The sequence below is a fragment of the Thunnus albacares genome, chromosome 14 (assembly GCF_914725855.1).
Source record: "Thunnus albacares chromosome 14, fThuAlb1.1, whole genome shotgun sequence".
Classification (NCBI taxonomy): domain Eukaryota; kingdom Metazoa; phylum Chordata; class Actinopteri; order Scombriformes; family Scombridae; genus Thunnus; species Thunnus albacares.
The window spans coordinates 13757461-13873959 of NC_058119.1; the positions used below are offsets into that span (position 1 = coordinate 13757461).

A 116499-nucleotide genomic window follows, 5' to 3' on the forward strand; every position below is an offset into this window, starting at 1 on the left:
AACGGGCACACAATGGCCGCCTTCTCCGGACACAGAGAAGATGGAGATGAGCTATTGGGGTGCTGCTTTAGTGTTGCTTATAGCCATGTCGAGGAGAGGTGATGAGAGAAGAGCGGAGAGGATGAGTTCCCCCTGTTAAGTTTTTGAAGGCGTGGTCAGCTTTTTTTTTTTTTTTGCCTTCCGTTGCCGTTCAGGGATGTCCAGTCATCCTGCGTCTCCGATGTAATTGCTGTGTCTTTGAAACCCGACGAAACAAAATGCCGTCCTGGGGTGATGGGGGTGACACTCATCTCTTATCCACACCTCCCCTCTCTTCACCCGCCATTCCTCCACTCCTGTCCCAGACCACTGGGACTCCCTTTCGCCCCGAAGCCAAACTCTTCCCATGCAGGGAGGAAAGAATGCACCTCCCTCGGCTCCCTCTCACCTCCTTTTCACAGTTTGCTTTTTAACTTTTATTAGCAACAGCTTTCACTGACATGAAGAGTTGGCAACAGAGAGATAGGGCAAGGGAGGGGATGAGAGATGGTTAGAGAGTTTAAAAGTGTGGGGATAGAGAGGAGCGATGAAGGAAACAGAGTGAGGGGTTATCCTCTCTCTTTGTTGGTAACTGCAGCACGTCCACATCCTGCCAGTGTAGAACAAAAAAAAACAGCACATAGTGAATCATTTTACCATTTACCAAATCTGTAAGGCGGAAGAAATATAATTTGACAACCTGGATCTCTAAATTTCTGATTCCAAATTAGGACAAGGCAATAATTCAGGATTATTATTTGTTGTCTCTGTAATCTGAGTACATTCTCAAATCAAGATGTCCCGTTTTCTTATGGTTCTTATATATAAATGAAGTAAAGTTTTACTAAAATTTCTCTCAACATGAGATCTTTAATATTTGATGATTTATTTATTTTGATAGGATTTTGTTCTTGTAAACATAAATCCCCCTTTAATTCATTGGAATGACCGTGAGGTTAACATTTTATTAGCCATGTTAGCAGCATGGCTCTAGGGATGGCACAGTCAGCCAATCGATCTGCCACTTTCATCCATGCTGAATATCCCAACATCTACGCAACGGATTGCCATAAAATTTTGTACAGACATTCATGGTCCCCACTGGATGAATCCTACTGACTTAGCTGATTTCTTGAGTCTTTCTCTAGTGCCACCATGAGGTTGACATTTGTGTTTTTTGTGAAATGAAAAGTATTTAGCTCTGTGCCGAAGAACAGTCTCACACAACCAATAGCATGGTGGTAGTCTTGCTAACATGATTAACACTTAGAGCTGCAACAATTAGTAGATTAGTCAATTGACAGAAAACTTAATTGCCAACTATTTTTATAATTGATTAATGGTTTTGAGTCATTTTTTAAGAAAAAATGTCCAAATTCTTGGATTCCAGCTTCTTATTTTTTTTTATTTAGTCTTCTGTGATAGTGAACTGAATATCTTCAGGTTGTGGACTGTTGGTTGAGACCTTGGGCTTTGGGAAACAGTGATCAACATTTTTTGACATTTTATTGATGATTAACTGAGAAAGTAGTCGACAGATTAATCGATAATGAAAATAATTATTATTACTACTACTACTAAAAAATCATATCAGTATTCATGATAGTTATTTTATTTTGCCCATATCACCCTCCCCTACTCCAAACAGCAGAAATATTTCTACAGCATATTCTTTTGTTATTGTTTACATTTCACATAAGGCTTTAAACATGCAGCGGTCTGAGATATTATGGAGCCTTTAGCTGTCTAATATAATTAAGTTGGGTAAGGAGATGCTATCAGTCCCTATCTCATTTTTCCTCTCTTTTCTTTCTCTCACTCTCCCTCCCTTCCCTCTCCTCCTCTAATCAGTTCCACTCTGTTATTGCTGGCCCCGGGCTGTTTGCCTCTTTGCTAAACTGCTTTCACAAGCATGAGACCAAAGCCTGCTCAAATGTCTATTAGACCCTTTAAATACCCTCTCAGACCCACAGTCAGTGTGTGGCTGACCTTACGGCGGTTGTTGCCATCATTATGGCATCAATGCGAGCTGATCTGGCGTCCCTCACACCTTCTTAAGCCAGGAATCATTTTTCCTTCTGAAGTTAGTTGACCACTTTTGAAAGGTTAAGTGGTGAATAGGGGCTCTAATGGCAACACAGAGGGTTGAGCAGACTGACAGAGACAGGCCGTGACCACAACCCTGGAGGACATTAAACGCTATGAAATCCAGGACAGACAGTTCAACATAAGTTCTGAGGACAGACATGCTCGTGAATGCACGACGCTTCATGTACTATTTGCTCTGAGGTTTTGAGAAGAAAGAAGCATTTCCTGCAGTCAGGCCAGCTGGGAGTGATTTAGTGACATTAGTAAAATCCCATTCTGGCAAGCGTCTTTCCTCAGGGATAAGCTCATAAGGCTATGTAAACCAATAATGTAATAGTTACCCTCTTTAGTGAGATTCATCTTGTGTTGGCTTATTTGAAGAGGACACAGAAGGTATCATTAATTACTGTGTTAGTTTAATTTGCAAAGAACACTGTGACTTTTGAGTTCAACCTCTCCTAATACAACATTTAACTCTGTTTGTTGACATGTGTGAATAGAAATATGTACAGTACGTACTTTCAGCCTTCCACAGCCAAAATGCTTTTACTCTGAGGGGAATTTATCTCCCATCAAGTTAAAATACTGTGAGCACAGGCTTGTTCTGTGTATGATTGAGTAGAATTTACAGTTTTATTATTATTATTATAATGTTTATAAAAAGTTTAGGCTACCAGTACTGTAGTCTGGTACAGACAGTATGTCTGTAACAATTAACGCTCCTCTGTGGTCCTTTTAACACCTTGTTCAAGTGATTGATCTGTGACTTTCTCCACATGATCACAAGAGAGAAGAAATTAAATACTGCGACCTAATGTCTTAGACAAAGCACTGACACTCAGATTTAACTCAAAGCTTAACAAACAAAACAAAATTATCTTCTTCCAAACCTGCTGTGGAATATATTTTAATAAAAAAACACCCGGGACATTCTGGTAGATTATTTACTTTTCCATGTTATGCTTTGTTGTTACAATGCACAAGGGCTAAAATGCTTAGTGGATTAGTCGATCAATAGAAAAGTAATCCACATTTTTTATAAGCCATTTTTATAAGCAATTAATTGTCTGAGTGATTTTTCAAACAAACATTTGCTGGTTCCAGCTTCCTAGTTTGAGGATTTGCTGTTCAGGGTTTTGGACTATTGGATGGACAAAGAAAGATGTCAAAGATGTCACTTGGGTTCTGGGAAACTTTAGGGCGTTTTTCGCTATTGTCTGTCATTTTACACACTTAAACCATAAATTAAACAATTAACTAAGAAAATAAAAATAATCATCGGTTACAGCCCACATTGCCCTATATTGCATAAACATCTAATTAAAAAGTGATTAGAACATGAAGTCATTGTTTGTGTCACCACAAAGCAAATTGAGCTCAGTGATAAATTTCAAACCACAGCATGACGTGCAGCAGTTACAGAAATCATTTTCAACAAATGTGTGACTTTTATTTAGCTGTGCCTGAATAATATAAAGAACTAAAACTTAATATGAAAACATCACAGCTCAGTTTGACTTCCAGAGTCTTAAAGTCTCATATTCAGAAACATCTAAATCACAAGGAAAAACCATGCAAACATCACTGCACTGTGTCTCCTTATCTGCTTTTCCTATTTCTTCCACTCCATTTCTATTTCTGTCCTGACTTGCACACTATCTTTAGCTGTTTTTATCCACACTATGTAAACATGTCCAGCAGCAATAATCTTATCACTGAACAAATATGTTACAGTGTGGCATTGGTGCTTGCTTTCTCTGTTGAGTCGGGGGAACTTTGTGGCACTGAGGAACGAATCAGCATGACTGTTAGTTTAGTTTGATTTGGCAAAACAGCGACAAGCAACGCATCCAGAAGTTTTTTCAAGGATGACACAGAAACAAACTTAAACGCCGCAGCAAGTTACCACTGATGTTGACCCCGTTTCATGCTGTGTCTGTCTTTACTCAGTCTGCGCTCTGCAGGTATGTAATTATGGTTTGAAAAGGTTGGAGCCAGACTTTCCACAGGGCACAGCGTGGGAACAAAGCAGGGTCTGGGAGACGAGGTCAGGGAGCACAGTGGCTGCACGGCGGCTACAAAACTACAGAGATACACATCTAACAGTCATCATCGTCAAATGAAAGTCTGTTAGAGGAGTCAGAGGCCTGACTCACATCCTCTGACTGTGCTGAGGATAGTTTACGTGGCATTGAATGATGTGTAATGAGTAATTTGGCATGAATGAAGGTTCTTATATTAGCTGCAGTTGATGAACGATGTATTACATGTAACAGGATTCCTCAAATCCGATTACAATTTGTTACTGTGACGCACTGCAGTTACTGAACATAAGAACATAATAAAAATGACACTGAACAATAGAAAAGATTTCTGAAAAAAAACAAAAAAAACTGAGAGATGATAAACATATATTGTATTTTTAATATTTGAATTTAATAACAATTTAACAACGGAAATCTGTTCATATTTCTAGATTTTTGGAAGAAAAGTTATCCACAAAAACATGCTTTGATCACACATTAGATATTTTTAAATCCAATAATTAACTGCAATAAATACAAGTTTCAGATTGTATTATTTATCACTGTATACACATTTACCATTAATTCAGCATGACACAGTTTTCTTGAATTTAAAATAACTTTTCTTCTAATGATCTCTAAGGATTGATACACACATGAAGGGTTAAACATTCAAAATGTTAGAAATCTCCCACAGACTCCACTTCCTGTCCTCATCCTGACATCAGGACAGCCTTAATAATCTGTTTTATGTCTGAGACTCAAAACAGATGATTGGTTTTTTATCATAGTTACATTATGTGCAGTGCTACTTTGTTAGGAAAATCATTGTTAGGAAAACTTTTGGACAGTGTGTTGATGTTGGGAAGTTTCTTCCTACGGTGACAGCCCAGATTTTTAATTGAAAGATGCAACAAAACCTAAATTACATTCTCAGATTCTTTTGGAAGATTAAGATTTTAGGACAAATTGGTCCCTCCATAGTGGGAATGGCATAGCTGCGATGTCAAGCCCGCACATGAGAACAGCTGTAGGAATAGTGCTCAAATTAGTTGTGGATAAATGATGAAGAACAAAGATTAAGTAATCATTTTAACTGAATCATCTGGGTTCTACATTCTTTGTCTCCAGGGAGTCTGTAATTATCCTCTTAACTGCGTAACAAAGAAACCATTGGTATTTGAGATATGAAGCTGCGCAAAACAGAGGCATAAATTAATTTGGATACAAATAACTGTCTTTTATTAATCTTCACATATTCCAAAAGGCCGAGCTGGTTATTTCTTATCATAAAAGTATCTATAATCTTGAGAAAAATGTGAGAGCCAAAAACTTATTTTGTCAACTGATCTTATATGTGGAATAAACTTATCTGTATTGAGGAAAAAACAAAAGCAGAGAGCACAAAAAGTTTCATCCGCCGACATAACTGCACAGAGCGGGCACATGTTTCTTTAATAAGGATGAAAGCGCGGCGCTCTTGTAACCGGATCTCTCTGTAGCAAGCAGCTTTCCATCAAGGAACAGCAGGATCCTCTCTTTAACCCAGGAGCATCAGGACAGATGGGACCATGACACGCGAAGCCAAACACGCACAGACCTTAATTCAGAGCGTGACAGACATTGAGAGGATTTCTGTGATCTCACGGATGCATTGGGTTATGAATTTCAAGGGAAGGAGCAGCAAATAAGGTGGCATAAAGAACATCTGTAACACCTGTACTCATTGCTCACACCTGCGCTCCTCTCTGTCGTCATGACACTGTTTCACAGGATGCGCTCCCCTGCCGAGTGCATTGAGCTGACAGCTCTGTGATGAATTCTGTGATGCTGGGGGTCAGAGGTTAAAGGTTAGGGGTACTCCAGCTGGCAGCCAGGGCTGCAGTGGACTCCAGTGAGGAAGCATTCAGTGGCTGGAGCAGGAGGGGAGGAGGCTGAATGTGTTTCTCTCTCTGTTTTGTTTGATGTACTCCACCCTCAAGGCTTTCTTTTCCTTTTAGTGATGGCATGAACCATAGATATGCTGAAATATTAAATAAAGCTGAAAAAACATAGCATTTTATAGGCCTTTATCTCTAAAAGTTCGAGAAGCTATAATAAGTATTTTTATGTTAACAATGGATCACACTTGTATGTGAAAAGGCTCACTCGAAGTGATGAACCCACAGATAATTATCACCCGACTCTGCAGCCCCCCTCACCATTGCGTTCCTTTTGGCAATTTTCGGCTCATCGTTTTGGTTTTCCGACTGTTTTGTTTCACTCTGTCCGCTCTCATACCGTACACTTCTTGCCCAGTACTAAACGTCAGACAATCAAAGGTAGTGAGTAGCTGGAAAACATAGTTTAGCAGCTAACGAACGAGATATTTCCCTCAGGAATTACAGAGACCAAGAAGGAGAGGGAATATTGGACTTACATTCATCAGATGCAGAAACATGACTCTAATGAACACTAATGCTGCTCCATATGTGCTCGATTGGTAAATACGCAACTGTTTGCTAACAAGTTCGTATTCTAACTGGCCCCAAGTAGCCAAAAAATCTGATATTGCAGGTTAAAAATTCAGGAAAGAAAAAAATATTATGAAGCCAAAGCTGTGAAGTGCTGTGAGTCACGTTTCTGTAGTTCCCTAGTTTATCCTGTAGAGGGCGCATCTCTTAATTATAACACCACATGTGGCAAGTGTTGGCATGATGTGTGATTCATTTAACAGAGTTTTCCAAAACATTAGTTCTCCTAGAGTGGAAAATGTGTTTAATGAGAAGCATACAAAACACAGTAAATAGCCATTAAACTTACTTTAACAGCTCCCACATGTTTACTGAGTTTATGAGGGGTGTGATTGAGGGAGGATAAGGGTGTACGGTATGTGTGTGTGAGAGAGAGAGAGAGAGAGGGAGGAGGACCACCTGAGCTTTCCCTCTCATTATTGTGTCTCTAATAAAATATTTCCATGGTCGATACACACTGACAAGGCAGAGTAATGGCTCTGTGGCTTCAAGCAGCTAGCATTGCTAATGGCCATCTTTCACACATATACTCAGAATAGCTGCCCTGGATAAAAAGGTCAACCATATTCCCCTGCGTTCCCCTCTCAGACAGACAAAGAGCATCCCAGTCTTCTGTCATCTGTTACATAACAGAAAGAGGAGAAAGTTCCTATTTCTGTTTGTCTCCTGCAGCTCCTGGTTCATCTCCCCTCGTCTCCTTCAGCTGTCATCAGCGCTATTGTAGCTGGGAAAGGCATTACCTGTGGAGCCGGTTAGTCAGGTGGCTCCGGGGCCCCAGACTGACTGGCTCATCACTCCCCTCATTTTAACCCCTCTAAAATCCCACCTCTTCATTGAGGAGACATTTTATTTATACTACACTTTTCTCAAGACCAGAACATTAAAACATGTTAAAGTCAGTGTCAAAGCTAAAACGCCTGCATGCAACTGTTGAGCAGATGGCTCACTAATTCTTTTGTGTGTCAGCTTCGCAAGTCTGACAGCTCAAATCGTCGTCACAACATCTCATGTTTGCCTCCGCTCTTCCATGGAGGTCCTCCCCCAAGCCCTGTAATTCGTGCGGTTAAACTCCACCGTGAGCTGTCTAATGTGTGTTTAATGGGTGTTGGTGGAGCATCAATTAAGTTAATTGTAGATCATTGAGTTAATTTTAGTTATTTAGAAAACCCCAGCTTTCCTAAACGTTGTGAGTGTGGGGGGATATGACGGAAGACTGTGAGTAAAAACAGAGGAGGTGGTTAGCCTCAAATACAGCCCTGAGCCTAGAGACGACCTTTACAGGATTTACTGATAGTAATGACGGTGGTGATGAGGATTTGGTGCTGATGATTGTGTTAGTGTGGAGGAGGGACTTCTCTGTTTTCATCCGAGGCATACAACATGTCAATTATTACATTTCAAATACAGTATGTGTTGAGGTTTAGTGTGGAGTCTGATGTCTCCGGCTGATCGCCGCCTGTTGAATATTCTGTTTTCTATTTGTTTCTCTACCAGTGGAGAAGGCTTGATAAAGATGCCACTTAAAGTCAAGTAGAAACACGATGACTGCATTCCTCTCAGTCTTAGCAGTAATAAGCTGTTTGTGGTTTTGGGGCAGAGCCAGGACATCGGATTCTGCACTTAAAGTTACAATTTGAAGAAAGTGCTGTCATCAGTGGCAATGACATATTAATCTACTGTATCTGACTGCACATTGTGCACGCGTGTATGCTGCACATGGCACACTCTTACACCTAACGCAACAAAACAGAGACATTATGCAAAATAAAGCCAGGTTCATTTTAAATGGGAATTCAGTCAAATATTCATTTTGGTGGTTTCCCCCATAAATTGCTGCAAGCTGCAACATTTGGAGCATGTTCACCATCCCAGAATTACGGGCGTAAATCATGACTTACTGCTGCATTTAAATAGTTACAGACAGGCAATTTATTCTTGGCTCCTTCTTCGCATTTTGTGCAATAACTCTGTATGTGTGTGTGTGTGAGCGCATATGTGTGTGTTTCACAGTTTATTGGCAGGCAATCATTACTTGCTGACAACTCCCATTCGTTCTGCTCTTTACTGTTGCCCTTACATTTTCTAAAAGGCTTGTCATTCACATGATACATGCACATTCATACATCGTACCACCACAAACACACACACACACACACCTCACCAAGCGCAAGTATGCAGTGTGAAAGGCAGGAAAACATATTTTCTCATGCACTTGGCAGATCAAATAGAGCCTCTGATGGCTTCTAGAGGTGTCAGGGCACAATCTGTACACACCACATATAAAGATTCAATTATCCTCATATCACCTGCAGCCAGTATGAAAGGGGCGAAGCGGGGGGGAGGGGGGGGGGGGGCTCATTAAGAAATATTCCACCATCTCTTTTACTTGTTTTGCTCCCAGGCTCGATAATTACACTACATAAACTTCTTCACCACCAAAGATAGGTGCTGTGGATACAAATTCCTAGTGACACATGGGCCATACATCATCCCTGTCAGATACAATAACATGTAAATATGTGTTTGGTTTTTAATCTATGAACCCATCAAAGCGGTAAAAGTGCATGTTGATATTAAAACATTTTTTATAGATTGTGTTTTTATTGAAGGTATATTTTTTATGATTATAGAGACACATTTAAGTGACTACAAAATGCAAACTTCAAAAGATTAAATAGTTCCACAGATTACACACACATACCTCGTCTGCATCACACAGACAAACTACCTTTGCAGACTTTTCTTTTTTTTCTGACACTTCATCATCTTGCTCCTACATCTGATCCATCTTTCACTGTAGTGACTGACGCACCTTTCTTTCCAATGGAGAAAGCTGGACTCATTTTTCTGAGCCGCAGCACTCTGCCAACCAGAGGCTGGTTAGACCTCAGAGGAGCTTGTTTTTCATGTAATTCTGCAGGACCATTGGCAGTTCAGGGGAGCACAGTCCTGTGGTAAATCTGTGATGGTAGCTGTTGGGCCTCCAGGCTTCACATGAAAGCTGTTCCACTGATGTGTGCAGGACACAGGGGGTGGATTGGTGGAAGCTTCAGCACACTTTATCCATCAAACCTCACTTTCAAGGCTTGAGGCTGTGGGATGTCTGCTCACAGGGTTGTGGTTTCTGGGAGACCGACAGAGCATTTCCATAATGGCCTCAATGTCAGTTTAACAGCCAGTTTGTCCCCTGTATAACTGTAACATTGTTTTTATTATTGTCTTCAAGAAGTCTCATTTAAAGGAATAGTTTGACATTTTTTGAAAAATAATTATTAGCTTTCTTGCTGCGAGTTAGACAAGAAGATTGATACCGCTTTCAAACCAGTATGGTAGCCAGTTAGCTTAGCTTAGCACAAATACTGGAAACAAGGGGATACAGCTAGCCTGGCGCCGTCCACAAGTGACAAAATCTGTCTTCCAGCACCTCTAAAGCTCACTAATTAACATGTTATATCTCGTTAGTTTAATCTATAAAAATATATTGCACAGTCAAGAAATAGTCCAACACATAACACCCCCATAAAACCGCAACTTGCCATTTTTTGACTTTGGTTTTTATATGGGAACAAATGAGATATTTAGCGTTAATTAGTAAGTTAGCGGGCAGATTTTTATCTGCCTTTGGACAGAACTACACTAGCTGTTTCCCCCTGCTTCCAGTCTACTAAGCTAAGCTAACCAGCTGTTGGCTGTAGCTTCATATTTAGCGTACACTTTGTACACTCTCTCGGCAAGAAAAGCGTACTTCCCAAAATGTTGAAACATCCCTTTCAATGTGGAGTCCGAATACAGTAATAAAAGTAGAAACGGTAGCCATTTCCTTACTAGTATACCACAGACGATCTTATATAGATGATGGGTGTTTGCACGAGGAGCCTTTTTGGGTGGAAGACAGTAGACCACTCAGTGACCTGGGGGTTGGGCTAGTCGAGGGGTAACATTGGACTCGTACAGACACATATGGATCTGATAGTGAAGGTAGATAACCAGCAGACGCGGTGGAGCCATCCCTTGAACAGGCAGGAAGTGTGTGGCGTGTCTGTCTGCTCCTGTTGTACTTACATTGTGTGTGTGTGTGTGTGTGTTGTGTGTTGTGTGTGCTCAGTCCTGTTGTCATGAGACATTATTAACCCATATGTTAACTTAATGACTCCTACTGTTGTATGAAGAGTGAAAGAGGTGAAGTGAAGTGTTCTCATGACTTAAAGGGAGAAAACTCTGCAAACTCTCACACAGCTTGATGGAAGGATCTCTTGACACTGAAACATTGAGCTGAAATTAAATTACGTCCCTGTGTGGTGTATATGTTATGTTAGATTAGTTTAAATTACTTTATGGCTGTGTATTTTAACTTAGATATGTTTAACATAGTCTTAGTTAAAAGTTTTCTGTCTTGGCCGCATATCAGAAAAATGTACTCAATAAACTCAGTTATAATTCAAACAACTTCTGTACATCAAACATGAATCTGTTTTAGTCGAAACTGTGGGTTTTACAGTGTGATAGGATCTTGGCACAGACATAGATCAGAGCTGACATACTCAACAGTTACTTTAATGAGCGTTGAGCCTGGCACTAAGATCACAGACCGATCATCTGCCTCCAATCTGTCCTCCTGCAGTGGATGTGTGTGTGGACGGTAATTAGTTGTTTTAATTGATTGAAGCTGTACAGTAGGAGGGAGTCTGTCTGCGTCTGAGAAGGTTCCTGTGAACGTAAGCCAAGCACGAGGGTTTGTGCCATTATCATGGCAAAAAAGAACAATAATACACGTTAGAATATAAAAAACATGATACAAAGCAGGAAAGAAATCACTGATAAATTATAAGTTAAGTTAAATTATAACTTAAATTTTGTAAAAATACAAGTCACTCAGTTAAAAGAAGGACACTTAAAAACACAGAGATTTAAAAACATGTTCCTAAAATGCCCCAAGCGAAACTAAACTTTTCATAGCTCAGGATCGAGCTCGGGGAACAGGCAGCGGGATGCGGATGTGGGACAGGAAGTCTTAGGAGCAGGTTTGGTAGGTTTTTGTATTCCAACCTAACAGAGATTAAATGTTTGCTTGTAGTTTATTGAAGTGTTTTGTAGATAAATTTGTGTCAGTGTTTTCTTGTGTATGGGGCGCACAGGCACGAATAGCAAACTTATCAACAGTGATAAAACTGAGTGTTGAATAGTAACTTCTTATTTTATTATTTGATGATAAAGTGCTGATAAGAAGTCAGAAAGACATTCTCATTTATTATATTGTAATACATAATAATAAACTATTTATATTGCACTGTAGTGACATAAAGCCCAAGCAGTTGAAGAAAAGATTACACCATGATAAAGATATGTTGGCCTCAGCTTTAAGGCCATACGGCATTATTACTTTGTTGTCACTGACTGCTGATAAGGAAGATTAATCACATAATATGTAGTTATAATACTGATAACTGTATTAGTTCGGTATAGAATACAGTATTTTTGATCTATTGACTGTCTCTGCATGTCAAAATCATCGGACAAGAATCACGGCATAGTAAAATAATAAAAAAGGCCCTTATCTTATTCTGACCAGATCACTCTTATTAGACTTGATGACAGAATTTGAATTTGCAATAAATGTTGGCACAGAGATAGTTATTTTGACAAAATGTTGCTAAAGGCACTTTTTTAAAGAAACAATGAGCCACTTTGTTATGTGCAACACAGACTAGATTCCTTATCTAGTGATATAACAACTGAGCACTGATGTTCCTACATTCGGAAGATACAAAGGTCAAGAAAACATAACCGGTTTATTGGTGGAACTTTGGTCCCTCGTTTCCACGGGAGGTGAACTGGGGGGAACATTTCTTTTGTAGATCCAAAACGCTGAGCTGAAACAGAGACAACATGTCCAGGTAAGCAGCTGCCTGTCTTTTCCTATAATGTCTATTAACCTGGTTTTAATGCTTCAATATGTATAGATTGCTTTTTTCAACCTGAGACTAAAGACTGTGTGTCATCTTTTGAATCTGAACATTAACCCTGAGTCTCTTTCTTTGTAGGATTTCTCTAATCGTGTGTATCTTTCTGATATGTGGCGTCACAGCAAAACCGTATAAACCCTGGGTATGTATATATTCCTCTCAGCTTTCTAGAATATTACACTGTATAGACTCAACAGCTTCAAATCACATGATACATTATTCCTGATGAATGTAAATTGAAAGTTCTGTGTGTATGGTCAATAACTTGTATTGGGGCAGCAGTTATGTAATATCTGTGGCTTTTTTTTCTCAGAATCAACTCACACATGAAGCATTCCTGGATACGGTTATGTAAGTTGTAATTTCCTTAAACTATGAATGTGAATAATCTTCTCTTGGACCGAGGAAACGCAGATTGAGATTGCGTAATATTTATTTCAGGTCAGTAGACGCCACAGGGAAGATGTCCTGGAGAGTGGAAGTGGAGCCTCCGGAGGACATGGATGAGACTCAGCATGACATTGACCCCAGCATGATGATCTGGAAGAAGATGACAGGCACTGGCCAGGAAAAACAGCCCCTGAAGCCAGAAGAAGACCTGGATGAGCTGTACCATCCGTCTGTGGCTGATCTGCTCAAAGTTCAAACACACAACCTTGACGCCCTCCCTGCTGCCGACATCCAGTCAGAGCCCTCACAGAAAAATGCCAACTCAGAGTACAATCTCGTGCCAGAGGAAGATAGAGATGACATTGATCACCCTGTTTTCAGTAACGTGGCCTTCGAAGAACCTGAGCAGGACTGGGATGAAATCTACCGCAAAGCGAACAAGGAGCTGGATGCATATCTGGCCCCACTAGTCGCTGAACACAAATCCGGCGCCGAGTTCCGAGCTCCGGACCTTGCACAGTATCATCACTATGAGCTGCTGAGACGTGAGGTCAGAGTTCACCTTCAGCCAGAGGAGGACATGGACGACTTGTACCATCTAGACTTCCAACAACCCATCCCTCGCCACGATGATGCCAAAGCTGCCGCTCCTGTTGATCAGCCGTCTCAGAGGAAGTACAGCGAGCCAGAGGAAGATCTGGATGATCTGCACCACCTCTGATCGCTCAGCAACAACTCAACATGTGTAGACTCTTATCATTTATAATCAGCTGATATAATGTGGCTGCAGCAGGAGTTTCATTTGACTCTATTAAACCACAACAAGAATAAATACATATAAATCCTAATATCACTTGTATGTATCCTGTTAATAAAGATACTTTAACACACTCAACAAAGACTTTGTGTGTTTTATTTATTGAAGGGGGTACAAAATCATTTCCACCTCACGCATACTCAAGACAATATTTACAGTATTAATCACAAATTAACAGGAATAAATCATGTTTTTATGTATTCACAGCTTTTAGTGGAGAGGCCCGACTGAACAAGATTGAAAATAATTATGCAAAAATGAGCAGTTTCTCTTGATTTAATTGGAATGACATTTGCAACTGGAATCACAGAAAAAAAACAACAACTCATAAACGAAAAGAAAAAAATGAGCCAATACTCACATATCTTAGATTATCATTACGTTAAATGTGTGTGTGTGTGTGTGTGTGTGTGTGTGTGTGTGTGTGTGTATCACTGTAGCAGCTCGGCAGGAATGACCCCCTTCTTCAGTATCAGGTTACCATATAGAGCAGTTTCCCTGTGTAGACAGAGCACAGGAAACTATTTTTACTTATCAGCTGCATTTTTAGAAAATGTGTCAAATATTGGTGGAGATTTTATAGTCTTCTGATGTACAAATGTTAATCTCCAGTAATTAAAATCCCACAGACCATGAACACATTTCAAGTAAAGAAAGTTTGAGACTCCACTGCTAAAGGCTCTACTAGTGATGAATGTCTGCCTTTTTCTTTAACAAAGCGAGTGTATTTATTGTGCTGAAGCAAAAATGCAGCTACAAAAACGAAGACAGAGAAAATAACACACCCTGTTGCCACAACAGCGTAGGCTTTCTTGGCTCGTTCATAGAAAGCAAACCTTTCCACCTTCTCAAGAGGAGTCTGTATGCAAACAGAAATCAACACAGAAATAGTCCAACATTAAAAGTGTTTAAAGTGTGTTCTTGAACTCATTTTTTTTTTTTAAACCTTTAGAGTGAAAAGTTGTTAACCTGAGGCCCAGCCTGTCCCAGGAGGTGTGTGTAGGTGTCCCACACAGGTACAGCTAAACATCTCTGTTTGTCACTGTCCACCAGATCCATGACTGCGGCCTGTGGAGACACATCAGCATAGATGTAACAAAGGAAATTTTAAAAAAAAGTGATAACAAAAGTAGCAGCAGATTTATGAGTGTTGTACCGGAGAGGGGACATAGGTATCCAGGGGCAACAGCTTCAAAATGGCCTCCAGAAGCTGTGGGATTCCCAAGCCTGGAAAGGTAAAGATCACACTCAGACAGCTGGAAAAAATCTGTTCCAGTACATACACTTGCCCAACATTTACAGACAGATCATCAACATACCGTCAGCTCTTATCTCTTTTGGGCCACAAGCACAAATGGAAGAAGCTGGAAAATTTGCATCAGCAAGAACTGAAAAAGAGAAAAACAGAGAGTCAGTGCATTATTGAAGGGACTGATCTAACAGGATCAAGTCTGCCTTAAAACAACATTCAGGTGTCCATATGAACACTGAGAGAGGTTTTCCTCTTTTCCACTGTAACGTTGAAAGATATCTACTTGATTTGACTAATTTGGACAGATGAAGCTTCATATTAGCTTCAGATAAACTTTTAAATAAATGTTTGCACAGAAGGAGGCTTGTGGATTTTGACCTCCTGTATGAAGGGATCTTCTAATGGCCAGTATGAACAGGAGGAATGATTATAGCAAGAAAACCCTCTGTCAGTGGGCACCTGGCTGTTGTTTTAAGACAGACATGAACAATTTTTAACCTGTGCTTTAATGATCTTGTGAGATCAGTCCAGCTCTGTCACCCTTTGTAGTGACTTGAATTTGGATCCGCCTATTGCCAAGCAGTATCTGAGCAAACATTATAAGCTATCACCGCTAGCGCTGCTGACAAGAAAGACAACCTATAGTTGAATATCATACCAAGCTCGTCCCCGTGGCCCATTTTTGCAAGAGCATACAGCAGTTCTGGGGATAAAACAGAGGGGATTCCTTTAAGTACGACCATAGTAGCAGTTACACAGAGAAGAGAACCAGAGAATAGAGAAGCGAAGCGAGAGGAATCACTCCAGACTACTTCCGTTTTCGTTTAAGCCGCCTGACATGCTAGCCCCTAAAATAGCATGTAAACAAAAAAGATAAAAGCTGTTTACACTGGAGTCTCACACGTGTACAGTTATATCTCCGGTTGGTCGTCAGGCCAAATGTCAAACTGTTTTATATGTTTGGTCTGCCAAACAGAGGTTATCGTAGGCCGAGGTTAGCTATCTTGATATTTAACGTCTTTGTTGGCAACCAGGCAACAAGGAACAGCGTCATGTGATCACGGAGTGTAATCTGATTGGTTAATTGCAGCAGAGGGACTGCCACATCAGAGTTTCTGCAACAAACTTACAATTTAAATATTGCAGCTTCAAAAACATTTAATTGTCTGCCAGTAAGTCCTGTTTCTAATATAAATAAATCAAATGATTATTATGTATTTCAATTTTGTATATAACGTGAAGATAGCGTTGTGGGGTTGAACAACAGTGAAAAAACAATATATGTGAAAAAGCACCACAAAAATGTCATGCGTTAAATAATGTAAAATATTCATGTTACGTGTTAAATAAATTATTTTCAAACATGTATAGTCACTTTTGTTAATCCACTAAGTAAAAGTTATTTTATGACATGCAGGGGGTCTGTCTTTTTAAAATAGGTTAGTGTCATTAATCCAATAGACTGCAGTCAGTTAATCTTAGGTCTATGTTGTTCCTGACACCCTTGGGTGGGCATAATTCAGAGCAGAGACCGGTGAATGTGGTGTTACGACACAGTCTCATGGTGCCAAGAATGTGAGATAATGAAAATATTTGTCAGAGAAAAAATACTCCACCCGGCTGGTTTCATCTGAGTCAAAGAAACTCTCAGCTGGATGGCAAAAATGCTGAGGAATCCTTTTTCATGACCACAGATCCTGGTTCTGTAATACAAAAAAAGTAGTGAGCTCTACATAAAAAGGCTTTTTATAAATGTCAAGTCACAAATGAGCTTTGGCTTGTGGACCCATGTACTGAATGTACTGTCAGGCAGCTGCTATTAATAATGAGCATTAAGAAAAATGACTGAAATATTCCAGGAGAATAATATGTTGGTACTTTATAGCATATTTTTATTTCTGAATATTACAAACATTAACAATCTTTTTGCCTTCAGACATTCAATATATTTTTCTTTATCCTTGCATTATTTACCTGTATTAGATATAATGTGATATGAAGACTATTTGAGGTTTGCTGCACATCAAATTACAATACCTATAGTTGGAAAACTGAGTCCATCTCGGTGTGTGGACATAAAACTATAGAGAAAGTTCCTGACATGAGTGAGAGGCAGTAAAGTTGAGGACTATAAGAGAGAGTTTTGGTGAAGGCTGGAGGCTGCTGTGCAGGAGAAAAGGCCTCGCAGGAGCCAGGCCTGTCTGCCGCACTGAAAGCCCCTTTCTCCCTCTCTGGACCCATGCTGCTCTCTCTTTATTCCGGCTTCTTTAAATGAGTTTATCACGCTATGAGGGTCTGCGCTGCCAAAATGTAACGTTTTGCCCCTTTTGTCTGTGTGGAGAGCCTCAATTGAGTCTACATTTATTATTTTGACCTTTCGGTAGCCTCAAAGAGGAGCTTCTTTTCGAGCTCTCTCTGCAGACTTTTGTGCTTCCCCTGGAGTGAGGAGACCAGTTTTTTTCTCTCTCTCCTCCTTTTTAAAAGTTTTGTTCCAGGGGGGCTGACAAGAAAGCAAGCTCCGGGGGAATATTGAATGAAAATAAAAATCAATTAGGCCATGGCCTTGTGAAGATATGGGCCGCCGCCGTGTGAAGATCACAGAGAAAAAAAGGTGCCTTGCGATGATTGGAGGCAAAAGAAAAGCAGTCTAAGCAAATTTGTTCTGGTGTTGTCTTTGAAGTCAAAATTATGGTTTTATGTGCTCCTGAATATTTTTAGCAAATATATGATGCGCATGCCTTAACATAAGACCAATGTGGAAGGCTACACTTTTCCGCCAATCTAGCCTACGTTAACTTTAGTGGACTTAAACTGGCGTACAACATTGCTGAAATTACTACAAATTATATTATCCCGGAGATACGATCTCTCTGGGATAGTATCATTTAGGCCTATATTAACATCATCATCAAAATCTCACATACGGATTATCATCAGGTTCACTGGCATTTTGTCAAAAGGCAGCTGTTATACCTTAAAATTGAGCTTTTAGACTATTACTGCCTGTGTGTAAAACAATCGTTTTGTGAAAATATATGAGACACTTACTGCAAGTATCCTAAATGTTTTCCATCTGTTGGCTGAAAAAAGATCACTATTACCAAACTCGATGCTGACAAGAAGAAGCATTAATAATCGGCTCTGTACCTCCAGTGAATGATGGATTTTCCACAGTATTTTCATTACTTAGCCTAACAAGTGGCAGTTTCACTCAGTTGCAGCAAATAGGCGCTCATCTGTAGGCTACTGTAGGCTATATATAACCCGGTGCGTGTGCAGCAGGCCCATTGAATTTATTGTTAAAGTCCAGTTTCTGTACCTGTATGTAACAGCATTATAGTACCATCTAGCGGTGTAAAGTACACATTGGTTGAATGCAAGAAGGGGGTCGAGTGTACTGTTACTTGATTTGAGTTACGATAACATTTTACAGGCTCAAAATCTCATCAAATAAACCAATTTACAGATTTATTTTGGATTATAAAGCACCAGTTAAAAAGTTAGAAATCACAATTTGAAACTAGGATATTTAAACAGTTACAAATAGCAATAAAACACCATTTATATTAAATCATTGTGTATCACATAAAGTTCCCATCCACTGAAAATAGTGTTTTTCTTCTTGTTCCTTCAGTTGGATGTTTGAGCTTCACTGTTGAGCTTGACTGTTCTGTTGTTGCAGAATGATGTATGTGCAGAGTTTGACACTAGAATGCTGTCATAAAAATCATATGTTGGATGTGGAAAGTTTCTCTGTACACACTGTCTAAGGCCTGTACCTGCAAGCACGATTTGTGACATCACAACTGGTTTGGAGCCAATCATGGTCCAGTATTCAATTTACAATTATGCATAACATCACTGATGTGGAAACTTGAAGCCTCCAGTGCACAAACACTGAGAACAGACTTTACAGTGAAGTAGGAGACATCTTGTGTCCAAAAATGAAACTTCTGAAACTGAAAAATATTTACATATTCACAGATTCTGGATTTTTAATGAGGGAGAAGGAGGAGATGTCATTTTAATAATTACTATAAAAACTATATAAACATTTATGTGAAAAACCATATTGGACACAAATTATTCTGTGCATATATAAAATTTATATATACATACATATATATATATATATATATATATATATATATATATATATATATATATATATATATACACATATATATATATATATATAAATTTTATTCTGATTTATAATTCAAGCTTAAAGAAACACAAACATTATACAGAACATAATACATAGTACATACATAATTGTGCAGTGCCGGTGGGTGGGTGGGTTGGACTGCACAACCACAACAATTGATAATAATAACAAAAACACACACAAAATAAAAATTAGAGGGTTCAGTTCAGAGTGTTTGCAAAAATATGCGTAATGATTCCCACATCCTCCGGAACTTCAACGGTTTTTGATTCAAGTCAACTTCTCCAGCTGCATCAGGGTGGCAATCCGTTCCAGCCACATTTCATTAGAGAGAATGTGTGGCATAGACCATAAAAGTAAAATACATTTCTCAGCCACAAATGAAAAAAATATTAACAAACCTATTAAGTCTGATAAGCATAGTTTCAGAGGTAAAACTAGAACAAATACAGCGTTGGAGTCATTAAAAACTGTTTTCCAATAACATCTTGAATAACAGAATGTATGTCTCTTTTTTCGGAGAAGGTCACAGGACCAAAACAGATGAATTAAATTTCTCCTGTAGGACTTACATTTGTAACAAAGGTTTAAGGAGTAAGATATGTTCTATGAAACAATATGAAATTTTTCTTATGCATACTAATAGACGTGCATTTGGTGAAAACCCCCTTGAACATTTCAGACCATTGTACCGGAGTAAATGGATTACCCGAAAAATGGGTAAAATGAGTGAGGCGAGGATTATCTGAAAAATGGGTAAGGGGGCTGGGGGGTATTGCCCGGTATCACAGGTAGCTTACTCTCCTACATCATGTTCACTGTGTTTGTTTGTTTTTTAACTCATGTCTTGTGAGGCCCCTGGTTCTCTGGGGCCTGGTGCTTGAGCCCCAGTAAACCCATGCATTAAGGTGCCATCGTAGTAGTTACAAATGAAATCTGATGTCGGACTCAATGCAGAATGAGTCGGACTGGTCTCAATCATGTCCTCAAAAATTTTAAGTCTCTTGCTGTTTCCATTCAGGAGTTATGAACTTAACATGGATTCCACCCTGACCAAGGCGAGCCCTGCCACTCTGTCCTCCATTGTAAGTTCATATCTTGGGCGAGAAAGGTGACACTTTCTAGGAGAACGATTTTGTCCTTGGTATTTTGTGAAATTTGGCTTCCAAATTTCACAATGGGGGTCTATGGTGATCCCTAGATAGGAATAGCGTAGAAGCTCCATTCCACTCTCATCGAAGCACAACCCCAAGGGGATCCTGCACGCCAGTTTTCAAGTCTCTAGCTACTTCCTGTCTGGAGTTATTTTAGGATGTGGCACTCAAAAAGTAGTCGCTATCTCCTATATCTAACCCTAAGACTACCCTCAAAGCCCTTGTGGAGGCCTCCACACACCCTCGGACAGGGCCCCCTTACCCTATTGCCACCCCCTATGCCATGCCCTGACCCTAATCCCAGTGGAGGGGTTCAGGCCCGGGTCTTAAGCCCAAGCTCCCAGGAACCCTGCCCACCAGTCGAACCATTGGACCCACTCTTAAGCACCCCTCCTTGGTCTACACACTAACAGCCACGGCTGCCCCTGTGCCCCTGGTACTCCCTCTTTTTTTTCCTGCCCCTGGAAACCAATCTGCTTTTTTGTGCCCCTGGTAACCCTGGAGTCAGAGTGATTTTTACTCTCAAACTGAATGATTTAACCCAGAAGTATGCTTATCCATTACCATGAATTGACGATACACTCGACAGCTTGAGTAAAGCCTGTTGGTTTTCAACTCTGGACTTTGCCAGTAGTTATTGCAAGACGTCAAGGCCTTTTTGAATTCAATGTCCTGAGTTTTGGCCTGTGTAATAGTCCAAGTATATTTCAGAGACTGATGAATCTGGTGCTTGCAGATCTTCAGCGGACCACTTGTCTGGTGTAACTGGATAACATAATCATCTTTGGGCACACTTTTCAAGAACATCTGTCTCGACTGGATGAGGTTTTAACCAAATTAGGTCAGGCTAATCTCAAAGTAAAGCCAGCCAAGTGCAAGTTGTTTGCTAACCAAGTGTATTACTTGGGCCATATAATCTCAGAAAGGAGTGTAAAAGTGGATCCTGCTAAGGCAGAAGCAGTGTGTCAGCGGCCGGTGCCAAAAAATCTGACTGAAGTAAAGAATTTCGTTGGACTAGCCTCCTATTACAGGAGGTTTATGAAAGCTTTGTCTGGGATTGTTCGTCCTCTCCACCAGGTTACAGAGAAAGGCAGATGATTTAAATGGACTCAAATTTAGATTAATGTCAGCCTGAATTCTTGCATATCCAGACCCCAACAAAACATTCATTTAGACACTGATGCCAGTGATGCAGGTAACAGGGCAGTGTTGTCCCAGCAAGAAGGGAGACTGGAACATGTAATGGCATATGCTAGTAGGGCTTTGACCAAGCAGGAGAGGAAGTACAAAGAAAGTTGGTCCGGTGATATGTACTGTACAACACACTAGTCCCAAAACATTGTCAAGTCAAGAAAAGGGAGATGAATTGGCTCAGGCTCAGAGAAATGATGTTGAGTTGCAGAAAATGATAGCTTTAAAGAGGGAGGGGAATGCATGTCTACAACCACCCAATGATTTGCAGCAGCATGCACCGGTGTGGGCCAAGGTGCAATTAGAGGGCTCTAGGTTGATAAGACATCCACCAGCCAATTCTGATGCAGCAAGTCAGGTTCAGGTTGTTCTCCCCAAATCTCTGGTGCCGAAAATTTTAGGCCAGGGTAGGCCTAGAGGCCAGTTTCTACTGGCCAAGGTGGTTTGTGGATGTGAAGCGTTGGTGCCAGGAGTGTGTGGATTGTGGCTCCTGAAAAACAGCTAGAGTGCAGTTGTGTGCTCCACTTCAACCAACTGTAACATCTAGGCCATATGAGCGCATGGCTTTAGCTATTCATGGGCTGCTGCCTGAAACCCCAGGGTGAAATAAATACATTTTAGTCATTGGGGATTACTTTTCTAAGTGGACTGAGGCATTTCCTGTTCCTAATCAGGAAGCTCAAACAGAAGCAAAATTACTGGTCTGTCAATTTGGGGTTCCCTGCACTATCCACACTGATCAAGGTTGAAATGTTCAATCAAGCTTGTTTAAAGAGTTGTGCCAGTTGTTAAATATTCATACGACCCAGACATCATCCTATAATCCTCAGTCTGGTGGAATTATTGAAAGGTTAACAGAACATTGTTGTCTATGTTGCCCCTCTTTGCCTTGACAGTGGCCTACAGGAGTAGTATTCACTCGAGCACTGGGTTTACACTATATAAAGTTGTTTTTGGGCAGGAGATAGTTCTTCCAGTAGACATTATGCTAAGACTTGGTAAAGGGGAGAGGTGGTTGTGCATTTCAAAAGACCGAAACCTTTTCTTTCCCCTTCACCAGAAGCCATCAATCAAGAGGGTACAGACAGACCGCTGACAGATTCCACACAACCTGAAGCAAGTGGAAGTGCTGACTGGGTCCATCAGCGAGTCCCACGCTCTACAGGAAGGCTAAGAGAGAGAGGGGTGGTGGTGCCAGTGACGAGAGCAGGGTACCAGCAACCGAATCAGTTGACAATCACAGATGCTACCCTGCCCCAGGCCAGGATTGTAGGGGGAGGTGGAAAATTCTGCTCAAGAGATGCAGGACAGTGCAGGAGACAACCGGCCCTCACATTCTGGGGTGGTGAACACAGCTGCCCCCAGCTATGCCTTCACTGGGGAAGAGAGGCTGATGGGAGATTCTTTACTGCAGGAGACTCACCAAAATCAGAGGAGGCCACTGGTGTAGTCAAGTAACTATGAGTATCCAAATAGACCCTTCATTCAGCGTAGCTTACCCCAGGCAACTCCTATACTTTCCAATAAATGTAAGATACCACCACCAATATGCTCACAGAATGTAACTTCAATAATTTTCAGGACCCATTTTATGTTATAATCTTTTCACTAAGCAAAAAGTTATAATTAAATTGAGCCCAGCATTTCACACTTAGTAAGAATTATATTAAGCTAAGAAAGTATATAAGTGAATAGAAATTACTGTTCAGAACTACAAATAAAACAAAATCAAAATGAAAATGAAAAAATATTATGTGGCAATGAATTGCCAACATAGACACATTATCTGCTTCAGAAGTTGAGTTGATTAATATCCAGCATCCTGGGCAGAAAATGCAAAATAATTATGACATGATATGCTCACCAGTCCTCTCAGTTATCTTTTATCCTGGAAAGTAGTAATATTAGAAAAACCTCCTCAAATAGCATAATCTAAGCCCTTTTAACTGCTCAGAACAGTCACTTTAAAGATTCAAAAAAAGGCATTTGCTGACTCTGCATATATAATATTTTTGATATTCTTTAAGACATGTCTGGAAGGGACCTTTCACATTATAATCATGTAGTAAGGAGCAACAGCATGTGAATAAATACAGCAGACATATCATCCCTTTTGTTTGTTTTTTTAAATCAACAGCAATATTTTTCTTAGTACTCAAATCCACTCAAGAGCTTTATTTGTAAAATGTACCCCGGAAAAAAAGTTGTCTACAAAATGCAGACATAATGCAATATTTGACAGTGAAAATGAAAAGGCAAAGTCATCAGGACCGACTCCTCCTATTACACACTGACTATGACACAGTTATCAAATGGTATTCACATATAAACCCACTGCACTCCTGCACCCAGACTGCCTTTGATTTTGATACTGAGCCTCAGCAGGCAGGGCTTCACTGTGATAAGACACTTGTGCACTTCACTCTGTGCCAAATCCTACAGCTTGTGTGTTCTACTACCATCAGGACTTTTGCATCATTCAACTGTTTGCAGATAAAGAAATGATCTGCTGATAGTTGTGTTTGTGGCTGAGCTCTTGATCAGCTCGGTTTTACTTGTCCTGGAAACTGGCCTTTCTCTTCTCCACAAATGCTGTCATGCCTTCTTTACGATCATCCTAGAAAGGAAAAACAGACACAAACATCATGATTTGGCACTCCAAATCAGAGCAAACCCCCCCTAACTCGCTCTCAGATGAGCTCTTCTACTCACCGTAGCAAAGGTTGCGTGGAATAACCGCTTTTCGAAACGATTGCCTTCAGCCAAAGTCAGTTCGAAGGCTGCAACCACACAGAGGATCAAGTTACACAACAATGAACCTTATTCAACTAAAATAGGTTTAAAGTTTGTTTTAATAATGAGCTGTACACACCTGCATTAACAGCTTCTTTAGCCATAGCAGACACCAATTTGGAATTGGCAGCAATTTTCTCTCCACATTTCACGGCTTCGGACACCAGCTGGTCCACTGGATAAATTTTACTCACCAAACCTGAGAAACACAAAAATCTACTGAATCAAGAGTGGCATAAGCAGCACAAAATTCTAGGAGAGAGACAGAGAACGAGCTAATTGCAGAGACAAGAGTGACCTACATGTTGTCAGTAGATTATGTGTGGCCTACTAGTATTTCCATCTGCTCACATACAACCTAGCAAGCAATTGTCATGTCTTGTTGGCTGAAGCACACACTCCGACCTCTCCAAAATGACTGAAACTGAATGTCACTCACTCCAGTTGTAAGACTGTATGGTTATTTTTCAGTTAAATACCTGTAACCATCAGCAGCAGCAATATGTGCATTTAATGTGCAGTCATTTTGTGGATGCACACAGTAATTTCATAAGCATTCATTTAATATTTTAATCTTCCAGCACCACCAGGGTCTTTTTCTACACACTTGAGTTGTTCCAGACATACTCTAAGTTGATACACTGAGATCATTTGTATAATGACCACTTTTTTTTTCTTTTTTTTTTTTCTTACTAAGCAAATCTCCAAACCCCTGTGGATAATCAAAATAAAGTCTGACATGTCTGCAGGATTATTACTGGAAATGGCCGGATTGCTTTATATAGTCATTAATAATAGAAACAAGTTTTAGATGTAACCTTGTTATTTCCTCAGATAACTTTGTGCACATTATGCACTGACAGGAGTTTCACTCCCTCCTGAAATGTTAATTCCGAATAATCGGCCTCCGAAAACATATTTGGTGATTGTATATTAATATTTTAAGTCTGGAAGGTGGAGTGTAGAGCTGCAATGATTAGAAAAAAATAATTAGTGACTATTTTGATATTTAATTAATCATTTAAGTAAAAAATGCTGGATTTGATGAAAAATTGGCTTGACATTATAGTAAATGATTTTGGGGTTTTAGATTTAGAAAAAACAAGGCATCTGATGACTTCACATTGAGCTCTTGAAATTTTTTCACTGGCATTTTCAGTGTTTTATGATGATTTATTCACCACTTCACTTTATTCACAACTAATCCATACATCAAGACAACTATCAGCAGCTTAATCAATTGAAAGTGATTGTTAGTTGCAGCTCTAGTGGGGTGTTTACCAAGTTAGGTTTGTCAGGTGCAGCTGTAAAATCTAATGCAATATTCATGCTGTGAAATGTTTTGCATCTGTTACCTGACTGCTTGGCTTCTTGAGCGTTAATCTTGTCTCCTGTTAGTACCAACTCCATAGCCAGGGACTTGCCCACTGCGCGGGTCAGCCGCTGGGTGCCACCCGCCCCTGCAGGTAGACAGATGTCATGGCAACAGCTCCTCTCAAAAGCAAGAATCTTGTAACCTCAGTATGAGGAAGTGAAGAGTGAACAGGAAGGAAAGTAGATACAGAGGAGTCTTTACCAGGAATGGTCCCTAATAGGATCTCTGGTTGGCCAAACTGTGCCTTCTCTCCAGCATAGATGATGTCACACATCATTGCAAACTCGCAGCCTCCACCAAGCTGAAACAGCAGAACGTACAGTGTGAAGCAGAGAAACAGAACAAGGAAGTGCATAAGACTTACAGTGTCTCGCCTCTCTCTTATTTCATACCCATTATGGTTTTAATGCTACAATATATGATGATATTTTAAACAGTTTGGGGAAGGTGCTCTCTTGTTTCAACATGAGAATGTCCTTGTGCACAAAGTGAAGTCCATAAAAAAATGGGTTTCTGAGTTTGGTGTGGAAGACCCTGGCCCCAGCCTGATCAAACACCTTTGGGGTGAACTGGACGTCAAGCCAGATCTCATTGCCAGAAGTAAGTGTCCGACTGCATTTATGATCTTGTAATAAGCCTTTTAAGAAGAGTGAAGTCTGTTACAGCAGAATATAAATGCTGTAGCAGCATCAAAGGTTTTGGGAAGAAATATTCAAATAAATGTCACTGCTGTGTTCTTCTCAAGTGACCTTCTTCAACCACAAAATTACAACCTTTAAAAGAGTGTAACTGCCCTCTCACTTTTTCCTAAGCAAAGGTGTACCAGTGTGGCCGAAAGTAAATGGAAGGTGGTTAAATCACATCTGGACATTATACACATAAATGATCCATTAAAGGGCAGGTTTAACAACAGTTACTTAAAATGAGACACTCACAGCAAATCCATTGACGGCTGCGATCACAGGCTTCTTCACTGTGGACACTCTGTTCCAGTGAGCCAAGAAGTTGCCACCATAACACTCCTGAAAGGTTCGATTCTGCATCTCTTTAATGTCCGCTCCCGCTGAAAACAACAGAATTTGAGCTTATTTGATACTGATGTATTGTTGTGAACAGCTTCCTGTGAGCTCAGAGAAGAAAAATGCAAACGCAAGCATAGAAAACAGAGTAAATTCCCTCACCAGCAAATGCTCTGTCGCTGCCGGTGATGACAATAGCTCCGATGTCGCTGTCACCCTCAAAGGCGTCAAGGGCCTGTCCCACCTCCCTCATCAGCCCGTCACACAGAGCATTGAGAGCCTTAGGCCGGTTCAACTGGATGAAACCCACATTATTCTTCTCTCCTCGCTTTTCCACCACAATATACTCGTACTGACCACCTGCATGAGAAGGAAACCAACACAGATTATTTCTTATTATGAACTGCACAACTTGTTCTGTTAACAAGGAGCAGTGAGTTCCTTTTAACTAGGTGACGGGTCACCAAAGTGGTCTGAGATGAAATGACTTATGTCGTCATATGGCAAGATGAAGTCCTGGTTAATCATTCAAGGAGAAGTGAAGAATCAACACTAACAGCCTTGTGTCAAGGTCTTACAGAGACCTTTGAGGCCCCTGATGATACGCCTTGCGGAGCAAAGTTACTGAACCAAGACTCATGTTTGATGCTTATAAAATATAGTATACAGCTGGTATGAATGTTAGGCGTTTGAGAAAATTCAAATTCCCAACACAAATTAATTAGAATAAAGATTTCACAAATCTGAAACTCTGTTTTAATGAGTCTCTGGAGTCTCCTTATTAATCTAGTCCAGATTTGACAAGTCTAAATCTAGTGGTTTTTGATTTGGACCTGGTCTAATGTGTTCTGGATGGAGAAATATCAGTGAAATTGCCCTTTGTAATAAGCAAAAAGGTTTTACAAATCTGGAAGTGGATTTAAACAGCATTAAGGCTTTTGCTACAATGACTTAACACTTTTTCACAAGTGTAAGTGGTGAAAAAACAGAGAATCCGCCGCTATTTATATATCAATATTTATGTTTTCCCTTCTCTATACAGACATCTGTCCCTCTAAACTGGAAATCAGAGCGTGAAGACTTGACGTGTAGATGTTATCAGGTGAGACTTTTTGGAGCTGGTCCATGAGAAACTGCTGAATTCCGGACCTTTTCCACATCCTTGACTAACGAGGTATCTCACTGTGCAGAAGTTCAACCTCTGCTAAATTTAGTTTCCCTATGCACCTGTCTACAGGTGTGCATTAAAAAACACTTAGTTTGGAGCTTTGACAACAACTAAGCGAACATCTCTGGTGGCTCGTAGTTTCTGACATCCAGCTGAGTTTTATATGAATAAATGAATGTTTTGGGGTTTTTTTTTCAACTATTCTCTCATGCATTCAACATTGCCCAGCCAATAGCATGGTGTTACAAGACACCAAAAATGACTATCAGCCAGATCCAGAGTGCTGCTTACACATTTCAAACAGTATTGCAGAGTCCAAAAAAGTAAAGAAAACCTATTTAAATAAATAAAATAGATCCTCTTTCAGGCCTTTGCGTCCATAACAAACATCTCTGATAAAACATGCATTATAATACTTGAAAAAAATAACTGTAAATGCGGCGCACACAGGGTGACGCAGGGTTCTTGACATTGAGGCAGGCAGGCCAGCTGTTGACACAGCTGAACACAAGAGGACTGTTTGATAAAGACGCACCTGAGCTGTACAGGCGGGCAGCAGACTGGACGGCCGGAGCGGCTCTGAGCGGCTTCAGGAGCACAGCAGCACTTCTGCACAGGAAAGCCATGACAGCGACGACGGACCAGGACAGACTACTGGGGTCTACGAAGCTATGAACTTGCTTCAAGAACTCCTTCCTGCTGCTTCTTCTTTTCTGCTGGTTTCCCGCAGTTAAAGTCTCACTACCGCCCCCTGGTGTCTGCGGAGGACTTCAGTATGGCGCACCAAGAGTGACTGAAGTATAAATCAACATATAAATGCAGAAATAAATAATTAAATACATAAATATATGTAAAATAAATACATTTTGGAATATGAAAAAGGACATCATTAAAATTAATATTACTAAAATTTATATTGCAATCAGAATCAGGTTTATTGCCAAGTTGGTTTGTATATGCAAGGAATTTGTCCTGGTGTTGTGTTGCATAACAGTCAAAAATATACACAAAAAAATAATCCTAAATAACATAAAATGAGAAAGAAAGAAATTTACATTAAAAAATATGTCAAATTATATTCAAGGTGAGTTGCTACAGGTTTAAATTTTTAATGGAAAAGAAATTCAATTTAAAATCAACATTATGATCTCAGTATTGATATGTTGTGATATCTGGTAAAGTGCTCACTTTGAAGTTATATACATATTTATTACATGCATTTTAGTTTTGTTGTTTTTTTTTTTACAAGAAAATAATCCTGTTTTTTCTTTAAAAATATATAATTTTCAAGTATTACAGGGACACTCTACAAATGAAATTCAGTTTACTCATCATGACGCTACTATTCAGCTTTAAAAACAGGTTTATTTTTTCTGTGGCTCTTGAAGGAGCTGTCTGAAGTGTCAGGTTGTCTTGGGTTTGGAGACTACACATTTAACAGAAAGGTTTGAAAATGTATTTGGAAAATTATTAAGCAATTTGAAATAAAATATTTAGCATTTATTTGACTTAGAAAATATATATAATTTTGTCTATTCTTTTTAATGTGCTTCTTGAAATCCTCACAATTTTAATTGCTGGGCTAAATTATTGGAGCACATGAGATCATCTCAACCACATAACCCCAATATGAACATTTTCACAAAATAACTATATGAAGAGAAGATGTACAATTACATTTATGTTGATCAACAGGAGGCCAGTTGCAGAGAAAACATAACCCTGTCAACATATTATAATTAGTCAAGTTAACCTGTTTATACATAAATAAGATGGAGAAATAAATCAAGTCAACATTTATCAGTAATTTAATATCAAATGCACTTAATCCAATAAGATTATAAAACGTTTTTGACAGGACTCATATCCTAGTCTGACAGCATCTCAGTATTTATAATGACGCTCCTCCAAGACCCTTCGGATGCATCCTCGTGAGCGCACCGCGCGTTCCCGCAGACATTTGCGTGAACGAGCCTGCATCCTCCGTGACAATCCCCTTTCATCTTTCCCCCTGAGTGCCAAAGGACATAAAACACACGGAGACAAGGTAAGCACCAACCATTATGATATGCTGGTTATCATGAGTGTGTGTGTGTGTGTGTGTGTGTCCAGTCTACAATTCATTTCTTTATGAACGGTGTGATTATCATTCAGGCTACAATACAGTCGCGTTCAGGCTAATTTACACTGAGATCACCACTGAATTTGCATTTGTACAATGTGAGATTGAAAAATGCGTAAGTGCAATGATGAAAATGAATCCCACACACTGTATTTTGTAATTCATGGCCCCGTTAACCCGCTACAACTCAATAATGCATTTCCAATGATGGCCTATTGTTACTAACAAACATGCCATCTTCTGCCTTTTATTCATACTCATCCATAGGCGGAATATTATTTCATGTGTATCAGGGCTCAAAGCCAACAGCACATTTCTCTGGTGAGCATCTTTATTTTTACACTGACCTACTTTAACAGATGAGGGCAACCTGCAGTTTGTGTTTATGGAGACCAAATTCAATAAAAACATAATAAACATTATTCCCCTCTATCCAGAATTAATAAGTAAATAGAAAGAATTGTGAACAGCTGTTTTCTGCTCTATTGCCCAAAATCAAGACTAATCTTTATGTTTTTCTATTAGGTACATGCTCAAGATAGGTGGATTATTTTTCCATTTCACACATTCAAAGGTGCACAGAAACCACCTGCAGGCCTAAAATGTACATCTTCGCTCCATCTTCTTCTTCCTGCACAGATCTAAGCCATGAACCTGGTAGTTGCAACCTGCTGGACTTGCCTCCTGCTCTCCGCCTTCCTGTGTGAGCCTGTGCTGTCTAAAGGCGGCCGTGGAGGGTCCCGGGGCTCGTCCCGCGGCTCCTCCTCCCGGAGCTCCACAGCGGGCAGTTACCGGGGAGGAGGCGCCTACGGTGGGACCCGCTCTCGCTTCAGGGTGGCGGGGCGGACGTCCCCGGTGCGGGTCGCCGCTGCAGCGGCGGCAGGCGCAGCGGTGGCGCTAACTGCGGATAAATGGTACGCCTCTGCCTACCGCCGCAGCAACACCGACAGCTCAGAAGAAGATCTTGATTATTACAACAGGACCAATTACTTTGATGCACAAATGTCAGGCTCCACTCAAAATGGATCCTCTCTCTCCCAACTGGTTTCTATCATTATTGCAACATTCTCCCCAAAATATGGACTCTTACTTGACAATATCCTGTAGAAGATGTTGTTTTTTAAGGATAAATTATTGGTATGACTTCTGCCGTGGACCTGACTATAATGTGCAGGACTGGCTGGAATCTGCACTGGGAAGACCAGTTAGAGGTGCAAAGCAGTGGTGGAAGAACACAATAATAACAAAGACGCCAACACATCACTGTACTGTATATTTTTTCACATATAATAATCTATACCAACTATAACTGTACATTACCAGCACTGTATTCATTTCTACTTCAGTCTGTGTGACAGAAACTGGGGCCAAACTCAAGAACAATTTGGATTAGTTTCCTTTTTTAAAGCTTGATTCTTGTATTTAATTGAATAAAATAATGTCGATAGCTACAATGATTAGTCCATTAATTGCCAACTATTTAATTAATCGGCAACTATTTTGATGATCGATTAATCATTTTTAGACATTTTTTAAAAGTCCAAAAACTCAGATTCCAGCTTCTGAAACATGAATATTTTCTAGTTTCTTCAGTCCTCTATGACAGTAAACTGAATATTTTTGGATTGTGGACTGTTGGTCGGGACAGAAGAAGACATTTGAGGTTGCATCTCGGGCTTTGGGAAACAATGATCTGACATTTTTCACAATTTTCTGACATTTTATGGACCAAACAACGAATATATGAATAGATAATGAAAAGAATCGTTAGTATTACTGCTCATTACAACCGATGTAAATCATTTGCAGGCTTTAGTAGACGTCTAAATATAAAGCCTGGACTTACTGCAGTTTAGATAGAACAGTTAAGTGCAGCTGAATATCCATTTCTGTAAAGTTTCCTCTAAATAACAGAGTAGAAGCACCAAGTTGGCACCAGTATTATGCTGCAGCTGAAAACAAAACCACTACATGTTATTTTGTTTTATTCTTGATTGAACTTTTTGCTTTTAGAAAGGAAAATAAGTGTATTTTGCAACTTGTGACCTCAACCAACATGAAGGTTTTGACTCACTTCTTTCGCAAAACTTGATTTCAAGATGTTGGTTAGTTATTTGAATGATTTACAATTACAGTCAAACAAGGCAAATAACAGTGGTGATATGTGTTTTGGGAAAGCTAAGCTGCATTTTCCATAATCATCTCAAATGTCAGTGCACTTCATACCCTTTTCCAAAACCTGAAATAATATATTCGTCACACTTGTGTACGAAGTGTGTCATGGTCGGGAGGGACAACTAGACAACAAATTGCTGCTCTGTTATTCACTGTTCATGTCTCTGAAGGTTGTGATGATCTGTCAATCATCCCAGAAGAGCTTTTTACTTGCAGTAGACACTCAGGAGCAACAGACTGTTCCACATCTATAAGTGCACTCAATCATATGCTACAACACTTGTGTACATAATAAATACAGAGTTTGTTATCACTGTCTTTATGCTGATAAATATCCTGTTTACACCATGTCTTCTATTCTAAAAACAGACTAAGAAAATATTTAAATACCCGAATTACATTAAAATCTTTTATTTACAAAGGATACAGTGTTCTGGTGCCTTTTTTATGTCACCCACGAACAAAACAGACTCCAACATGTCCCCAAAATGTCACAAGCACAAGGACAGAGACGGACTACATTCCCTTGCTCTGGGTTGAGGGCAAACTGGCAAAATCCAGAAACAGTCTTTGGTTATCTTCAATAAAATGTCTCGATTCAGTCCAGCATGACTCGTCCCAGCTCTCCTTTCCTGAAGGCTCTTATGAAATCGTAAGCTGCTGCTGTGTAGTTTGGGACGATGATGGTAATGTTCCCTGAGGAAGATGAGGAACAAACATTTTCATTATGGGACTAACCTTTAAGATGCTCATATGATGGTGATCACATCATCAAGCTTAAGTGAAACTGCAGATTGAGAAGCATTCAGTATTCTATGAGCACTATAAAATAGCCTGACAGGCTACCATTTTACAATTTCAGTTCCTATGTTTTCAAAGTCCGTCTGGTTACTACATTAGTATGTAGTTCAGACAGTAAGATGAGAAGATCAATACCACTCTCGTGTCTGAACAGTAAATACACTCGCCAAGCACTTTATTAGGAACATATAATGTACTCCAGTACACTACCACACCACTACGACCCCAATAATAAACATAAAGTTAAATTATCACCTTTCTGGCAATGTCAACTAAAATTGAATATGTGCAGAGCTGTTTAGCTGGTTAGCTTAGCTTAGCACAGAGACTAGAAACAAGGGGGTAAAGTTGACCAAAATCTGCCTACCAACACCTCTAGAGCTCACTAATTAATGCATTAATTTGTGTTTGTTTAATCTGTAAAGAAAACAGAGATTTATGTACAGGACTATTTCTTGGTCAGGTTCAGTGACTTCCTGGAGTCTGGACTGGTTGCCTGGCAACCTCAGGTAAACAAAAAGAAGTCACTACACCCAGCCACTGTTGCCAGATTGGGCAGTTATCTGCCCAGGTGGGCTTCTTTTTATTTTATGGGGTGGTTTTAATTTGTTTGGGGCAGCTTGTGATAATTTTTTGTACTTTTTCTACTAACTGAGCAGCTTTCTGCAACAAAAAATCATTGATAAAGTTGAGTGAACGGCCCTTCTCTTGAGATTTCACTAGGCTCAACACATAGTAATACTCAAATGTTATTTAAGTTAATTACAACTAGGCTTATTATAATTAGCCAGGCTAGCTTTCCCCCTACCAACATATTCATATTTAATGTACAAATACGAGAGTGGCATCAATCTTCCCATCTACCTCTTAGCAAGAAAGAAAAAGAAAAGCGTATTTCTCAAAATGTCAAACTATTCCTTTGTAAGATTTGGACTTTCTTACCAACTCCAGTAATGGCTTTGACCCGTTGAGTCTTTCCAAGTTTTACAGCAATGCGTTTGAGGACATGCTGGATGTCATCACTAGGCTCTTGGAGGTCGTATTTCTCCACATAACTGCACAAAAACACACACACACATCCAGTATGCAGTCACAATAATGTGAAGAAAAATGACCATATGAAAGTTCACTCAGTCATAAGTTAGAGAGAAAATTCACACCTGAACTTTTCTAGCCGGTTCAGAGAATAGAGTAAGTAGTCAGCGATTATGTCTTCACCCACTAAATGGTCCAGTATAGTTCCTGGAGAGAGAAGAGAAAAAATATGTTTGTTGGAAAAACCTCAGATACACATAAATATGATGGCAATTCAACTGGATATAGTGCAACATAGTTTCCACCAAGTGAACACATCATGTGCTTCCACTCACCACATAAAGCCAGCTTCATGCCCGTTTCAACACTCTCAATCTTAGGAGGCAAGACTCCCGGTGTGTCCAACAGGTGCATTATGGGTCGTTCACACACCTGAGGACAAAAGACAGCTATAAATACTGTACACATGCATACACACACATACATGGAGACAAACATTACGCCTACCTGAATTTTAGTAAGGACTGCTTTAGTTATACCTGGCTCCCCACCTACTCGAGATGCACGACCTGAAATGAATGTTTGATTAGATTATTTATTATAGAGGAGGTGAATAGTCCAAATGATCTTGACAGGTATCATATTGAAACAATTTCCAATGACTTTATAACACAAACCTTTTTTCAAATTTGTTCTTCTTAATGAGTTAATTAGAGATGATTTCCCCACATTGGGCACTCCAATCACCATCAGGCAATAATCTGTATTCTGAAAGATTTATTTATGCACGACATGGTTAGAGCAGAGTCAGAAAGTGTCAAGAATCCTCTATTGCACTAAGAATCTGTTCAGTAAAGAATATAATAAATACAGAAGTGAAGAAAAAATTATTCTATGTGGATTTTGGGAGCATCTTGCTTTTATATTTCTGGATGAAACAGTATTCTAGGTCATAATGTGGGGAGGGATCATTACAAAGTGTGAAGAAATGGGATATCAGAGTGTAAAGTCATTTTTATTTGAGGATTGGGGGATCAGCATTGTTCATAACTCTGTGAGGGTATCACTTGTTATTTCTAAAATGTTGTGGTATTCATATATTTATGTTACTTAGCTTATTGCAGATATATTTGTATCAGCAGAAATGTGAAACATGCTGTGTGTTTGAGGACAGTGAAGACAGTTTTTCTCAAAGCTGAAGTGAACTTAAATAAATCATTGCACTGCTTGGACTGAATATACCTCATCTCTGTTAAAGCGTGGGTTGCTCTTAATAATCTCCATCACCATAGGCACCAACTACAGAAAAAGCAGGAAGAATGTGTACATTCAAGTTCATAATATTTATTTTATATCAACCAAGGACAAACATCTGCAAACAGTCAAATGTTGAAGGTGACTTTTACCTTTTTGACGTTGTCATCTCTCTGCTTGAGACAGTCAGTGAAGAGAACGTTCCTCACTCCATTTTTTTCTAGCTTCTTTAAGATTCTCTGCAGCAAAAATGTAAAGAGAGGATTTTGTGTTAGTCATTTTAAAATGCTGATGATGGACGACTCTGCTAAAATGTGCTGAAAAAGTGTTTTTCTGCACACCTGTATACATACAGGGGATGGTTCAAAACAAAAAGATCCCATATACTGTCAACAATTATGATACATTTATTCAACAGCAACATTTTGATCAAGTGACCTTCATCAGCCATTTCATTGTGCAGGAGCTGGTTTTTGTTTTGACTCTGTTGAAAGAGCAGAAAGACTTCTGGTTGCAGGAAAACATCACCTGCTTGTTGGACAGATCAGCAAGGTCCATCTTGTTAAGAATTAGCAGGTGTGGTCTGACGTCTAGAGTCTCCTGAAAAACAGGGTTTCTTCCAGAGAAGGGGATTTGCTTAATGTTAAAGAAAAATCTAAAAGTTTTCACTTTTTAGCTCAAGAACATCTCTCAGATCAGATCATTTATTACCTCTTGTTTTAACGACTGTGATGCCATGTTTACTGACATTTATGAAAAGTTTTTGTCATGTCTGCAGCAAAATTCTGCTGCTAAGATTTTAACTGGAACAAAGAAAAGATCACTATATTTCACACATATGTGTCCCTACAATGGCTTCCGATTGCTTTTAAAATGTATTCAACTTTATTAAAAACAATACATGTCTGGAGGGGATCTTTAAATGTTCTGTCATATATGAAAGAAAAACAGAAAATCGTCTCATTTGAGAAGGTTGAACCAAAGAACGTTTTGCATTTCCGCTTGAAAATTATTGAAACGATTGATCGATTAATTGTCACAGCTATAATCGGCTTGTGATATGTAAAGCAATATGTAATCTCTTTTTTGGAAAGTGCTATAAAGTTTCTTCTTCTTCCTCTCATTAATGAACAGCAAACATCTGCTGGTTCTGCAGGGTTGAGACTCAAGACTAATGTTATGATGATTATTGGATTAATTTCCATGTTAAATCTGTCATTAAAATGTAGTCCTGCTATATTATAACGATAATGCAGTAAAACAAACAAACAAACAAAAGGATATTCTGGCATCATGGATCTCTATGATACAGTCCACGTTCTTCATGTTGGCTCTCATCTGCTTCAGTCCTGCACACAGTCAGATGAATCGATTATGTGACCGCTTGCGTTACACAAGGGAAAACACATCCATATTCAACTTACACACATTTTACATGTTCTGGAGATGAGTTGAAGCAAAGCTGTCACCTTTAGCCATGTGTCCGGGGAACCAATGAGCCACTTCCCGTTCACCAAAGTCGAAAACGGTCCTAAACTTGCCGACATTACGGAGCGCCTGGCACAGTCTCATGGCTACAGTGAAGCTAAATGAGACTGTATCTTTCTCTCACGTGTTAATGACAGACTTACTCTGACCTACAGGCTACCAAACCTCCTGAACATGTTGGCGGTGCAACACTGTTTACATGCCCCTCAACTTTCTTCTTCTGATGATGAAATTTGCGGCAGACTAGACGCAGCAAAGGCGTGTTGCTCCCCCCACAGGTCATTTGCAGAACTCCATTGAATGAGTTGTGTAGAGTCCAGTGCGATGGAGAAAATTAATTACAGTTTTTGTTGTTTCACATTGAGTATTGATTTGAATGAATGATCTGGAGCTCCAATTTCTGCCTCTTCACAGATGCATTTTCCATCTGGGTGCTCACCAACCAGTGCCAGCCCATGTTTGAGTGCACAATGACCCAGCCTCAACCTACACATTACCCTTCCTGCCCATTCTTCTACTTGACGTGTGATTCAGTCTCTATTCAGTCTCTATAGTTTCTATTGAAAAGTAAAACTTGCCTTTGATTCCCTCCTCCCATTCTTTTCGCCATAACTTTGATATTCCTTGTTATATTAAGCTCTTACACTCAACTCTTCCACACAGTACTTCCAGATCTAATTCCTTTTGACGGCTCTTTTTTCTGTTCCATCAGCTCCTTCATCCCCCTGTATTCCTACGTGAGCTGGGACTCAGAAAAACCCAACAGTGTTCTTCAACTTAGATTCTCGATTTAACACAGTAAAAATGTCTACTATTAGAAATTATTGCTATTAGTGCTGCAGTAGAATCTGAGTATACAATTATCTTTCCTGGTCTAACTTCCTCCACTAACTCAAGTGCCCACAAGATTGCCACAAGCTCTGTAGTGGAGACTGACACATGATTTGATATCTGTTTTCCATAATGTATCTGTGACTGCGGAACGCTTATTCCTATTGCAGCTTTTCCATTGTTCAGATTCTTGCAGCCATCAGTGTAAATCTGTATGTAATCTGCCCATTTTTCTTTTAGCCAACCATTAACTAAAGTCACAGGATCATCTGCATCCTTCTTCATGATTCTGTGTAATACTGAAAAATCTACATCGTGTTCTGGCAAAAGCCATGGTGGAGCGGGTGGCCAGTACACTGCCTGACCCATCGACAAGTCTTTAACTCCCACTTTCTGTGCTTTCTAACCCATGGCGTTTACTAGACTTCTTGATGTTTCCAGTGCTCCCCCAACAAACCCTAAGCAAGTATTAAAATCCTATAACTCTGTAGCTTAGACTAATAGTTCAGAGAGAATTTGCTCCTTCTCAGCTCTAATGTGGTTTCCCCCATTTCATTTATTTCATTTCAGCATTAATAGGTGTTGTTCTAAAAGCCCTGCAACATATCAAAAGGTCTATGGGAGTTTTTATTGGACTTTAATAGTTGTAACGCACAGAAGACAATCCACAATGTATGTATGTATTTTTTATTTGTGTTGTGTAAAGTCATATTCACAAAAATTACTTACTCTGTAAACATGTATTTTAATTAAAAAAAAAAATTATAATAGATTTTACAAATGTTAACTAGTTTCACCACAAAAATACATGTAAAGTCATATTTACCCATTTGTGGATCCATTTGTACATGTGAAACGGTACACATGTGTGGATTGTATTCTGTGGATTACAACTATTAAAATCCAATAAAATCAAAAAAATCAAAATTTTTGCACCTCATATTTGTGAATTTTTTTTCAACATATCTACTGCAGTACAAATTGGACAAAAATCCACAAACAAACAGGAGGGAAGTCACAAATGTCACGTTACCCACAAACAGACAGGAAGCGATTAAGAAAAGGACACAGCAATCTACACAGCACCATGGATGTATAAAGAGAACTTCACTTTATACATCCATGCATAGCACACTGCATGTTATAGGTAAGCATCAAGCATGCAACCCACCGGTCTTTGTGAACATTGTCAGGTATCAGAAACTGTGGAACATGTCATCAGCTGCAGTGAATATGTGTCAGAAAGGAAGGACATGATGGAGGAAAAGAAAAAATGAGGGATAACATGAACAGAATTAAAGAACATATTGGAGTGTGGTGGTAGTAGACTGGGCAGAAGATGCTGAATACCGAGGAGAACAGTGCTGATAGGAAAAGCGCGACAATCAGGACACCGTATGAGTTAACTGACTCCAGAAGATGGCAGTAAGGCTACTATATGGATGCCAACTGCTATTAAACATCAAAGAAGAAGAAGAGGGATCGTTCATTAGCGATATTTTTTTCCTAGAACGGCGAAGTCACGACCCGCCCTACTCTGCCTCTGATTGGTTTACCCTGATATTCTAACCCTTATTCTAACCAATCCGACCCCTCATTCCTAAACCTAACAAACGCAGGCAACGAGGAGTAGCCAATCAGAGGCAGAGTAGCGCGGGTCATGACTCCGCCATCCTGGGAAAAAAAGTTGCAGGACGTTGACCCCAGGTTCACCCTACGTTCACCAGAGTCAGTGGTGTTTGAGTGCGGAACCAGCAATGGCAGTCAATGTAAACGCTAAAATAGTTATAATAGGATGCGGGATATCTGGTGTAGCAGCGGCACAGAAACTCGTCAAAGCTGGTTTTCATAATGTCCGGATAGTTGAAGCGACGGCAAGAAGCGGAGGAAGAATAAAAACAGGCAGACTGGGTGAGCGACTTACAACTTTAACTGTAACGTTAGTTTCTATCTCAGTCGGTTAGCACATCACAAAAAACTCACTTCCTGGTGTAACCCTCGTAAAGTCGTGTAGGTTTTTTGCTGAACTACGTGCGGCCCTCTTATCAAGTTTTGCTCACGACTGTAGAAGATAGTGAAGCTAGCTCTTCACATCAACTGGCCTTGATTATGACAACAGCTATGGGACTGGTTTTTAGCTTTGGCCATAGCTGTACTGTCATTGAAAGGAAGGATGTGTGATGATATCGTTCAAAGGAAGAGCTGGCGAAGTTCTTATTTTGAAGACGTTTATTAGACGATGGCCATCGGGTCCATTCCATGTACAAAGATGGTCTGGGCAACGTACCACTATCGATGCATAGCTTATATGGGGTTACACATTTGTATCTTATCACATGAATAACATGTTTTCCATGGGCACTACTTCAGTTTGGAGCCGTCCATCAAGTGATTGACAGCTACCTCACAACATATTATGTGTCACAACATACCACATCTGGAACAAAATCTGAAACTTGACCAGGGACCCATTGTTTGTATCTCTAAGCCCCCCCCCCCCCGAAAGACTATACCATATTACCTAAGGTGACATGCAGACTCTGGAATGTTTATGTCACATGTCCAACACCCAAAATCAGTAAAGTATATAGGGTCAGATAAAAATCATACTAACAGTCATCATGGCTGTATGACTATTGCTTTGGTTGTTATGGTTACCAAGGCGTTTTGTGTAGAGCTCTGACGATTAATCAATTAGTTGCCAACTGTCAAATGAATCGCCAACTATTTTGATAATTGATTAATCGTTTTGAGCCTTTTTTTTTTTTTTTTAAGAAAAAAATGTCCAAATTCTCAGATTCCAGTTTCTCAAAAGTGTAAATATTTTCTGGTTTCTTTAGTCATCTATGACTATAAACTGAATATCTTTGGACTGTTGCGGTCAAAACAAGACATTTGGAAACATCAGTGATCGATATTTTTGACCAATTTTGGACATTTTATCGACCAAACAACTAACTGATGAATCAAGAAAATAATCAACAGATTAATTCATAATGAAAATAGGCTAATCATTAGTTTCAGACCTAGAAGTGTGTATGCAGTGAATTGATACGGCTGTGTTGGCAGAAGATGTAAAGCTTCTCGTGTGGTGTATTTTGGCAACATCTGTGATATCTGTACGAAGTACAGTAATTTTAATACATTAGGACCTGTAAAGAACCACAATACAGCTACAGCTGTAGCGTCATCCATATCTATAGAAACAATAAGTACATCCACAGTCACAGCCCTAGCCAGTTTCAACCATAGCCTGACCCACAGTCAGAAAAAAAGACTGAAATGTTAGGACTGAAATTAAAATACTCATCGTACGTAAACATTTTTGTCAAAATTATGTTTTTTTTAAACCAGATTTCTGCAGTTGTAAGTCAAAATTTTAGACACTGACCTTACTATCTCATATTTGTCTTAAAAAGTTACTTACTACTTACTTTTTTGACTGACTTATAATGAGTCTTTTTATCATGATTCACTTTCCCACACTAAAACAGACCTTAAAGATCCAAGTATTGTCTCATCAGTTGTTTTAAATGTATTGTTCTTTTTTAACTATGACTATACCTACTTATTTTATGTCTGCTATAAATCATGTGACTGAGATAATTATGCAAGGGATCATTATATAATCATAAACAGACTGCAATAAAATTGCTGTGAAGGAGCAGAAAAACAACCCAGATTAATAATAATCCTTCTCTTATCTGCAACCACACCATATATTTTTTTTTATCTGTAGGTGATAATATTGTTGAGATAGGAGCAAACTGGATCCATGGACCATCCGAGGAGAACCCAGTGTTTTGTCTGGCCCGTCAGTATGGGCTCCTGGATCCAGAGGCCCTCACCCCAGAGAACCAGGCCATGGACGTTGGAGGACATCCCCCTTGGGTTCCCAACATCTTCAGCAGTTCAGGTTTAAAAATCATCGCTTATTTTAAGACTGACCCCTCAAATAGTTCAAAATCATATGAACAAAATGAAATGTACCATATGGTTGAGTCAACCTTTCTGACACAATAAACAAACAAGTTATTCACAGTAGTGGGATTTGTTTACATTCAGTAGCAATTCTAGAGAACTATATGTGGTGAAAGGGTGTTAAGGTGAAATTTAATGGCATGACATAATTGATTATTTTAGTTTATAAACTATTACTAGTAGTTATGCTGTAGTTTAGTCTTGTCCTATTTTACCAAGGCCCTTTTGCTCACTGTTCTGGACTTTAAAATGATATGCATGAAGTTTGGATTATTATATATCCAAAAGAAATTGGTGATTTTTCTTTCTGGATTCTGGTTATACTCTCATTCATTGTGTATTATTTATCTGAAGCAGTCAACCTCAATAATTGTCTAACAAGAATTGAAAGTTTGATATAACACAAAGGAGAAACGGATGTTTTTGCCATCTTATGCTACCCTGGTGGGTGCACAGAGGGCAGAACTTCAGTAGATAATTGCAAAACTGTAAGGACAAGGTACAAGGATGAAAGTATGAAACCAGCATTTGACCAGAATAGACAAATAGACAGGCATATAGCTAGTGTATTTGATATAGCCTGGTTATTGATTACTTACTGCAGTGTCAGTGTGTGAGTGCACTGCCTGAACTGAAGTTGACTGAATTGAAGTACACCTGGTGATATTTTCCTAATCAGCATTTTGTGGTTATTGTAACTTCTGCAGGTCGGAAGCTGAATGCTGGGGAGTTGTATCCTGCTATTGAGATGTTTACTGAGCTGCTGAATGAAAGTGCAGAATTTGTCAGTCGAGGAGGAGAGCCCTGGACCAATGTGGGGGATTTCATACGGTCAGAGGTGCATTTCCTTTCAGTGACTATAATAATGTTCCTGGAAGTGTGTTTCTCAGCTGTCGATATTTGAGATGTTCTGGGTAATAAACTGAAACTTTTAATAAAACAAATAAACAATTAGTTCTATTGCTTGTTGTCTGGCACAGGTGCAACAAAGAGCAGCAGAGAAGTGGAAAGATGTTGATGCGACAACCAGATCTTTGCGACTGTGTGTGATAAGTAACATGTTGAAGGTGGAGTGCAGCGTTAATGGAGCTCACAGCATGGATGAGGTCGGCCTGGGGGCGTTTGGCCTATACAAGACTCTACCTGGACTCGACTGCACATTCCCAGGGTTTGTACTCCAACACTGAATACATACAGTCTAGCAACTAACAGTTATTTCAATAATTAACTTCATTGGATCATTATTTCCTACATTTATACACTCGCTTACCAGTTTATACGTAACTAATGGAGTATAATACAACTTGGTCTCAATTTGAATACACTGCATATTGACATCTGTACATAAATATTATGTTTTGTACTTAATATTTGGTTTATGCATACTTCTTAAAGATTTTAAATTAAGATAATTTCTTGTATTGTTGCTATTTGTGTGCATTTAATATTTATTCTCACAGTATAACCCAGTACAGTTCAACTGCACCACAAACAACAGCCTCTAAAATGAACATTATAACCCTCATGAAGTTAGCATTTATAGCAGGGCTGTTATATTATACTGCATTAGTTTTATCTAGATGAATCTAATAAACTGGCAACTCAGTGTATATTAATAATATAGTAGTAAAACTTGCAATAGCTTATCTGACCAGCAACCAAAGGAAACTCCAAGTATTTATCTCAGAGTGACATGAAATTGAGAAGAACAAGCAAATAGTAGTATTTGTGATTCGTGATGGGTCAGTATTTGTGTAACCTGCAGGTGTCTGTAGTTTTACACACATATCTAAATACATTAACCAGTCTGTTAATTAACTGATTGTTTTAGCACACATGTGCTGTCACTGAAACATTATTTTATTTATTTTGCAGTGGATATGAAGGTCTAGTCAAAAACATGATGTCGGTGCTTCCCGGTGGTTTGGTGACCTACAATCAGCCTGTGCGCCACATCTACTGGAACAACACAGAGAAGAGAGAAAACCCTGTGACAGTCGAGTGTGATGATGGGGAGAAGATTGCTGCTGATCATGTTATCGTCACAGTACCTCTAGGTAGTATCAGATGCATACACACATAAGCACAGTTTGCTATTTGCTTAAAGGGGACATATTATGCACATTTACAGGTCTATATTTTAATCTGGGGCTCTACTGGAATATCTTTGCATGATTTACAGTTCCCAAAAACTACTAACTTAACTCATACGGATGCGTTACACAGCCCATCAGTTCAGCATGTGTGTGAAACAGGCAGCTCCTGTCTCATTAAGGCCCCCCTCCAGAGGAGTCCACTCTGTTCTGATTGGCCAGCTCAGTGAGGCTGCCCGTCTGGAGACTTCCACTGTCAACTTCTACATGCGTTAACCTCAAGTTTTGGAATTTTAACTATGTTTAGCATAGATACCTGACATCATAACAGTATGTAAACGGAACTTGTTCTGGTTTGTTCTGTTTTCATCAGGATACCTAAAGAAGCACCATTCAACCCTTTTCCATCCTCCTCTCCCTCTACACAAGCTGCACTCCATCCAGAGACTTGGATTTGGAACAAACAATAAAATATTTGTGGAGTTTGACTCACCGTGGTGGGATACTGACTGTGAGGTCATCCACCTGCTGTGGGAAGATGAGGTGAGTTGTGTGTTCATTGAAAAAAGCTGCAAGTTTACTGTGCAGTACTTAAGTTAACATACTCTGTGCTGCAGCTATGTTTACATATAATTTAGTAGGATTATATTTGCTGTCACTGCTGTCTATATCTAAAACAGAGACTCCTGCTCACATTATTTCCTCTGCTTCTCATTTTCTCCCTTTTCCCTCCTGACCTTCTCTTGTACTGGCTTAGTACAAACATGGGGTGCTTTTCATTTCTCTCAGTCACATCTCTTTTATCTCCTCCTGAAATGTGTTTATTAATAAAGAACAGGACACACATGAGGGAAGAATAATTAGCTGAATGTAAATGGAAGATGTGTGACCATTTTGTCTTATTTTCCGTCCATATGTATTCCAGAAATCAGTGTTTGATATTTATGGTGCTAGTAAAACCCTTACAAACACTTGGACTGTCTGTTTTATTTCTTGTCATGATTCAGGATGCCATGGTGGACCAGGTCCCAGATGTTCAGAGATCCTGGATCAAGAAGTTGTTTGGCTTCACGGTGCTTAAACCCACTGAAAGGTCAACAACGGCATTAGGCCCAAAGTTTCTTATACTTGCCTAGCTTGTTTATGTTCTATTTCATGGAAAATGCATTGATTAAAAACCAGTTTGTGTTTTAACTATCAGGTATGGCCACGTTCTGTGTGGCTGGATTGCTGGGCATGAGTCAGAGTATATGGAGACACTGTCTGAACAGGAGGTCACAAACGCCGTCACACAACTTATCCGCAGGTTTACAGGTGAGTCTGAACAACAACAATACTCCTCCATAAAGAGCACACTATTTCCTCAACATGATCTTCATTTTTCTAAGTTGTTTTTGAGCCTTGGTCATTTCAGGATAATCTCTGTCAGCACTGGTGGACTAACTGTGTGTGTTTAGGGAACCCTACTATCACTCCGAGGAGAATCCTGTGCTCTCAGTGGTTTCATGATCCCTGGACATGTGGATCCTACAGTCACCCTGGAAAAAGCTGTTCAGTGCAGGACCTGCACAACATGATGGAGCCCCTGCCTGCGAAGAGATCACAGTCACAAGTACCTACATGTTTACTTTTAAACACACATTTTTCAGATTTTTCAAACACAGTTTTTTGGACTCTTTGTTTAAACTGTGATCTGCTCTAGCCCCTGCAGGTGTTGTTTGCCGGAGAGGCTACTCATCCCTACTACTTCTCCACTGTCCATGGAGCCATTCTCACTGGGTGGAGAGAAGCTGATAGACTCATCTCTCACTACTCCTCCAACAGTTTGTCTGAACTGTCCAAGTCAAAGCTTTAAAAGAAGAAATTTAGCAGAATTAAAGATGGTGATTGAACTTTGATGGCAGAGTGGATTTTGATGATCATGCAGCTGTTTATTCAAATCAGTCACTTAAAAAATTTGGAAAGTGTCTCAATGACGTGTAATAATGCTAACATTACTCTGTTGATTTCATGGCATTAAAATACAAATTGCATTTGCTGGTATTGTCATCTAAGATATGCACTCAACCAACTGATCAGCACAGTAACAATATTTTAATTGAATGAATTGAGGATCAGACTTTAAATATCAATTGTTGAAGGGCCTCTATGTATATTTTAATGAAGGAATAAACTTTGATTTACACATGTAGCTGTTTACAAATCAGCCTAATAACAATGCCATTATACATATAGTAGCATTGTCTCTTATTTAAGACTTGAAGAACTTCATAAATTATCAACTTTTCACCAATTAAATGGTTTATCAATTGCTTATGAATGTTTATGGTTGTAATTGTCAGATACCATTAATAAATTATAAATATATTAATAAATGTTTTATTCTTGGAAGTTGAGGGAGGTCTGTTATAGAAGTCTGTGGCTTCCTGACCTCTCCTATCACATGTTTTATTTCTATCATCTGGATTTTATACGCTTTTATATGTGTGTAAATTTAAAAATTGAAATAAATATATGGTTTTATAAACAATTCTATCTTTAGTCAATGAGTAAATGAATTTTATAAAATTTTCAGTTCAATTACTTATTTCATTTTTCACTTTGTATCTCACAATAAACGCCTTTCCTTTTGCATTTGCACAAACTTGAGTGTCACATTCTGTTTAATCTTTTTTTTTTTTTTAAATAAAAACAATAATATGTTGAAATATTTGGCCATGAAGAAGGGGAACTGGACTGGAGAGAAATAAAATAATTAGTCTTTGAATTAATATATTCTTAAAAATGCAGACAAATAGCTGTTAAGTGAGTGTCCCTGACTCAAACTTCCTAAAATGATATTTAATAATAAAAGATGAAAAAGGGTTGAGCAAAGGAAGAAAATACATTCATGTAAAACTTCATATGACTTATACTTGTTGATGTTCGTGGCAACTAAGAACAGAAACAAGGTTGATGTTGGGACACACCAGGCCGAATACGTTTTCACACTTATTAGACATACATACATACATCTGGGTTATGTGATCATTGTCAAACAGAGAAGTCAGTAGAACATGTGATATGAGTATGTCAACAATACCCTGCACATACAGACAGAGACACAAAGTATGGATTGGAAAAAAATCAGTAAAAATTTTATTTAATCAGGGTCAGAGGTTACTCAAAAGAAACAATACTTATAAATATAATGTAGCTTTTTAAAAGTACTAATTAAGAGATACTAGATAAAAATTTTTTGTGATTTTTACTGTCCTTGTTTTTATTGTACTCTTATGAGACCGGCGAAAGCAAATCCCTGATGTAGCCTCCACATGATTTAAAACACATAAAAATACTTTGCTTTGAATAATTATTTGTCTTTTTAAAATTATTATATCTAATTTTCGTCTCACACACAAAAAAAACATCTGTAAACAAGACTTATAAACAAACACATCCCACATTCAAAAACAGAACAAGAATTTAAAAAAGCCTGACTAGATGGAGATATATACATCAATGTTTCCGCCTATAGCAGCCTATTGTTAAAGAAAAGCATATGGTGAAGAATAACGATATTAGATATCACACAGAACGGACTTTGGGCCCCAAGTACTCTCATGAAAACCATGTATGTTGCTTCAAAGCCTCTCAATTTGTATCCAAAAGGAAAAGAATAAAATGTAATAAATTAACCAAAGAAAAAGAATGTAGTGATTTAGCCGTTCCTAACCTGCAGAGCTATTTTAACACAACACAAATAAATACAATAATGACATGGCTGAACAACAAGCAAAGTGGTTAATGATTGAGAAAGAATCCATACCAATATCCATAAAAACACTACTGTATATAGAAAAAAGGATTATTCATAAATCAAAGGACTAAAAAGATGGGTAGATAACACACTAAAAAGCTGGAAAAATATATGTAAAGCCCACTAAAAAAATAACGACTTGGTATACTTCAGAGAAATGGCATGGGATCCCCAATTTGAACCAAACAGGATAGATAACATACTGCAAGTATAGGCATCAAAAGGATTAAAAATATATTCACAAATGCTGACAAACAATACCGTAAACTCATTTCAGTCATTAGTCTTTAGGTATGGATTAGTACAAAATCATTTTTATAAATATCTGCAAGGACCTGTCAAAATGTGGTGTAAATTTAAGATGAATTCACAGATAGCAAGTTGTCGTTCAGAGTTTTATTGCAATATCCAGAGTACACAGCACAGTTAGCACTAGTACAATTTGCTAGACATATTTGTCATCCTAACAGGTGTCTTTTAATTAATGCACAATGTCCTATTCATTCATAGCCTTATCTATGTTTCTTCCTTAGGGAGTTTTCTTCTCTGCCTCTGTTTACTGAGAAGTAGAAGTTGAAGGCTGAATCATACAGTTTGCTTTTGTTAACTTATTGGAAAATGGAACATGTTCACTTAGCTGTAAGACAGTATAACATAAAACAATATAACATAATTTGAAGACAATAAACATAAAAGTATAAGTTTCCATTTCACAACATTTTTTAAAAAACAAACTATTAAAGAAATATACCCTTTAATTACCTTTCTGATTAAAAAGCATAACAAGGTAATCAAAAACACATAAGAAAATATCTAAAACTTTTGAGAATGATATAGACACCAATAATAGCATTCAACAAAAATGGATTTCTGAAATAGATCAGCTGAATGAAGAATGAAAGCAAGTGTGCAGATATATTCATAAAACAACAAATTCTAAATATTGAAGGGAATGGAAAAAAGGGAAAATTATATACAAGATTTTTTTATTACTCCAAATATACTTTCTAAAATTAACACATCAATGAAATCAGATTGCTGGAGAAAATGGGGTGAGACAAAGGCAATCCACTCACACATTTTCTTTTTCTGTCCTATTTTAAAATTATTTTGGCATTGAGTCATAGCGGGTATCGTGTATTGGCTCAATATGAAAAAAACAATTAACCCAATACATATTATTCTTGTAAAATCACCACCAGAGCTAATGCAGAAAACAGATCAGTACCTATATAGAATACTCAGAATCGCAGCCCTGAAGGAAATAACTTGGGATTGGCTAAAACCATGAAGTCCATCAGTTCAAAGATGAAAAGTAACAATACAGGAAATCTCAGAAATGGAGAGAATTACATATCGCATTGTAAATAAAGAGACAAAAAAGACGTATAAAAGACATTGGTTTAAGTGGATGAGATATGAGGCCACCAATTAACTTATACTCAGAATAACAAAAGAATTTACAAAAGGACAGAGGCAGATCTTGGGAAAACAAATAAACATATAGACATACCTAATGCATACATTTAGAGGAGCAGAAGACACACATACACACACATTGTATGTATGTATAAAATGTATGTATTAACATATAAATACTTGATGAATACATGATGAAATTACTATAATGATTTTTTTTTCTTCTGGTTTTTATCACCAGGTGTATAAAATACAAAAAACAACGCATTTTGTGGGTGTATCTATTTATGAACTGTTTATTACAATAAAAGTATGAAAAGTTGTATCCCTGAGACCAGTTTCTCAAACCATCTGGAGAAACAAGGAGTGCTGGTAGCCCTGAATTCCTTGAGAATTATCCTCTTTGCTATTTACATACAAAACATAAGCGTCTACTGTACAGTATGTGGCAGTGCACGAGAAGCTTTGGAACAACCAAATAAGGCAACTAGTGCATCAGGTTCAATCTGTAAATCATAATTTTATACCAAGTAACGATATCCTGCCAAAAAGGGACAATATTAGGACAAAACCAGAAAATATGACCTAGAGTACCTTTTGAGAAGTTATATCTGTCACAAATATCAGATACCTTAGGATACATTTTGATCATCTTTTCTTTTGATAATCTTTTCTGCCTTGTCCCACACTTAATATGTACTGGAGGCTACAAGTTTCCACATAACACTTGTGTAAGTAGCATACTGGACCATTATCGGCTCCAAACTAGTTGTAATGTCACAAGTCATGCTCATAAAGTTTCACGCATTTAATTCAGATTTAAGATGGGCACAGAGAAAGTTTGGCAGGGGTGTACAGGACATCTACAGTACCAATTTTACAATATGAAGGACAGGAGGCAGTTGACAACAAAGCTAAGGCAGACATGTTAGTTAAAACATTTAAAAGAGTGCATAGCTCAGAGAAAATAAGTTCAGCAAACAAAAGAACAAAAGAAGAGGGAGGAGAAGTTGAAGAGGTCAAAAAGTATGAAATAGGTCAAATTGACAGTGAATTTTCAGAATGCCCTCTGCTAGATCACAAAGCAAGCTACTTCAAATGGTCCGTTGTATTTATAGATTGTAAATTTAGGATTTGAGCAGATCATTACAGTTCAAATATTTACAAGGGTTCAAATGTCAAATAAAAAGCAACAGCGCTAGTGTAAATTGATCTCATATTACTTATTACTTATTTATTCTAAATGAGACAGACCCGCACCAGTTGTGTCAGAGCAGTGCCAGCACAGGCCCCAGGGCAGCTGCATTGGCTGCACTGCCTGTTTACACCACTGAGACTCCCCCTCTTACAGTGAACACAGAGACAGATAGGAATCAGGGGATTCAGACCAGAACCCAAACCCAGCATACAGATCCTGAGTGAATGTTATGTTGAAGGTGTGGATATGGATCAGTGTGTCAGAGGAGACTCTGTAGAAAGACAGAGTGCCAGCAGGACAGTCCACATACACTGCTACTCTGTTAGAGACCGAGGAGGAGGGGGAAGAGGAGGAGGAGGAGGGAATGGATGTTCCACTGTTATTGTGCCAGATACAGAAACTACCCTCAGAGCACCTCAGAGCCCAGGACTGATTATTCATTCCAAACCTGCATTCATCTTTGTCTCCTCTCCTTCTGATTCCTCTGTAAGACACTGATACATGAACCCCTCCTTTCCACTCGACCTCCCAGTAACAGCGACCAGTCAGAACATTTCTACACAGCAGCTGAGGCCAGTATTCAAATCTGTCTGGATGATCAGGATATGACTGATCCTCCTTCACAAGTGTCACCTTCCTGTTGTTGTCAGACAGTTTGAGTTTTGTGTTTACTGTGCTTAGATCCAGTGTGAGTTCACAGAAATCTGATCGAGAGAACAAGACACAATACAGCTGCAGTTATTGTTCTATCATCTGTTTGGTGATGACACCATCTTAATCCTCAATAGGTAGTGAATAAGTGATGACAGTTTGAAGTTTGCTTTGTTTTTATGAATCAAATGAAAAATACACTTACACTTCCTCAGCCCTGGTGTCAACCATTGGACTCCAGCAGGTTGCATCCTGAAAGGAGGAGGGGGATCAGAGCAGCACGTTCTCTTTCAGCATGCAAACATGGACGTTACATTGCTCTCTACTGTCTACTGTTTTATATTTCTGTTCAAATGTGGGGTTGAGCTTTGATAGACTTTTATCCCATCTGAATCCAGTATCCCATTTCTTCTGAAACCCTGATTGAATCTAATCAGGTTTAGTTTTCAACATTTACAGGAAACTTCAGTTAGAAATGACAATAACTCAAAGTGTCAAAGTTGAGATATGTGATCAGCTCTGACAGAGAAAATATTTCCAGCCCATCCTCCTCTATAAGAAATTTTATCTCTCCATACCTGAGACCGTACAGTCCAGCAGACAGTAGCTTCTCTCCTGAGTCTCCTGGATGATTGTAGCTCAGATCCAGCTCTCTCAGATGGGAGGGGTTGGAACTCAGAGCTGAGGCCAGAGAAGCACAGCCTTCCTCTGTGATCAGACATCCTGCAAGACTGCAAACACACAAAACAACACACATGTCAAATAGTCACAGAGTACTGCTCCAAACAAAGTAACTAACAAAAAGATGAACTGAAATGAACTGAATCAGGGAATTCCAGAAAGTTGAGCCCTCAGAGAGGACGGGGGTGGCGGAAGAGCTCCTTGACTGGACGGATTTAGCAACATCAGATCTAAGTAATGGAGAAATGACTAACAACCATCAATGCCCTTGTGGAAAGGTGTGCAAGAATCAAAGGGGTCTCAAGATCCATCAATCTGGAATGAAGTTCTAGTCAATAGCAGAGGCAGCCCTGCACACAAGGGCTAACCCTGGTCAGACACAAAAGTAGGGCCTGGAGTGCTCATAGTGCCCAGAACCTCTTAATGGGCCATCCATTTGCTGCCAGCACCAAGCCAGACCAGTACAAGACAAGACGGATCAAGCGGTCAGCATCCAACTCGACTTCTGTTCGGACCCAGTTTGATCAAAACATGAACATGGGTGGCAAAAGGGAAATGCTGACAAGAAACCTTTGGCTGTGACATCACTTATGATCAACTAAGGCTGGGTGATAACATGATAGCAATTATCTTGATATAATTTTCTTCAATAGAAATATATAACAAATGTTCGATAAATATTAAATATAATGAAACTGAGCTGGCTGGGTCAGCTCGCACTGGCTACTGCTTCCAGTTCACTGAATCTCGCCTCCATCATGGCAAATAAACTACATTTATTACATGTACCATAATCTTTAAATGTGGCAGAGCTATAGCTAAACATAAGACACACCAAACAGGGGAGCAGGAGAGTGGGGGGGAGAAAGGGAAGCCATCATTAGCTGCTAGGCTAAAGTAGCTAGCAGATCTGAATAGCATGTAAACAACTGCAAAAAAGTCTCTAAAATGAGAGAGCTATGAGTGCTTGAGCAGAACTTGTGTAAGTATAAATGTACAGCTGGTAATTAGCTGCTGTAATGGAGAATATAGCAAAATTAGCTGGGTAGATATAGAGCAGAAAAAACGTCATCAGTAACACAGAAACGCTAGCAACTGGAGATAAGACAATACGCTTACCTCAGCATGTCAGGTGACAACTTCATCTGGACAGAAGTGATTTCTGTACGCTACGTATTGTGGTTGTTTTCATTTGCATAATTTAGTTGGAATTTAAATGCTTACATTATCATGTGTTACTGGATATGTCTGACAACCCTCTGGTTTTGCAATGGCCCTTAGATTTGTGTCTTGCCCTGGACTGCACTGTTAGGGTGCTTTTCATTACGCTAACATGTCTCCTCGTTTCCATCACTCGTGATTCTTCCTTGCGCCTTAGCTCCTCCCAGCGAGGATATGAGAGAGAAATGCGAGGAAGAGATGCTAGGACGGAGGAATTTTATTTATCAAACGGGACGTCCTCGCTCACACCAGCGTCATTTTGAGGAGACAACAAGTTGTCATGACACACTTCACCCTAAATGTCAAATATGAATAAGTCAGTAGTAGAAATTACTAAGTAATAGTTTAAACTCTAAAATTTGCATTAAAAATTCATGTACAATTAATGAAGACTTTTCACTTTTACTTAATAATTTCCACATATTGATAGCTGGAAGGAAAACACCTGATAAACACCTGATAGTAGAGTGTTTTTAGATCCTCCATGATGGCGGAGGGAGATCGGTTTCCGGGTCACAGAGGAGAGAGGACGCGAGGAAGCACAGAATTAGTGTATTGAAAAGCACCCTTAGCGTGTTTCTCCCTTCAGGTCCAGGTAGGCTTAGACTGTATTAGTGCAACTGGGTGCACCTGGCCTGTCCATCCAGAATGCATCTAGGATCAGCCATCCCCATTCTTTTCTCTCTCACACTTCATTGCTGGCTCTCCTCCTAGCTCCACATGTTTTCTTTTGTTTGGTTGTGTTACGCTTCTCTTTAATTTACACCATACCACACTACACATTCACGCATCCACTCACCAACACCACTGATCTACTGACTGACCATTTCACACATTTGATTAATATTTTGTTGCAATTTCTTAAAAAATAAATATAATTGATTAATTTTGAGTACAACCATTTTATTTCCCTTTATTTGTCATGGCTTAAGAGCCAGGTCATAACATATGTAACTAACTTTGCAGCCATCTTACTTGTGTGCTGTATCACACTGCAGCGCTTAATTTTTCTATTAAGATATTTATTTTGTTCAGGAAAAAAGATTTTACTTAATTTTACTCATGCATATTTCGAGGTTGAAAAAAGATTTTATCATTATAATTGTTTTGAATATTCTATTTATAGATTTGTGAAATGTTCTTCTGCTTGGCAAGTGTTTGTCATGTTCTGACCATAAAGAATAGTTTAAAACCCCAATTAACTGTCTGGTTTCATCAACAACAATTCAACAACAAAAGGAAAAACAAAAGAAAATGCTGAAAAACCTGCATGGAAAGTAATTCTCTACTGCTTTAGTAAAAACTGGTTTGACAAATCATATCAGCAGAGACAATCCTACATGTTCATCTGTTGAACAGTTTGATGAATCCTGACCTGAGAGTTTCCAGTGTACAGTGTGGACTCTCCAGTCCAACACACAGTTGTTTCACTCCTGAATCCTTAAGGCTGTTGTTACTTAGATCGAGCTCTCTCAGACTGGAGGACTGGGAGCTGAGAACTGAGGACAGAGCTGCACAACTTCTCTCTGAGAGGTCACAGCCACTCAGCCTGGAGAGGAAATATAAAGGGGAAAAAATAGCAAGAAGTTATTTATTTTTCTCTCCTGTTGAAAAGACAGCAGAGTATTTAAATAATGATGAATTAATGCAACTATCTGTGTACTTACAGAGCTTTCTTGGAGGCGCTGACCACTGGCAGTAGCCTCAGAAGAGTCTCCTCTGAAGCAGAGTATTTCTTCAGGTCAAACACATCCAGATCTTTTTCTGATGACAGTAAGATGAAGACCAGAGCTGACCACTGAGCAGGAGACAGTTTCTTTCTGGAGATTGTTCCTGTTATCAGGTACTGTTTGATCTCCTCTACTAGAGAATGATCATTCAGTTCATTCAGACAGTGAAATAGATTGATGCTTCTCTCTGGAATAGGATTCCCCTCGATTTTCTTCTTAATGTACTTGACTGTTTCCTGATTGGTCTGTGAGCTACTTCCTGTCTGTGTCAGCAGGCCTCGTAGGAGAATCTGATTGGTCTGCAGTGAAAGACCCAGGAGGAAGCGGAGGAACAAGTCCAGGTGTCCATTTGGACTCTGTAAGGCCTCATCCACAGCACTCTGGTACAGATGTGTTCTTGCAGATTCTTTTATAGTTCCAGACTTCTGGGATGTTTGCTCTTCTGCTAGCAGATTGACTCCAGAGTTGATGAACATCAGATGGACATAAAGAGCAGCCAGAAACTCCTGAACACTCAGATGGACAAAGCAGAACACTTTCTCCTGGTACAGCCCTCTTTCCTCTTTAAAGATCTGTGTGAACATTCCTGAGTACACTGAGGCTGCTCTGATATCCATGCCACACTCTGTCAGGTCTGATTCATAGAAGATCATGTTGCCTTTCTGCAGCTGCACAAAAGCCAGTTTTCCCAGAGACTCAATCATCTTCCTGTTTTCGTTATTCCAGTGTGGATCAGTCTCAGCTCCTCCATCATACTTGACGTTCTTCCGTTTGGACTGAACCACCAGGAAGTGGATGTACATCTCAGTCAGGGTCTTGGGTAGCTGTCCTCTCTCTCTGCTTTTCAACACATCCTCCAGAACTGCAGCAGTGATCAAGCAGAAGACTGGGATGTGGCACATGATGTGGAGGCTTCGTGATGTCTTGATGTGGGAGATGATGGTGCTGGCCTGCTTCTTGTTACTGAATCTCTTCCTGAAGTATTCCTCCTTCTGTGGGTCATTGAACCCTCTGATCTCTGTCATCATGCCGACCCACTTAAGAGGGATCTGACTGGCTGCTGCAGGTCGTGTGGTTATCCAGAGGCGAGCAGAGGGAAGCAGTTTTCCCATGATGAGGTTTGTCAGCAGCACATCCACTGAGGTGGACTCTGTAACATCAGTCAGGATCTCATTGTTGTGGAAGTCCAGAGGAAGTCGACACTCATCCAGACCGTCAAAGATGAACACAACCTGGAAGTCTTCAAATCTGCAGATTCCTGCTTCTTTTGTTTCAGTAAAGAAGAGATGAACAAGTTCCACCAAGTTGTAGTTTTTATCTTTCAGCATATTCAGCTCTCTGAAAGTGAATGGAAATAAGAACTGTATGTCTTGGTTGGCTTTCTCTTCAGCCCAGTCCAGAGTGAACTTCTGTGTTAAGACTGTTTTCCCCATGCCAGCCACTCCCTTTGTCATCACTGTTCTGATTGGTTCATCTCTTCCAGGTGAGACTTTAAAGATGTCTTCTTGTCTGATTATTGTTTCTGGTCCAACAGGATTCCTGGATGCTGTTTCAATCTGTCTGACCTCATGTTCATCATTGACCTCTCCATTGCCTCCCTCTGTGATGTAGAGCTCTGTGTAGATCTGATTTAGTAGGGTTTGGTTTCCTGCTTTGGCAATCCCCTCAAACACACACTGGAACTTCTTCTTCAGGTTAGACTTGAGTTTACGTTGACAAACTGGAGCAGGAGTTTCTGAATGACCACACAAGAAATACGATCAATAATTATTGATAATTAATAAATAAAATATGACAATTTAAAGAATGCATATGTGAACATATTTCCTGTCATCTTTTAAGACATCAATAAATGTCTCATTTATCCATCATGTTAAATCTTTATAGAAGTCCTTTTACTGCTCTGCAGACGGTCAGCCAGCTCCTCCTCCTTCATTCTCCTCAGGAAGTGCAGTGTGATATTCAGAAATGCCTCTCTTGTGCTCCTCCTCTGCTCTTCCTCCTCACTATCCAACACCTCCTCATCCTTCCTCCGACTCTCTAAGCATTCTGAACTCAGAAACGTCTGCATCTTCTTCAGCTCGTTCTTCACAAAAGTGACAATGTTCTCCTCCAGCAGCTGGAACATAAATGAAACAAACTAAAATCATGAAGCAAACATCAGATCTATGTTGGACAGACTGACAATCCACTGGTCTACAAAGAGCAGCATGGAGATGATTGTGAACAGAATATATGTTTAAGTAGTTGTTGTACATGTACAGACCATAAATATGTGGTCCAGGTGTGTTTGATGCTGCTGGGCAGACTGACCACTGAGAATCTCTAAGCTCTTCTGGTCCACTCTGTGAAGGAATCATGAAGAATGAGCTCACATTTAATCTGTCCACAAAGAGACAAACACAAGCTAAAGGTCCATCAAGTGACATTTGGGTGTGAACAGAGAATTAGATGACTCCCTGTAGTGGTAAAGCTTTACTAGTCCTGCTGATCCAACTGAGAATTATCAGCTCAGTCTGTTGGTAGCTTTCAGCTTAGTGTTTTGCTTCATCAGTCAGTTTGGTTTAGTCCCAACAACTGTCACCAACACTACATAAAGCTCTCCCTCCCTCACATGCAAGTGACATGGAGCAAGGCAGCTAGAGCCAATGTGTGGTTTTATCAGACTGGTTGTACTGGGCCTGAGTGACTGTGAGGCAGAGTGCTGCTGAAAGTGCGTTGCTCAGAGAAGGTCATCTGACTCAGTTTGACTGTTTTAATATAAAAACAACAAACTGAAATGATCTAATTACAGACATTATGGATCAACTTACTCATGTCAGAAATATCAATGAATTGTCTGACTCTCAAATAATTCAATGAGAACTATTTATCCGAACCCGCCCGAACAACTTACTTTTTATCAGATGAATGTTGTTGTTTAAAATCAATAAAAAAACCCTTTGACCGGTCACTCTTGAGGGACACACAGCTCAGTTCAGGTTCAGGTTCAAGTCCAGGAGAGTCAGGTTTCTGATGGACCCTGATAGAAAAGAAATGCTTAAGTTTTATTACAGGTCATGTATTTAGTAAAATTCTTCCTGGATAAAAACATTTCCAAAATATGTAATTTTAACTGTTTTAATATAAACAACAACAAACTAAAATTATCTAATTACAGACATTATGGATTAATTTACTCATACCGGAAATATCAATTGTCTGACTCTCAAATAATTCAATGAGAACTATTTATCCTGATTTAGATTTAAGCTCAAATTGTCCAATTGCCCGAACAACTTACTTTTCATCAGTTGTCAAATGTTGTCGTTTAAAATCAATAAAAAAACCCTTTGACCGGTCACTCTTGAGGGACACACAGCTCAGTTCAGGTTCAGGTTCAGGTTCAAGTCCAGGAGAGTCAGGTTTCTGATGGACCCTGATAGAAAAGAAATGCTTAAGTTTTATTACAGGTCATGTATTTAGTAAAATTCTTCCTGGATAAAAACATTTCCAAAATATGTAATTTTAACTGTTTTAATATAAACAACAACAAACTAAAATTATCTAATTACAGACATTATGGATTAATTTACTCATACCGGAAATATCAATTGTCTGACTCTCAAATAATTCAATGAGAACTATTTATCCTGATTTAGATTTAAGCTCAAATTGTCCAATTGCCCGAACAACTTACTTTTCATCAGTTGTCAAATGTTGTCGTTTAAAATCAATAAAAAAACCCTTTGACCGGTCGCTCTTGAGGGATACACAGCTGGGTTCAGGTTCAGGTTCAGGTTCAGGTTCAGGTTCAGGTTCAGGTTCAGGTTCAGCAAAGTCTGGACTGTGCTTCCTTTTTCTTCAACAAAACACACACACAGCTTTGAGTGTGAATAATGATAGTGTAGTGATGTGATTGAAGAACAGTCATGGACAGTTAGAGATCCTTTTCTCACCTCTGAGCTTTGGTCTGGCTGTCATGTTTCCCACACAGAGAGCTTTTAGAGGGAAGGACTCCCTCCTCTCTGTCCTCATACTGATTCATGCTGCTGGAGTCACATCCAAATCAGTCACACACACTTTCTGCTTTCATCTGGGGAGGAAACACAAATCATCCTTTACATAATTTCTCCTGTGAAATCATAAATATCAGCTGCTCCTCCTGTGATTGGCTGTTATTTTCTATTATGTATCAGTTTGAGGCTTAGAGAACTGCCATCAGCAGCTGTACTTCATCAGTCCACTAGAATGGCGTCATGAAGTGAAGAGCAGCACACATGATGCAGTGATTTACATTCACTGGCACACACTGACTGAACTTGAAAGGATGCTTCATTAATATTCAGTACATTCAACTACACTAAACAACATTTAAAAAGTTTCAAATGTGTATGATTATGAATGATCCTCCATATTAACAAATTAGTCAGTGTGTGCATGATACAAAAGCAGATCAGCTGTTCCATATTGTCATCCAGATTATTATATTTTACTTTTCATGGGATTTCTTTTACAGTGAATACAAACTGAATACAAAAATTGGCACCGGTCTGTTCAAAGCTGTGTTCAACTTGTTTGATAACAGGATGAACTAATATACAATGCATTATTTAGTTTTTCTGTTTTCATGTGAATTAAAAATGGAAATTCACATGCTTTTACAGTTTTCGTCTTCAAATTGGCAATTGGAATAGAAATCGAAGCAAAAGCAGAAAACAACTTGCTTCTCGCTTTTATTGTTATAACTGTATTATCTGCCCCCACTGCATCTATACAAAAACATAGTCATTGGCTATGCTTTTTATAGGACAGATAGATAGATAGATAGATAGATAGATAGATAGATAGATAGATAGATAGATAGATAGATAGCCAGCCAGCTGGCCAGCCAGCCAGCCAGCCAGCCAGCCAGCCAGCCATGAGAACATGATTTCAGTTGGGGGCGAGAGGGTGCTGCCTATTGACCACCAGCTTGCGCTGCTCGACATAACTTAAAAGGCAAAAGACAGTATGGCCCCCCCCCCAGGGGGCCATACTGTCTTTTGCAAATCTGTTGGACAAATAAAAATAATTGGTTCTTCATAGTTGTAATGTGTTTCTGCCAGAATAGATGTTTATTTTTTCTTAAGTGAACGTCATAGTTCATGTACTAACTGCAGCTGGCATGAGGGTAACGGCTTATGACTGATAAGTCAAAAGGGGGGCGTTGAGGTGTTCTTGGGGGGCGTTTTTGTGTCTGTTTTTAATGCCACTTTAGTCCTACATTTGAATAAACATTTTCACAATTTCATTAGACTTCAGGGTTTTCCCATGTTTTTTCACAGCACTATCAAGTCTATTTTCTTCTGTTTTACGCACATAACTACATACAAATTTGTGTATCGGGCTCTGAGCGCTTTGAAATCACAGGTGACCTTTGCTCAACACTGTACTTGAATGCCTCCTGTGTAGACACACAGGGAAACTATGCTGAGTCTCTACCACGTTTCACTGTCATTTATGGTTGTTCTAGCTTCTCTGTCCTCTCCTCTGCTCTATTTGTTGGTGTTTGTGTTTAGCTGAGTATGTAATGTGTATTAAAATTTGTTAAATTCCTGTAAACTTAGCTACTAGCTGAAAGAGCCCCTCTTCTCAACCAGCAGCAAAGGGAGGAGGACAAAGGACAGGATGAAATACTGACTGATTGATTTGATTTATTGAACAGGACAGTGTGCAGTATTAAGCATAAATGATGCCCTGCACCAGAGTTAGCTTGAAGCTAATTTGAATCTGTAGTCCATTACAATCAAAACATACAACAGCACAACAACAAACAGTACAAAGAAAAAAAACAACAACCGAAAAACCCCCCACGAAGAACACACCATACAAAATGTAAAGCTACACACAACAGCACATCACATACACACACAATGTCAATTAAAAATGAATAATGTAAACTAGGCTCAGTGGTCACGCAGCTGATTCGTCTTTAGTTGATTTTTTAATTTGGCCTGATGTCTATGTTCTTCATTCTTTCTAAACTTTACTCAGCATTTTAATGTCAGGAATATTATTCATTTTACTTCTTTTTTTTCAAGTGAGATATTATTGAATTTATGTAGTGACTTCGCTAATAAACACATTACTGTAACTGCTGTAAGAAAAGATATTTTGTCATATTTAAAATATAAATCTATTCTAATCCTGTTTTGAATTAAAAAAAAATAATCAAAAATCCCCAGTTCTTTAGTAATGAAAAAGAACCAATGAGTATTAATAAATACTCTTATTTCTTTCTTCTGGCATTTCATTTATTCCATCAATGCAGTCAACAAAACCACATATCACATCACTGTAACTACCATCTCTACTGTTATCAGATCATTTTAACACTAGGAGACATGAACATGGTGAAAACTGTTGGTTATGTTATCTTTAGATGGTTGAAATAATCTGAATTAGGCTGATGAGTGAAGGTAAAATTAATCAGCAACTTCAACCAGGATATATATGTATATGTATAAATCTTTATCAACTGAATCATAAAGTCTGATGTGTACCTTTTATTTCTACAAGGAAATAAAAAGTGCTGCAATGTCATTACTGCAGTCTGTTGTATCTCTGTGATATGTGCAAAACAGGACAAAAAAATTGTTTGTGGACGAGATAAAGACAAAATTTGAACCATACCCATCCCTACAGTTGGCTAGTGGCTACAGCCTGACTATGGGAGGATGACAAAATTGCGGTTCAGATCCATTCACTATGTTTTCTGATTGGCTGCTGTTCGTGATCAATAACGAGACCTAATGACAATTTGAATTTCAAATTTCTAACTGTTGCATTTGTTTAACACGTAAATATAATTTCTTTTCGCATTACTTTTTTGCTCCCTGCACGGGAAACTGACGATAATGATATTCAAACTGTCCAGTTGTATATCTATCTATCTATCTATCTATCTATCTATCTATCTATCTATCCTATAACAAGCATAGTCAATGACAGTTTTTCTTGAAGGGATGCAGTGGGTGCAGATAATATAGATATAACAATAAAAGCGAGAAACAAATTTCCTGGTTTTGGTTTAATTTCTATTTCAGTTGCCATTTGAGGAACAGCACGTGGATTTCCATTTTTAAATTCACACGAAAGACAGAAAACCAAAGTAATGCACTGTATCTTTGTTTATCCTGTTATCAAACAAAACAGCTTTGGTGTACACGGACTATCACCTTAGAAATGTTTTCACTTCAACACTTGCTGCATTTTACTACTTAATATATTTCCTAATCCTGTACATTTTCATGGTGAAATTCAATAAAGATCTTCAGGTGGTCATCAGTAAGTGGTGAAACACTACTAACAATACTGTGTTCAACTACTGAGAATGAACTCATTCCAACTGCTACTCCACACAACAAAATGGCAGACAACATTCCAGCTGTTAGTTAACCTTTAGTTCTGAGCGACTTTTTTAACAACCCAACGGCAGATATCTGCTGTTTCTAGAAGGGCTAATCACAGCAGTTAGCGCTAACAACATGAACAAAGAGCCATTTAAGTGTAAAACACTGGAAACGGTCGGTTACATTACCTTCGGATGAAGAAATGAGTCTGCGTCACGGGCTGGCTCCAGGTAAATGCATAAAGTAAACCTGGCTGCAGCCTGCAGAACGGGGCGGGGTTCAACGTTGAGCCAACAAGGTTCGTTGTTGTATGAACAACAGGTAACACTTTATAATACAGCCAGGAACCCAACCACAAGAAAAACAGATAAAAACAAAAACAAATATTAACAGACAGTATAAATCTTTATCAACTGAACCTGTGATTACAGGTGGATATAGCTTCAGGAGGGGAAAACTTAAGTGTCTCCACCCGCACTGAAGGGACAACCTTAAAAGATTTCACATTACAGTTTAAAGGATTTGTGGATTCCTGCCCTGAGCTGAAGAACAAAATAAAAAAGACTGCAAAGAAATGTGAACTCCTCCCACTAAAGTGAAAATGTAGAACATAAGAACAAAGTACCTGAAAATTGTTTTTGTTGTTGTTGTTGGTCTGTTACATTTACATTTAAACATAGTTTCCTGTTTTGTTCTTTTTTTTTTTTTTTTTTTTTTTTTTTTTACTAAAATTAAGCATTTTATAACTACATTTTGATAGATTAGTTAAAATAGATTAGTTAAGAGTTATTTTGTTGTTCAAGTTTTATATATAGTTTTTGTTAAGTTTTATATAGTACAATTTATATAGAATATTTATATTGTATAATAGTAGTTTATATAGTTAAGAAGTTATAAATGAAACATATTCTATTTAATCATGTTCAATAATGTTTTCTCATGGTCTGTTCAAAATGTTGGTCCTATGTGTTGTTAATGACACGTTGCATGTTGTTAGATTGTGACATGTAGTAAGTAAGGATGGGAGAACATAATCCAGCCTGCTCCCTGTTGTTACCATGTATTTATAGGGTAATTAGCGTGTACCTACAGAGTAAGGACTGGGGAACAGTGTGAATTTAATAATCCAGCCTGCTCCCTGTTGTTACCATGTACTTATAGGGTAACTAGTCTATATCTACAGAGTAAGACTGGGAGAACAGCACATACATTGTGGTTTGTGTGTAATTAAAGAATAAAATCATTTTTCATAACTTCCTGCGTACCTTGTTATTGTGTAATTAAAGATATACTATGTATATTATTACATTACTGTATTGTTATTTTTTCATTCTTGGATGACAATACAAGCCTTTGATAGCTGTGCACTGGAGAGGTAAGATTGCCTGTTATGAGCTGCTGCAGTGCTGGACCAACATGGCTGCTAGGAGCTAATTTTCAAAAGTATAGACCCATTTCTCGACTTGTTCTATTCAAATTCATACAATGAAGTAGAAGACATAAGCATAATAAATCTCTTGAGTGTAGGTGAAGCTTGCCTGTCAAACACACATGCATAAAAAAATGATTCTCATAACTGCCACGAGCAAAAACATTTGATTTTAGTGCAGATATACACATGTAACATACTGATTCATATGAGGAAATTACACCATAAATTCCGGGAAGTTACATAGTAAATGTTGGAAAGTTACACTTTAAAACCCCAATTGTTACTCCCTTGTTTCTCGTTGTTTTGTTTTCTTCCGCTGTACCAACATTTAAGTACCAGTAAGAACCGGAAAGTATTGTAATAAATCTGAGTTCAAACAGAGACCAGAATTTATGTGGGATAAATGTCAGAGATCTCAGAATAACCGACACCAGACCACAAAAGTATCAGTCAAAATGACAATCTTTATTAAGTCAACACCAATAAGAAAAGGGTCTTTGGAGTTTCACTAGATAAGATCGTTATACCACTTGAGGGGGAGTCAGGGCTGGCCACACTATAAAAATACACACCACCATCCAGAGATGCAACACACATCAAGGATAAGAGCACATCACAACAAACTTCAGAAAATGCCTGAGAGCCCACCACACTGCACACAGTGAAGTCACACGCGAAAACAATGTGATTTTGAATGTTTGTGATAAAATATGGGATTAAATAGCAACTTGCAGATAGATAGGCAAGGCAAGGCAAGTTTATTTGCCTTACAGATAGATAGATAGATAGATAGATAGATAGATAGAAAACGGTATTAATCCCGAGGGAAATTTGCATTAAGCAGCCATGAAGGATGACAAAAATACATGAAAACACCAGTATTAAAACACAGTAAGACATTAAAACACAATAAAAACACAACAGATACAGACACAGATGTTATGGAGATTAAAAAGCAGGTGACTGAGTTAATAAATAAATAAATACTCGTCAAGTTAAGAGTCAGGTTAAAGTCAATCAACAAACAGGGTGATATCAGTGGGCCTGGCAAAGTCAGATGAATTGTGAAGTCTGAAGTCTCCTTAGCCTGGCTGTCACCTCATATAGGGCGTGGGAGGTGTTGGCCATGATCACCCGCAGTTTTGCCAACAGTCTTTCCTCCACCACTTCCTCCGGTGTGGTCAGCTTCGAGCCAACGACATTCCCGGCTTTTCTATGAGTTTTGTAAAAAAGGCCATGGACCTGTTCATATTTTCCCCTGATATCTCCTGTGTCTGATTATGTTCTATGCATGTGAGCTCTGTGTGCCCACACTGTGCGTGCATGCAAACGCAGCAGTGAGTGAGTGAGACCTGCAGATGACAGCAGAGCTACCTCGGATCACGGTGACGTCAAACGAACATTTCACTGAGTGTGTGCGCCCATAAAAATGTGAGTTTAATATTTTCTCATGTTTATGTTACACGCCGTTAGTGTGTATATTTACCCACAAGTGTATTTTGTAGAGTTAGTTGTGGTTTTCTGTCTGTTTACATGACGTGATTCAGAGTTAGCTGCTAGCTTGTAATAATCTGAGAGAGTTGTGCTACTGTATTCAAACTACCGTTTCAGTGCATTTCTGTCATTATTTTTCTATTTTTATATCCTTGTACACTGAATGCTTGTCATTCATATGTTGTGCAGTTTGCTTATTCACTATTTGCCAATATTTTATATTAGCTAATATTTTATTTATATTTACTAGCCTATGGTTCTGTATGTGACCTGTCATCTGGGTAGATGTCTATGTCTAGCTTAGGTTGATATGTTAGATTCTCGATTGCTAATCAGTCTGTACTGTGTGTTTATTGTTATAGAACCACACACTCTTTAGATAAACAGCCTAAACCTTAGACCTGGACGCTGCATCTCCTTTTTTCTACACTCTCACCTGAACACCACAAATTAGTGTTCTGATAACATACCCTGGAGTGATTGCTGCCACACCCATAGCTCTATCCACATTCTTTCACACAAGTTTGTTCAGTCTGTTGGCGTCCTTCGCCTTGATGCCACCTCCCCAGCACACCACAGCAAAGAAGATGGCATTCATCACAACAGACTAATAAAACATGTGGAGTTTCTTATGACATTCAATCCTGTGAATGATTAGTTCATGGATGATTTTATTGGTTTAACGAGACATAAAGGCAGAAACTAAGACAGAAAAGTTAGCATTGTGAGCAGCGCCCTTAAAACGAGCTTCTTATTTTTTTTCAACAATGCGTCATGTCAGAAAGGAGTCGCTCTCCCCGTCCCAGCTTCAGTACACTGAGCGGTTCCAAGTACTAATGAGTCTGAGCAGTCATTTAGTGAATTTAGTTTTTTGTTTGTTTGTTTGTTTGTTTTGTTTTTGTTGTTGTTTTTTGCTAGTTTTGTTTTGCATTTTAATTTTCATCATTGTGAATAATTGTGTTTGTGCAGGCTGCACAAATTCCAGCCTGTCAGGGCCTGAAGTCCACTTTCTTGCAGGAAAAGCGGCAGCTACTATTCGTGTATGGCTGACTTTTGTGCAGGTGAACAAAATATAGGCTACTATTATTTATTTATTTTTATTTATTTTTAAAGTGATTTAATGATTCAGCATCAGACTTACAAACTGTTCAAATATTTTGTTCAATATTAAACTTCAGGTTAAAGAATTCATTACATGGATTTAATCTGTTAATTGTTTCAAAACTCACTTCTGTTGCTTTTGGAAGAAACGTTGAAGATTTGGTCACAACTGTAAAGTGATAAGAGCAGCAGAGGAGGAGGTAGAGGAGGAAAAGAGGAGCAGGCCATAGACAAGGAGGTAAAAAGAAGAAGAGTGTAAGTGGAGGAGAAGTGGAGGTTGAAGGAGACTATGAAGTGTCATTTAGGAGCTGTCACAAATCTTAAGCTTTCATATCAGCCTATATACTAGCCACTTTCCCTCTCTTCATGGACGTTGGAGTAGTAGTAGGGATGGGTAGCTTCTCCTGCAAACAACACCTGCAGGGGCTGGAACAGAGAACGAAGAGAAATATTGGTCTAGGTCATATTTGGTGAGTTATGCTTGCTGTTTATGCATATGTGTTTGTGTGTGAACAAAACACAATTATCTGTATATTCATGACTGTGATCCCTCTGTAGGCAAGGACTCCATCATGTTCTCCAGGTCCTGCGCTGAACAGCTTATTGCTGGGTGACTGTAAGATCCACACGTTTAGGGGTCATGAAATCACTAGGATGATGGTCAGGTTTCCTAAACACACACAGTTATGCGGACAGAGACCATCCGAAATTGACCAAGGCTTAGAAACATTTTTAGAAAGCATACTGAAAGAGTAATTGCTTTATCCAATAATACATATAGTAGAAAGCTATGAATTTCACTAACACAAAACACAAACACAAACAGGCAAAAAAAAGCTAAATCTGCAACCACTCTTTCTCTTTTTGTTACTGTACTTCCACCGCAGCTCAATGGGGAAACACTGTCCGAGGAAACACATAGAGGGAATTTTATGCTAAAAAAAACTATAAATGTGGCAGATGTCCACTTGCTATGACTAAATCAGAATGCTGAAGCCTCATAAGCCTCAGGTAAATGTTTAAATGCATTTCTGCACAAAATGACTGTGTGGACACAGTGTCCCCCATCACTTACATTGAAAGCACATTTGAAGGGGATTTTTTAAAAGCCAGTATGAACAGGAGGAATAGTTACAGCGAGGAAAACTCCTTTCAGTGTTCATATGAGCACCATACTGTTGTTTAAGACAGAGTCGAAAAATTGTGAACCTGTCCTTAAGCCATACTGTCTCTCAAGGCTGAAATGCTCATTGCATACAGTGCTGGACAGATGGAGAAACAACCCTGCTATTCTTACAATTGGTGAGTCAAAACATGTACAGTTTGGCCAGAAGGTGGCACCAGATTTGGGCCAGCACTAACCACACAAAACAATATGCCACTTTCATGTTACAGGTAAGTTACAGTTTTAGCAGTTTTCAACTTGTGAATGACATTTGCGTCATCATTCTTATGATTAATTACAACTGGCAATCTTGTATTAATCAGAAAAATCTGACTGAATTGAAAAGATATTAAGGTAATTATATGATAATTTACTGTTAAATTATTTAATGCCCACTACTTTTAACCTGCACGGCCATCTCTGTCTATCACAGCAGTAAAAGAATGCTAGATAACTATTCACTCATAGTGGTGTAAACTACACCATTTAGTTAGTATTAGTGGTATAAGTATAAGTAACTCTTATTTCTAATCTTTTTTTAGTTTAATAGTAAGATGTTTTATAGATTTCTGAAGAAATCCACATATTTACCTGGGTGGCAATGTGTGTTTTTTCTCAAGGTGTTTCAGTCACCATTTAACCAAATTTTTGTGCTGCATTTCCTGTCTTTTATTTGATTGTCTTCCCTTTGTAAGGCAGTTTGAAATTCTAATTTAATAAAATAGTAAAACAATAAAGGATTATTATTCTACAGGTTGATGTGATGGTGTGTGTGACCTCTTGCTCAGAAAGGGTCTCCATATATTCTGACTCGTGCCGAGCAATCCAGCCACAGAGAACATGGCTACACCTGACAGTTGAACCATAATTAGGAAAAGGAGGCTCATGGGTGCATTATTCACTGCAGTGTGGAACTTTTACATATAAATGAATGTCTGTTGCATTCAAGCCATTACCAAACGAGTTCACACAATGTTGATTAAGTCTATCATGGGCAGATAAATCTCTATTTCACAGTATACGGCAGGACATTCCTGCGCTGGCCATTTCAATGCGCATCCAGACACTTCTGCCGGCCGAGCCAGCTAACTTTTGGTTAGCCCTCTGCTAACTTGAATGGGGATAAAATAATTTAATCATGCAGCTCTTCTAGACTTTCCAAATGGATCAAATTTTGATAGTGAAACAAGTCATTTCGCGGGGGTTGTGTGACACTCAAGGCATTTTATCCACCATTTTACAGCCGTAACAGTAGCGACAGAGTAGGCTATGGGGTAGCCTATGACATAAGCATGTGTTGACAGTGTTTTTGTTATTACTCTCACTGCCAGAAGGGAGACAAAAGTCCTGCACTCTAGATTTCGGATGAATGAGCAACCGTCACAGTTCAGGTCAAACTGTATGTTGCTGACCTTTCAGAAGCTACAGGAGCGTGAGCACCAGGAAGTACTCATTTAACGGCCACAGATGTCACTAATGAGGAGGAATTTTTGATTCCTACATATAGAACCTTTAAATTCCTCTCTTTCAACCGTTTTGCGAACAACTCTACTGCCTTCATCTGAACGGTTCTCTTCCAAGCTTCTTTTACTGACTCTCCCTCTAGAGACTGGAGTCCAGTCATCAAAATCCATGTCATCATCTTCATCTACTACCTGAGCCGCCATCCTGATCCAGACACAAACCAGTTTATGCCAACTGCCAAGTCCAGAGTCCAGAAAATCGTCGTCAAAAGCAAAAAAATATAAACGTTTTATATCCACTTTGACCGCCCTTTGTGTTGTTCCAGCCGAACTTTACAATCATTCCACCACTACCAGTTCTGCACATGTTATTTCAATAAGCCCACGTACAGTGGTGGAAGAAGTATTCAGATCCTTTACTTAAGTAAAAGTATCAATAAAGCAATGTAAAAATACTCCATTATAAGTAAAAGTCCTGCATGAAAAATCCTACTTAAGTAAAAGTACGTAAGTATTATCAGCTTGATGTAGTGGTTTGGTCAGTCTGACTGATATAGAAAGTAGAAAGTACAATGTTTCCCTCTGAAATGTAGTGGAAAGGAAGAATAAAGTAGCATCAAATGGAAATACCCAAGTGAAGTACAAGTACCTCAATTGTACTAAAGTACAGTACTTGAGTAAATGTACATAGTTACTTTCCACCACCATTCCCAAATAATCTATATAGCAGAAAATAATTTGCCATTTTATTTTCTTATTCTCTCTCTGCTTTAGGTTAGAAGTTTATAGCTGCTATCATATTTTTGTTTGATATTCTTCTGTTCTATATTATTTCAATTAAGGTTTTGGAAAACAAATATATAGCCTTTATAAAGTTAACAGAAAAATAAAATAGAATAATAAAATGATATTAGAATGAAAGAAAACACACAGAAGTGTCTCAGTGCTGGAACAGCCTGTCTAGGTATTATCAGTACGCACATCGGCTTGCATTTTGAAACAGATCCTGTCATATGTGGATATGACTGCCTGGTTATGTAATTCTTAACTGTAAAAATGCCACATCTAATCAGTATGATACAGTTAATGCTGTGTAGCATTCTTCACCATACACTGTTAATGTGTCTGCCTTCTTTGCTTGCACAAAATAAAAATAAGATTGGTGAGGAAATATTCCCTTTTAAGTGACATTCCTTATGACGAATGTTGCAAATGCATTTGTTCCATTATTTTTTACATATGTCCCATTGCCACATTAAATACTTATGCACAGGTTGTGACTGATGCAGTAGTAGCACCAACTGCTTTAAATCATAACAAAGAAACCTACATTAGCAAGTTAAGCTGAATACTAATAAGAAGTTAGAGTTTGCAGCCTCTGTGACTGATGCACCAGCAAGTCAGATAGCAACTGGACTTTTTGTTCCTTTTTTAAAAACTGTAATTAGATTAATCAAATCATAATAATAAGGGTCAGCTGACTGTTTAAGGTCAAGGTTGGCCCACCAAAATTACAACAATCTGGCTGTTTGTGAAACTGTGGGAAAAAGGCACAGCCCTCCTCTCTCAGGATAATCCCATTGTGTAATGTTGATGTGTTCTCTCTCTCACCGCACACACACACACACATACACACACACATAACGCTCATGGGAACTAGCTGGCAAAGCAGGTCACTCACAAGAACAATGCTAATATGTGCTCCAGTCTCTGTGGAGGTACAGGAAATAATAAAGATGGCTGTTTTCTTTGTGGGAAGTCCGAGCTAGGTATTATGTTTGGTGTCAGCAGAGATTCAACAACATTTATAAAGGCCACACTAAAACTGATTTATTATGTAAAAAGGTTCAGGTCAGAGAAAACTTTACAAAAAACAGCCGGTATAAATATCCGTAGTTGCAGTAAAAATGTTCATAGAAAATGCAAATATATTAATAGAAGAAATATCAAAGCAGTGATACACTTCATAGCAATAACATTAACAAAACAGGTCCTACAAACTGTTGAGATGTGTAATTCTAAAAGTAGAAGCACATCGGTGTTTGATATCGTTCTATTGCAGCCTTTGCTTTTACCCTTTTACCATCAGCCCTACATTCACTACTGAATTCCTGTACTTGGAAATGTTCCCATATTAAATCAACAATCATCAGTGTTGCACCCGCCCCTTACCCTTTCACACACTCACACACGCAAACACACACACACAAAGGTTACATCAGTCATGTATACAGACACACTCATACTCTGTCGCTGGTGTTCCCTCTGCCTTCAAGCTGGTGTAGGATCATAGACTTTAGAGCGCTGTACCTGCAGAGGTGAGAAAACACACATGATTAGAGACTCTATCTCACACACACAGGCACTCAAACCCACAGTTCAATACATTCATGTAAAAAAAACATAAACTGAGTGATAAAAGAACAACTAATACAATTTTCCCAAACACCTGTTGAATCGGTTACTTTAACACTGGCAATTACAGTGTAGTGTGGATGTAACATCATGACATCATGACAGACACACACCGTCAGGGTTACAGGGCTGCAATCTCAGTTATATGAGTGAAATGATTAACCAATCCTGTCAACAGTGAGTGATGAATATGTCACACAAACACCATCCTGACTGAAGGGTAGCCTTGTTTTGATTGTGTAATGCTGGCAGGAGACACAGATATTGGCCTCACATATGTAATAGACTTAATATGTAATAGAGCTAGTTTGAATCTGTTTGCTCATTAGAGAGACTCTTGACTTACTTTTTAGTCAGTTTGTTTATCTCACGTTCCTCCTCCTCTTTAAGTTTCACTACAAAGCTGTCTAAAACAGGGATCTCAAACTTTATGTACTGGGCAACCTGCGGAGAAAAAGATTCAAACATATCAGCATGTCCTCTACACATACTGTAGATACACAGGCATCCAGATCAACTTTCATACTCATTTTCTCTCCAGAATTGCAATTTAGGCATAAAATGCAGACGTCCAGGATATAAATTACTATGTGCAGTTTATTTACAAAAATATACTGTTGATATACATGTACAGTGATACAATGTGTTGTATAAAGTGACGTAGTGGTGAGTAAATAGTTCAGTTTGTGGATATGGACTGTAGTGGACTCTATTCTCTGTCCAACACAAAATGATCCAATAGAAGGTCAAACACAATAGAATAGCTCTATCACTATCTTAAAGGGTCATGTCACACCAAAACAAACAAAAACTAAAACACATGTTTAGAAATTAAATTAAATTTAAGAGAACACAAACAATATTCAACAGGAACATCTGTTTCCAGACACAGTGTCCCTGTTAGCAGGGGCATCATGCAGTCAGTTTTTTTGAGGGTCCATAGAGTCACAATGCTTCATGTAAATGTTCCCACCAAACCAAGATGTTACTAGAAATTATCTACTTCTATGCTTATGATCAAACCAGCCCCCATCAGTATCTAAAACTATAACTGAATGACACGTTAATTAACACTAAATTGCATTTAATAGCAACATTGTTTAAAGGATGTTTGTGAATTTCTGGACAGAAACATTACTGTTGAATATTTCAAACATATTCTTTAAATGCTCTGAGAGATACAAACTAAATTTCTTTGACCTCCGTTGTGTTGAGGTGGAGGCAGAAATTTCAAATCCCAATTTTTTTTTGTTGTTATTTGAATGAACTTACCCTTTAACTTGTATTACTATGTGTGAGAGTGAATGCAACCATAAAAAATCTGCAAAATGTCTGCAGCAACAATGCTGTTTTATTTATATTACTCAGTGCAGTCACAACATACAGTTGGTCATTTCAGCCCATTGTTACATCAGTCCCAAAGGAGGATATCTGTCCTCAGCTTGCTAAATTTAACCCAACTGTCTATCTTTGGTCCATTGTATCCTTGTGTGTCTGTGTCACGTATCGTGGAAAGATGTGAAAACAGAGAGAGAGAGGCCCAGACTCACATCATGTGTGACTTCCTCTCCCAGGTCGGCCTCCATGATGAAGATCTTGGAAATTTTCTCACAGGGTCCGTAAAGCACACGAGTCACCAGCGGGTACTCACCGTCCCTCAGCTGGGCCCTCTCTACAAGGTCAAAGGTAACAGCTCACCACAAACACACACAAATAACACAAAAACACAACATTTCTAGTGACAAAAGCACAATGAAAGCTACGACTTACCACCAGACTCGTGCACCATATAAAGAACAAACTCCTCAGATTTATTCTCCACCTTAAAAGACACAAATAGTGATTAGTTTCTTGGTTTTGAAATTTTGCTTAAACCCCATTTGAGATGTCACCAGCGTCTTACTGCTTACCCTAAACTTGTGTAGCAGCAGGTTGAGGACTTGTATGGTCGTCATGGAGCTGTTTACTCTTACGTTAGTGACTGAACCATAAGCTGGAGTAAATACAGATGTCTGAGGGAAAGAGAAATGAAACATGCATCTATAACTGCAAATTTCTAAGGAAAGGACACAAAGTATTAGGAACTTTGCTTCATCAACACTTGGACAGCTTGAACATTTTGGACAGGAAATCTAAAACAGAGAGGAAATCCCTGAGTCTGCAGCTGGAACCTGTTCAATAACAACACACACTCACACACACACACACACACACACACACACACATACACATGATACAATCAGGAGAAACTGATGAAGGAACAAGTGCAGTCTTGTACTCTGTGGCACTCTAATGAATTCAGCACACAGCAGTATAAGTACAGGCACACCCGGACAGGAAACCACTAACCCTCTGCACCTGCACATGTGTCATCGACGGGATACATTAATGTGTGCACGTGTAAGCGTGTGCTGTTCATTGTACCTTGTGGTTGTAGAAGTGTCCGTTGATTGAGAACCTGTGTGTGCGCAAGCGCTGCAAGTCCCTGGGAGAGTGTGTCTTTGACCTCCTCTGAACTTGCATGAAGGAAGCGTCACTCCTGGTCCTCAGCAGCTGAGGAGACTCCTCTTCCTCTTGACCACCCATGTCACCACCTCAGGGATGCACGTAAACAGACAACACATCAGAGGGCGTTTTTACTACACGTCAGCAATTGTGTGACTGAGAAAGTCTGCGTCACAAGACATCTGCAGATAGTTTTATGTTAAGATGGAACAACATGTGGTGTTCAACACGTGAGGTTTTCTTTGGCCTGAATTTGTGACCCATTATTTTTACAATCACCTACGTTTGGAGGAAAATGTGTTGAGTTTACAAAATGAACCTGAATCAATAATAGTTTGATTCAGTCCAAACTGAACAATGTAAATCAGTTAGTCCAAATTGGTTGATTTGAACATCATATAGCAACAGAAATAGGCTAACTCCATATAAATTAAATTAAATTAAATAAATAAGCAGCCTTGCATGGTAATATACCACTTGCATGGTATAACATTACATTTACATTAAAGCAGGGCCCAGTATTTCATTCATAAGATTAAACATCACCATATCTTAAATAATGGTTAAATGGTTTCCAGAATAAATAAAATCCAGATATAAACACTGTGGTTGCCTCACAAATAAAGTATATGTTATCTTTTTCCCCCCAATCCCATCCAATTCACCATATTTTTTAACTCAGAGACTTAAAAGTTACGGAAGAGTTTTCCTTTTCACAAAGCTGCTAAGAGCAACTTTTACTGGGGAACTGAGAGAACTCCTAAACTAAGAGAAGAGGCAGGGTTGACCTCATGGCTGTGGATGACATTGTTTTTTCTGAATGAATTACTTACTAATAATTAATTTACTCAATATGTCCACAGTGACTGGTTGACAGGTGATCGATCCATAAAAATTACAGACCGGTCAATATTCATCAATACACAGGAGTGTGAAAAGGAACGATTAGATTACATGAAATTTTAATTAAATTACATTAAACGTTATATTAAATTATGAATTAAACCAAATCAAATAAAAAGTAAAATCATTTAAATTTAAATCTATAAATTAATTTAAGCTTCTAAGTTAAATAAAAATACCTAACGATTTCAACCAATCACTGCTTTTCATTCCAATGATGAGTCCCAAACTGTTACATTATTAGATCTTCCTCCTCCGTTGAGATCTTTAAAACCTTCTTCAGACCATCTCTCTCATCATGAAGATATGACTGGTTAAACTTTATTTTTTTGTGATTTTATCTACATTTTATTTATTCAAATGTAGAATACTACATTTTATTCATTTTCTTTTGATTTTCATACTTATATTTGTGACTTTATTTGAGTGTAATTGTCATCTCTCTATGAAGCACTTTGGTCATGTTGTTCTTAAATGTGCTCTATAAATAAAGTGACTTGACTTAAAGTGACTAGTTGTGATGGTTCAGTGTTTCCATCTGAATTTTAAATCCTGAGAGGCAGCATTAAAATCACTACATCACAAAACTTTATAGTGAAACCAGTGATCTGCAGAGGGAGGAAATAAAATACAAATTCACTAAGTTGTTTATCTGTCAAGAAGGAGCCCTGTGACTTGTGAACAGTGGAAAAAGCTGCCAGACGAGGCCAATGTCACACCTGTAAGTAAGGAGTCCAAACCCTGTTTATTTATAGTGTTGGTGATCCGACCTGGATGCCATCTCATGATAAGCTATGAGCTTACACGTGAGCCAACCTTTCCGCTGGAAACGCTGAAGGGAGCATTTGTCAAGCTGCAAGTTGTCTGAGCATGTGTTTGTAATCTACATTAATCCATCAGGTGTGTGTCTGTGTGTGTGTGTGTGTGAGAGGATGACTGCACGTGTTTGTGACTCACTAGCAGTTCCGTTTGCTCTGTCCAGTGAATTATTGTTGGACTCTGCTGACAGCTGCTTTGCCACAGCAGATCTATCGTTTCTGTAGAAAGAAACAAAAAAAATGTGTTCCCTGTTTAACATTCCCAACACTCTTCACAGTACACACTATTTAAAATCTATGTCTTACATTCATATTCAGATATTAACTGAATTTCAACTGCATCTTGATGAAGACTGAGCGATACTGTTGAAAGCCTGGAAAAAAACAACTGCAGTAGGAGGACCTTGAGTTAAAAGGATAGTTAAACAATCACTTTGTTCACTTCCTTGCCGAGAATCAGTTGAAAAGATGTCCGTCTGTTAAATTTGAAGCTACAACCAGGAGCGATTTAGCTTAGCTTGGCATAAAGACTGGAAGCAGGGGGAAACTGTTAGCTCACTATTAACACACTATATCTCGTTTGTTTGGTAAAGGCAGATATTGTAAATTTTGACATTTGTAGATTATTGCCAATTATTTTCATAATCAATTGATAATGTATGTTGGTCATAATATGTCTGAAAATATTGACAATGGCCTTGATAATATTGCAAATCCCAAAGTGATATATTCTTATTGCTTGTTTTTTTTTTTTTTTTTACCAACAATCCAAAACCCAAATATATTTGATTTACTATCATATATAACAAAGTAAAACATCAAATGTTCACATTTTAGAAGTTGGAACTAGCAAATATTTTAGACATTTAAAAAGTTTCATTGCCAATGTAAACAGAAAAAATATATATGTTTGATATTTTCTCATCTTAATTCCAAAAATATTAGCAAAAAACAAAAGCTTGACCAAATCTTTATAACAGCCACATCTTGTATTACTAAGGTAAAAGGAGTTTCCCCAGTTTGCTCAGCAACATAATACAGGGTGGGGATACTGGTGCACAATGAGGTGAGGTTTTAGAGTTTCTGTGTTATTGTGTGAGAGGTCAGTGTGTATTCAGAAGGCCCACATCTGTTTGTTCAGCACATGCAGGCATCTGTGTGTAAGTTCGGATCAGCATGTCATACCGGTTGAGACGGAATCTTTCGTTGTCGTCGTGCATTTGAAGTCTGATTGGTCGGCGCAGACCCCAGTAGATGTTCAGCAACCCCTCGAGAATGAGCTCTCCATCTTCCTACACACACACACACACACACACACACACACACACACACAAAGTATAACAATAATTATCATTCCTCCTGCTCAGAGGGGATATCCTGCTGGCCCCCAGCCACAGCGGCTCAATATCAGGTGTACGTGCAAGAACAGTCGCTCGCAGCTCCAGGGTGAACCCTCTCATCTTGGAAGAAACCCCATCAGGTCTTACCCACCCTTTTTATACAGAGCAAGGGTGAAGTCACGTCTGAGAAGGCAGCAATAATGAGAACAGAGACATGGCTGCTTTGGGTCACGTACACGCTGGAGGAGGCATTTTGGTTCCTCAAAAGTGAAACTCTAAATTTAGAAGAAGAATGTTCTGTTTCGAATTTGCTGTACTGTAAAGGAAATAAAAACTGCCACTCTGCTTGAATGCTAAGATTGTTACAGCTGAATTTTAAATGTAAGAACATAAAAAAACAAAGGCTTTAGCATGTCGTCTTAAAGCTAGGAGAGCCAATCAAGTTTTTTGTGTGTATTTTACAACCGAACCAGTAATAAATCACATATTACACCACATCTATGACTGTTAAAATCACAGGCACTATCAGATACTCTTCTGTCGTAAATAGCTTGTTATATCATCACTATATCTAATTCGATACACCAGAGTACAGTGCGGATCTTTTAAGCCAGATCCCACAGATGGAAAAGTATATGAATCATTTTTTCACAGAGATTGAAAAGCCAAAGTGACGCAAACAAGGACTAAAAGAGCTAAATTTCAGTATTCCAATTCTCTGAAGTCGGTCTAAGCAGCTGATACACTGACTTGTATCAGCTGCTTCAAAGTGTAACTGCCCAAATACTTAAACCAAATACTTAAATTTGACCCCTGTAGTAGAAAACATACTGTATTTAGGATATAATTGGTGTAAATGGTTGATCTTACACTTGCACCAGGCCTTCATTAAAACAGAAAGAGACCCATTAGTACATGAGACCTTATTGATTAGGAAGTCCTTAGATACAAATATTTTAGGAAACATTGTATCATAGAAGGCAAATGTCAGCTCATGGCAGATAAAAGGTAAATTATTAGTGAACAATTAGTTTGAAGGTAGAAGAACAAATTACTGCACTCCACTAAAGACAAAAAAAAGAGAGCTGAGGGTTCATGTCTCCACAATCAGATTCTAAAAAGTACAAAAATGTTACTTTTTGAACAATTTGTCTGACAGAGAAACTGCCAAACACATATTTGACATAAAAGATCAAAAGGGATTTGGTTGTTGGTTAAACTACAAAACACTGCAGTGAAAAGTATTGACATCATCAGAGAGCATGTGACCACTGACGCTCACAAACACTCCGGATGAAAACAGTTGAAATGAGCAACTCAGATCACACAAACACTCACATGATTGTTGGTATTTATGTATAAACAGCAAGTTTAACAAATTCCTCATGCTGTTTATGTATGTGCATATATTTTCAGACTTAATGGTTTAATTTATGTGGATAATTAGTGTCTGACATATTGTATTTCCTACTTTATACTGTTATTGGTTGTGTCAATGTTTCACAGTAATGGGATCAAAAGGAAACTTGTCAGTGAGAAATCTGTGTATTACTGAAAGAGTAATAATACATTTTGGTGCCACTATGACGCATTTATGATGGATAACAGTCATTTTAATTGTGAAAGGAAAGAGAAAGGAGAGAAGAGGCAGAAAGTGGGTATTTGGGGAGGAGAGGCTTCCAAGGGCTTCATTGTTTCAGGAATATAAACATTCAGAGCAGCTGCACCACTGGACCTCCCTAACCCGCCTCTCCTGAGTTTCCTGAACAGGCACGAACACACCCTCACACACACACACGCACACACACATTCACACACATGTGAGTAAGGTCAGCAGAGCTATATTTAGCAGTTAGCCGTTAATCGCTGTGCTGCAGTGCCTCTATAAAGCCTGGCTACACGCTCCAGTCCACTAATACTCAACTGAGCGGACTAGACATCACACTGTTACACTCTGCGTGTCAGACCTACAAATCGGCCATCAAAGGTAACAATGCTTTGTGTTATTTTTCTTCCTCATTATATTCTACACTTTATTATGGAAATCATTTCTACAATTTCACACAGATTTAAAAGGATAAAAATACAAATTTTGAACCAGAACTCAGTGTTTTGACAGACATTTCATCTTAAATGTTTAACATTGTTTCTTACTTGTAAGTCACACTATCAAATAAAGAAAAAAAAGGTACAATTATCAGTTTCAATAATCAGTAGTTTATTATGTGTAACTGAAGTATTTGGACAAATATTCACAATCTAACTTCTTTTTTTCTCCCGGTGCAGGATGAAACGCAGGCAGTTGCTTCTCTCCCTGCCTCTCTTACCCACCATTACTGAGACGCTGGAGGACTCACCCGTCCATCTCTCACCCTGCCAGTCTACCCAGAGCTCCCAGTCTCTAGAGGACTACATGACCAGTATACAGGCTCTTGCCCGCCCCGTGGAACCCCCGAGCTGCGGCCCCGTCAGGCTCCAGAGGTCCCCCAGGCTACGGCAGTTCTCAAAGGCTCAGATGAAGCTCTCTGTGTCGGCCTCTCTTCCTCGCGGGTCTCCCCGCGCTCTAAGGACTTCCAGAGCTTCCAGTCTGAGTCTGAACAGCACAGAGGATTTTTCTCTCAAAATGGGCAGAGAACGAGACTGCAGGGGCAAAGACCCCGTAGACTGGCTGTTTGGACAGATTCGGACTTAAAGAGATACAGACAGATACGGACTTGATGAGATATGTTGTTGAGAGGAGCCCTGCAGGCACTTTGGTGGAATGTCTCATAAACAAAAAAGGTCGGAAGAATCTGTTTATGAACGTTACAACAATGCGATGAATGATGGGACTAATTATGATGGATGAACAAAGAGAAAAACACCACATGGCTTTGAGGAAAGTGAAGATCTATTTATTTCTATGCACTGAGGACTCAAGTCTATGTTTACATTGTTTAATATTTTCTAAGAATGTATAGTTTATTGTTTCTAATAAAATACTAAAATAATCATGAAAATGTTTATTATTTGCTGTTTGTTATTCCACACATGAACTCATTGCATCTCAAATCCAGTTGAAATTAGATCTGAAATGATTTGTTGATTAATCAGTTAGTTGATCAAAAGAAAACTTTTGACAACAAATTAGTAGTAATAGTACTAGCACTAATAATAGTAATAGTAATTTATCAAGCAACAATTTCCTGGTTCCAGCTTCTCAAATGTGAGGATTAGCTGCATTTTTCAGCTCTATAAACCAAATTTCTTTGTCTTTAGACTGTTGGTCAGAAAAAACAAGACATCACCTTTAGCTCCGGGAGCTTGTGATAGACATTCTTAATACTTTCTGACATTTAATCGACTGAACGATAAATGAGGAAAAAGTGGATAATGGCTTAATTGTAATGCTACTGTCAGGGTGGCCTCCATGGATGTATTAGGAGACTGTGATAGGTTGTGTCTGCAGGCCAGTGGTGGAGTGTAACCGAGTGTGTACTACTATGCTTCAACTCCTCTACAGTTCAAAGAAAAATATTACTATTACTAATACTTTTTACTTCACTACATTCATTTGACTTTTTGAGTTACTTAATTTTCAGATCATATTTTACATACAAACCACAACATTAAAATGCTACTTACATATTAAAGCATCAGTAATAATAATCCAATAATATATTGTATAACACACAGTGACTAGGGTGCTTTTATAGTGTAGTATTGCCATCACTACTAATGGGTCTGAATCAATGTGTCATTAAGCCTCTGAAAACATCCTACTGCCATCTAGTGGTTTGAAATGGTGCTACAGCTGATGGGTCTCTTACAATTTAAATTGAGCCACTAGAGGGAGTTGCATGCACAGATACTGATATTTGGGGTATTACAGCAGCAAATATACGTTTAGCCTCGTCTTAGCGAGGCGGTTGCTTTGCAGTCTGAGCAGTGAAAGGGGAAAATGCCTTCAACAATCAAAAACATTATTACAGCTAATACATTTCTGCTGTCAGTCAGTAGGCATACAGGCTAGAGCTTGTTCTGTAATCAAAACTTCTTGTGCTGACATCAACTCCCACAACATGACTAACACACATTGCCTGACTGCACCTGTAGAGCATGATCATGATGTAATCTTAAAACAACATTTATACTACATACCCTCTACCACCTCACCTCCTCTCACCTTTATTTTCCCACACAAAACCTGTTTTGCATTTGTTTGGATAATCGTCTAGCAATAAAAACAAATACTCACATGTCAAATATATATCATCACAGTGAAGCTCAGTCTGGTGCAAGTCATCGTATTATCCAGAAATTCACATTAGGAGTTTCCACATTTTGGGTCTTGGACCAGCATCTAAACCAAATATGTCACTGCTGAGTAATACTTTGCCCACATGTCCACAAAATATCTGGTGAGTCAGATATTTTGTAAAATTTTTTGGTGTAATTTCTAACAATGTCACTATATCATTTCAAACATAAATTATTACAGCAGGAGAAAAGTGCTTTGTTCAGAAACACTTTCTTCACTTTCAACCTAATCATATGTAATCATGTAATGGTGGAAGAAGTCACAAATCCACATTATAAAAATACTACATAACAAGTACTGTACTGTCATGTATTCATAATTTTACTTATGTAAGTACAAAAGTATTAGCAGAGAAATGTATCAATAGTAAAATGACTTATTAGGCAGCAGAATGCCACCTGTGAAAATGTTAAATTGTTAGATTATTATTAGTCATACAGCACAGTGTAGGCTGACCTGGTCTACTTTATACTGTTGAATTCAACACATCACATCTTACAGCCTCAGATGGCCACGTGTGTTGTATTTAAATGTAATCTTAATAGATGTAGTGGAGTTAAAAGTACATTTGTCACAAAATCTAGTGAAGTGTAAGTGTAAAATAGCATGAAATGGAAATACTAAAGTAAAGTACAAGTACCTCACATTTAAACTTGAGTAAATGTATTTAATTACTTTACAGCACACCTTTTAATTAGTCACTAATGGTTTTGTAGAAAAGCTCTTTTCACCACCTCAAATCCTATATAATAAAACATTATTTATATATAACAGTACAGTGACAGGAACATTCTGCTGCCTAATAAGTCATTTTACTATTGATACATTTCTCTGCTAATACTTTTGTACTTACTAGGGATGTGCCCAAATACAAATACGTTATTCGGCAAAGCACAAATAGTGGGGTTTTATGAATATTTGTTTCATACAAATACTTTTCAAAAATTTTTGTTTTCAGGAAGAAAAAAAAACTTGTACCAGAGCGCAGGTCGGTTACATCGTATCTCATATCTCAGTCTCTCTCTGTCTGTCAGTCTGTCACGTGGGGGCACATGCGAAGTGCTCCCAAGGGACTATCCATAACCTGTTGTTCCCCTTCTCCTTTCCACAAAGTTAGGTTGTAGTAGGCAAATAGGCAATAAATGAAAAGTGCAAAGCAAGAATCGCCTTTGAAGTTCTTCCCTACACGTTACACGGTGTGTTGTCTCTGTTATGGGTGTATAAATAGGTAGAGGTCTGTCTGCATTAAGGCGTTGAGTAAAGTTTTAGCTCAGTAGTTAGTTCAGTCGTCTATGATCTGGGAGACTCTAGATCAAGACTTGGTGTGGGGACCTCCTTCGTAAGGTAGTTTTTTCACAAACACTAACACTTTAATTTTCTAAAATTAAAAGCGTAATAAAAACAAAACAGGATTTTTAAGCCTCTTTCCACTTTTATTTGAATGCAAATACAAATAATTTTGCTGCCTCAACAAAAAGAGATACAAATACAAATACTGGGCCAAAAGATTTTACAAAATATCTGACTCACCAGATATTTTGTGGAGATGTGGGCAAAGTATTACTCAGCAGTGACATATTTGGTTTAGATGCTGGTCCAGGACCAAAAATGTGTCAGACAAAATGTGATACATGTAGTCTAAGTACTACGACAGACAAATATAAGACTGATAAGTGGTTCATTAAAGCTTCTAACAGCAGTAATGCCTGTGAGAAGAACCCCTCATAACAAGTTAAGTTGTTTCTGTATCGTTTTGATGCAGAACTTCCACAGTAAGAACTGAACAATGGAACAAGAAAAGACCTGCTCTTCTCCTCAGCAGTAGGTATACTCAACAAGAGTCATATCACTCAAATGATCTGATGGTGTTGGGTTCACAGGTGCAGTGAAAATAGATGTTTTCCCAACAAATGCAGCATTTCAGTTACACTAAATTGAGCTAGCAATGCTGTCTTTACACAGTTTTGTCTGTAATCACAGTGATTCATTTATGCTTGCAAATACCATGTTTTAGGTCAGGCACAGAACAAATAAAATGAAGGAAAGTGTGTGCACACTGGATTGTAGCTCCTTTTAATACTGACTGAAAAGGCAACATTTTGACCTCACTGGGTCTTCATCAGGCCGAATTTATGCTTCTTTATGCTTACCAGAACATTTTGATGAACAATGTTTGCTAGACATTAAATTAAGACAATTATTTAATCTTTATTTAATCAGGCAGTCTCATTGAGATTAAGGTGTATTTTCCAAGAGATATATGTGGAATTTGTTAAATTTTGGCAACACTATCAAAACAATCTGGCTAAAAGGCTGCCATGATGTTGGTATACAGCTCTCTTGGGAGTATATTGTTCTTGACAAAATACTGTAGATCAGATACTGTAATGAGTCATTGTCACTTCAAAGTGAGTCATTGTCCTATTCTGGGTGGGACCCTCAACTCCTTTTTTGTCAGTTTTCCACATTTCATACGAAACTGAAACTTTGGACCACTTGTCTCCTTTTACAGCTATGAGACTTGCGACGCATATTAAGTTACTAATTAAGTACACTAAGTCTGTTTAGTTATTAGTGAAGTAGGTTTTGGTTGAATAACATAAACTTGCCTACAGCTTCTGTTAAAAGTCCACATTAAAGAATTAGAGATGATTATCTACAAATTAGCAAAACAGCAGGAGATTGTTCAAGATTAAGTTTGGTCTTAAAGACCGACTTAGTGGTTAGGACCAGGCTTACTAAAGTCCAGTTTATGCTACCCATCCCAGATGACCTGTTACAAAGTTACAGTGTTTTTGCACCAAATTGCAAAGTGTTGAGTCACTCTTTGGTCTATAATGTGGGATTATAATGAGCAGATATCTTCAGTCTTCAGTTCCTCTGAAGAGTTTCAAGCTATTGTATCATTTTGATTGTTAATATTAGGTTAGTATTGTCAATATACTGTGTATATGTATATATATATATGTTACATGTTCTCTGCCATATTAGGTCTGTGACTGTGGGGGATTTTCCCAGAATGAGACAATTTAGTGAGTCTGGCTGAAGGGGGACAAAACAGATGGACAAATCATGACCATCCTGCCCTGCCTACACACACACACACAAACACACACACACGGTCTCTCTCTCAGCAATCTACTGGTGACCACAAAGGGGAACTCCGGACCGTAAAAACCACAGAATAGTTATCAAACAAATAGCCACACTCTTGCAACAGCTTTACAGACCACCACAACAGCAATTCAGTGGAAATGCTTTGCTAAGCGGTTAGTGTATATGGCTGAAACATAATAGTTCATATGGAGGGAAAAGGGGATTTTTGAGGTTTTTCAGGCATTTGGCATGTTGGAAAAGAACCTGGAAGTCTTGTGCTCAGAACAAACACCGTATTTGACGCCTGTTTGAGACCCAGGTTTTATGTCCTAATTATCTGCCTAATAATCAAAGTGCTGGTTAAACTGGTTCCAGTTTTGGTATGCACATGACCCATTTTACAGTACTGTTTGTCCTGCAATCCGGCACACCCACATACACCAACTGATAACAACCTTTACCTTTTTATTTTTGCCAGCACAGTCTGCTGCCAGGTGACATGACTGTGGCTGAGCTTCTCTTACCTCGCGAGTCCTCAACTGGAAGTTTTTCCCTTCGTGGTAACAATTGTAGGTCCTGAGCAGTGACAAGATATCAGACCTGAATATAAACACAAGACCACAAATGGGTAGATTAGCTCCTGTACATGCCATTCAGTGCAAGTGATGATGACATTTAACACATGTAATCACCACTGTGCTTTCACTGCATTGTAATTACTATGCAATGTGAACTTAAAAGGACTCACTTTGGTATGAGTTTCTCTTCACTGAGCTTCACGTAGGTCTGACACTCACCCATTCTGACTAGAGCCCAGCTGTGGCAGAAAGACATGAAAGAGAAACATTAACAATAACATACAGGTAAACTTTATCATTCCAAGAGGGAAAATTCCTTTGACCTTATGCTTTCAAACACATAAAAATATATACTGTATCTATTAAAAAAAAACTATGAATAAATATAAACTATGCACATTAGTTTAATATGTCATGTTTTGTTTTTGATTCAATTTGAGAGGACTAAAGAAGTTTTTAATGACACACTGTTTAACTAAGGGTTTCTGTGCTGAAACCAAGACGTGGGAAATTAGGAGAAATCACATGGTATTATTGACACACAGCCAGTGGACTAAAACATGCCTTGACAGTGTCGAACAAAGGCCGGAAAACGGCATATCTCATTCAAGGATGAATCCTGATATGTGACCAGTTTGTACTCTTTTATCATAAAAACTACTCATCAATAGACACACAACTCACAAGTCATCTCTGTGGTGTAGTTTCTGAAGAATAAACAATTCTGCAGAGTTTACATCTGCAACATCAGGTTCTCTGAAAATCAGTGCGTAGTTAAAATAAAGAGAAAAGGGTCAAAGCTATTTGTCACTGTTTTCCTCAGGGTGTTGAGTCATTCCTGACAAGCCCAGAGGACTACTGTCCTTGATCCCAGCATCCTGATTCCTGTGCCCTGAGACTTAAGAAGGAAAGTGCCGTGGGGAATTTCCTGGATTGGAAAGCCCAGCTCGAAGTGCGGGTGAGGGGGGAGGAGCATGAGTATAAAACAGCAACATGTGGTTCAGAGGCTCAGTGTCAATGCTCAGCTTGTCTCCGGTATGAAGCTTTATTTTCAGTCAGTCTGTCAGATCGCCCTCCTGGTGCTCTGCTGTGTAATGATCACAGGTAAGAATCTACGGATTGATCTGATATACTACATCTGTCTATTTTAATTTAGTAACATCTGGATAAAAGTGTGTGTTGTTGTTTTATTTAGGCAAAACTGTCCGTGCACGTGATCTTGCAGTGTAACTTAATCTCTGTTGCGCTGTATTGAATTAACCTGTAATCCTTTTACTGTGTCTGTGCAGTGAGAGAGTCAGACAGTGCGTTTGTCCCGGGAAGATGTTTGTGTCCACAGACGCAGCCGGGTGTCAGAGGGCAACTTGTGGAGCTCGCGGTCTACCCCAAAAGCCCCAGCTGTAACAAATTCACAGTCATGTGAGTACCAAAACCTGCAGATACACACACATTCACCCACATTCATGTCCGCAGGAGGGTGACTAAATGTGTGGGTTTGCATGTGTTTTTCAGAGTGACGCTGAAGAGCAACAATGAGCCAGTGTGTCTGAATCCAGACCAACGGATGGGCAAACAGCTGATTCGCTGCTGGAATAGGTGAGATATTTGATCCTTCAGCACACACTCATACGTGCATGCACAGTTACCGTTACCTGAAAATTTTGCATCTGTAAGCCTTTGTAAACCACCAGGGGATCATCTTTCAATTTACGTTAAAAGTGAAAATTGGCAATGATCGCTGCACACAACAACAGCGATATACAATGTTCTTATTACAGGATTGGCTTTTTCAGCCCAGCACCTTAATTGGTTACAGACATTTTCCCAACCGTCTTCATATTTCCTGTAAATCACGGCCAAAAGTATTTGTCGCTAAGCCAGTTCTTCTTCCTACCCACATTTTGCCACTTGCGAAACAGTAAAGAGTGTCAGTTAGAGTCGCCAACATAAATCAGCACATTTTTCTCATGCTTTCCTTTCATTTCAATGTAAACTCTTCATGCTACCTCACAGGCAGTGTATCCAAATATTTTGACAAGAAAAAACATGGTCACTCACTGCAGTAACATCCTTCCACATCTCTAGGCTAAATTTTTTTTACTTCTGATTGTGTTTTCTAGGGCTCATAAACTGGGTCGTGATGTGAAGCTGTGCCTGAAGAGGAGAAGGAGAGGCAGAGGCCAGCGCTCACAGCAGAGGAGCCAAGGTCACAGCAGGAGGGCCTCCTCCTCTAACTCCCAATAGTCAAGCTGCCTGACAAATGATAGAGACCTACTGTGTGAAGGAAAGTGTGTTCATGGTAATTCTTGCCCCATTGCAGTCTTTAACTGCAGACCCAGGTCATCAGTGACTGTTAAAAAGAACAGCATGCCTCTAAGTTTTTTACTCTCTCTATAAATGTCAGGCAGCTCAGACGTTGTCTGGCCTGAATATCAAACTCCTTCTAGGCCAGCAGTGGAGGACTTTATTTTTTTGTGTGCAAATGACTGATGTGATGTTGAAAACTAAGCCCTGGAGGCTTGTCATAAATGTTAACAGTTTGAGCTTTAAAACACTGTTAAACGGTCAATGTATTGTTTATATGTAATTATGTGTATGCAGCTGGAAAAGCTTTGTTAGTTATTTATTTTCATATGGGCATTTATAGACACTGTTTTTTTTAAATAAATATATCAGAACAATAATGTCACTGTGTGTGTTATTTAATGTTTAAGCTCCTGATTTTCTTGAAAACTGAAGGATGTGATAGATGATTACTTCCTTGACAGGATATGAGGGGTCACCTCACCAACAACCTTTAGTTAATAAACTACAGGATGTGAGTCAGTGGAAGGCACAAAGCAAACATGTCTCAGTCAAAACATCTGCATAAATATCTCTAAGCTATAACAGGAGATATCTTTGTTTAGTATTCTAAAGTGAATTTACAAATATCCTTAAGTAGAAAAGCACCCACCATGACATTCCACTGTAAAAAATTACAAGTATATTATAACTTGATGTAAGAGCATTTCTAGCATATCACAGGTCTTAATGTTTTACACTTTTTTAGAATATCGTTGTGTTGCACGATTGACACTGGCACATCCAGGTGATCAGGGCGGTAAAGTGACTGTTATATAATGGGTTGTAAACTTGCTTCACATCACCCCTGAGATTTCTTGTAAGTCATGTGACAGGATTTAGTCACACACACACACACACTGAACACTTGTGCTTACTTTTGCCCTGCACCAACATCAATCTGAATAATGGAAAGTGAAGAACCAAGGCATGTGTTAACTTGTCTTATGTGCTACCAAAAAGCCTGTTGGTATTTGATATGGGTTGTTGCAGAACTGCAACATGATCCCATTTTTGCTCAGTGACTGAAACAACATGGTGGTAAAATGGAAAGTGAAAGTGACTTGTTAAACAAAGACCCCTTTGTCTGAGTCATTTCACGGACTTTTCATATATTTCATATCTATGTTTTTCATATCTAGTGTGTTTTTGATGTCAATGAAAGCAGTTTGGTACTTTGAGGTAAAATATTGTTTTTTTAGTGACAAAGTTAAACAATACATATCTACAGCTCAAGATAACTGCCTTGTTACTGCATGCCTTTAAACAAACAGGATCTACTTAAAATCAAATGCAGAAATGTACCTAAGTCCATTTACTCAAGTACTTAAAAATTCATAAAGAATGTGTACTTTTTACACCACTACATTTATTAGTTACTTTGCAGACAGAGATATTAATAATAAATCAAGGCAAATGATCAACTTATTAAATTTACTGCATTGTTCTATAATAATTTACCTAACAGCTGATAAGCAATTAAAAATGTGCTTCATCTTGACCAAATACAACATTAAAATGCTGCTTAATGTATTAGTAATAATAATACAATAACCATTATACTAAAATACACTAAACACTGACAGGAGCTGCTGCCAAATGAATATTGAGTGTATTCTCCTAACATCTCTACTTTTACTTAAGTCAAAATTTGCATGGAAGACTTTTACCTGTACTGGAGTTTTGTTAATGTCATGGTTCTTTCCTAGTCTGGCTCTATGTCCCTGCGTCAGTCCACCAGATGCCCTTGGACTTTCTCCGTTTGTTGAACTGGACTGAGTGGTGGTAGGCCCTTGACGGAGGAGTTTGACACACCTAGTCAAGGATGCAGCCATTCATGCACCAGGCAGTTCATTCCACATGTCTTCTGCATTCACATTTAGGCCATTTATCAGACGTTCTTATCCAGAGACTGACAGGTGTTTTGTTCAATGGCTGGACTCTTTTACTAAACACTCAACATATTAATAAAAAGGAGTTTGTTTGGCATCCGTAGCTTTGAGTGATTTTTGTTTGCAGCCTCTATGCATCGTATTTGAGTAGCTGCATCATCATGAGATTGTAGATAAGAGTTTGCAGGTTGTGGTGTTTGTGTGCATGTGTTTAAGTTGTATTCACGTGTGTTCTTGGACTGGTTTATGTACGTTGGTTGAGGATTGTGTTTTCTTCTTGGTTTTCTGCTGCTCTGGGTTTTCCTCCTGTGTCTCTGTCCTGCTTTTCCCTCCACACCTGCCTGCATTATCCTCGTTAGCCCTGTCCTGCTCCCTGTATCTCCCCCAGACAATCAGCTCCCAGCCTGCCCTTGTGTCTTGCCACCCATTCCTTGTTGTTTCATTAGTTCAGTTTGTATTTAAGTCCTAGTCTTCTGTTATTTTCTGTTTGGCTCAGTTTTGCCTTGCTTACACTCTGGAGTTCCTGTTCCTGAGTTGAGGAAATAAATATTGATTGATTCAGTTCCAACTGCCTGCTGTCTCCTGCTTTTGGGTCAACGTGCCCCGCTACTCATGACAGTTAAATTGTGGTATTTCTACTTTTACTTATTGTAAGTAAAGGATCTGAATCTGTTGTTAAAATCACATTTTAAGATTTATATTAGTTTTTTTCATCATTACAAACTAATACTTATACACAACATATTCCAAACCATCGTTTTAGATCCCAGCTAAGAAAGACTTTTACCAAATGTGTTTCCTTTTCAATATGTAAGGGCTACTGATTCATTATCAACTTTTACAGCAGTGTACTGTTTTTTATTCTATTTTTTTACAGTATAAATCTGAGCTATTGGTGAGACCAGTGTGACAGATTTATAAAAACAAAAACATTAAGAACTGATGGAAAAAACCTGCAGAGTACAAGAATATAAAGGAAAGAGAAATGTCTCATTAAAATGCAAGAACATCTTATCTTCTATTTTAACTATTTCTTCTTCTATCTCCTCTTTGTGAACTGAAATCATCCTCTCAACTGGCTGATGATGTTTTTAGGGGTATTTTAGAAGCTTGTGTGTTTCATTGTCTTCCAGTGTTTCGTTGAGTCACTGATTTAGATGATCTTTGTCGTTTTAATTAATTTATTGTATCCAGATAGTCATTGGGTTGTTTTAAGGAATCTCACATTGTCTTCAGGATGCAATATTTTGTACGACTGTATGAAAATTCCATTCATGATTTACGCAGCAATGTTTTTTCTCTTTGATATGTATTCTTGAAACATAATGTATTATGTTATGTTGTCTGTACTCATCCTTGCTGCTGTTTACCTTGGCCAGGACACTCTTGAAAAAACGAAAAAACGAAAAAAAAAACAAAAAAACTGATGGTGTAAAATTTTAACTGACATTGGCACTTCGACACTTGTTTGTTATATGCCTGAAATGCACTTTGGACATAGCCATGATGTTGATGCTACAATGCTGCCACCTAGTGGCAAAAGTATGAAGTGCATCAAAACTTCTCCAGATTTGCAAAGTGGAGTAGCATTGCTTGAATGATTCATAAAGTTAAGTGGAAGAGACTAGAAGAGAGGAGACTAACAATTATAATCAGCTAAGTATTTGCTTGGTTAATCGTTTTGTCTATAAAGTGTCAAAAAATAAAGTGAAAAATGCCAAATAGTCGAAGTTGACATCTTCATATGTCTTGATTTGTCCAGCCAAAAGTCTAGAACCCAAAGATACCCAGTCGTATGAAAAATAAAATCATTAAATTATCACATTTGAGAAGACTAATGACTAAGAAATGACTAAAACAATTATTTAATTATCAAAATAGTTGCAGATTGAATTTCTGTTGATTGACTGATTAATTGTTGCAGCTCTTGAGACACAGTTTCACTTTCATTTCACTTTGATTGTGATCTCTCCAGACTCTGACTCCACCTGCAGGGACAGAACCAAGATACTACTAACAACATACTAGATAGTTGTGTTTTGAAGCTTTCATATAAACTTTACTGGTTGGAAGTCTCACTCCCTTTTCAGATGACCCACTTAGTTTCAGCATCACAGCACATTCAGCCACATGTTAAAAAAGGATGTTTAATTGGTTAAAGTTATGGTTTGTGACATTTTCATATATTTTCATTTCATTAGCATTTTGATCTATCACAACAGTTGCATGGAACTTATAGTTGTTCTTCTTAAAACCAAATGAAGTAGCACTTCCCCAAGAAAATACTGGTACACAGGAAGTGATGCCTTTGCATTTCCTGCAGCTGTTACAGACGTTTCTAAGGAGAAGAAAAAAATAGAAGAAAAAAAAATGCTTGCATGAGCAGTGACAGCCACCACAAATACCAGGAAGCAGACTGCCCAGTACTGACCACACCACTGTCTGACTGGGAAGTGATCTCTGGGAAATGAGGTGAAACTTCAGCTAAACAATGAATGCCAAGCACAAAGTGTGGAGACACAATGATATGAGAATCTGATTTAACTGTGTTTTACTGCAGTTCCTCTTCTTCTCCTCATACAGCTAAAGGACAAAAACACAGATCCAAACTCTTCTTTCATGAGTGAGACTAAAAAGACATCATGGATTCAGTGTTTATGTTAATTACTGAGATAAAAGCAATGTCCATCAGTCCACCTTCCTACTGACCTCCACTTACATCCAAGGAAACTGCTGACAAAGTACGTATATAATGGGATGGTCAGTCTATCTCTCATACATATTTATACATAATAATGGGAGTATAAATATTCCATAACTTAAAGGATTCCAGTCTGTCCCTATTATGAATAATTCAACCACCACACATGGCTGCACAGGAGACCAAAGGGCTAAGAGCAGTGCAAAGAAAGTAGGGGTCACTCTTTTTGCTTGATGCTTAGATTTAGCTGAATTTACATTTGAATGTGTGTCTCTTCTCTCCTCTCCTCTCCTCTCCTCTCCTCTCCTCTTCTCTCCTCTCGTCTTGTGACTGGATCACGCACTATCTCTGTGTTCAGGCTCCCTCGGTGGACAAAGAACCTTCATTGCAAGTTAATTGATTTCATCATCGCGAGATTCATATCCAATTATCACACCTACACTGGCAGCTGCGCCCGAAGACAATCTATTCCCATGCGTAAAAATGTCCAGGAGAGCTCCAAATAACGCAGGAAACCTTTACAGTATGAATTCCGAGACTTATACTGACTGCAGAGAGAGGTAATCATCATTTAACATATATTACTATATTACTGTAGTGAACGCGTAAAGGAGCACAACAGATGAGAGCGCACAAAGAGGAAGTTTTTCATAGCAGCCACCATTAAATTAATGTTCCTAAATGCACAAAACTGAATTTACACTGTAAATATCCTGCATCCAACTTCACAACATCTTATCATGAAGACACTATGACGTTTTCAGGGTTTAAACACAGCATCATCTGTATTAGAAAAGAAACTACAGCCTCTGTCGGTGTTTCCGTATAAAACAATCAAATCTGGATCAGTGCGGGTCTTACCATAGCAGATCACGTCCCCCGTTTTCTTCCGTATATCCACCGGCGATGTATCCCGCTTTCCGTTATCAGTCTTCATGCCTCCCTGGCCGTGCGGTATTCAGAGCTGTGAGATAAAACTGACAGCGGAGTGATCCAACAGAAGGCCGCGCTGATAAGCGTTAGCCAATCAGCGTTGAGCGTGGGCGGGGCGAACAGTCAGGGTGGTAATTCTTGATCAAGGTGCCTCTGGGTGTTTTGCCTCTCATCAGTCATAACAGAGGCTTCAATTCTGGTTTTTATCGCGCAAAAATCAGTCAGAAGACCAATTAGATCAGTTTATTTGGAAGATGTTCATTGATCATTTTTATGCTAAAATATATTATAGATATAATGTAGAATTTGTAATGTTTACCTCAATTTTGTAATTTTGTGTTTTGAAACATTTCTAGCAAATGGATACAAAAGTAAATCTGTTTGGTTCATTATTGACAAATATTTGAAGGATAGAAATCTTGTATGTAAGGTGTTATACGTATGACAGAACAAATAAAAAGTTTTACACTTTTCTTTTTCTACCTTTTTATTTGCAGTGATAACAAAGTCAGATCACCTTAACACAGCCGCAACCCAAACATCTATCCTGTTTTTTTTTTCAAACTGAGCAATAAAAGAAGACGTCACTGTGACCTGTTAAGATTTATTTCCCCCATCCTGTTTTTGAACCTGGTTCTGCCATCTAGGAAACTATTGCAGGGTGGAAACACAAACTGTAGGAAGTCTCTTGCTCTCTCTCTCTCTCTCCCTCTCCCTCTCTCTCTCTCTCTCTGTGTCTGAAGGGGAGTTATGATTTAACATATACAGAGGAAGTTAGTTGTTCCAGCAGCTGAATAACTTCCCTCTAAGAGAACAGCTCACTCTAAAGGATACGGGCATGACAAAGAACATCCTCAAGTTGGTGGAACATTTAAGGAAGCGGACTGGAAATACTGACGTTCATTTCCCTTCTACTGTTTATGACTGGTTCGCTCAGCTGCTAATTGACCAGATATCATTGTGAGGAAGACAATACAGCCCTGAATATAGGCCGATGAGCGGCCTCAGCAAACTCTGGACAAAGACTCCCTGTTCTCTCCATAAAACACCAGACCGTCTCATCCCTCCTGACTTGATTCACATGTTATGGCTTTGCCACATTGTGCAAAAAAAAAAAAAAAAAAAAAAAAATCATGTTTAAAAGGTTGAAAGAGTGTGTGACACCATATAGCTGCTGGGGAAGAATAACCCAGCTGTTTAACCTGCAGGCTGTTTGTGCATGCGTGTTGTCTGCTGTCTGATCCCAGATCCCAGTGAGGAGCTTTCTGATGAATGAGGTTCCCTGCTTTTATTGATTCTCTCCATAGCTTTGATGCTGTGGAGAGATTGCCTCTTAGGGCTACATACAGTTATATACCTACAGTTCAGTGAACAAAGGACTGGGGAATACAATGTGTGTACAGAGTGTATATCCAGTATCTGTGTGTGTTTGACAGAACAAAACAGTATTGATTTATGGCCTGAACAAAAGAAGAATGTCTGTATGGGGAGTTGTATCCTCTGTAGCGTGGTAAAAACAAAAGAAAAACCAATGAAATGTAACATTAATACAGGCTTTTCATACTGTAAATGGACATTTTTTGTATCACAAATATGCCATTTTCAAGGTGATTGATAGAGCGTAGAGGGTCTGATTCACTCAGCCTGTTAATATCATCAATGCACAGTGTATGACATTCTATTAATGCATGAATAATATCTGTAATTTGGCACATTAGATATGTTTTGCTGAAATGCGGGCCTATGGTGGCGCTGTGGTGGGTAATCTGATGTTCCCTCTCATCACCATAATAACATGAGCACTCCTCCCAAAGCTCCGTCACCATGGTCACCGCGCCTTACATGACAAACACACAATGAGGAGACTTGAACGTGACTAACACACGCATCTGCACAAGCTCCGGCAGCTGCTTTTCTCATTCACATTTGCACCTATTTCCTCTGATGTTGAATGAACGAAACAGTTGATCTAATTTATTGCCTTATGAATAATGTATGCTGCGCTAACTGGATTGGATTGCTCTGCATTAATGTCTTCTTTTCAATCAATGCTGGCTTTGCAAAAACAGACTATCAGGCTAAAAGCCACCCATGTTCACGTGTGTGTAGGTACAAATGGTTTAATTTGTTTGAATGTATACATTTGAAGCAAACAAAATTGATTTAGCACATAAAATGTTCATTTTGCGCAAATAGATTGATCTTTTTGAAGTAAAAAATAAACACCTTAGTAATAAAAAAAATCTAATAATCTTCATATTTTGGTTCTGTAATCACATACACTCAATACCAGACCGGATATTTTATAAAAGCACTCAGTCAGTATGAACACATTACTCAAGCTTTCATCGTGTGTTATCAGTAAGGAGCTCAGTCTGAGCGCAGGGAGACAGTCAGTCTGTAATCATAGGTGCAGTGTCTGAGGTGGTGTCTGGCTCGGGCTCATAGTGCCCCTCCATCTCCTCCATCTCTCTCTCCACAGGCTCCTCCCTGCCTCTTAAGCATATTGGCCTCCTCTCTTTCCGCCTCCTCCTCTCCCTGTCAATTTCTTTAGCTGCTGTTGTCTGCTCCAGCTCCAGCATGGCCTGGTCGCTCTCTCCTCTCTCACCCAGGCCGAGGCTGTGGTCTCTGGTTGCGAGAGCCAGTCGCGCCCCTCTCCTTCCTGTTACTATGTGGAAGAGTGAGAAAGTGTCATCCGGGCGCTCTGTCACACACACTGTGGTCAGGCCTTGGTCGTTGTAGCTCTCCTGTGGCCTCTTGGGAGACTTGGTCTTTGTTTTCTTGCTCAATATGAAGTTGAAAAAGGCAGTCACTAGCAGCATTGTCCCTGCAATCACAAATGTTGACATGTCACTGTAAGAAAAGCACTTTAAGTCAATATGTTTGACGTAAAAAAAGGCCGATTATGACACCAGCAGTGCAGTAAACAGTGTTGTAATTATTAGTGTAAGTGTGGTAGCCGCTGGCATCATGTTACCTGGGATAATGGCGTGCCACACCAACACAGGATGCAAGAAACAGACCACTGACATTATAGAGTAATAGAGGAACTTATGGAAGCCTCCGATGCGCGCCATCTTCCCCCACAACACAAACAGTTGCCAGTCTGGAGGACGGCTACAGAGAGACGAGAGAGGAGGAGGGCTGAATCTGTAAAACAGGCTTTCTCTCATACAGACAGTCAGCCACTATACCAACATCTCAATATTAGGACTGAAAAATTATAATTTTTGTGACTTTTGACAGGAAAGACAGCTAGTTATATGAATGCTGATATGACAAATATCATGGAAGACTAAGAAAAATAAAGATAAAATTTATATTTAGGTGTTTTTACACTGACAAGGTTCACCCCTGAACACCATTCAGTGGATGATGAGTGAGTTTCTTCTTGCTTTGTGCTATAGTACCCGTGCAGATAAGTGTTGTTTACTCACGGCAGACACATGACCAGGAGTGTATCCAGGAAGTAGGCCAACTCAAACATCATGATGCCAACGGATGACACTCTGGTGGGAAAAAATATGTTTGGCACCAGATGAAACTGATACAGTGTCTGTGATAAAAATCAGTTCTTAAACTATGTAAACTAGATCCAAATATGGACGACTTTTCTTGTTTCTGTGTATTTTATCTAGGGCTGATAGCGAAGATTGTTTGACGAAGGAGCAAAATGTGGGTTGCAAGGAAAGGCTTCAAGTATCCTGTGACAAACAATAAAAAGAAGAGATATCACTTACATGAGGTACAAAGGAGTTGTGGTTTTTCTTCTCTATATTGTGTTTAAATAGTCTGATAACCATCTTCACTTGTGAACCAGAAAAATGCCTTGAGGTTAACTATCATAAGTACGCTCCCCTCTCTCAGAGGAGTTAACGCTCTGTTGTGTGTTTCTGTAAACGTATGCGTGTGTATGTTCAGAGTGCATCTGTATTTGTGTGTACAGACTGAGTAAACAGCTGCTGAATTTCTGCTCTCCTCTGGGAGAAGCTTTCCTGTGGCTCTGTGGGAGTTTGGCTGTGAGCCACAGAGATAATAAGAAGTGGCAGAGAGGTCGCTTTTCTGCTCCTTCTCTATGCACCTCTGACTCCCTCCCAGCATCTCCTCGCAAGTATATTTGTGTATGAGTGATTATGAAGGCAGGTATTGTATTGTAATTGTTTTCCAAGAGCCCTTGGGCCACACATTCTTTGCCATATTAAAATCCAGGCGGTCTGGCACTAGTTAGTCTGAAGTAGTCAGGATTGCTTTGTGAGGTTTGATATAGTATATTACAGAAGTAGAATAAAAAACCTAAGCACTTACAGTAGGTAGATGCCGAGGCTGTTGAATTCTCCCAGTTGTAGGGTTTCCACTCCTACAGCACATAACACTAAAAAGGAAGCAAAATATAGATTTTTTTTTCTTTTTTTCCATCCTGTGACTTACTGGTGAGCAAATTCTGTCCACCAGATGTCAGACTTTGTTCATGATTTTTCTTCTTTAGCGACGGGCAAGCGTGCAGTGGAGGATAAAGCATCTTAAACTGAGATGATCAAATATGACAACATGCATAAACATGCTTTCTGTCTTGCTTTCACTTTTACTGTTTTACTGTTTATTTTTGCCCCACTTGTGTCTTGATTGTTTTCATTCGTAGTCTTTAATTTCATTCTTACAGCAGCTAATTGATTTTAGTCCTTGATGCAAACCATTTTTCTCTCCTCATGGGACAATAAAGATGACCTGAAGTCACGCTGAATTCATAGTGTACATCTGTACTGAACTGATGATATAAGTAACATAAAGATACTTAAAGAGCACTTTATATCAGTAATTGTTGTAATTGTTTCCGTCATGGTCACAAAATTGTGGTAATAGCTTGCTCATGCTTGTAATTACCATGTCACTGCCAGCAGGCTATAGGTCATTTTATCTGAGTGGACATTTAACACATCACAGATCTTCTGCCAGTGAACCATGACATCTTAAACAGTCTCAACATTTCGCCCACAAGGACCTTTCTCAAGATTGCTTGAGAAAGATTTTTAATCACTTTTTTCTTTGGAATTGGATATTCAGGCAAATTGATTCTCTGCACCACAGCAGAGACTAAACAAGTGGTGTGCGTGTTGCCTTCTAATCTTAAACAATCTCACCACTTGTGAAATGGTAGATCACAGCTTTTTCTGACAATCCTTCCGCTTATCTGATATCTTCATCTCATGAGAAATACATGATACAGAAAAGTATTTCTTCTATTCTTGTATCTATAATTACTCTGGATGAAAGCAAACTTTGGAGATCATAAAAAGTGATGCTGGGCCAAAGCTTGAAGTTGCTGATTTATTCCTCTTTGTGTGTGCCCTTAACCTCTGATGTAATAGTACAGGAAGAGGCCAATAGATAATTTCTCTCAAAGGATCTATAAAATACTTTAAGTAAATTGAGATACACTTCTGCTATCGTGACAATCATTTTGTTTAGATGTGAAGATTCCCAAAACGGTCAAACACATTTGATGGAATAAAAACCGAACACTGCTGTATTGATGAGGGAGACGGATAAGAATTCTTCCTTCGAGGTATGGAAGAGGTAAGCATGGTTAAGTGGTGATCACCTCCAAACACATGGAAGCAGTTTCTATGAGCTACTTACCAGAAACCCTGAGATAGAATCTACACCAGAGGGAAATCATGGGAATGCAGCTAAGTGCTCTCTGGTAGTTTATAGAGTGTGAGAGGAATTAACGCTGCATATAGACCAGCCGGTTATTAACATATATTATCTCCCTGCATGTATGTCTGTCTGTAGAACACACACAGAGGCAGACAGACACAGGCAGGGAGTTAAATACTCCATAAATGTACAAGCGCACACACGCGTATAGAAACAATGCATAGAAAGCTCATGAAGGTGAGAATGTATAACGACTTGTGATACACGTGTGCCCAGTAACCCAGCTGGATACAGAGACTTGGTTTTGGTGTGATGTGAGGCACATGGCTCTCAGTAAATGTTCAGTGTCTGCAGCTGTTTGAATTTAAGTGGAGGGAGGTCCCATATTTTTTGAAGGAGGCAGCAAGCAGAGAGCTATTTCCCCTGTGATGATTTAATGTGGCTAAGAGAGCTGCGTGCAATCTGTCCCTGTTTGCATGAGCAACAATAGAGGAGTAGGGACAATAATAGTAAAGCTGCGTATGACCAAGCACAGTTTTATATGCTCTATATATATCAGCTAAGAGATGGTTTGGTGTTCTTGGAGGTCAAGAATACACTTGGCCAACATCACGCTTTAGCCTTCTAACATTTAGAGTTTATGAAAAACAGTTGGGTAACGCTGTCCCCATGAGAGCTTAAGGTTGTTCAAACTTCCTGAAAAGATGACTTTTGAGATGCTTTTTTTGTTTCAGCACAGATAGAGAGTCAGATATCATCTTTAAACAATAGATTGCAACATTATGTAAAATAAAACTACTATTACCACTACTGCTACTACTACTACTCCTATTTTATGTTGCATTTCAAGTCCTTATTTATATTTTTACAACAGTATGTAAGCTCTGACTGACCAACTTATCACAGAGTTTGTTGTGCATCTACTAGAGTATCCAAAGAGCCAAATCAGGCCTATACTGGAACAATCAGTGATACACATGACTGTAAATTTAATCCTATTATATTTTTCTGTTTGATTTCATATTCATATCTTACCTGTTGCCGTAGAAACACCAAGGATCCTGCAGATGCACTCGACCAAAATCCACCACATGCTCTCTGAGTTCCCCATGACCGTAAATACTTTTTTTTGGGGGGGGGAATGTAACCTTCTCACTTCTCTAATGCTCTCTGAGATAGTTGGTGATGAAGCAGTAACTAAAGTAGCATTCTAGACACATAGTTGACTGTTAACTTAGTGAATAGATGTGGGTAAAGAAAAGCCAAAGTCCAGTAATCCATGAGTGCCATGATGTTGGAAGCTCTTAGACTGTTTGTGTTCACCTCAGAAAGGTTTGTGACTCAATGCCTCTGTTGCTAATCAGCCTCACACATACACACACAAATGTGCACACACACACACACACACACACACATACACACACACACACACACACACACACACACACACAAACACACACACACACACACACACACACACAATAATAATACCACCTTCAGCTGGTTTTGCATTCCACCCTGTGTGTCAAGGTGAAACTGTTCAACTCAGGGTCATTTGTGCACTGTATCACTAATGTCATTAGATCTGGTTAAAAATTATCTGTGAAGAATTAATATAAAACTAACACACACACACACACACACACACACACACACACATACACATGTACACACATATTCAGAATTAACAGTCATTTGCATGCCCCCTTGAACTGCAGAGACCAGTGTCCTTTCAAAGAATTTCTTGCCCCGTCTGTACAATTTCGTCTTGTTTTCCTCCTTGGTGTGATTTCACAGTCTTGGGAGGATTCAGGTGCTTCAGTGTAATCAAATAAATCAGAAACATTTTTTATTTTGTCAAGGCCACAGTCATACATGGAGCTTGTACTTTGGCATCTGTTGGTTGGAACACTGTTTCAGGAGAGGAAGCTTTGGCATAATAGGCTGCAGCCTGCGTCAGGGAGCAAACACCAATGTTTTACTGCTTGGAAATATTATAAACAAGTTCCACTTAGTGTGCAGTTTGCTTTGATGCAACCTTGACTCTCTGTATGTTGTGACTAGTGTAATAATGCCACAAGAACCAGCAGAGACCCTTTGACACACTTAAACAGGCAAAACTACAAGCCTGCATAATCGGTTGACGCAGGTTTGGCTGAGGTGTAAGCTTGTTCAGGCACAGCAGAGGCCTTTTTGGAACGAGCGGTAAGAGTCACAGAGCTCCCACACACACACATACACACACACCCTGACTCCTGTTAGGGGCCAAAGTAAGCTACGTAAATCTCCTTAAAGTCTCTAACAAAGACACTTTGTGTTTTTGTACCAGTTCCGCTTGTTTCCAGCTTAGCATCCAGTATATTTATGGCGTTTATGGTATAGAGTGTACGTGAGTGTGTTTGAGCTGTTCTGCAGCAAAGACTACTGATACTAGAAGTGCAGCGACAAATATAACAATATAATTTGTGCTCCTTTTCTAGGGATGGCAATGTCTGTACGCCACCTTAGTCCAGACTGTCCAACAACTATCGGATAGATTGGCATGAAATTCATTATAGACATTTCTTGTCCCTAGATAAGTGAGCCTACTGACTTTCATAATTCCATGAATTTTCCTCCAACGCCACCACCAGGTCAAATTTTGCACTTATCCAGTGAAATATCTCAAAATGCACTTAACGGATTAGCACCAACATTTGTACTGACTTTGATGGTCCCCTGATCTTTCCTCCAATGCCAGCATAAAGTTGACATTTTTTGTTGTTTTGATAAAACCTCTTGACAACAATTGACAATTTAGGATGAATTGTAATAACTTTGGTGATCCCTCAGCCTTTTATGTAGTATCATCATTGGGTCAAAATTAATTTGTCCAACGTTAGTTTTGACGAAATACCAACATAAGACAATCCCATTAGCCTTAGCTTTGCTTTGTGTTCAGTTAGTTTTGCTAGTGTGGCTATAGACTCTTACTCTTATTAAGAAGTACTTACTTTATAAGTTGTAACCACTGGTTTTATTTATAAAACAATGAATTCATGCCTAATATATCAGTAATAGTTATTTTTAAGAACATCTTTTGTATTTCCAGCTTAGAAAATCTATCCCCCTCTTGCACAACTTGTTTTGTTGTTTTATCTAGCTCTCTCATTCATCAGTAATAATAATAAGCTTATTAGTTTTTTTGATTGTGTAATGGACTGCATATGCAGTGCTTTTTTAAGTACTTTATAACATGTCTCTTATTGGCTCACACGCCAATGGCAGCAGAGTTACCAGGCAATTGCTTTTGATAACCTAATCATCAAGATGCTGGTCACTCTGACATGTGGACAGGAGAAGCCACAAACCACAAACCATTTAATGAGCCACAGCTGCCTTTACACTTAAATGCTGTAAAAGACTCAGAGTACATGCCAGGACAATCGTTTGACCGCCCACTTCTACCTCATGTGATTTAACTGATAAGAAAGAAAAATACATTTGAAGAAATCTTGATTAAATCCCATGTATACTGCAGTGTATAGTTGCACATGAACAGACATACATGAGGTAGGAATGTGTGCTGTGCATATAAACTGAGCCTTGCTGCCATGGCCATAGCAGGCTCTTTGTTTGTGTTTATTTGACATGGCTGGCTCTCATGATGGCAGAAAAAACAGCCCTCTAAAAGCATAATTTATGATAACAAGTCCTTGTACATTGTAAGAAGATCATTGTTGACATTTACTGTATATTGTGAGTTTTATTGCAGTTGTCAGTATATGCCAGAGGGTGGAGTAGTGTAGGTAATTGTGACTGATTGCCATCTACTGAGTCTGTAAATCTAATGTTACAGTGCAAATACAGTTTCATGTTTTCATTTGGTCTGTGCAGCTACACAGACACGAATCCTTTCAACGCACAGCTTCACCCAGCCTAACCTTTGACCTCTTACCCTCTTCTCAAACTTGCCTGCTCACATGTCGTCTCACCCTGCATCCCTGAATTAGACCTCCTCAGTCTTTTCATCATCACGGCTTCACAACCCCCCCTCACCCCACCATCCAGCCTCTCCCATTGGTGTGGGTGTCTGGTGCCTGTCAGAACCAGTGAAAACAGCTCTAATCTTAATTACACCAGCAGCTTTATTACTCTGTTTTGTTGCTTTGCACAGAATCTCTCCATAATCACCTCCTACGGGATGTTTTATCTAAAGGTCAGTGGAGGACTCGGAAAGCTCCCTGAAAGACTGAACTAATTTCAACAGAAGACATTAATATTTCTTAAAACATGAAGATATAAACCTTACCTCATACAATATGAATGTTACATGTTGTTACTGTATAATGTTACCCTGCTGTAGTAGAGCCTAATTATCAGATTTACAAATGCAGGGAGCCACCTAGTGGTGGTTTAGAGGTGTTAGCACATTGCAGCCCTCCATGGTTATAATACAGTTGATTTATGAAGTCACTGTGATATTTACATGCTGACGCTGACCAGGAAAAATGTCTCTTGTTTCTCTGTTCTCTCTGATCCCATATATTACAATACCAAGAGGTCAGGAACCTCACTCAGAGAGATGAAGCTCAGACATGGGAAGAGCATAAAAATGTGCGGTTGTGAAACAGACATGAATCACAGAGAACCTCTAAGTAAAGCCTTTCTGGCACTTGTTGATACTTTTGGGTCCGCTCACTTTGTTCATAAGTCGACTCAGTGCAACAGTAACACCCTTGATTTGCTTTTATCTAAAGGGATAGATTAAAAAAAAGAGTTGTTTCTAACCTAACTGTCTTCCCAGCCACATCCGCTGAGACAGATCATTTTCTCATTAAATTTGAAGCATCATTGGTCTGTCGGCACAGATGTATTAACCATTCTTCACGGTCCATCTACTATAGCTGCATTTGGCCAGAAGTTGAATGAAAACTTGGCTCCTTTCACTACAGAGACAGGCTCTGTTGAAAATACTAAAAAGCATCTGTCTATTAGCTGCTCACCTATCACAGCTCATGACTTCCAAGACTTTTTCTGCAATAAGGTTGATGAGATTAGAAATAAAATTAGTTCTTCAACTCCAGCTACTCCTGCAGATCCTTACTTACCAAATCATATTCAAAGAGACACAGATAGTCTCTCCCATTACAATTTTTGAGACTATCAGGTCAAGTCTATTTTATTTATATAGTGCCAAATCATGATAGAAGTTATCTCAGGGCACTTTTCACATAGAGCAGGTCTAGACTGTACTCTTTAATTTACAGACACCAAACATTCCCTCATAAGCAAGCGCTTGGCAACAGTGGCAAATCAAAATTCTTTGAAATGTGACTAATAATAATAATAGCAGGCATGGGCATCAAGCAGGATCATGGCACCATGGAGTCTGCAGCCAAGTTCCGTGGAAGCCTGTGATCCATGACCAGGCGGCCTGCAACCATGATCCACCTGTTAGACAAGAAAGCACAAAAACTCCAGGGAAGATGCCAAGTTTGTTACATGCATTAATGGTACATGAATGCGTACAGATGGAGAGGGGGAGAAAGAGAGAGGAGCTCAGTGTATCATGGGAAGTCCCCCAACATTTAGGCCTATAGCAGCATAAAAATGTGCTGGTCCAAGGCAAGCCTCGGCCGGTCCTAACTGTAAGTTTTATCGAAAACGAAAGTTTTAAGCCTATCTATCTAAATTGAAAGATGGTTTCATGGAAGAGGAGCCTGTTAGCTGAAAGCCCTGCCTCTCATTCAACTATCTCTCTTGAAACTTTGACTAAACTCAAACCAACTACTTGCCACCTTGACCCTTTACCAGCAAAACATTTTGAAGACCTCTGGCCTTTTCTGGGACCTACAATGCTAGATATTGTTAATTTATCATTTACTGCTGACATTGTCCCCAGAAGTTTTAAGACAGCTGCGGTTAAACCTGTACTTAAGAAACCGCACCTCAATCCAGGGTCTCTCAATAACTACCAAACAGTATCTAATCTTCCATTCTTTCCTAAATTACTAGAGAGAGTTGTGTCTCAACAACTTTCGACTCATATAAAAGAAAATTGTCTACATGAACCTTTTCAATTGGCTTTCAGGGCCTGTCACTCCACTGAAACTACTCTAACCAGAGTGGTAAATGATCTTTTACTTGCTATGGGTTCAGATTCCACCTCTGTGCTTCTATTTCTGGATCTCAGTGCCTTTGATCACTATATAGTACTAGACAGACTAAATTGCAATTACGGTGTCTCTAGCCTAGCCCTCTCTTGGCTTAAGACCTACTCTGAAAGAACACAGTGTATCTGCTGTAATAATATTACATCTAATTTCTCTTATTTTAAATATGGAGTACCTCAGGGCTCAGTTCTTGGCCCTCTGCTTTTCTCTCCTTATATTTTGCCTCTTGGCCAAATTATACGTAGTCATGGAATAAATTTCCATGATGATACTGGATGATACTCAGCTGTATGTGCCTTTAAGGGGTGATGTTCATACTAAAATTACTAAATTAGAGGCCTTCTTGGCTGCTGTGAAAAAATGGATGTCACTAAATTTCCTGCTTCTAAATTTAGATAAAACTGATATGCTGGTCGTTGGCCCTGCTAGACATAGACACCAGTTTGATCAAGTAACAGTAATGCTTGACAACTGTGTGATTTCACAAAGTGTGGCAGCCAAGAATCTTGGTGTTACATTTGATCCCAGCCTCTCCTCTTAAAAGCACATTAAAAATAATCACCAAGACTGCCTTTTTCCACTTACGTAACATAGCTAAAATTTGGTCTTCCCAGTCCATGGCTGACGCAGAGACTCAAATACATGCATTTGTTTAATCCAAACTTGATTACTGTGATGTCCTGTTTTCTGGTCTGCCATATGCTAGTACTAAAAGTCTTTAGATGGTTCAAAATGCTGCAGCCAGAATCTCAACAAAAACAAGAACATTTTACCATATTGCACCAATTCTAGCCTCCCTTCACTGGCTTCCTATCCTTCCTATAAGTGCTGTCCTGCTGATGAGATTATTGATTATTGCAACTGATCTGATAACCATTGCATCTCTCTAACCCTCTGTGTGTTTTTTCCACAAGCATATGAGCATCTGAGCTGTGTGCCCCTCTCTCTTCTCTCCCCCTCTCTCCCTGTTTTCTCCTCCAGTCCTCTCTTGTCTCTCAGGCATCTCTTACTGGACCAGTAAACATCCTTTAATTGCTCTGCTTCCCTGGCTATCATCACCATTTCCTGGGGTTTTGGATCTGGTTCTCCATCCTGCAGGAGTTTAGCCTCACCTCATATCTCTCTCTCTGAATGATGTCTTTATTCTTCTCTCTCTCCTGTGTGAATAATGTCTTTTCATGTCTCCCATGACTGGTGTGATGTGAGTCACTTCTGTGTGCATGTGTAGTCTGTCCTCCTGCCAGGTCTCCATGCTGATAGAGGTCGTGTGGCTCAGGTCCTATACTGTTCTGGTGGCACCTGCAAGCTGCTTGGTGAGCTCTTTATCACACTCTTCATATATATTATACATCCATTATGATTTAGTTATCCTGTTCAATGCTGTATTTCTGTAATTTGTGTTCTATTCTGTACACACAACATCTATTGCATGTCTGTCCGTCTTGGAAGAGTGATCCCTCCTCTGTTGCTCTTCACGTAGTTTCTTCCTTTTTTCCTCCCATTAAAGGGTCTTTTAGGGAGTTTTTCCTTATTCGGATTGAGGGTCTAAGGACAGAAGATGTTGTATTTATGTACAGACTGTAAAGCCCCCTGAGGCAAATTTGTGATATTGGGCTATACTAATAAAATTGACTTGACTTAACATGAGAGGGTTTTGTGAAGACAAGGAGGACAAGAAATGTCTGTCTATCATATATCTTATAGTGAACACAGATTTTATACATCATTACAAGGTGGTGATATGTATTTCACATCGTTCAGACCCCCCCTCAGTTTTGAGGTAGTGTTGCTGCTTTGCTGCCGAGTGAAGCAGGTTCTGGTTCTGGTTCTGGCTGAAAAGAAATGAGGTGTCACCATTGCACCCTCTGGAGGTGTCGTGGGCCTATCAGCGAAACACCAAGGAAGGAAGGTGCCGACCTGATAACCCCAATGAAGCTTCTACCCCTACCCCCCACTGCTGGTTATGATTTACAGTCCACATAAACAGGACTGAATCATTGTCAGAAGAAACCTGGACTCGACTGATCCTCCTGAATTTCTGTTGCTGCTGGTTATGATTTACAGTCCGCATAAACAGGACTGAATCATTGACAGAGGAAACCTGGACTCAACTGATCCTCCTGAATTTCTGTTGCTGCTGGTTATAATTTACAGTCTGCACAAACAGGACAGAATCATTTACAGAAGAAACCTGAACTTGACTGATCCTCTTGAAGTTCTGTTGCTGCATAGGCCTATCAACGAAACACCAGGGACAGAGGGTGATCACCTGATGACCCTAGCTAAGGCTTTATCAGGGATGGAACGATATAGTCATGGACTTATTTCAATCATTGTCCCTGATGTCTACACAGTCAGTCAGCAAGATGGAGACAGGTGTTTGTTGTCTGACATGTAGAAATATTACAAAATAAGCACTAGATCATTTAATCTTGGGAACGAACAATTGATAAAATGTTTTTAGGAAGAACTCACGATAAAAATAGACTCAGATAACATCACATCAAAAAGAGGAAGTATGACCCTTGTTCAATATGTAAATATCAGTGAATATGTTACTGGTGCCAGACCTAGGGGAAATCTGGACCAGCAGCAAAGGTTACACAGGCAAGGGTGCACTGTGTAGCTGATAAAAACATAGTCTGTGGATTAATAAGGGAGAGAGCCAAAGTTAGCGTCTTGCTCTAGCCGATGCTCATTTAATATTTAACACAACAGTATAAAACTGCACATATTTCTCAGTTACGTCAGTTTCCTAAAACCTGCTGCTTCAAAGTTCATATTTCACATTCACACCAAAACATGTTACAGAAATAAAATAAATGTTGAAACCAAATTCACAATAAACAATATAAAACAGTCTGTCTAAAGAAAAATACCTTCACACAAATTTAAAATATGACTTACGTTTCTAAATAAATAAGAATAGGCTTAACTAAAATATAATGTAATATATGTATAAAATATAATCTAAGATATATATATATAAAATATATGTATAAAATATAATATAACAGTACAAAAGTTATATTACCCAAAACACACATTTACTTTACTCACATTACTACAATCACTCCTATTTTAACACATACACCACAGTTACACTCATCCTACACTGATATGACCTACACAGAACCTTTCTGCAACATTAGCATAACACTCACTTGCACTTAACCTCTTAACAAAATGGCGCGACTCTGCGCTGTGAACGAGCGACCGGAAGTGAAACTGTTTGAATATAGCATCTCTATTTATCATTAACTTGTGACTGACTGGCTTATACTCTGAAACAATCTTTTAAACACATTTTTATATGTTACCACATGCAAAGATCTGTAACTTTCACTGACAAAACAGTAGAAAACCAAAATTCACGGAGGTAAATATTCTCAATGGCGGCGCCCACGAAAACACACAGCAGCAAAAATACGTTCCAAACACATCTCTTAACCATGTCACAACTTCACAGAACGCTTTGCAATGCATTTACATTAGCTAGTAAACAGAACTAATCATAGAAAAGCAAGTTTTAACATACCTGTGGTTTAATAAGGGAGAGAGCCAAAGTTAGCGTCTTGCTTTAGCCAATGCTTATTTAATATTGAGCTGCGCATGAGCAGAGCAGGTATGAATGATCTCCCTCAGGTATCCACAGTGGCATTAGAGTGCTGTCTACTGACATCTTTGAGTACTGACCTGATGTCAAAACTGTATAAACAGAGTTAGATTAGTTCAAATAATCAATAAATTTAAACAATGCTTATCCACAGGGTGTTCCTCTGACTGCAAGTGTAGAGAGTGAAGAGAAGGTGAAGAGCTGTAAATATGGTAAAGTTTTAACGACTAGTTCATCTAAAATGTGCTCACGTGTTTAATTTTTATTGGCAGAGCGTGACTTAGCTCAGAGGTGAGAGAAGTCTTGATTCCCGTTCACACAGGATGCAAATGAGCTGGCTTAAGAAAACAAGGAAATGTCTAGTCTACATCCATCAAACCCGATTCTCACATACCGGCACACTGTACAGTATGTGCATGCACTACTGAGTGTTACTCTTTGACTTCTAAATTGCAAATTTGAGGTCAACTTCACATAAGAAAAGTCAGATCAATAATTATCCCAAACAATTCCAATTTTCTTTTCCAAAGCTAATGTTGAGCTGTCTTCTCTGCTTCAGGTTTTGATTTAGGCAGAGCTGAGTCAGGAAGTTGACATCCTCTGCAATAAGAGACTATGACTTTGATGTGTTGCGTGTATTCAGCACATACCGTGGAGGTCATCCATGGCTTTTGTGGTGATTGTCTTTTCACTTTAATTGACAGCATTTTATGATGAACTAAAGCATTTTTCAGCTCACAGACAGACCTAATTAACAGAAACAACTTTTGATTCTGACAAATGCCATCAGATGAGCTGTCCAGATGAGTGAAGAATTCACTTCAGCCAATGAGAGGATGACCAAAGACGTCCTGTCAGACTGGTCTGTTGTTTTTATAACAGGTCATTATCTTGAGCAGTAACAGCGCCAAACTGTCCTTACACATTGTCTTACAGGGGGAAGGTTAAGGAATTTAAGTGAGAGGGCAATGCGTCTGGAGTGCTCACATCAACACACACACACGCATGTGCACACACAATTAGATTCACACACCGATAGTGAACAGAGAAGAGAACTGCAAGCAATTCAGAGTTTGGCCTTGGTACTGAGGGGTTCAGATGTTTTTTTCTTCAATTTCTTTCTGTATGAAATGACATGTCTGTCCCATGAGCAGTTATTCTGTGGTTAGAGTGCAAATTCTTAAAAGATGGAATATTTGCCCTGTAACCAAGGGGTTGCAGCGCAAACCCAGACCCCACTGTTCCCTCCAGACTGATGGCAGCTTCCCATATGGCCCGGTTGGCCCACGTTGGCTTTGCTACACATGCCTTCTTCAGCAAGTCAAATGTGACAGAAGGAAGTGGATCTAAAATGATTTAAAATATGAATAAAAGATTCTTAGGGGACTTCAACAAAAACCCACAGTATTCTTCCTTCAAAACATATAGCTGTGTAGCATCATCTCCCCCATGATAATATCTTGAGTGGTGTAGTATTTCATCATAAACAGAAGAAGCGTTTCATAACATTCCTTTAATGACATCCAAACTTTTGAAATATGCTCCCCATTTCTTCCTTGTTCCAACTCAGGAGTTGAGGGAAAGCTTTCACGGTAATCTGGCCTGGTTGTAAAGATTTTCTGAGGAGGTTGAGGAAGTTGAGATCTCACGAGAGGAAAGGAGAGAAGAGGAGTTGAGGCAGATATCAACCATCCTTAATACACTATTGAATACAATAGACTGTCAGAGCTTGGCAGGGGATATGGGAGGATGAAGGGGTTTTTCCTTCCTGAGGAAATGGTGTTTTACATCCCGGTATAGCGTGTGTATGCAGGCTAATGGACAAAGCTAACTTGCAGGTTTTGGGTGACCTCCCATTACAGAGCAGGGTGGGTCTGTGGTTGAAAAATATTGTTAATGTATTGTTCATTAGGGAGCAGTAAAATACAGTTATGGTTTACATAAATCACTTCCAAATGAGATAAATTTAGTGAAGTAATAAAGGCAAAAGCTAAACAGACATATCTGTGTCTGAGAAACAGACCATCCTGTCTACACTAATATTTGCAGACAGACTAGTTTTAGAGATATTGCCAAAGCAAAAAAAAAAGCTTACAGCTAAAGCACAAATATCCTGGACACACACTTCTCATCCGCATGTGTGTAAGAATACAAACATGAGAAAAAACAGATACAGTACAGATTTTCAGGGGATTGTACAAATAATGTACCACCAAAGGCGTCAGTAGCCAGATAGCATACCGATGTGGGCCACTTCAGGCGATGATGCGGCACTGCTGGCCTTCTTCTGGCCTGGACAAAATGGATGTGAATCTGAAATGGCCCACATGTAAAACAGCAAATATGGCCCAGATATCCCAAATCAAATGTGGGCCTTTTTTTGGTAAAGATACGGTTCTCTCAGTATATTCTCTTCAGTGTATTCTGGATGTGGGCTACTTCTGGTTTATCTGGTTTGTTCTTGGTTGACATATGGCTTGTGGCCCAGATCTGGGAAACAGCGGCGGACCGCCCAAGTGCCATCATTCCACATGGTATGTGACCCGGATGAAAGCGCCAAAAGTGTCGGGTGTGGGCCAGATCTGGGCTTTAAGTGTGGCTACTTTGGAACGGACAAAAACACTTTTGCCTTTGTTCTTAACTTTTGGTATTTCCTTTAAATAGTTTCTATTCTTCTAAATTTGCATTTTATAGTTTTTATGCTGTTTTTTAATGGTTTAATTTATTATGTAAAGCACCTTGAACACCATGTATATGACATGTGCTATAAAAATAAACTTGCCTTGCCTTTAGACATGTTCAATGACACTTCGTACAAACAAGTTTGTTTGAAACATACAGATACCTTAACCCAATTACCTCATGAAGAGGGACTTAAACTTTTACATTACTTTATCAAAATTACAAATCGACTACAAATTTGGATCTTACTAGGTTACATAACAATTAACAACATTTGTATTATAAAGAGAAGTCTCCTCAGTGCAACAAAAGGACACCACAGCTCAAAGGGATCAAACTGTCTATGCCCACGTTGCAGGTGCATCAGGTGTGAACCTTGAAAAATTATGACAGCAAAATTCAAAACACAGACAAACTGCTCCAGCAACGAGGAAAAGCAGTCATGACTTGAAGAACAGATGTATACAGTGTGACTGTTACTGTACTTTATAGTCCATTATAATTAAGTATTCATGTAAGTTTTTCTATCTCCTGTGAGTTTGTCAAGGCTGCAAACCAGGAGTGAATTTAGTATCCTCAGAGGCCCAAACAGATGGTGAGCAGCTTTGTGTTTATATCATTTTGAGCCACTGGAATCCAGACAGGAGAAAGTGCAGCTTCTGTTTGACTGGTGGTCTTGGATTTGCATGGATGCAAAGTTTGGAAAATTATGATTGGAAGATTGGCCTTAGTCTAAGCAGCTTCTTTGTCCTTCAGGCAGTAAAAAAACACACCCTGCAGTTCTGAGTATGGTCTTTTCCCAAAACACGACCCCTAACCCACAGCTGACTTTTACAACTGTAGAAAGACATCTTATAAATTGGATGATTAAGTTCAAGACCCAGGTTGAGAGAGTGGAATCATGTCTTATTTTACGCCACATTGTAAACACCATGTCATTAGTCATGCCAACTGCCCTCATGCTGAATATCAAAAGAGAAGCCATCATCCTCTCGATCCTTTACATATGGCTGTGTTTTATGAGTGTGTGTGGTGGTCAGGGTGAGGGCCATCCTTCAGCCTGTTTAAATGTTTCCATGCAGCAAAATCTTGGTAACCACAGCTGGTTGCCCTGCTGTGCCACTGAGAGGAGGCCTTGATCAAGGACAGTTTGCCGGGAAGATAGTTTCAGCTGATAGAGCGCAAGTTTGCATGTACATGATTTTTATGTGCGTGCAAAAGGACACATTTATGTACACATGGGTAAATGATGGGGAAATGAGTTGAGTTTTTAAAGAATGCAATTAATATATTGAATGTTTTTGTTCAGTTTGTGAGGCAACGAGCGTGGAGTCAAGAATCATGATGAGACAGATTTGTTAACTTTATTATCAGACCAGTTTTATTTTTATTAAACAACTAAATAAACATCATTATCCAATGGGCAGCAGTTCAACTAAATCCTCTCAGGGTACTATGAATGTTGACCATGAAACATGAATTTAAATAACATCATAACAAAAGTAATGCTCTGCTATGTTATGAGAATCGACAGATCTGATGACATTAATTCAGCAATGGTTTATTCTGGCATCAGCAAACTTGTTGGTCTAATGAGAGGGGAGCAAAAGTTCTCTTTGGTAACAATACGGCTTTGACTTGATGGTGATAACAGATACGGCACGCCCCGATTGTGTGTATATTTGTACGAACACCTGTCACATACATAAATCACATCAGACTCATGAGAGGACACACAGGAACAAAGTTCTCTAATTACTCTGTCTCCATAGCTGATTGTGCTAACAAGATATGAGTGACAACAGATGGACTCTAGAAGTGAAAGAACATCATGCTTTATGATCTAAATAACAGAAAAGAGGTGAACATAAGGTGTATTTTTAAATGCACATCAAAGATCCAATTCCACAAGTAAAAATGCAGAAATGCCTCTAAAGACGTTTCATGTGTCTTGATGCAGCCAATGAGCTGAAAATGTGTCACACACAGAAGTACAGGAAGTGGTGAATGAGGGAAACATACACAGCTTGACCATTGTCGGAGTGACTTGTTTCACTCTGGTGTTGGATGGATATGTTGCCTGTATGCTGGTCTCCTGTCACTCCTGCCTAACCTCTGGCTGCTCCTCTGTGAAACCGTGACCCCGTTTGACCACCCAGAAGCACTCCCTCAGCAGGGTCATGGCCACACTTTAACCCTCTCGGCTGCTGCCCCGGCTTTAATGTTGTAAGACATGCGATGTCAAGGGTCATCCTTGTGTTGGCTTGTTCCTATGGCAACAAGGTGAGGGGGCAATTATTTAAACACCTAGAAGATGATCCTAATATTGCATATCATTGTGCTCAGAAATTAGGGAAATGATAGGGTAGCAAAGGACAAAGCATAAAAAAAAAAAACAATCGAAGGTGGAACAGGAAGAAGGAAGAAGGAAGAAGATCAATTTAAGAGATTGGTGGAAGGTTAACAGCGAGGTCAGTGGGATTTCATAAAGCCAAGTGCTTGCGTGGCATGAAAAAAGCAAAGCTCTCACTTCTAGGTTTTAGTGGAAGTGGTGACCCTGAAGTGCGAGATCCCCCGAGTCCCTTTTCATCCAGGGCCATTTGTCTAAATGGAGAAACTCAGCACAGTAATAAGTCATGTATGAACTGTATATTGATACTTAACAACAGAGTTTAACATGTCCTCCATGCACAGGGTACATAAATATGAAATAACACGATTGTCTTACTGTAATAACATTGGTAGTAATGACTGTAATTGTTTCAGTTTATCTATAGGAATTGAAATTGGGTCTGTGTTACTCACTGGGGGCGGATGACATTTCCTGAAAGCAAAAGTGGTTACAGGTGAAAGGAAAACTGAAATGAAATGAATAGTTATTTGCTCAGCTAAAGTATGAACTTGTCAGTTTCTGATTACAGCAGCTGCTCTGGTTTTTATCCAGTTAAGATTTCCCTTCTAAAGCACTGCTGTAATTGCAAATTTCAACCTGACTAAAAGCAAAAATCCCCTTTTATTCCCATAAAGCATCTGATGAGTTTATTGTTTGTCCTCGTCCCAACCTGCTCTTCCCAGGGACTCAGAGGGTGTTGTGTGATCCAGCAGAGCTGTTAACCCTTATTTTGGCTACACACTACACATCAAACTGACTAAAAGCCAAGAGCTATAAACATGCCTGAAGGCCAACAGGTATATAAAGCCTGAAATTCTACTTACAGCTCGTTTCAGCTGCCTGCATAAGTACGGTGAGACGTGACCTCCAGGTTGAATCCTGTATGGCTACATTATCTGTATTTTCTGCAGTAATAAAAAATGCTGGTAGTGGGAGGTTATTGGCAGCAGTATACAGTAATAATTTTCAGGACATGACAAAAATGAGCTGGTATTTTATTCTACAAACATGCAACAACATAATCGAATCAACATGCATATTTGGGTTTGTAACATGCATATTATTTACCTCTTTAAACAGCAGAGATTTCCTTGACATGAAAATACTTCCCATGACCTCAGAGAAAACCAGCAATCTCCACATACCACACTCTCAGAATAATTTGACGATTAGCTGGCCAGTGATGCTTGACACTGCACCTTGTCCAGATTTCATGGTCACTCTATTTGATGGAGGTCACACTATGATATATCTGTACTCTCTGACCTTTAACACTGCGGCCTCTGGCGACCGCACACAACTTGTGAACAAGCAATCCGATGGTGATGTGGGATTACTGCAGGAGGTTTGCTGCTGACAGTCACAAGCTTCCTCCCCCTGACTCATCGCTGTCACTCCTCAATGTATCACTACAGGAGGCCTGACTTCAATTTGGAATAATGCTTTACACACCAAACTGATACAAGGAGTAATATAAATGTCACAATAAGCACAATGTATAGACATAGTGTATGGTTAATCATAGGCAGACTTGGAAAGAAAGCGAAGAAATCAAAACAAGTGACAGGTTTCACTGCATTATTTCAACATCTACACACAAGCACATGGCCCAGTACACACGCCTAGACACACACGTAACCCCTCCTGTCCTCGTACACACACAGAGCTGTGCTAACTGATGCAGAGGTCATGGTTTCTCCTGTGAAAACATATTCATCATTTGTCATAGGTGGAGGAAAAAAAACAAAGTCCTATGGCGACATCAGGCACAATTTTTTTGTACTAAGCGATAAACCTGTTTTGCTATTTGTAGTGTAACATAAACAAATGATGTGGAGTTTGAATGGAAATGATTGAATAGGTTCACTGTTTTGCGTCATCATAATCATAAATGATGGCTGGGCTTGTTAATAGTTTTGTATCAGTGTTTACATTTTCTGTTGGACAAAAATGAGTTCATAATAGTTGTAAAGTGTGTCTGCCAGAATAGATGTTTATTTTTTCTTGAGTGTACGTCATAGTTCATGTACTAACTGCAGCTGGCATGAGGGTAACGGCTTTTGACTGATAAGTCAAGGACACGCCATCAGATATTGAACTACATTATTAGAGAGACCTAAATGATTTCAAAACTGGTCCTGGTTTGTTAGTGCTGAGCAGGGGGCGTTCAGAGAAAGTTGGGGTGCGCTGGAAGCAACATTTTTGAAAGGGGGGCATTGAAGTGTTCTTGTGTGTGTCTGTTTTTAATGTCAGTTTAGTTCTTACAGTCGAATGCACATTTTCACAATTTCATCAGTAGGCTTCAGGGTTTTCCTGTTTTTTAAGTCTCTCTTCCTCCATTTTACATGCATAACTACAGTAAAATTTGTGTATTGGGCTCTGAGTGCTTTGAAACGTGCAACCTAAAACACGTGACCTATGCTCAACACTGTACCTGTACGCCTCCTGTGTAGACACACAGGGAAACTATGCTGAGTCTCTACCATATTTTGCTGTCATTTATGGTCACGCTAGCTTCTCTGTCCTCTCCTCTGCTCTATTTGTCAGTGTTTGTGTTTAGCTTAGTTTGTAATATGTATTAAATTTGGCAAATCCCTGTAAATTTAGCTACTGGCTGAAACAGCACCTCCCCTCAACCAGCAGCAGAGGGGGGAGGAGGAGGACGGGATGATGATACTGACTAATGTCTGTGTTCTGTGTTTGTCTACTTTCTAAACTTTTCTCAGTATCTTAATGACAGGATTATTATTTATTTTGCTGACATTTTTTATTTCTTTCAAGTGAGTTATTATTGAATTTATATAGTGATTTTGCTGATAAAAACTGTGGTATGTTGATCACATAATTGTTGTACGATTAATATGTTCACTTATATTTTTGGACCTCTATGAATACGGTTGTAAGTGGGCTGCATGTGCATTGAGCTGTAATGAGAAATATGGCCTGGTAAAGTGAATGAATGCTACCTCTGCATCCACCTTGTTAATACATCACAGAACAGAAACTGGTGACGATTATTAAAATAATATTTTCCACTAGGTGTTGGTACTAGTAAGTTTGGAGGAATTGATGAGTTCAAGCCAGAAAATGAGCAGTAGTCAGCGTACATCGAACGGCTGGAACAGTTCTTCCAAGCTAACGACATAGCTGTAGAGAAGCAAGTAGCCACGTTGCTAAGTGTAATGGACCTATGGACTCTTGAGAAATTTAGTGCAGCCTAGTAAGCCAAAAGACTAAACATTTGACAAAATAGTGGCCATTCACAAGGAACATTTCAAACCAAAGGTTTATTGGTAGCAGAAAGGTTCTGTTTTAATTAGTGTAACCACTAGGCTAACCAGTCAGTGGGCTAACGGTATGTAGCTGAGCCGAAGCAATGTGCAGCTAATTGTGAGTTTGGTGCAAACATAGACTCATCATTACAAGAAAGGTTTGTCAGTGGAATAAGAAACAAAGCCTCTCAGACGAGGCTACTCTCTGAAAATGATCTCACTTTTGCCAAAGCTTTTGAGATTGTTCTCAACACGAAGACGGCCGACAGAGACACATGTCAGTTGAGAGGGATGGGGAGTGAAAACGTCGAGGCAGCAAGCGTTCTCAACGTGAGGCCACAGGGAACTAAGAACTGCTACAGATGCAAAGGGAAAAATCACCACGTGTTCCGGTTTTGGGGAGGATCACAGCCAAGGTGGTCTATGAGGGTCAAACAGAGGACTTTCCACTTTTAATTGC

General features: G+C 39.0%; 11 protein-coding genes across 15 annotated transcripts; 4 read left to right on the forward strand and 7 right to left on the reverse strand.

Annotated features, from left to right (window-relative positions):
• Positions 1-12239: 12239 nt before the first annotated feature.
• On the forward strand, positions 12240-13812 carry si:ch211-217g15.3 (uncharacterized protein LOC368914 homolog). The gene is made up of 4 exons (XM_044372455.1): positions 12240-12537; positions 12685-12748; positions 12920-12957; positions 13048-13812. Exons 1-4 carry the CDS (start codon positions 12530-12532, stop codon positions 13715-13717), a joined length of 780 nt encoding a protein of 259 aa, XP_044228390.1. The 5' UTR covers positions 12240-12529; the 3' UTR covers positions 13718-13812.
• An 80-nt stretch (positions 13813-13892) lies between these two features.
• fuom (fucose mutarotase) lies at positions 13893-16175 on the reverse strand. Of its 2 annotated transcripts, XM_044372458.1 has the most exons (7): positions 15947-16175; positions 15724-15768; positions 15133-15201; positions 14970-15040; positions 14783-14881; positions 14599-14672; positions 13893-14311 (listed from the first exon to the last, which is right to left on the reverse strand). In XM_044372458.1, exons 2-7 carry the CDS (start codon positions 15743-15745, stop codon positions 14245-14247), a joined length of 402 nt encoding a protein of 133 aa, XP_044228393.1. In that variant the 5' UTR covers positions 15746-15768; positions 15947-16175; the 3' UTR covers positions 13893-14244. The 2 variants fall into 2 exon arrangements, with proteins under 2 accessions (XP_044228393.1, XP_044228392.1); XM_044372457.1 differs by lacking the exon at positions 15947-16175 and having other exon boundaries at positions 15724-15910.
• A 7558-nt stretch (positions 16176-23733) lies between these two features.
• Positions 23734-28683, reverse strand: echs1 (enoyl CoA hydratase, short chain, 1, mitochondrial). The gene is made up of 8 exons (XM_044372453.1): positions 28469-28683; positions 26928-27125; positions 26682-26809; positions 25948-26047; positions 25727-25831; positions 24451-24570; positions 24291-24358; positions 23734-24195 (listed from the first exon to the last, which is right to left on the reverse strand). Exons 1-8 carry the CDS (start codon positions 28557-28559, stop codon positions 24130-24132), a joined length of 876 nt encoding a protein of 291 aa, XP_044228388.1. The 5' UTR covers positions 28560-28683; the 3' UTR covers positions 23734-24129.
• A 1078-nt stretch (positions 28684-29761) lies between these two features.
• On the forward strand, positions 29762-31594 carry sprn (shadow of prion protein). Its single transcript, XM_044373223.1, has 2 exons — positions 29762-29980; positions 30695-31594. Exon 2 carries the CDS (start codon positions 30704-30706, stop codon positions 31160-31162), a length of 459 nt encoding a protein of 152 aa, XP_044229158.1. The 5' UTR covers positions 29762-29980; positions 30695-30703; the 3' UTR covers positions 31163-31594.
• Positions 31595-32625: 1031 nt separating this feature from the next.
• mtg1 (mitochondrial ribosome-associated GTPase 1) lies at positions 32626-37031 on the reverse strand. The gene is made up of 11 exons (XM_044373666.1): positions 36790-37031; positions 36605-36669; positions 35849-35953; positions 35473-35559; positions 35309-35365; positions 34744-34834; positions 34574-34635; positions 34402-34498; positions 34192-34273; positions 33974-34086; positions 32626-32926 (listed from the first exon to the last, which is right to left on the reverse strand). Exons 1-11 carry the CDS (start codon positions 36890-36892, stop codon positions 32829-32831), a joined length of 960 nt encoding a protein of 319 aa, XP_044229601.1. The 5' UTR covers positions 36893-37031; the 3' UTR covers positions 32626-32828.
• Positions 37032-39314: 2283 nt separating this feature from the next.
• Positions 39315-46353, forward strand: paox (polyamine oxidase). The gene is made up of 10 exons (XM_044373633.1): positions 39315-39550; positions 41379-41555; positions 42328-42458; positions 42601-42788; positions 43496-43677; positions 44087-44256; positions 44721-44806; positions 44915-45027; positions 45171-45325; positions 45416-46353. The coding sequence occupies exons 1-10, from the start codon at positions 39397-39399 to the stop codon at positions 45566-45568; spliced, it is 1509 nt and encodes a 502-aa protein (XP_044229568.1). The 5' UTR covers positions 39315-39396; the 3' UTR covers positions 45569-46353.
• Positions 46354-47901: 1548 nt separating this feature from the next.
• Positions 47902-51475, reverse strand: LOC122997579 (stonustoxin subunit beta-like). The gene is made up of 3 exons (XM_044373825.1): positions 51359-51475; positions 50986-51032; positions 47902-50833 (listed from the first exon to the last, which is right to left on the reverse strand). The coding sequence occupies exons 2-3, from the start codon at positions 51029-51031 to the stop codon at positions 50277-50279; spliced, it is 603 nt and encodes a 200-aa protein (XP_044229760.1). The 5' UTR covers position 51032; positions 51359-51475; the 3' UTR covers positions 47902-50276.
• A 2449-nt stretch (positions 51476-53924) lies between these two features.
• Positions 53925-62110, reverse strand: LOC122997578 (NLR family CARD domain-containing protein 3-like). 2 transcript variants are annotated; one of them, XM_044373823.1, is made up of 9 exons: positions 61974-62110; positions 58351-58487; positions 58092-58253; positions 57696-57830; positions 57309-57434; positions 56679-56757; positions 56312-56531; positions 54350-56147; positions 53925-54231 (listed from the first exon to the last, which is right to left on the reverse strand). In XM_044373823.1, the coding sequence occupies exons 2-9, from the start codon at positions 58437-58439 to the stop codon at positions 54027-54029; spliced, it is 2814 nt and encodes a 937-aa protein (XP_044229758.1). In that variant the 5' UTR covers positions 58440-58487; positions 61974-62110; the 3' UTR covers positions 53925-54026. The 2 variants fall into 2 exon arrangements, with proteins under 2 accessions (XP_044229758.1, XP_044229759.1); XM_044373824.1 differs by lacking the exon at positions 61974-62110 and having other exon boundaries at positions 58351-58536.
• Positions 62111-70229: 8119 nt separating this feature from the next.
• On the reverse strand, positions 70230-92326 carry rassf4a (Ras association domain family member 4a). Of its 3 annotated transcripts, none has more exons than XM_044373333.1 (11): positions 92193-92326; positions 84566-84634; positions 84342-84417; positions 76267-76373; positions 75221-75300; positions 73280-73449; positions 72766-72867; positions 72626-72677; positions 72406-72527; positions 71202-71299; positions 70231-70750 (listed from the first exon to the last, which is right to left on the reverse strand). In XM_044373333.1, the coding sequence occupies exons 2-11, from the start codon at positions 84616-84618 to the stop codon at positions 70681-70683; spliced, it is 930 nt and encodes a 309-aa protein (XP_044229268.1). In that variant the 5' UTR covers positions 84619-84634; positions 92193-92326; the 3' UTR covers positions 70231-70680. The 3 variants fall into 3 exon arrangements, with proteins under 3 accessions (XP_044229269.1, XP_044229268.1, XP_044229266.1); XM_044373331.1 differs by lacking the exon at positions 92193-92326 and adding an exon at positions 88409-89038; XM_044373334.1 differs by lacking the exons at positions 71202-71299; positions 92193-92326 and adding an exon at positions 88409-89064 and having other exon boundaries at positions 70230-70750.
• On the forward strand, positions 85389-87079 carry LOC122997285 (C-X-C motif chemokine 11-like). Its single transcript, XM_044373335.1, has 4 exons — positions 85389-85499; positions 85685-85814; positions 85908-85991; positions 86516-87079. The coding sequence occupies exons 1-4, from the start codon at positions 85433-85435 to the stop codon at positions 86637-86639; spliced, it is 405 nt and encodes a 134-aa protein (XP_044229270.1). The 5' UTR covers positions 85389-85432; the 3' UTR covers positions 86640-87079.
• A 1025-nt stretch (positions 92327-93351) lies between the features above and the next one.
• Positions 93352-99310, reverse strand: tmem72 (transmembrane protein 72). The gene is made up of 5 exons (XM_044371928.1): positions 98958-99310; positions 96570-96636; positions 95702-95773; positions 95242-95381; positions 93352-95091 (listed from the first exon to the last, which is right to left on the reverse strand). The coding sequence occupies exons 1-5, from the start codon at positions 99031-99033 to the stop codon at positions 94658-94660; spliced, it is 789 nt and encodes a 262-aa protein (XP_044227863.1). The 5' UTR covers positions 99034-99310; the 3' UTR covers positions 93352-94657.
• Between the last annotated feature and the right edge of the window lie 17189 nt (positions 99311-116499).

What these genes read in the sequence shown, in the direction of transcription:
- rassf4a (XM_044373331.1), bottom strand. Translation starts at nt 88,434, where the DNA reads ATGACATTAACAAAACTCCAGTACAG. An exon ending in GACACTTCTACAACCACAAG is followed by an intron (nt 72,868 to 73,279) that starts GTACAATGAACA and finishes TCTTTCCCTCAG; the next exon opens with ACATCTGTATTTACTCCAGC. An exon ending in TGCTGCTACACAAGTTTAGG is followed by an intron (nt 72,678 to 72,765) that starts GTAAGCAGTAAG and finishes GTGTCTTTTAAG; the next exon opens with GTGGAGAATAAATCTGAGGA.
- paox (XM_044373633.1), top strand. Translation starts at nt 39,397, where the DNA reads ATGGCAGTCAATGTAAACGCTAAAATAGTTATAATAGGATGCGGGATA. An exon ending in GGGATTTCATACGGTCAGAG is followed by an intron (nt 42,459 to 42,600) that starts GTGCATTTCCTT and finishes TGTCTGGCACAG; the next exon opens with GTGCAACAAAGAGCAGCAGA. An exon ending in CTCGACTGCACATTCCCAGG is followed by an intron (nt 42,789 to 43,495) that starts GTTTGTACTCCA and finishes TTTATTTTGCAG; the next exon opens with TGGATATGAAGGTCTAGTCA.
- mtg1 (XM_044373666.1), bottom strand. Translation starts at nt 36,892, where the DNA reads ATGAGACTGTGCCAGGCGCTCCGTAATGTCGGCAAGTTTAGGACCGTT. An exon ending in TAGAGATCCATGATGCCAGA is followed by an intron (nt 35,954 to 36,604) that starts ATATCCTTTTGT and finishes AACATTAAGCAA; the next exon opens with ATCCCCTTCTCTGGAAGAAA. An exon ending in CAAAGCCATTACTGGAGTTG is followed by an intron (nt 32,927 to 33,973) that starts GTAAGAAAGTCC and finishes CATCTTCCTCAG; the next exon opens with GGAACATTACCATCATCGTC.
- tmem72 (XM_044371928.1), bottom strand. Translation starts at nt 99,033, where the DNA reads ATGGGGAACTCAGAGAGCATGTGGTGGATTTTGGTCGAGTGCATCTGC. An exon ending in TGGTGTTTCTACGGCAACAG is followed by an intron (nt 96,637 to 98,957) that starts GTAAGATATGAA and finishes CTTCCTTTTTAG; the next exon opens with TGTTATGTGCTGTAGGAGTG. An exon ending in AGCCTCGGCATCTACCTACT is followed by an intron (nt 95,774 to 96,569) that starts GTAAGTGCTTAG and finishes TTTTCCCACCAG; the next exon opens with AGTGTCATCCGTTGGCATCA.
- LOC122997285 (XM_044373335.1), top strand. Translation starts at nt 85,433, where the DNA reads ATGAAGCTTTATTTTCAGTCAGTCTGTCAGATCGCCCTCCTGGTGCTC. An exon ending in CTGCTGTGTAATGATCACAG is followed by an intron (nt 85,500 to 85,684) that starts GTAAGAATCTAC and finishes GTGTCTGTGCAG; the next exon opens with TGAGAGAGTCAGACAGTGCG. An exon ending in TGTAACAAATTCACAGTCAT is followed by an intron (nt 85,815 to 85,907) that starts GTGAGTACCAAA and finishes TGTGTTTTTCAG; the next exon opens with AGTGACGCTGAAGAGCAACA.
- LOC122997578 (XM_044373823.1), bottom strand. Translation starts at nt 58,439, where the DNA reads ATGAATCAGTATGAGGACAGAGAGGAGGGAGTCCTTCCCTCTAAAAGC. An exon ending in AGCCAGACCAAAGCTCAGAG is followed by an intron (nt 58,254 to 58,350) that starts GTGAGAAAAGGA and finishes GTTTTGTTGAAG; the next exon opens with AAAAAGGAAGCACAGTCCAG. An exon ending in ACCTGGACCACATATTTATG is followed by an intron (nt 56,532 to 56,678) that starts GTCTGTACATGT and finishes TTTATGTTCCAG; the next exon opens with CTGCTGGAGGAGAACATTGT.
- fuom (XM_044372457.1), bottom strand. Translation starts at nt 15,808, where the DNA reads ATGGTCGTACTTAAAGGAATCCCCTCTGTTTTATCCCCAGAACTGCTG. An exon ending in AAAAGAGATAAGAGCTGACG is followed by an intron (nt 15,041 to 15,132) that starts GTATGTTGATGA and finishes TTACCTTTCCAG; the next exon opens with GCTTGGGAATCCCACAGCTT. An exon ending in ATACCTATGTCCCCTCTCCG is followed by an intron (nt 14,882 to 14,969) that starts GTACAACACTCA and finishes GTGTCTCCACAG; the next exon opens with GCCGCAGTCATGGATCTGGT.
- echs1 (XM_044372453.1), bottom strand. Translation starts at nt 28,559, where the DNA reads ATGGCTTTCCTGTGCAGAAGTGCTGCTGTGCTCCTGAAGCCGCTCAGA. An exon ending in CAGCGACAGAGCATTTGCTG is followed by an intron (nt 26,810 to 26,927) that starts GTGAGGGAATTT and finishes TGTTGTTTTCAG; the next exon opens with CGGGAGCGGACATTAAAGAG. An exon ending in TAAAGAAGCTGTTAATGCAG is followed by an intron (nt 24,359 to 24,450) that starts GTGTGTACAGCT and finishes GTGTGGTTGCAG; the next exon opens with CCTTCGAACTGACTTTGGCT.
- si:ch211-217g15.3 (XM_044372455.1), top strand. An exon ending in CAAAACCGTATAAACCCTGG is followed by an intron (nt 12,749 to 12,919) that starts GTATGTATATAT and finishes TTTTTTTCTCAG; the next exon opens with AATCAACTCACACATGAAGC. An exon ending in GCATTCCTGGATACGGTTAT is followed by an intron (nt 12,958 to 13,047) that starts GTAAGTTGTAAT and finishes TATTTATTTCAG; the next exon opens with GTCAGTAGACGCCACAGGGA.
- LOC122997579 (XM_044373825.1), bottom strand. Translation starts at nt 51,031, where the DNA reads ATGCAACCTGCTGGAGTCCAATGGTTGACACCAGGGCTGAGGAAGT. An exon ending in GACACCAGGGCTGAGGAAGT is followed by an intron (nt 50,834 to 50,985) that starts GTAAGTGTATTT and finishes TCTCTCGATCAG; the next exon opens with ATTTCTGTGAACTCACACTG.
- sprn (XM_044373223.1), top strand. Translation starts at nt 30,704, where the DNA reads ATGAACCTGGTAGTTGCAACCTGCTGGACTTGCCTCCTGCTCTCCGCC.